Raw genomic sequence first — 115,249 nt, forward strand, 5'->3', positions numbered from 1 at the left:
ATAATTTTAACAATGTTTAGGTGTACAGTTCAGTCGAACTAAGCACATTTACATTGTTTTGCAACCATCACCACCATTCATCTCCAGAACTTTGTCATCTTCCTGAGCAGAACTCTGTCTCTGTTAAACAATTCCCATCTCCCTCTTTCCCCAACCCTGGGCAACCATCATTCTACTTTCTGTCTCCATTAATTTTACTACTCTAGGTAACTCCTATAAATTGACTCATATAATATTTGTCCTTTTTTGGCTGGCTTATTTCACTTAGCATAATGTCCTCAAGGTCATCCACGTCGTAGCATGAGTCAGAATTCCCTTCCTTTTTATGGCTGAACAATATTCCACTGTATGCAAACCACATGCTGTTTATCTATTCATCCATTGATGAACACGTGGGTGGCTCTACTTTTTGTCTATTATGTCTGATGAGTTTTTTAAGTTATGGTTTTGTAGCTTATCTGGACTATTCTTCTTTTTAAGGTGGAAACAGTGGTATTTTGCAACCTTCTATTCCCTGACAAGAATTAGAAGTCCTCTATATATTGAGTCATAATCTCATTTTTTAATCTGGCACAAAATCCTAGAATTGAAAAGATATCCATGGCCTATCAAATAAAGAACAATAACAAATCATAAAAAAAGCCGTAAGTAATAAAGCCTCCAATTTCTAAAAGAGTTTATGTTTTTCAGTGTCTGTGATGAGATACCTGCAGCACAAATAGGTATGCGGTCACAGCTGGGTAGAAGCTAGAATTTACATGCTTCAATTCTTAAGTCTAGTTGCTCTCCTGCAACATTGTGTTGTCTCCATAGCATTAGTGGGAGATGTAACATCAAATTGAGACATGATTTCACCAATTAGTCCATTTTTAAATAAACTAATACGTAAATTTAACAAAATTCCAATAGAAATTTCAACCAGATAATGGTAATAGAAGGCAGAGATCAAGGCAAAGGCCAACTTAACTTGACAAAGTGACTATTAAGCTCAGCCCGAAGAATAACCATGAAAAAAAAATCCAAAAATTATTGAAAAACAATTAGTAATGAATGACTAGCCTTGGCAGATATTAAAACATATTAAAAAGTTACTATAATTAAAAGTGTATTGTTAGTGAAGGAGTAGACAGAAAAATCAATATGTTCTGTTCTTGAACAGAAATTATGAAAGCAGATCCAAGAATTCAGTACCTGATTATAATGACATTTTAAATCAGTGATTAAACAAACGGTATTGAGAAAAATTGGCTAAGCACCTGGGAATGAATAATAAGAATGTTATGGTCATTCAGGTTTCCATATCTAAAGAGAGGTTGTTGTTGCCATTCTCATTGTACTGTTGCTTTTAACACAATCTCTCATGTTTCCATTAATATAATCTGTCCCATTGTATTTTGTTTGTTTGTTTGTTTCATTCACCAGGAAATTTTTACCAGATCACTCAAACATTTAGATAACGAATCACCTTGTAAATAGTCACCCAAAGAAAGCAACGTTTTTTACTGGCAAATTTTTACAAATTGGGATTTCTTTCATAGTACAAGCTGCAATGGGAAGGCGAGGGAATATTCTTTAGATATTTTCAAGACTGACATATTATTTACAAATATTCAACAAACACAAATTAAACTCATTCTATGGGTCCATCAGTGTGCTAAGTCCTGAGGATACAAAAATGATAAGGCTCAGTCCTCCCTTCAAATTGCTGTTTAACCCATCAATTATGTCAATAGACTGTCTGCGATATCATCACCAATTTGCTCATTGTTAGATCACATTGGTTATAATAATAAGAGCTCATTGGGTAAAAATATGAAATACTAGGCAAAAATCTAAAATTCCAGAAAAAGTATTCAATATAGCTTTTGCTTATTAGATCTGTGCAGAGATTAAGCAAGATTGTTAGCATCTGATACCTGTGTCTGAGGATGTTCACTCTAGCAGATCTGCTGAACAAGATGGATCCTCCAGTCTTTCCCCCCTCACCCCACAAAGCAGACACAGCTGGATGCTTTATCATTGCTCTACCCTCTCCCTGAACAAATCTGACAAGCTGATCACATTAGGCCATGACATACAAAATATGGCATAATTGTAGACTGTAATCATCATGATGATAGCTGACTTGATAAGAGAGGTCAAATCCCATTTTTATATCCTGAATTTCTAAAATATTGTTTCGTCAAAAAAATCAATTTCTCATTTTTCTAGCGTTAACTTGAAAAGGGTATAATTGATCAAGCCTAAATCCCTTATATCACCCAGGACTGTGTGAAAGGCTCAGACCCAGCAAGCCACTTGAGTTAGGGCCCAGTGAACAGCAGTTGTCTCCAGCATCTAACACCCATGGGCCTGAATGGCTTCAAAGCAAGAACACGTTTTACATCCTTTGGTTAAGACTGTGGGGAAAACACAGGCTCATGGAATATAGATGCTCAGCTGGCTCATTTGGGTTTTGTGGTCCAATTTGTGGATGAGATATTTATAAAATCCGGTGATTACAATGCCATCTCATTAACATTCGTTAAATGAAAACCACAAAGTGCAGGATGAGAACTCCAGTCTGAGTGTGAGGGGAGAGGGAGGAAGAAGATGCATAGGGAGACTAGTTTTGCTACCTCAGCACACGCTTAAAGAGAGACCTGAGACAGAGGACCTCTCCCACTTCCTTTAAGTTAGACACTCCCATGACTGAATGACAAAGGGAGGGAAGAGGTAGGAGGGTCGCTTTTCCAAGTCAGTTTTGTTCCATCTCTGTGCAAACCAAATCTAAGTCAAGGCCAACTTGATTTTCCTATGAATTCAAATTATCCTTTCCTTGTAACATTTAGCCAAGGAGACATCTCCTCCAGGATGTCTGCCTAGATTACATTTACCCCCATGAGATCTTTGCATGCTCAATGAGGCTGTGTGGACTGGACTCCACTCACAGTATTTCAGCACACAGCTGCTGTTCCTGCCTTGTGACTAATTTCTGCCCCTGTCCCTGTGGGGAGGAGTGTGGCTTCACAGAGAGAACCAAAACTATGCTGTCAGAAAAGCCTGGATTCCAGTCTCAGCTCTGGCACAAATAGTCCCAGAACTTCTGATAGTAGCCACTTTGCAAGAATGACACAGGGGCAAGGATTGGTGGAGGAGAGATTATGCAAATTCTACAATATCTATCCAGCAAGTGGGCACTCAAAGGTAGTTATAATTATTATTATTTTATTAATATTGCTGACTTTTCTCTTTTAGTCAATCTCAAAGTCACAGGCGGTTTAGATAATGCATTCTATGTAGACTCAGCAATAGGATAATTCATTCAGTGGACAGTCAGTAAACACTAAATAAATGTATGAATGATGCTACATCCACCAGGAGAACATTTAAAAGTTGGGCTCCATCTTCAGTGATTTATCAAATTTAGTGATTACGGCTACGCTGTGTGCAAAGGCTTTACTCAAGGACTCTGCAAAATTTTCAGACAGGTCTGTCTTCCTTCTTTGCCAATTATATAAAAGTCTAGATCTCCAGTTTTCTTCTCTCCTAACAACCTACTGCACCTAGTCCCCATGACAGGTACAAATGCACATGCACACACACACATGCACACATACATAGAGCCAAGATTGAGTCAATGGTGCTGACTCACTAAATGGGGAGCCAGAAACTTCAAAGGAATATGCAGGGGCAGAGACTACCGGACTTTTGCCACACAGTCAACCAAAAATCCCGACCCATGTCTGTATCTTTTGTGTATTTGGGAATGACAGGCAGAGGGCCATCAGCTAGAAAGAACTGTTTCTGTGACTTTAATTCCATGGGGCCTTTTGTGCTTTTCTTCTGCAGACCAGTGCTGCATATATAATTAACCCTCTGCAGGCTGAGTAACTGAAGCTGTCAGTAGAAGTGGAAGACTGAGGCTGTTCTCCTGAGGGCCAAATAGAGACCAAGAGGAGGAAGTTACCAGTGCTAAGACGATTTTCTAACCCTACTAGCCTGAAAGCAATAGAATAGGCTGCCTTGGGAGATAACAAAATTTTCAAGATGATAATGACAGGAACTGTTTGAGAGACTCTTGCATTGGGAGAAAACAGAAGTGGCCAGCCTTTAGGGTTCCTCAACCTTCTCAGATTCAGTAAGCAGGCACCACTGAAAGGCCAGGAGGCAGAGATAAAGTGAGCACCTTTGAAGCAGTAGTTTTGGAGCCATTAAGAAGCTACTGCGCTTCCCTGTTAATTATGTCTAGGTTCATATGAGAGACTAGATTGTTATACACAGAGTCACATCATTCTATTCATTAAATCCTTTCACCAAGGGAGGAAGAGGTTTGGAGAAAATATTTTGTTTTATTTTTCAGCACAAGAATCTTAAAAGCCTTGACTTGTCACCTAATGGTTCCTTCCTTACAGCTGGAATATCCTTAAACTCCCTGTTCGATCTTCCAAACACACACTCCCTTTGTCCCTAGGTTTCCCTCTCAATTCCACCCTATGAAGCATAAGTAGAATAAGCAGTATGATTTTAAAGGAATGCAAATTCCCTTGCATCCAAAGTCTAGCTCTGAAAAGACTGGTAGCAAGACCAGAAGATCTAAATGAGGGCAGGGTTGGGGAGGAAGCCAGTATGCAAGGTGAAAAATGGATCATAGAGTTAAGAGAATGGCAAAGCCATGAGAAGCATCAAAGTAAGGGAGGGGAGCTGAGTAGCCAACAGTTCTGGAGTAGAGTGAAAACACTTCCTGAGTGGCTACTTTGTTCTGAGTACTGCACAGTGTACTGAAAAAGGTCATGGCCTTTGATGTCAGCCAGGTCTGTGCTCGGTCACTAACTCAGCTTACTCAGGGTCAGGTATTTAAGTCCATCGGCTCTGGTTTTCTCCTTTGTTTTGCCAGGGGACTAAATGAGATAATTGTGCACAACATAGTCCTTGGCACATACATGTCATTTTTCTCACCCTTCCTTTACCCTAGTTCTACAATTTGACAAAATTGACTCTTGTATTTTTGCTACAGGTTCCAGCTGTTCCAGACAACCACCCTCCCCAAAGTACACTCAATTTCAGGAAGGTGCAAAATTCCACTAGCCCTGGGCCTCAAGCAAGCATCCATCTCCAAAATCTCAGCAGAGCGGTCCTGGAGCCATGCTCAATGGTGAATACTATTTTTCTTTGAAAATAACGACAAGGGGCTGAGCAAGATAGCAGAATAGAAGGTTCCACCTATTGTCCCCCCTGCAAGGACAACATTTAACAACTTAACATTTAACAATTTAACAACTATCTACACCCACAAAAAAGCACCTTCATAAGAATAAAAAACCAGATGAGCAGGCACTGTACCTGGTTTAACTTCACGTTGATGAAAGAGGCATGAAAAGGTGGGAAAAACCATCTTAAATAGTCGCTTGCCACCCCCACCCTTCTCCATGCAGCAGTGGTGTTGTGTGGAGAGTAGTTTTGCTTGCTGAGGAGAGGGAGAGTACAGCAATTGTGAAGCATTGAAATCACTGGTGCAGAAAGAGAAATCAGACCAAACTCAGTTGATACCCACACACAGACAGGGCATTTAAACCAGCCCTAGCCAGAGGAGAATCACCGATCCCAGTAGTCAGAACTTGAGCTCCTACTAGCCTCACCGCCACAGGCTAAAGTGCTATGGGTACCTAAATAAACTTGAAAGGCAGTCTAGGCCACAAGGACTGCAACTCCTGGGAAAGTGCTAGTGCTGAACTGGGCCCAGAGCCAGTGGACTGACAGGGAACATGACTTACTGTGAGATATTAGCTGGGACAGTTAAGGAAGTGCTGGAATCACCCCTCCTCTAACCCCCAAACTGCACAGATCACAGCTCCAAAGAAGACCCTTCTTTTCTTCCATTTGTAAAGAGGAGAGTGGAGGGTGAGAAGGACCTTGTCTTGCATCTTGGATACCAGCTCAGGAACAGCAGGATAGGGCACCAGTCAGAGTCTTGAGGCTCCCTTTCCAAGTCCTAGTTCCCAGATGATATTGCTAGACACACCCTGGGCCAGAAGGAAATCTGCTGCCTTGAAGGGAAAAAAAAAAAAACCAGTCCTGGCAGGATTAATCACCAGCTAACTGAAGAGTCCTTGGGCTCTGAATAACCAGCAGCAATACCCAGGCACTACATAGAAGGCCTTGGGTAAGACTCTGAGACTCACTGGCTTCAGGTGACAGTCAGCACATTCCCAGCTGTGATGGCTACAGGGTGAGACTCTTTCTGCTTGAGAAAAGCAGAAGGAAAAGGAAAAGGAACTTTGTTTTTCACCTATGTACCAGGTTGGCCACAGGAGGGTAGAGCACCAAGTAGGCTCTTATGATCCCCAATTCCAGAACTTGGCTCTTGGATGGCATTTCTGGACCTGCCCTGGGCCAGAGGGGAGCCCACTGCCCTAAAGGGTGAGAGGGTGAGATCCAGGACAGGCAGCATTTACAAGCTGACTGAAGAGCCCTTGGGCCTTAAGGGAACATCCGCAGTAGTCTGGCAGTACTCCCCATGGGCCTGCGGTGGTGATGGCCATGGGGTGGGGCTCCTCTGCCTTTGGAAAAAGGAGAGAAGAGTGGGAAAGACTGCATCTTGTGGTTTGAGTGCCAGCTTAGTCATAGTACAATAGAACACCAGGTAGACTTCTAAGGTTTTTGACTGTAGTCCCTGGCTCTAGGATGGCACCACTGGACCTACCTTGGGCCTGTGAGAACATGCTGCCCTAGCTGGCTTGACCATCTGCTGATTGTAGAGTCCCGGGACCTTGAGCAAACACAGGCAGTAGCCAAGGAGTGATTACTGCAGGCCTTGGATGAGATCCAGTGCTAGGCTGGCTTCAGGTCTGACCCAGTATAGTCCTAGGGGTGATAGACACAGGGGTGCTTATGTCACTCCATCCCCAGTTCCAGATGACTTAGAACAGAAAAACAGACTTCATTTGTTTGGGAGAAGGTAAGGGAACAGAACAAGAGTCTCTGCCTGGTAATCCAGGGAATTCTTCTGGATCTTGTCCAAGACCATCGAGGCAGTACCTCTGTGAGCCTGCAAAAACCACAGCCTTACTGGGCTTGGGGTATCCCAGCTTAGATCACAATACCCAAGTTCTTTCAAATATCTGGAAAGCCTTCCCAAGAAGGATGGGTACAAACTAGCCCAGACTGCAAAGACTACAATAAATACCTAGCCCTTCAATGCCCAGATACAGGCAGACAACTACAAATGTCAAGACCATTTAGGAAAAAAGAAAGCACCAGGGACCAATCCTGGAGAAACAGAAATATATGACCTTTCAGAAAGATAATTCAAAATAGCTGTTTTGCAGAAACTCAAAGAAATTCAAGGTAACACAGAGAAGGAATTCAGAATTCTACCAGATCGGTTTAACAAAGAGATTGAAATAATTTTTAAAAAATCAATCAGAAATTCTAGAGCTGAAAAATGTAATTGGATTACGAAATAATACATCAGAGTCTTTTAATAGCAGAAATGATCAAGTAGAAGAATTAGTGAGCTTGAAGACAAGCTATTTTAAAATACACAGAGGAAACAAAAGAATGAAAAACAGTGAGGCACACCTTAATGAAGGGGTAGAAAAAGAGATGGGGGCCGGGCGCGGTGGCTCAAGCCTGTAATCCCAGCACTTTGGGAGGCCGAGACGGGCGAATCACAAGGTCAGGAGATCGAGACCATCCTGGCTAACCCGGTGAAACCCCGTCTCTACTAAAAAGTACAAAAAACCAGCCGGGCGAGGTGGCGGGCGCCTGTAGTTCCAGCTACTCGGGAGGCTGAGGCAGGAGAATGGCGTGAACCCGGGAGGCGGAGCCTGTAGTGAGCTGAGATCCGGCCACTGCACTCCAGCCTGGGCGACAGAGCGAGACTCCGTCTCAAAAAAAAAAAAAAAAAAAAAAAGAGATGGGGTAGAAAGTTTATTAAAAGTAATAATAACAGAGAACTTCCCAAACCTAGAGAAAGGTATCAGTACCTAAGTACAAGAAGGTTGTAGAACACCAAAGAAGGCTACCTCAGGCATTTAATAATCAAACTCCCAAAGGTCAACAGAGAGAAAGGATCCAAAAAGCACAAGAGAAAAGAAACAAATAACATACAATGGAGCTTCAATATGTCTGGCAGCACACTTTTCAGTGGAAATCTTACCAGCTAGGAGAGAGTGGCATGATGTAGTTCAAGTGATGAAGGGAAAAAACCTTTTACCCTAGGCTAGTATATCCAGTGAAAATATCCTTCAAACATAAAGGTTTTCCCAGACAGATGAAAGCTAAAGGATTTCATCAACACCAGACTTGTCCTACAAGAAATACTGAAGGCAGTACTTTAATTAGAAAGAAAAGGATGTTAATGGGCAATAAGAATAATCTGAAAGTACAAAGCTCACTGATAATAGTAAGTACACAGAAGAATACAAAATGTTATAACACTTTAACTGTGGTGTGTAAACCACTCTTCTCTTAAATAGACAATGAATCAATCAAAAAAATAACTGTGACATCTTTTCAAGAAAAAGACAGTCAATAAGACATAAATCGAAACAAAATGTTAAAAAGCAGGGGGACAAAGTTAAGGTGTAGTGTCTTTATTAGTTTTCTTTCTGCTTCTTTGTTTATGCAAACAGTGTTAAGTTGTTATCAATTTAAAATAATGGGTTGTAAGATAGTATTTGGAAGCCTCACGATAACCTCAAACTAAAAAATATGTGATGGACACACAAAAAGTAAAAAGCAGGAAACCTAAATCATATTGGCCAGATGCCTGTTATCCTAGCATTTTGGGAGGCCAAGGCAGGCAGACTGCCTGAGCTCAGGAGTTCAAGACCAGCCTGGGCAATACAACAAAACCCCATATCTGCTAAAAAATAAAAAATTATCCAGGCATGGTGGCATGTGCCTGTCATCCCAGCTACTTGGGAGGCTGAGGCACAAGAATTGCTTGAACCTGTGAGGCAGAGGTTGCAGTGAGCCGAGATCAAGCCATTGCACTCCAGCCTGGGTAACCGAGTGAGACTCTGTCTAGAAAAAAAAAAAAAAAAAATCATATCACCAGAGAAAATCACCTTCAAATCACCTTCACTAAAAGGAAGATAGGAAGGAAACAAAGGAAGAGAAGGGCCACAAAACAACCAGAAAACAAATAACAAAATGGTAGGAGTAAGTCTTCGCTTATTAATAATGACATTGAATGTAATGGACTAAATTCTCTAATCAAAAGACATAGAGTGGCTGAATGAATAATTTTTTTAAAAGGCCCATTGATCTGCTACCTGGAAGAAATACACTTTAACTATAAAGACACACATAGACTGAAAATAAAGGGATGGAAAAAGATACTCCATGCCAATGGAAACAAAAAAAAAAGAGCTATACTTATATCAGACTAAATGTATTTCAAGACAAAAACTATTAGAAGAGACAAAGAAAGTCACAATATAATTCAGCAAGAGGATATAACAATTATAAATATGTATAAACCCAACATTGGAGCACCCAGATATATGAAACAAATATTATTAGAGTTAAAGAGAGAGACCCCAATACAATAATATCTGGAGACATCAATACTCCACTTTCAGCACTGGACAGATCTTCCAGACAGAAAATCAACAAAGAAACACTGAACTTAATCTGTACTGTAGACCAAGTGGATATTTACAGAATATTTTATCCAACAACTGCAGGATACACATTCTTTTCCTCGGCACATGGATCATTCTAAAAGATAGAACATATGTCAAGTCACAAAACAAGGCTTAAAACTTCAAAAACTGAATTAATAGCTTTATAGCTATAAAAGTGTTTACATCAAAAAAGAAGAAAAACATTAAACAAACAACCTAACAATGCATCTTAAAGAAGTAGAAAAGCAGGAGCAAACCAAACCAAAAATTAGTAGATGAAGAGAGATAATACAGATCAGAGGAGGAATTAATGAAATTGAAATGAAGAAAACAACACAAAAGATCAACAAAATGCAAAGTTGTTTTTTTGAAAAGCTAAAATTGAGAAACCTTTATCCAGGCCTAAAAATAGAGAGAGAGAAGATCCAAATAAATAAAATCAGAGACGAAAAAGGAGACATTACAACTGATACTGCAGAAATTTAAAGGATCATTAGTGGCTACTATGAGCAACTCTATGGCAATGGATAAATTCCTAGACACATGCAACCTACCAAGATTGAAGAAAAAATGGATAAATTCCTAGACACATGCAACTTACCAAGATTGAACCATAAACATATCCAAAACCTGAACAAACAAATAACAAGTAACGAGATTAAAGCCATAATAAAATGTCTCCCAGTAAGAAAAGCCTGGGACCCAATGGCTTTACTGTTGAATTCTACCAAACATTTAAAGAAGAATTTATACCAATCTTACTCAAACTATTCTGAAAAATTGAGGAAGAGGGAATAGTTCCAAATTTATTCTGCAAAGCCAGTATTACTCTGATACTCAAACTATTCTGAAAAATATAGGAAGAGGGAATACTTCCAAATGTATTCTACAAAGCCAGTATTACTGTGATACCAAATCAGACAAAGACACAAAGGAAGAAGGAAGGAAGGAAGGAAGAAAGGAAGGAAGGAAGGAAGGAAGGAAGGAAGGAAGGAAGGAAGGAAGGAAGGAAGGAAGGAAGGAAGGAAGGAAGGAAGGAGAAGGGGAAGGGGAAAGGGAAGGGAAGGGAAAGGGGAAGGGAAGGGAAGAAAGAAGGAAAGGAAGAAAGGAAGGAGAAATGAAAAAGAAAGAAAGAAAGAAAGAGAGAAAGAAAGAAAGAAAGAAAGAAGAAAGAAAGAGAAAGAAAGAAAGAAAGAGGAAGGAAGGAGGGAGGGAGGGAAGGAGAAAAGAAAGAAGGAAAGAGAAAAGAGAGAGAGAAAGGAAAGGAAAGAAAAAAGAGAAAAAAGAAAAAGAAAGGAAGGAAGGAGAAAAGAAAGAAAGGAAAGAAAGAAAGAAAAGAAGAAAGAGAAAAGAAAGAAAGGAAAGAAAAAAGAAAAGAAAAGAAAGAAAGAAAGAATTACAGGCCAATATCTCTGATGAATATTGATGCAAAAATCCTCAACCAAATAAAAGCAAATCAAATTCAACAATATATTTAAAAGGATCATCCATCATAACTACCAGTGGGATTTATCCCTGAGATACAAGGATGGTTCAACATATGCAAATCAGTTAGTGTGATACATTATATCAACAGAATGAAGAACAAAAACCACATGATCATTTTAACTGATGCTAAAAAAGCATTTGATAAAATTCAACATCCTTTCATAATAAAAATCCTCAAAACTGAGTATGGAAGGAAGATACCTCAACATAATAAGAGCCATATACAACAGACCCACAGCTAGTATCATACTGAATGGGAAAAACTGTAAACCTTTTCTCTAAGATCTGGAACATGACAAAGATGTCCACTTTCACCACTGTTATCCAACATAGTACTGGAATTCCTTGCTAGAGCAATCAGACAAGAGAAAGAAATAAAAGGCACCCAAACTGGAAAGGAAGAAGCAAAATTATCCTTGATTGAAGATGATATGATCTTCTATTTGGAAAAACCTGAAGACTCCACCAAAAAACTAAGAGAATTGATAAACAAATTCAATAAAGTTGCAGAATACAAAATCAATACACAAATATCAGCAGCATTTCTATATGCCAACAGTGAACAATCTGAAAAAAAAATTTAAGTAATCCCATTTACAACAGCCACAAATAAAATTAAATACCTACGAATTAACCAAAGAAATGAAAGATATTTATAATGAAAACTATAAAACATTGATGAAATAAACTGAAAAATGCCAAAAAATGGAAAGACATTCCATGTTCATGGATTGGATCAATATTGTTAAAATGTCCATACTACCCAAAGTAATCTACAGATTCAATGTAATCCCTATCAAAATACCAATGACATTATTCACAGACATTGAAAAAACAATCCTAAAATTTATATGGAACCACAAAAAAACAGGATAGCCCAAACTCTCCTGAACAAAAAGAACAAGACTGGAGGAATCACATTACCCAGCTTCAATTTATGCTTCAGAATGACAGTAACAAAATAGCATGGTACTGGCATAAAAATAGACACATAAACCAACAGAACAAAACAGAACCCAGAAACAAATCCACACACCTACAATGAACTAATTTATGGCAAAGATGCCAAGAACATACTCTGGGGCTGAGAAAACTAGATATCCATATGCAGTAGAATAAAACTAGACTCTTATCTCTTGCCATACACAAAAATCAAATCAAAATGGATTAAAGACTTAAATCTATGACCTCAAACTATGAAACTACTACAAGAAAACATGGAAGAAACTCTCCAGGACATTGCTCTGGGCAAAAATTTCTTGAGTAATACCCCCACAAACACAGGCAACCAAAGTAAAAATGGACAAGTGGGATCACATCAAGTTAAAAAGCTTCTGCACAGCAAAGGAAACCGTCAACAAAGTAAAGGGACAGCCCACAGAGTGGGAGAAAGTATTTGCAAACTACTCACCTGACAAGAGATTAATAACAAGAATATATAAGGATGTCAATCACTCTATAGGAACAAAATCTAATAATCCAATTTAAACATAGGCAAAAGACTTGAATAGACACTTCTCAAAAGAAGACATACACATGACAAACAGGCATTTGAAAAGGCACTCAATGTCATTGACCATCAGAGAAAAGTAAATCGGAACGACAACTTATGTCCAGTTCTAGATGAAAATGGGATGAACTAGAATAACTTCCCCAGTGGTAAGGAGTCTGGACTACTAACAGTTCAAGTATAATCGTCTTTATCCAGTTCAATGGACCTCATTCATTCCATGAACAAATATTTATAGAGCACCTACTATGTGCCAGGCACTGGTGTAGGTGCTGGGGATACAACTGTGAATCAAACATAAGCTCTGATCTCTTGGAGTTCATATCTTAGCAAGGAGACAGACGATTAAAAAAGACAAAAAGAAAGAACAAAGGGAGGGAGGCAAAATGCATCACTACCTAAAATTAAAAGCTGGGGTCATATGTTAGAGTGACTAGATGACCTGAATGACAAGAAGCCAGCCATGCAAACATCTGGGTGACAGCTATGAGTTCTTGCCTCAGGTTTCATAGAATCATGTACTTTTCTTACTGAAAGGGACCTCAGTGATCAACCTCAATACTCCATTTTTTTTATATAATGAAATTGAGACTCAGGCAAGTAGCATGATGTCTCCAAAGTCACTCTGAAAATTACACAGGGACTTCTCTGTTTATTTGAGAGAAGGCTTAAACAGACAAAATGATAATTATTCAACAAACATGTATTGAGCCCGTACTTTTTTTTTTTTTTTTTTTTTTTTTGAGCACTGTGATACCCACTCTAACTTCTTCAGAGGAAAAGGAGAAATACACAAGTGAAGTAAGCAGAGACGCCTTCTGTACTAACTGCAGGCCTGACCACTTGATACAAAGTAGCAAAGACAAAGATTTACATGGGCTGATTTACCCCAGAAGGCTGAATAGAGGAGGTCGGATGAGTAGGATTTTGATAAGCAGAAAAGGCGGGAGGGCGAGCCCATCAGGAGAAACAAACCAAATCAGTGCAGAAAAGAGGAAGAATGGGGCGGGGAGGACTGAGGGAAACTAGGGAGTAGTTGAGGAGGGGTGGGGCATCAAGACTGGGGATGGTGACACCTCAAACACAGAGAGAGAGTTGGGTTAAGAGGAGTTATAAGACACATAAATATCACCAGGCTCACCCTTTGCCCATCACTCAGTACCTATCACCTTCCAGCTTGCGGAGGTGCTAACATTTGAGGTACTTAAACTCATCTTGATCCTTTTTTCTCATCCCCTTCACTTTTTCTTCATAACAGATGCTGCACTGGGTACCCTACACATATCAGCTCAAAATAATACCAGTTATCCACTCATTCATTCAGCACTTCATGCCTCCTGTGTGTCAGGCACGAAGCTAAGCACTTTATAAAGAATATGTCTTGTAGGCCTCACAGTAACCATATGAGATTGTCATTACAATCTTAGCTAGCAAACTGAATCTCAGGCAGGTTCAATAAGTTGCCTGGGGTCACACAGCTGGAAGACAGTGGAGCTAGGATTTTAATCTCTGTCTTTTGAACACCAAAGCCCAAGCACTCTCTAATTGTTACTATGAAAATATTCAAATACAAAATTATATAGAAAGCAAAATCAAACTTTGCCTCCTTCATCATCTAGCCATCAGCCAGTCCTACCTGCTTGAAGACTAGAGGTATTTTGGCTACTTCTGAAATTCTCTTTTTTCCTCTTGTCAAATTTCCCAGATGTAGCTCAACTTGTACCAACATTTGTTTCACAAGCTATTACTAAGTCCTCCACACAGGAAATATGGAATGTATTTCTGCAGGTCCTTGAGCCTTTGCAGGTGGCATAGTACTATCAGTATCATATCTTTCTGAAACATACAAAAAATAATTGGTTAAAAGATGGAAGTGGAACAACAGGGATGAGGCATGAACAAGTTCAGAGGACACATGTAAGCTTCATGAACAGGTGGTCCAGGCCCACATGTCCTCCACCCCTGCTGCCCCAGCATCATTCATTCACTGTGAGGGAGTCCTTCAGGACCAGCTGATGTAGGAGAAAAAAGGCTGAGTTACTGCTGCACTTCAACACACTCTTGGGTGACCCAGAAGCCTGCAACGAAGGCAAATCTTCCCAGCAGTCAGAGCTTCAGGTGTTGCCCCATCACCCACCTTACATGGGAAAATAAGTGATCCAAGGCTAGGCTATACAATAACTTATGGACAATAGCCTAGCTGGTTATTCAGAGGTTTGGCAGATCATTTGGAAGACTGAGGACAAGAAGGTCTAGGAAGAGGCATGTGAATAACCTATAGGAAAAGAATATGAATGCTGAAAATCTTTATATTATTTGTTGATTCTCATTACATAGCATCTCTGGTGGAAGACACCAAACAACCAAGTTGACAGAATGAATTGGCCAACTGACTTCAGCCTATTTTTTTTCATCAGCCACCCCAGTGCTGGGACGGTGCTTGATCACACTTAGTAGCAGTAATTGCACGAATGAAGCCTATGCATGGCCCCAGCTTACCAAAGCTACTTGCAGTTGCTACTTGCCACTGTCATCACCAAATGTCCAGCCTGCCAGCAACAGAGACCAGTGCTGAGCCCCCAGTGGTGGTACCATCCCTCAAAGAGATCAACCAGGCATTTCGTGTCAAGTCAACTACATTGGACCTCTTCTACCCTGAAAAGGGCAGCAATTTATCTTGGCTGAGATAGACACCTATTGCAGCTATGTGTTTTCCTTTCCTGCCATTAGGCCTGGACAGTACTGCTATCCAATGATGTGCGAGGTGTTTAATGCACCAAGATGGGATTTCACAAAACACTACCTCAAGACCCAGTGACCCATTTTACAGCAGAGGTGGTATTACAAAGGGATACATGACCATGGAATCCACTGGTTCTATCACATACTGCACTACTGAGAAGACACTGGCCTGAAAGACCAGTGGCATGCCCTCTTAATGATACAGCAAAGGGGCCATTTTGGATATTATACCGTGGAAGGATGGTGCACTATCATCTAGGACTCATCATATACCTTAAATGACCTATATGATTCTGTGTCCCCAGCAGGTAGAATAAATAGGTCCAGGAACCAAGAAATGGAATGATTTACCAACAGTACATCCAGTAACCCTCCTGGGATATTTGTTTTCTATCCACTCAGGGTTAACCTCTGTCAATCTAAATATTCTAACTCCCTAAAGAGGAACACTTGTACCTAGGGACATAGTAAAGAGTCCCTTTGAACTTTAAGCTACAGCTGCCACTCAGTTACTTTGGGATCCTCATACCAAGAAACTAGCAATAAAGTAAAGAAATCAACCAACCACCTAGCAAGGGTAATCGACCCTGCCCAGCAGGAGGGGCTTTGCTTCTGCCACACAATAGAAGTAGGGAAGAATATGCTTGGCAGTCAGGTGGTCCACTAAGAGGTGTCTTGATGTTTCCATGCTCACCATGTAATGGTAATGCATAAGAATAGCAACCATAGACTGAGAAGCACACAGTAACTTGAGGCTCAGGGCCCTCTGGGATGATAGTTTCATTACTTCCAGCAGGTAAGTTACCTAGACCAGCACAGGGAGTAGCCAGAGTTGAGGGGAATGAGTGTGTTTTTAAAAAAAGGAGGAGGGCAGTAATAAACCTTGAGACCAAACTGCAGCAGCAAACGCTGTAGTATTTCTCACTAAATTTTCACTTGTAAGCTCCCGGGAAACCAGACCAATCAAAATCTAATAGAAGAGGTTCCCAAACATAGCGCAGTTATTATAAGAAGTAAGTGGGTTTCAGCGACATGAGGGCTGGATTGGGTGCACACTAAGGAGATCTCCACCCAGATCCCCTCTTCAGTACAGACACACTCAACCCTTTGCTGCTAAGAATAGTGAGTGCTGGGGACTCACAACTGAGTTACCCACCAGCAATTACCTCTGCTGCAGGGAACTGCCTCATCCAGGATGACGGCCCCTCCTAGGGAACAGCCTATGGCCAATGACTGGCTTATGAAGGGATACGGAGGTCTGGCCCCATGCTTCAAATAGGATTAGCTCTAAGAGGCTGTCCCAGCTCCAAACCTCTGTGTAGAGACACCCGAGACCTTTTTTGCCACAAGAATACAGGTCAGTTGCTTCATCACCTTACAGATGTATATCCTGAAAACACTTGCAATAACTTCCTGTGTCAAGTCTATTTCAACTCTGTTTCCAAGTCTGTTTCCCAGTACCCAGTCTCAGGCAGCCTCACTCACACCCATTACCACATGGCGCAAGCAGAACAGCACTGGAACAGAGAGCAGGAGAGTTTATTATCTTGGCCCCGTCTCCTTTAAGTTCTCCGTTATTCAAACCTACCTACCCTCTCAAAACCTAGGTGGGTAATCCTCCCTCCATGCCTCATTTTGAATCTATGAGGGTACAGAGATTATTAAATAAACACTTTGCAAAACACTCTGCTCCTTCTAACAAAATGGGCCAGTAAGACAGTAAGGTAAGGACAAATGTCAGAAAGTTCACATGCTGGTGTCATCACAGACTGGTTCATGAGAAAAGGATAAGAAGACTAGTTCATTAAAGTCAAATGACGCTGTGAAGGTCATTTAACCTCCATGACCCTGTTTTCTAATCTATTTTAGAGGCTTGTTCTGACTACCCTCAAAATTTTCATGAGACTCTTCTTGGTAAATATAACAATACCTACCTCATGGGCTTCTTAGAAAGACTAGTTAAAATCATATGTTACAATATGTGGCACATGGTAAACACACCACATATGGCTAAAATCCAATGATAAAATGCCTGCAAATGACTTTGAAAACTCAAACATGCTACAAAAATGACAGTAATTATTATAACAATGCAACATATTTAATATGTAATGTTTTACCTTTTTTCAGAGGGTTGGCATTGTGTCTCTAATATGAATATGGTTCTTTTTTCCCGTTTCTTTTAACTACAAAGCAACTAGTGCAGTGTATGCCACTTGGTAAATGCTTAAAACCTTTTGCCTGACTTGCAAGGCAGGAATCAGTGAGTAATACCATGCCTTGGTAACCTGTCACTGCTAGGAAGTGCTTCTGTAATGTTCTGTGGAAGACAGATTTTTTATTTTTTGCATTAGACTTGAAAAGGGGAGAAGAGCTACATTTCCCCAAACCACCTGAGACATCACACAATGATTTCAAATGTACTTCTATTTGTCTGAAAGTATTCTATTCAAGAGTTACTTCTAACCACCTGATATTTCAGGGTGCTGGTATATGTGCACCCATTTTCCTTTGCATTTTATTAAATGAGAAATCAAGGATTGTAGCTATCCTATGCTCAAACTTTTTAATGGAATCACAATCCTCTAAGATTATCTTAAATCCGGGTAATATTTTTAAGTGGGACCTGAATTTAGCCAAATAGCTGGGTGGTTTAGAAACATGTCTATCTGTCTCCTTAAAGTGATTCCATGAATTTGGATCTCTGTGTCACTGATTCACTTCAATGTTGGCATATATATTATGAGGAAACACGTTGATAGAAATTCAAGAAACCCTCAAATAAATGCCAATATGTCTCTAGAAAAGGATGATTTAGACAGCCCTAAGCTAAGTATTCCCTTCTCATGAGTGAGGCTAACTTTTTCCCTTATCCTTCATCTCTCTCTCTTTATCTATTATTAGTGTCCCAGTCTCTGCATCAACCAAACAGCTTTCTTTTCCAGAGTTATCTCAAATCTTACTTTCTACTGCCTTTCTAATACACATTAATTTCCAGAACTCATCTCACTTGCAAAACTTGGAATGTCCCCCATATAAATAATCACTGCAAATGCCAGGAGCTTTGTTCAGCTTGATTTCTACCCCACAGGACTGAGACCAAAGCATGAGCTGCCACCTGTTATCATGGAAAAAGTTGTAATCATTATAGAATAACTACCTAAGATACTCTGTAGCATTTGGTGTTTGAATGACAGGTCTCTATTTCACAGAAGAAACATACTACAGAATTTTTTTCACTCATTCCTATTATAAAATGTTGTTTCTTCACATTAATGATCTACATCGATATTACCCTGGAAGACCTATAAAATTCACTCATACTTGATTAATTTGAGGCACTGATACCCATGAATCACAGCAGCCATATCTCAAGCTGAGTTTTGCATAGCACCTGAAAACATATCCTTGAAGAGTTCCATTCTCTGAGTTACTGCTGTATGCCAGAACAACATGATAGAAGCATTAGTGCTGAAGTCTTGATGGTTGAGTCTATGTTCCTTTCCAGGATAGTGCCTGTTTTTTCACAAGATCTTCACAGTATGGGTTGAATCACTGCATTGTTATAGCCAACATTTGGCCACTCAGAAATCTAGCCACCACCAAAATATGTCAGTTGCAAAATTATCATCAGTCTCGTCTTGTCTGACTTTAGTCTTCGAGATGGCTGAGGGTGTGAGGCAGGGGGATCCCTGAGCCAAGACCAAGAACTGGAATAGAATACGTAATAGTAGTCCTTGCTTTGCCACTTACTAGCTGTGAGTTTCATTAGCCCATTGACCTTTCCTGGCTTCAGTTTCTTCACAGATAAACCATGAATAATAATGTTTGCTCTGTATTCTACCACAGTGGATTGTAGTGATACATAAATGAGATAAAGTATGCCATAATACTTTGAAACTGTAAAGTGATATAAAACATTATTATTATCAAATCTCCAGCAATAGGTTCTTATCACAGTCATAGCTGGCAGGACGCTATTCAAACCTAGAGATCCATTTCTTCTCTCTCTCTCTATCTATTTCTCTACATACTAACTACTTATCTATCTATCTATCTCTGTCTCACCAGATAAGGGAAAAGTTTCCTCAATTAGAGGGTATTTGCTTCAGAATTAATGTTATATGACTTGTAAATTACATTCAATAACAATAGTTCACATTTGTAGAGTCTCCTTCCTATTGCAAAGCACTTTAAAACTGTCACCACCTGGAATTTTCACAGTAAAATCTGTCTTGTTTCATTCAGTTTTGTATTCCAATGATCAGCAGAGTAATTTAAAAATGTTTACATCTTGATCAAATGAATAAATAAATTCAAAAGAGAGAGAGAATTGACTAGGAAGCAGGAGAACTATTTCTAGTCCTGTCGCAGACAAGTGACTTATCCTCTCTGGATGTTATATACCTCATTAGTGAAATGGGGATAAGTACAGCTTGCCTCCTAATGCAGAAAGCTAGAAGGGAGAATAATCCTCTTATTCTATAGATGAAGTGAGGATAAGTGACTTTATGCCCTGGAGTTGGTAAATACTTAACGTAAATATATGTTACACCTCACAACACATTATTGTTTTGTGTAATCAATGTTCACTTACTTACCCACATATTTGTTATTTCCAATGCTCTTCACTCCTTCCTGCATTTGTTTCCAGATGTCATCATTTTCCTTCTGCCTGAAGAGCTTCAGAGGTCTGAGGGCAACAAAATCTCTAGAATTGTATTTCTTTTGCCTTCACATTTGAAGGATATTTTTTCACTGGGTATAAAATTATAGATCAGCTGCTTCCCCCAGCACCTTAAAGATGCCATTCCATTGCCTCTAGCATTCATATTATTATTCTGCCAATTATATTTTTGAATTATTTTTATGCATTGTCTTTTTTCATGGACTTTCCAAAAAATTTGTTAGATGAGAGTTTTCTCTGTATTTATGCTTTTCAAAGATCATAGAGCTTTTAAAACTGTTACTTGATGCATTTCATCTGTTTTGGAGGATTTGGGGAATTATGTCTTCAAATATTGCTTCTATCCCAATTTTTCCCTCATTATATTCTGGAAATCCAATAATACATGTATTAGGCGTTTTCATTGAGTTGAGTAAATTTTGTATACATGTTTTTCTATATTTACATCCTTTTTCCCTTTCATGCTTTAGCCTAAATGTTTTCTACTAACCAGTCTTTCGGCTCCCCAAGAGAGTGACTTGGATGTCTACCACCACCTGCCAATAATGAGGCAGTCTTCCTACTCTTCCCTGGGAAATGTCAGAACAAACTAGCTAAAACAAATGTTTAAATAAGATCCAAAGTCTCATAGCACAATACTCAAAACATCCATGTTTCAGTGAAAACTCACACAAATAACAAAGAAAACATCAACATTAATTTTAAAATAAGAGCAATAGTCACCAACACTAAGATGACAGAGATGTTAAAACTGTATAACAAAGATTTTAAAGAATCCATTGTAACTATTCTTCACTGAGCAATTATAAACATGCTTGAAACAAAAGAACAAATCACCTCAAGAAAGAAACACAAGACAATCAAATGGATTTTTTTAAACTCAGTGGATGAGTTAGACAACAAAGTAGAGTGGGTACAGGAAAGAACCAGTAGAACAGAAGATAAAACAATAGAAATTATCCAATCTGAACAACAGGAAAAAATAGACTGGAAAAAAATAAATAGAGCCCTAGGGACACATGGGACTAAAACAAAAGAGCTAAAATTCATACAATTAGAGTCCCAGGAGATAAAAGGGCAGTGTTGAAAAAGTACTTGAAGAAATACAGCAAAAACTTCCAAATTTCACAAAAGACATGCACCAAAGATTCAAGAAACATAGTAAACCCCAACAATATAAACCCAAAGAAATCCACACTAAGACAAATCATAGTCAAACTTCTGTAAACTAAAAATAAAGAAAAAAATCTTGAAAGCACAGAGAGAGAAATGATATCTTGCCTATAGAGAAAATATCATTCAACTGGCAGTGAATTTCTCATCAAAAATGATGGGAACCAGAAAAAAACATGGCACAATATTTTTCAAGTGCTGAAAGAAAAGAACTGTCAACCCAGAATTCCATATCTGCATAAAATATCCTTTAGAAATGAAAGATAAATCAAGGCAATCTCAGATGAACATAAACTAATTTTTTTGCCAGCAGGAATGGCTTTTTAAAATCCTCTAAGTAGCCGGGCGCGGTGGCTCAAGCCTGTAATCCCAGCACTTTGGGAGGCCGAGACGGGCGGATCACGAGGTCAGGAGATCGAGACCATCCTGGCTAACATGGTGAAACCCCGTCTCTATTAAGAAATACAAAAAACTAGCCGGGCGAGGTGGCGGGCGTCTGTAGTCCCAGCTACTCAGGAGGCTGAGGCCGGAGAATGGCGTGAACCCGGGAGGCGGAGCTTGCAGTGAGCTGAGATCCGGCCACTGCACTCCAGCCTGGGTGACAGAGCGAGACTCCGTCTCAAAAAAAAAAAAAAAATAAAATCCTCTAAGTAGAAATACTATTAGAAAAGAAAAAATATTGGATTACCAGAAAGAAATATACAAAAAAGCAAAAATATGAATAAATATACTAAATTTTTCTTCTACTCTTCTCAAAATTATGGTTGACAGTTGAAGCAAAAATTATAACACATTCTGAAGTAGTATTAAGTAAATGTAAATGAAATATTCAAAACAAATATAAATGGGGGAAGGTAAGGTATGTAAAAGAAAGTGAACTTTCTACACTTCACTTGAACTGGTAAAATGTCAACAATAGCAGGCTGTGATAAGTTATATATATGTAATATAATACCTAGGGCAACTGCCAAAACTATGTAAAGATACAAATTTTAAAATGTAGTAGATAAATCAAAATAGAATTTTAATAAATTTTCAAGTAACACACAAGATATCAGGAACAAATAGAAAAACAGACAACAAAAAGCAAAAAATTAAGCACAATATCAATAGTTACATTAAGTGTAAATAATCTAAATATATCAATTAAAAGACAAAGATTGGATGAGTGGCTTAAAAACCATGACTACAGGAATTCGAGACCAGCCTGACCAACATGGTGAAACCCCGTCTCTACTAAAAATGCAAAAATTAGCTGGGCATGGTGGTGTGTGCCTGTAATACCAGCTACTCAGGAGGCTGAGGCAGGAGAATTGCTTGAACCCAGGAGGCCGAAGTTGCAGTGAGCCAAGATTGTGCCACTGCACTCCAGCCTGGGCAACACAGCGAGACTCTGTCAAAAAACAAAAAAAAAACCATGACCTAACTGTATGCTGCTATCTACAAGAAACGCAATTCAAATAGTAATATAATGAAATACATTGCAAGTAAAATGATAGAAAAGGATATATCGTGTACATATTAATCAAAGAAAGCAGACATGGCTATATTAATATCAGATATAGTAAATTTCAAAGCAAAGAAAATTACCAACAGGAGGAACATTACATCATGATAAGGTCAATTTAACAGGAAGACATAGCAATCCTAAAAAGTTTTCACCAGACTCAGAGCTGCAAAATATGTTAAGCAAAAACTGATAGGACCGAAAGACAAATAGGTAAGTCCACAATTGTATTTGGAAATGTCAACACCTCTCTCTCTCTCAATAACTGATAGAACATCTTTTTAAAATCAGCTAGGATACAAAACTCAGTAATATCATCCACCATTAGGAACTAATCAGCACTTATAGAACACACCACTCAAAAACAGAAGTATACACATTATTTTCAAGCATTTATGGAACATAAGCCAACATACAATATATCATGAGCCATAAAGCAAACCTCAAAAAATTTAAAACAATTGGCCAGGTGATGTGGCTCACGCCTGTAATCCCAGCAGTTTGGGAGGCTGAGGCGGGCGGATCACCAGAGGTCAGGAGTTCGAGACCAGCCTGGCCAACATGGTGAAACCCCATCTCTACTAAAAATACAAAAATTAGCCAGCGTTGTGGTGGGCGCCTGTAATCCCAGCTACTCAGGAGGCTGAGGCAGGAGAATCGCTTGAACCCGGGAGGTGGAGGTAATCACGCCGAAATCACGCCATTGCACTCCAGCTGGGCAGCAAGAGCAAAAATCCATCTCAAAAAAAAAAAATTTAAAAAAAATTGCAATGATAGAGTGTGTTCTTTGTTCACAAAGGAAGTAAACTAGAAATCAATAACAAAAGTAACAGGAAATCTTCAAACACTTGGAAACTAAATGATACACAATTCATTAAGGAGTCCAAAGAAAACGTAAAGATACACAGAACTAAATGAAAATGAAAATTCAATATATCAAAAGATGTACGATGCAGATAAAGCAGTGCTTACAGGGAAATTTATAGCACTAAATGCTTACATTAGAAAAGAGGAGAAGTTTCAAATCAATAATCTAAACTCCCATCCCAAGAAGTTGGGAAAAGAAGAGCAAAATAAACCCAAAGCAAGCAGAAGGGAGGAAATAAAGAGCAGAAGTCAATGAAATTGAAAACAGAAAAGCAACAGAGAAAATCAATAAAACAAACAGCTAGTTCTTTGAAAACAGATCAATAAAACTGACAAACCTTTAACTAACAAAGAAAAAGAGACAGAAGGCACAAATTACCAATATTAGGAATGAAATAGTGGATATCCCTTCAGACCCTGCAGAAATCAATAGTAAGAAAATCATACGAATAATTCTACGCACATAAATTTTAAACTTAGATGAAATTTACCAATGCCTCAAAAAGCGCAAATTAGCATCCAGTATGAAATAGATTGAATAGTGCTTTAACTATTAAGAAGATTGAAATTGCAAGTTTAAAATTCTCAAAAAAGAAATCTGCACGTCTAGGTGATTTCATCAGAGAATTCTACTAAATGTTCAAAGAATTAACATCAATTCCTTTTTTAAGTTTTTTTTTTATTTTTTAATTGACAAAATTGCATATATTTATGGGGCACAACATAGTGTTTTGTTGTTGTTGCTGCTGTTGTTGTTGAGATGGAGTCTCGCTCTGTCACTCAGGCTGGAGTGCAGTGGGGCAGTCTCGGCTCACTGCAAGCTCCGCCTCCCGGGTGCCCGACATTCTCCTGCCTCAGCCTCCTGAGTAGCTGGGACTACAGGTGGCCGCCACCACGCCCGGCTAATTTTTTGTGTTTTTAGTAGAGACGGGGTTTCAACATGTTAGCCAGAATGGTCTCAGTCTCCTGACCTCGTGATCCGCCCGTGATAAGATAATTTTTGTGAGTCACCGCACCCGGCCAAAATGTTTTGATATATGTATACATTACAGACTGCGTAAACCAAGCTAATTAACATATCTATTACCTCACATACTTATCTTTTTTTGTGGTGAGAATATTTTAAAATCTACTCATTTAGTAATTCTCAAGTATACAATGCACTGTTATTAAGTACAGTCACCATGTTGTGCAATAGGTCTCCAGAACTTATTCTTCCTAACTGAAATTTTATATCCTTTGACCAACACGTCTCCAGCCCACCTTCCACAAGCCCTTGATAAACACCATTCTGTTTTCTACTTCTATAAGATAATTTGTGTAGATTCCATATTTAAGTGAAATCATGCAGTTTTTATCTTTCTATGTCTAGTTTATTTCACTTAGCATGTCTTCCAGATTATGCAGTATTTATATTTCTATGTCTGGTTTATTACCTTAGCATAATGTCTTCCAGATTTATCTATGTCACAAATGACAGGATTTCTCTCTTTTTTAAGGCTGAAGAGCATTCCATTATATATATTTATCCCCTTTTTTAGGATGAATATATATATGTATATATATTCACACACACACATATATATATGGTGTGTATAAGTGTGTGGGGGTGTGTATATATACACACACGTATACACACATGTATATGTCTGCTCGTTATCCACAACTTTGCTTTCTGTGGTTTCAGTTACCCACAGTTAACCACAGTCCAAAAATATTATATACAATAAGATATTTAGAGAGAAGTAGAGAAAGATCACATTTACATAACATTTATTTAAGTATACTGTTGTAATTGCTCTATTTTATTATTAGTTATTGTTGTTAATCTGTTGCTGTGCCAAATTTATAAACACTATCATAGATATGTATATATAGGAAAAACATAGTATTTATAGGGTTTGATAGTATCAAAAGTTTCAGGCATCCATCCACTGGAGGTCTTAGAATGTATGCCCTACAGATAAGGGGGGACTACTGTGCCACATTTTCTTTATCCATTCATCAGTCAATGGATCCTTAGGTAGATTCTGTATCTTGGCTACTGTGAATAATGCTACAATAAACATGAGATTGCAGATATCCCGACATATTAACTTCATTTCCTTTGAATATATATTCAGAAATGCAATTGCTAGACTATATAGTCATTCTGTTTTTAATTTTGGAAGGAATAGCCATTTTTTAAATAATGGCTGCACTAATTTACCTTTCCACCAACAGTGTAAAAGTATTCCCGTTTCTTCACATCCTTGTCAAATTTTATCCTTGTCTTTTTGATAATAGCCATCCTAATAAGTGTGAGGTGGTGAATTAAACACCAATTCTGTGAAGTCTCTTCAAGAATGAAAGAACAACTCTCAATTCATTGTATGAAGCTAGTATTATTCTGATATCAAATACAAAGACAATATAAAAAAGGAAAACTACAGACCAATATCCTCATGAATTTAGATGCAAAAGTCCTAGCATCAAAATATCAGCAAATGGAATTCAGCAGTATATAAAAATAATTAGACACCATGACCAAGTGGGGTTTATTCCAGGGATACAAGGCCAGTCCAATACTAGAAAAACAAAATAAATCAATGTGACCAACCATATTAACAGGCTAAAGAAGAAAGATTACATTATTATATCAATCAATGTATAAAAAGTATTTGACAAAATTCAACCTCCATTCATGGTAAAGCTCTTACAAAAATAGGAATATAAGAGAACTTCCTCAACTTGATAAAGAGAATCTGCAAAACCCAACAGCTAACATTATACTAAATGGTGAAAGACAATGTGTTTAACCCTAATATTGGGAACAAGGGAAGGATAGCCACTCTCACCACTCGTATTCAATACAGTACTAGAAGTACTAGCCAGTACGACAAGGCAAAAAAAAAAAAAAAAAAAAAAAAAAAACAGTTATACAGATCAGAAAGCTTCGAAGAAATACTTTGATCCTTATTTGCATGTGTCTAAATGTTTGTATAGAAAATCACAATGAATCTATTTTTTTAAATTAGAACAAGTGAGTTCAGCAAAGTTGCAGGAGACAAGGTAAACACAAAAATCCATTGTATTTCTATAAATAGCAATGAATATATGAGTATCAAAATTTTAAATATAATACTATTTATAATTTTTGTCACCCAAAACAAATAAAATTATTAGAGAAAATGTAACAAAATATATATAGGACTTGTATGCTGAAAACTATGCAACACTGATGGAAGAAGATATAAATAAATGAAGAGATATGTGTACACAGATTGGAAAACTCAACATACTAAAAGATACCAATTCTTCCAAAACTGATGTATAGGTTTAGCATAATTCCAACCAAAATCCCAGCAAGATTTTTGTAGATACAGACATGATTATCCTAAAATTTATATGGAAAGGTAAAAGAATAAAACAGATAAAATCATTTTTTAAGGAAAGAATAAAGCGGGAGGAATTATTCTGCCTGATTTCAAGATACTGTCTAGCTACAGTAATCAAGACAGTGTGACACTGGTGAAAAGATAGACACATAGATCAATGGAACAAAATATGGAACTCAGAAACATACCCACATATTTACACCCAATTGATTTTTCACAAAGGTGCAGACACATTTCAATGGAGGGTAAGATAGCCTTTTCAATGAATGGAGCTGAAACAATTGGTCATCCATAGGCAAAAAATAAAATTAAGAAAAGACCTAAACTTCACACCTTATACAAAATCAACTCAAAATGGATCACAGACTTAAATGTAATATGTAAAACTAAAAAACTATAAAACTAAAGAAAAAAATGTGAGAACATCAGGCTCTAGGACCAGGCAAAGTACTCTTAGCCTTGAAACAGAAAGTATGGTCCATAGAGAAAAAATTAATAAATTGGACTTTATCAAAATTAACAATGTTTGCTCTGTGAAAGGTCCTGTTAACAGGGTGAGTAAACAAGCTGCACACTAGGAGGAAATATTTGCAAATCACACATCTGACAAAGGACTACTATCTAGAACATAAAAAGAATTCTCAAAATCAACAGTAAAAAACAAAAACAGGTAAAAAAAATCCAGTTAGAAAATGAGCAAAGGTATGAACATTTACTGAAACACATACACAGATGACAAAAAAGCACACGAAAAGCTGTCCAACATCATTAGTCACTAGAGAAATGTAAATTAAAACTAAAATAAGACATTATATACTTACCAGAATGACTAAAATGAAAATATCAATACCTAAGCTGGCAAAGATATAGAGAAATTGAATCACATATTGCTGGTGGGAAAGTAAAATGGTACAGTCACTCTGGAAAAAAGTGTGTAATTTCTTTAAAACGTGAAATATGCAACTACCAAATGACCTAGCAACTGCAATACTGGGCATTTATCCTAGAGAAATGAAGATTTATGTTCACACAAAAACCTGTACATAAATGTTCATAGCAGCTTTATTCATAAGAGCCAAAAACTGGAAACAATATTCAAATGCTGAATAGTTAAACAAACTGTGGTACATTTGTGCCATGGAATATTAGCCATAAAAAGGAACATGTTACTCATATACACAACAAACTAGATGGCTCTCCAGAGAATTAAGCTGAATAAAAAGCCAGTCTCAAGGGGCTACATGCTATATGGTTGCACTTGTGTAATATTCTTGAGACAACAAATTATAGAAATGGAAAATAGATTAGTTACTGGTTTCCTATGGATAATGAGGGAATGGATATGTGAGGGAAGTGAGCATGGCTATAAAAAGCCAATGCGGGGGATCCTTGTGATGATGGACATTTTCTGTATCCTGATTGTATTGATGTTAATATTCTGATTGTGATATTGTACTTAGTTGTGCGAGATGTTTTCATTAAGGAAAACTGGATAAAGTGTAAAAGGGATCTCTGCATTATCTCTTACAACTACATGTGAATCTACAGTAACCTCAAAATTAAAAGTTTAGTTTAAAAAATTGGGAAGTATAGAGTTACCAATCACTTTGATGGGAAGACTGTGAGAGCAACTTTGGGAAGTAGAAATCCAGAGTGCTTAGACAAGTTGAGTTTTAGGTCATTATTAGAGACCCAAATATCAAGTGAGCAGTTGGATATATTTGACTGGAGTTCAGAAAATAGTTCTGGACTCTATATGTAAACATGAATATCATTGGCAAATCAATGTTACTTAATGCTATGGAAGATCTCCTTACATAAGGAGGAAAAGAATATAGAATCAAAACAAGAGAGAATCTAAGATCAAGCCTTAAAAAATTCCATCATTTAGAAGTCAAATAAAGGAGATAGAACTAGCAAGTCTGGAAAGACCGACCAGAGATACAAGCAGAAAAGCATGTTGTCACAAAATAACAGTCGAAGGGTGTTTTGGGCCAGGCGCAATGGTTCACACCTGTAATCCCAGCACTTTGGGGGACAGAGGCGGGCGGAATGCTTGAGCCCAGGAGTTTAAGACCAGCCTAGGCAACATAGCAAGACCTCATCTCTACAAATAATAAAAGTAATAATAATAAAATAGCCAGGCATGGTGGCACACCTGTAGTCCCAAATACTCTAGAAGCTGAGGTGGAAGGATTGCTTGAACCCAGGAGGTCGAGGCTGCAGTGAGCTATGATCATGCCACTGAACTCCAGCAAGACCTTGTCCAAAAAAAAAAGTGTTTCAAGAATGCAAAGGTGTCATACACAAACTGTAGGTGAGAAAATACAAGATAATGGGACCAGACTTGTAACAATGAAATTGCCTAGTCTCTGATTTGCATGATCTAATGCAAAACCTTCTGTGCAATATTTAGTCTTTTTGTTTTTCTCATTTTTTTTTTCCGGACATAGGAGACAGAGGAAAATCATAGGCTCTCTTTTTGGCCCCAGTTTCATCACCTCAACTGACACTACTTCCTAACAAAAACATTCCATTTTTTTTAAGGCGGGGCTTACACTTACTCTCCTTCATGTTCATCTTTTGGAGTCAACCTCTGCTGTCCTCTGCTATTCTTCTACACTCATTATCTCCTACCATTCTGTCCCTGCTCACACTGTGTGCAAACATAGTAAGTACATGCCTCACTGGTTTGTTCTTCTCAGCCTCTTTTGGTATTCTCCTTACATTTCCAAAGAGTTCCAGATCCTTACATTTTCCCTATTTAGATCCACTCTCTAGATTATCTCAACCAGTCCTATGGCTTTCACATGTCACCTATACACAGACAACTCTTAAAATTTCTGTCTCTAGCCCTAACTTCTCACCTTGATTCCTGACTTATATCCAATTGCCTGCCCAATATCTCCTCTTGAATGAATATTAGACACTTATAGTTAACATGTACAAACACTTGATTTTTCCCCATTCCCAACTTGTTCCTCTCCGTCTTCCCCAGCTTTCATGGAGCTCCCTAATAAATGATGTGATAGTTTTAAAACATGGTCCCAAATTCTTTGATGTTCCAATGTCCCCTCCTCCTTAAATATGGAATGGGCCTGTGATAAATGCTAAACATAGAATATGGTGGAAGTGGCATTATGTGACTTCTGAGGCTAGGTCATAAAAAACCATACAGCTTTTTCCCGGTTGTCTTAGAATGCTAATTCTATGGACACTTCCTAATGGAATACTCCTTCTTAAAGCCCAGTCATCATGCTGTGAGAAGCCCAAGCAAATGGAGATAGCAAAAATGATTGTTGTTTAAGTTCACTACTTTGGGGCATTTTGTAGTGATAGAGAACTGGAACCGATGGAACTGATGGTAGCTTTATTGTTTCAATTTTTCAGACCAAAACTCTAAAGTCATCCTTGACACCTTTCTTTTTCTCACACTCCATATCCAAACCATTAGTAAATCCTGTCAGCTCTCTCTTCAAATGTGCCCTAAGTCTGACCAATTATCACCAATCTGACCAATTCTGACCAATATCTCATCTACAAAGTGAATTTCTCCTAGGCAGAGATTCTTGGTGGGAAACAACAGAAACTGACTCAAGCTAATTTTCACAGAAAAATATTAGATAAAAGGAACCCAGATTACTCACAGAATAGGCTGAAAGGGATAAGAACCAAGTTCAGAAAATGATCTGAAATGAGTGGGGGACAGGTGTAAGAAGCACAGCCAGAGAACCAGCTGGGTTGATGAGTTGCCTCTGTTGGACACAGAACGCACCACCACACTAGTGCAAGTTGTAGGCTGTCTCCACACCATGGAGATCTGACATCCAAGGAGGTATCTTTTTGGTTGGTTCTAAATGACATTTCCGAGTCACAGCTACCAGGGGATGGGGGAAAAGAGAGTTTGGGCTTTTTGGATTTCATAGTAAGAAACAGGATCCTATCTTCCATAAAAACTCATTTTACATTTCACAGTGCATTCTCTAAACAAAATAAGTGGGTACAAATTCTGAGCAGCCAAGTAAAAGTGAACGTCTAAGGGTTGGGTGAGGAGAAAATGAAACATTTTCTATCACAAACAGGCTCCCAATGTATGTTAATGTGTTGGAAATATAACTATATCGTGAATTAAAGCCTTGGATTCAAGTCCTGTTCTACCACTTACTAAATGTGTGACCCTTAACCAATTCCTTGAGTTCCCAGAGATTAAGTTTTTTCATCTTCAAAATGGGAACAATAATATCACTCCCACTTATCTTACGTGCTGTTTTGAGGATCAAATGAGTGTGTGAATACTTTGAGGCACTCTTAGTTCTCATTCATCTTTGTAACATGGTTGCCGAGCTTAAGGCCAGCCTGGAGTAGGTGTTCCATAAATGTTCCCTCAAGGTCCCGAATTAGCAATAACTACAGAAAGGATTTGTAAAATGAAAGCCATTAATTAATTTATGCAAATAAATCATCTATATAGGCCAGAAAATATGATCTTGTCATCCAGGGCCAGTCATTTTGTTTGTTTGTTTGTTTATGACAGAGTCTTGCTCTGTCACCCAAGCCAGAGGGCAGTGGCGCGATCTTGGCTCACTGCAACCTCCACCTCCCAGGTTCAAGCAATTCACCTGCCTCAGCCTCCCAAGTAGCTGGGATTACAGGTGTGTGCCACCATACCCAGCTAGTTTTTATATTTTTTAGTAGAGACGGGGTTTCACCTTGTTGGCCAGGCTGGTCTTGAACTCCTGACCTAAGGTGATCTGCCCGCCTCAGCCTCCCAAAGTGCTAGAATTACAGGCATGAGCCATCGTACCTGGCCCAGGACCAGTTTTAAGTAATATCAAGTATGCTTTGGGAGGAGGCCCTGATACTGATCATTTTTGCCACTGGCCTCTTTATAAAATAAGTATAGAAATAGCAAAGCAACTTATTGCTTCGTTACATAGTACAAATTTGGCTCAAAGAGCAAATTCCTTCTGTGACAAATTTTAGGGACTCATTAATAGTTCTTGGGAATTATTGTATCATGGGGAAGTTATACAGCTTATTGTCTAGATCTCTGGCCAATGGATTCAAGTTATCCTGAGAAAACAAGAACTATCAAACTATAGGATAACTAAGAATACAAGTGCACAATCTCTTAACCAAATCCTTTAGAGATAGATGCTTTAGAATTGAGAATTTTTCAGATATTTGAAAGAATTTAGTGGTAAAAATTATACATTACATAACCCCCAGCAAAGTCTGGGGCAGCACTTTCTCATCAAATACAACAATATTTCTGCACAGGTATGTGTGAATACTAATTCTAAGTGGAATAAAGACTATAAAAGGCTGAGTGCAATGGCTTATGCCTGTATTCCCAGCACTTTGGGAGGACAAGGTGGGCGGATCACTTGAGGTCAGGAGTTCAAGACCAGCCTGGCCAACATGGTGAAACCCTGTCTCTACTAAAAGCACACACATACACACACACACAAAATAGCTGGGCATGGTGGCATGCACCTGTAATCAGGGCCACTCCAGTGGCTGAGACATGCAAATGGTTCAGGAGGGAGGCAGAGATTGCAGTGAGTGAAAGGGCGACTGAGGAGGCTCTATTTAAAAAAAAAAAAAAAAAAAAAAAAGACTATAAATAGCTTCATATCAGTTCAGTTATGGTTACTTCAACATATGGAAATTCAAAAAAACTTTTTGGTTTTTAGAGCTTTTTGGAATTTTAGAAATGCAGACAAGAAATAATTATTTTACTTTTCATAAAGATAGTTTTATAGCGTTTTGAGATAGAAAATGCTCCACTATGTACTTTTAAAGTCTTTATAAGCTTGAATATTAATATTACTCTAACCCTTAAAATTATCTACATAAAATTACTTTCATAATATCATTTTAAGTTTTATTTTTAATTGAAAAATAACTGTACATATTTAGGGAGTATAACATGATGTTTCGATACATGTTTACATTTTGTAATGATCAAATTAGAGTAGCATATTTGGCAACTCAAATATTTATCATTTCTTTGTGATGAAAATACACAAAAACCTCTTTTCTATTTCAAAATCTATAATACATTGTTATTAGCTATAGTCGCTCTACTATGCAATAGAACACCAGATTTTATTCCTCGTATCTAACTGTAATTTTGGGTTTATTGACCAATGTCTCCCCTTTCCTCTTCCACTCCTCTCCCCCAGCCTCTGGTCACAATAAGGTCTTATATGACAGACCCACAACTAGTATTACACTGAATGGAGAAAAGCTGAAAGATTTTCCTCTAAAATCAGGAACAAGACAAGGATACTCACTTTCTCCTCTTCTATTCCACATAGCACTGGAAGCCTGGAAGTCTTAGCCAGAGTAGTTAGGCAAAAGAAAGAAATTAAAAGTATCCAAGTTGGAAAGGAAGAAGTTAAATTGTTCCTGTTTGCAGAAAACATGATCTTATATATATATATAAAAAAAACCCCTAAAGACTCCACTAAAAAACTATTAGAACTAATAAGCAAATTCACTAAAGTTTCAGAATACAAAGTCAACATACAAAGTTCAGTAGCATTTTCATACACTAACAGCAAAAGATCTGAAAAAGAAATTTAAAAATCCTATTTATAACAGCTACAAAAAATAAAATACTTAGAAATAAATGTAATCAAGGAGGTAAAAGATCTTTACACTGAAAACTATAAAACATTGATGAAAGAAATTGAAGAAGACATAAATGGAAAGATATTCTGTGCTTATGGATTGGAAGAACTAATATCGTTAAAATGGCCATGCTGAAAACCAAACACTGCATGTTCTCACTCATAAGTGGGAGTTGAACAATGAGAACACATGGACACATGGAGAAGAATATCACACACTAGGCCCTGTCAGCGGGGTGGGAGGCTAGGGGAGGGATAGCATTAGGGGAAATACTAATGTAGATGACAGGTTGATGGGTGTAGCAAACCACCATGGTACATGTATACCTATGTAACAAACATGCACATTCTGCACATGTACCCCAGAACTTAAAGTATCGTAATAATAAATTAAAAAATAAAAAATAAAATTTTATTATAAGTTTGAATAAGGCAATAAACCAATTAAATCATCTTTAAGATATAATTTTTTTAAAAATGGCCTTGCTACCTGATATGGTTTGGATTTGTGTCCCGGCTCAAATCTCATGTCAAATTGGAGGAGGGGCCTGGTGGGAGGTGACTGGATCATGGGGGTGGATTTCCCCCTTGCTGTTCTCGTGATAGTGAGTTACCATGAGATCTGATGGTTTAAATGTGTGTGGCACTCCTCCCTTCTCTCTCTTCTTACTCCACCATGGTAAGATATGCTTGTCTCCCCTTCACCTTCTGCGTTGATTGTAAGTTGCCTAGACCTCCCAGCCACGCTTCCTGTATAGCCTGTGGAACTGTGAGTCAATTAAACCTCTTTTCTTAAAAAATTATACAGTCTGAGGTAGTTTTGTTTGTTTGTTTTGTTTTGTTTTTTTCTGAGACAAAGTCTCACTCTGTTGCCCAGGCTGGAGTGCAGTGGCACAATCTCAGCTCACTGCAACCTCTGCCTTCCAGGTTCAAGCGATTCTCCTGCCTCAGCCTCCTGAGGAGCTGGGATTACAGGCATGCACCACTACGCCCAGCTAATTTTTGTATTTTCAGTAGAGACAGGGTTTCTCCATGTCAGTCAGGCTGGTCTTGAACTCCCGATCTTAGGTGATCCACCCACCTCGACCTCCCAAAGTGCTGGGATTACAGGCATGAGCCACCACACCCAGCCCAGGTAGTTCTTTATAGAAGTATGAAAACGGACTAATAACTAATATACTATCCAAAATGATCTACACATTGGTTGCAATCCCTAGAAAAATACCAATGACATTCTTCACAGAAGTGGAAAAAACAATCCTAAAATTTGTACAGAACCACAAAAGACCCCAGATAGGCAAATCCATCTTAAGCAAAAAGAAGAAACTGGAAGGTATCCTACTAACTGACTTTAAAATATACAGCAAAGCTATAGTAACCAAAACAGTATAGTACTAACATAAAAACAGACACACAGACCAGTGGAATATAATTGAGAGCCTAGAAATAAATCCATGTATCTACAGCCAACTGATTTTCAACAAAGGCACCAAGAGCACATAAAACTGATATTCACATGCAGATTAATGAAATTAGACTCTATTCTTGTACCACATACAAAAATCAACTCAGAGTGAATTAAAGACTTAAATTTCAGACCTGAACTTATGAAGCTTCTGGAAGAGAACACAGGGGAAAATCTCCATGACACAGGTCTGGGCAAGGGCTTTTTGGATAAGACCTCAAAGCACAATCAACAAAAGTAAAAACAGACAAGTGGGATTACATCATACTAAAAAGGTTCTGCACAGCAAAGGAAACAATCAATAGAGTGAAGAGACAACTAACAGAACGGAAGAAAGTATTTGCAAATCAGATATCTGATAAAGAGCTAATATCCAAAATATATAAGGAACTCAAACTACGCAATAACAAGAAAATAAATAATCCTATTTTAAAATGGGCAAAAAACTTGAATAGACATTTCTCCAAAGAACACATACAAATGGCCAACAGATACATGAAAAAATGTTCAAAGCAAGCCAAAGCTCTCTAAACATCAGAAAAATGCAAATTAAAACCACAATGATACATCACTTCATGCCTGTTAGGTCGGCTATCAGCAAAAACATGGAAGAGAACAAGTGTTGCTAAGGATGTGGGGGAAAGGGAACCCTTATACACTGTTGGTAGTATTGTAAAGTTGTAAAGTAGTAAAGTAGTATAACCATTTTGAAACAACAGTATGGAGATTCCTCAAAAAACTAAATATAGAATTACCATGTGGTCCAGCAATCTCACTACTGGGTATACACCCAAAGGAATTGAAATCAGTATGCTATAGAGATGTCTGCACTCCCATGCTCACTGCAGCACTATTCACAGATAGCTAAGATATGTAAACAACATAAGTGTTCATCAATGGATGAATGGATTTTAAAATGCAGTATACATATGAAATGCAATACTATTCCCCTATTTCAAAAAAATAGGAAATCCTGTCACTTGAGACAACATTGGTGAACCTAGAGGATAATATATTAAATGAAATAAGCCAGGCACAGAGGGACAAATACTATATAATCTCATTCATCTGTGGAAACTAAAAAAGTTGAACTCATAAGTATTATTCTTTTTAATGTTTTAATTATTCTTTTTAATGTTCAATTCAGCAAATCCTGGGATTCAACCAAAGAGATCATCTATTTCAACCTGCCGCCTAATTCAGCTGATTCCTACTAATAGCATCCTAGCCAGGTAGTCAGTTAGGCTTCGCTAAACAGTCATATGAGTGAAGAATTCACTCCTTCATGGGGCAAGCTGCTGTCCTCTAAAACAACTTTAATCATTGGAATCAAAATCAGCCCCTCTGTCACTTTTACCCTTTGGTCCTAACTCTCACTTAGAACAGGAAAAACTACCCCTTCTGCCACGTGACAGCTATGCAAATATTTGAAGTGGCAGCCATGCACCACATTATTGGCCTCTTCTCTAGGCTAAACATTTGCTCTAACTCTTCCACGTAAAGCATGGTTTCCTCTTCCCTCACATCCTAACGACCCATGTAAGCGTTAGTTTATTGATATCTATATTCAAATTAGGTACCTAGAGTTAGATTCATCTCCAGCCCAGAAGACAGGGAATTTGCTACCTTTCTTGCAAGTTGTATACCATATTTCTAGTAATGCAGCCTAAAAATGCATTATCTTTTTTTTCATGTTGCATAATACTGTTGAGTCATTTGCATTTATAGTAAATAAATGCTTCCATCTTTCTCACATGCATTCTTGTCACAATCCAGGAACCTCCCTTGATTTATATTTTTCAGCTTAAATAAAGGGCTTTATATTGGTCCTTGTTAAATTACATGATGTTGGTTGTAATTCTAACATGCATATTCCATTTTGAATCTTGATTTTGTCTTTCAATATGTTAGCTATGGTTAAAATATTCTCTCTGTCATCTAAAAATCTGATGAGCATCTGTCTAACCTTCAGTAAAGACTTTGCTAAAAATATTGGACAAGATAGGGATCAAGAGCGTCACAGCATTCGACTAGAGACTTCCCCCCAGGATGGTATCCTCAAGTGCTTACTACCTAAAGAGCCAATAATCCACATAGATCAATAGCAGTACCAAGCTTTAGATAACATGTACCAAATGAGGAAGCAAAAACAAACCATAGACATAAAAAAAAAAAAAAAGAAAAAAAAATCCCACCACCATCAGAAAAGCTTCCATACTTTAGTAATTAATTTCAAACACAACTCTGGCTACAATAGGATATTTAAAAAGATGTCTTCCCTTTCTCAAAGAATTAAAAACAAAACTGCCATATGATACAGCAATCCCACTACTGGGTATATATCCAAAAGAAATGAAATCAGTATGTTGAAGAGATATCTGTATTCCCATGTTCATTGCAGGATTATTCACAATAGCTACACATGAAATCAACCTAAGTGTCCATCAACAGATAAATGGATAAAGAAAATGTGTTGTGTGTGTATATATATATACACACAGTGGAATACTATTCAGCCTTTAAAAAAGAGGAAATCCTTTCATTTGCAACAACATGGATGAACCTTCAGAATATTATATTAAGTGAAATAAGCATAGAAAGACAAATGCCGCCTGATCTCACTTACATGTGAAATCTAAAAAAGTCAAACTCATAGAAGCAGAGAGTAGAATGATGGTTACCAGGGGCTGGGAAGTGGGAGTGGGGGAAGGGAGACATTGGTCAAAGGATACAAAATTTTAGTTAGACAGGAGAAACAAGTTATAGTGATCTACTATACAACATGGTAACTCCACTTAATAACAATGTACATATTGTATACTTGAAAATCACTAAGAGAGATTTTTTTAACATTCTTGACATAAAAAAAAATAAATATGTAAGGTGGTACAAATGATAATTAGCTCAATTTAGCCATTCCACAATATAGACAAATTTCAAAACATCATGTTGTAAACCACAAACGTATAAAATTTTTGTCAGTTAAAAATATGAGAAAAAATTCTTTCCTTCCTGAAATGTGTGTATATACACACATACATATACTGTGTATATATATATATATTACATGTATAACATGTATATACAAGATATATAACATAACATCTATATACACACACATACACTAGGATCACAACACAAAATGAATTTCCTACTATGGGTCTCACCCAGAAAGTTTACAAACACAGTATTAAAGTATGAGTGGGATTTGAAGTAGCACAGAGGAGAGGAGAAGCCAAGGAAAAATCTTACCCCATTAAGGATGAATAAATTCCTATAAAATGTAACTCCTTCACTGACCACTGTACTCACCCCACCCCAACTACCCACCACTGTAAGCCACCCCAATATGCAGAAATCAATATTTTAAGTATATATATTTTTAAATGATTGGTATTCCAAGGTATTTCTCACTTTTAAAATTGGTCATATGAGGGCTCAGTTACAAAGCAAGTAACTATGGTTTAATATGCGTTCATTTGATGGACACCCAGTTTTTAAAAAAAACCACCAAGAATACAAATGTAAAATATCCAGGGTTTCTGCTGTTTGCTTATATTGTGTAACAAAACTAATGTTAAACATGACCCTCGAAACTATCCTGGCATCCTTCAGTCAGATACTATGATAAGTAATATGAGCCCATAGTAAATTTCACTATAGTTCCACTTGGAAGAAACAAGGTCTAAACAAGGATTTTACCCCATCAAATACTTTTTCCTAACTTCTTGGATGTGAATAAGTTAAAATCTCTTCAGAAGAAATACCCACTCAAAAATCTATAGTAAATTTTAAAAAGTCACATAACTCTGAAGCAATTCTGGCTCAGTGATCACTTCAAATTATGACTGTTTCTGTTCCTCTCTCTGTCCTCAGTTTCTTTTGCCTTTCTTGGTCCAAAAATACAGAGAGGAACCAAAAATTCAGTATATAATTTGAAACTAAAAGCAACAAACCCACTCATTGAAGTATAATAGGTCATTTGGAAATAAAATTCATTTTTTAAAAAGAGAATCCTTGTTTGGAATCCATTTTTGGAATATGAAGTCAATCATTATACCTTTATCCCATCAGAAATAGCTTTTTAAGGCCATAACCCCCAAAACTATCTGGATTAAGAATTAAAATATCTAAAGAGCCCATAGGAAATTAACCCAATCATCATAAAAATCCCATTTTAATAAAAGGGGAACCATATCAAATCAGACTTTACATGTGGAAGGGACCTTGAAGAGCATCTACAGAAGCAAATGCAGGCTCTCGGTCACACAGCTAGACAATAATAAGATTGGGACCAGAATGCAGGCCCCGCCTCTTGATCCAGGACTTGTTTCCACTGCATCCTTGACCTTCAGAGGGTGATGGAATAGACCTAATTCCTCCTAAACCGTCATTTATAACTTCCTCTGACCAACATCCAACCATGTCAAAGAGAACAAGAAAAAACAAAAAAACAAAACAAAACAAAAAACAGGTGGAAACTTAGTCCATTACTTTGAGATGGGATCTGAATATGTTTTCTCTTTATACAGAAAATGGAGTTATCATCACCACCTCACTAAAATGTAAGGTTCATGAGAACAGGGACCATATCTAACTTACTCATGGTTCTCTTGTGAGCACTTATGTGGTGACATATTTTTGGGTGCTTTTTATTTATTTGTTTTTGTTTTTACTGCCCACTATTCAAACACTCTATTTTGAGGTGACTCCCTAAAGTGTGCAATACAGGTGAAATGCAGTGCCCCCTTCTCAGTCCCTGGTGGCTAGGACTCTTGTATATGCTCTAGGAGAGGTCACACCCTAATTGGCTCTTATAGAAGTGACACAAAAACATAGGACAGTGTGGAAGTTACTCTTAGCTGCGGCAGCAGCAGCAGAGACAAGTGGGTCAGCAGAGGCTCCCTAACCAGTCTCCTGCAGGGCATGATCTTTGCTTTGTTCCTATTCCTAGTCTCCCTTGGAACTAGGAATTGGTTCCTGCTTGACTCTCCTGCCTTCCTATCACTTCTGTGAATTATTTGGTTTCTTTCTCAGACGTTCTTTCCTACTTGTTTGTCTAAGGCAGCTTCTGTTGCTTGCAACCAAAAATTCGAATAGGCACATAGTAAGCACTCAAATAAGTCTTAAATGAACATAAAATTAATGAATCATTATCATAATTTTTGTAGAACACTTCACAATTTCCAAGCACTCTCTCATATCCTAATTACTGCACCTGGTTACTGTCTCATTTGTCTTCCAGTTAAGTTATTAATATTTAACAAGGGCAAATCCTTCTTGATGCAAGAGTCAAGTTAAAGGAAATTTTAAAAATCTAAACCAGGCTTAGACATGATTTTTCCAAAGTATGCTATGCAATCTCATGGTATTAGGTACCACTATGAATGGTATCATTTAAGTAAAAAGGAAGCCTAAAAAATGAAATTTAGAATACAAGCTGGGGAGTAAGAACTGGAAAGTATAGGGCATGAAATAAAATTTAAAACTTTTTGAAGGAGGCTGGGTGGGGTAGCTCATGCCTGTAATTCCAGCACTTTGGGAGGCCAAGGTGGGTGGATCACCTGAGGTCAGGAGTTCGAGACCAGCCTGGCCAAGATGCTGAAACTCCCATCTCTACTAAAAATACAAAAAATTAGCCAGGCATGGTGGTGCGTGCCTGTAATCTCAGCTACTCAGGAGGCTAAGGTACGGGAGGCAGAAGTTGCAGTGAGCCAAGATTGCACCACTGCACTCCAGCCTGGGCAACAGAGTGAGACTCTGTCTCAAAAAAAAAAAAAAAAAAAAAAAAAAGCTTTTTGAAGGAAATTTGATATGCAAATAGTTGCACAGAAGAGATTTAGAAATGGTAACTGAAACTTCAAATATGAGCTGGCATTCACCAGATGCAATAGCGTCAAAGAGCTCTAGAAAAGAACACTGAAACTTCAGATAGGAGGTTCACCCACCACTCATCAGGTGCAGTGGGTGTAGAAATGGTAAGGTGTGGAGGTCTAGAAATGAGCACTGAAACTTTAGATAGCAGCTGGCATTCACCAGGTACAGTGGAGGCAGAAGCGGTTCAGACACTGAAGGAGCAACAACATCTACAAAGGCAAAAACTATGTCCTTTCAAAACACAAAGAATTTTTGCTTTAATCATATAGCTCTAACCAAGGTGGGGAGGGTTGTGAATTCTTAAAAATGTCTCCACTCACCCCACCTCACTTCACTAGAAATTGAAGTCAACCATAACCCACACCCTTCTCCAAGAATTAAATGGGAAATTTTATAATTACAAATGGTATTTCAAAACTTGATGTTTCAGAATTCCATTAATAATTCCACTACCTTGTTATCAAATTATGTTGATAAAGTAAAGAATTTGACACAGTGCATCCTATTTGGTCTCTGTCAACACGAAGTCCCCACACCAGGTTTCCCCAGTCTGATAGTTGGAAAACCGTTACAAAATCCATTAGTCCATCTCAGTAAGGAAGACAGAAAAGGCCATTTTGCGTGCAGTGACCTATCCTAAGCCCCATGGATTATGAAGCAGGAGATGTAGTGGCGAGGCTCCCTTTTTACTCTTTGTATCTGATCTCCAAGGAGTCAGTGCTCAACTCTTTCCAGGATAAAGTCTGAAGAACACATTTCACCAACAAAAAAGATAGTAAATACTTGACTCGTTTCAGAGAGAGAAAAATATGAAACACTGAGGATGAAGCGTTTAAATCTTTCATGTTTTTGGACAACACAGTCTATATGTTTCCTGCATAATTTATGATTTCTTTAAACTATAGTATTAAAAATAATTTCAAATTGTAATGAAAAGTCATTTGGCTTTAAAACCACCCAGGAAGAGGATATCAAATGCATATACTAAAAGACTACGATGCGGCTTCCAGTGCTTTTCTGATATAGATCATAATAATTTAAAAAGGCTTTTGTCAGGCTGTCTGAATACATCAAATACTTCCTCATTTCTGTGTCTACTGTGAGACTCTAACTATAGTGGCTTCTCTAGCAGGTATTCTCCGCGCAACTGTGCCAAATCGCTCTGAGGACACCCAGATTCTCTTTCTCAAAACAGACATTCCGGACTGGGTCCTAGAACAGGGAGAGGGGCGTTGACCCCCCACTGCCCTCTGGTTCTCCGCGCACCAGGACTTGTTGCTCCGGCGGGAACTCGCGCGGATCCACCGGCTCGGCACATCCTGCCTACAAGGAGGGCGGTGTGTGCTGGGAGCTGGGCCCCGGGCCGAGTAGTCCGTGCCGCAGCGGAGAGCTCCGGCCAGCGCGGCCTCACCAGTAGCTGACCTTCGCCCGGCCCGGCCCGGCCTGGAGCCCGGCCGCGGCCTCCCTAGGCCTCTCTAGACCGGGCGCCGCTTCAGCGAGGACCGGAAGCGCCTGCCGCCCTCCCTTCCGCCTCCAGGCCGCGGGCGCCAGGCCGGGAGCGGGCTGTGGATGCCCTGGGAGTGCGCTGGGGGCCGCCCTCTTCCCCGCAAGCCCGGAGGGGGCGTCCCTCCCGCCCCCACCTCGTCTTCAGTTCCCCAAGTGCTTCCGCCGCCGCGTGGGTAGGAGAACAGACCCGAGCCGGGAGCCAGGCCTGAGGCCCCTCGAGCACCAGCCACGTCTGGCCCGCCGGGCCTAGCGCGGAGAGAGGCCCTGGGGCTTGGCGGCCGGGGCCGGGAGAGGTCGCACGGCCGAGGACACCCGAGGGCCCGGGCTGCCTCCCCGCCCTTTCCCGCCCCTCCCCTCGGCCCTGGAATCAATAGTGGCCGCTGACTTTTCACGACAATTGCAGCTGTCTAATTCATCAGCGAATAATTAAATCAGAGGCCGCCGGGCCTGCCTGGAGTTGGAGACGAGGGGTCGCTCCTCTCAGATCTTCTCAAATTGGGGAGCCAGTGGGCAGCGCGGAGGGCGGACAGGCCTCGCCCTGCGCGGAGGCTGCGAGAGTCGCCTGGGCCTGGCACCATTCCGAGTGTGGGGGGAAGTAAGCCCCCAAGTGTGGGGAGCAAAAGGGAGTACGAGGGCACAGGCGGGGGCCCCGCCGAGGCTGGACTCCCTGGTCAGCCGGGCTCTCCTGATCGGTGCGTGGTCCGGGTGCCCGGCGTGGAGCTGCGGCCGTGGGGCCCGCAGACACCCTCCTCGCGCAGACTTCGCGAAGGGCGCGGAACTCCACCCTCGCGAGGCGCTTTGCCTTTGAGGAAGATGGAGACAGTCGGGAGAAGCGCCTAGAAACCGCATTGATTTAGACATCAATCCTGGCCGGCTCCCTCCGCCTCCTGAGCTGCGGGGCCGCGCCGCCCGGTCCCCGAGAAGCGGGCCTAGGGGCCGCCGGGCTCCGCCGAGCCGGCGAAGGTAGCGGCCTGCGCCGCCACCCCGCGCCCGCAGCCTCGACGCCGCCGCCGCCACGCCAACAACGATTCCTCGAGGCCAACAGGTTACTCACAGTCCTCCGAGTCTGCAGCGCCGTCCGCGTCGCTCTCCCAACCCGGTCGGCGGGACGCCCTCTGAGCTCGTGATCTCTCGAGGCCACCGAGCCCACTGAGCCCGGCCGGGGCGCTGGTTCGCGTGGACCGCGGGGAGCGGGTCCCGCTTCTCCAATGACCACGGCCCCGGCGGCTGCGAAACGGCCATCTCCGACCCTTGAGTCCGCCAGAGTCGCTTTCCGTTCCACGTTTGCAAGCAAAACCTTCGTAATAATGACATCGAGGCACTTTTCCAAACTAAAATGATCCTAAAATAATCTGAATGTACTCTGTTACTTTTGATCGTGTTACCCCAAAAGGTCAGCTCAGATTCACTTGGTTCTTTAATTTTTTTGGGAGATGATACTCGAGGAATCTGAAAAAATATACGATTTTTAAAAACGATCTGATTCGCATACCTATTTCAACCTCTCGGTTGGCTTTGTTAGTTTCCAAATAGAAATATCCCCTTTTTGAAATCGGAGATATTTCTCAGGTTTAAAATCTAGTCAAGTCTTTTTTTTTTTTTAATACTCCGTATGAAATTTTTTCCATGGTAGCTAGACAATTGAAATTATACACAGATTTTTTAACTCTTGGATTTTCATTGGAAGGGGAAGTAATAGTTTTTGTACTAATGCCTAAACAATACTGAATCTTCAATCAAAAATTATTCCCAGAGCAAATAAATGATAGTTTTAAGAGGGCAATAAATAAAAGCAACACCCGTGCTTTTTGTCTCAGGGCAACTTGAAAACAGCTCCACTTTCAGGGAGTTAAATTTGTCCTTTTTACAATCAACTGCAACTTTTGCCTTCCTTTGGAAAGGACAACAAAAAGATTTCACGCACAACTTGACCGGAACAAAGGGACATCATGCCAGTTTTTCTTTTGTGGGGTGACAACTGGAGGAAAGGAAAAGTTTATTTTAACCATACTTGAGTCATACTTTTGGAACGCTCCTTTAAAAAGAAAATGTGACGGCAGATCTCACAACTTAAAAATCGAAGCTATGGGGCTTTGGGGCAGAAGGCACAAATAGCGGGAACAAAACTGAAAGTCGGTGAGGAGAAATTTTGTCTTCGTTCTCAAACTATGTTGCCTATTTAAAATGCAACTTTCTTCTAGAGCAAAATCCCCGTTCCCCTAAGAGCTGTGCAAAAAGAAGCCCTTGGGTATTTGCAGGTTCGAATCCTCAACCTTCCCTCCTTTGAATTTCATCTTCCCAAAAGAGTAGAATTATTTCTCCCACCAGCTTCTGCAGCGTTAGCAGCCGAAAAATCGGGTGGGTGGGGCGTTGCAGAAAGGGTCTGCAGTTGGCCCCGAATTCGGAGGAAGGAAAGTCCCTGGAAGGGACCGCAGTTCCAGCCCCCGGTCCTGGGGACCGGTCCAGATCAGAGGCCCTGCCACCCACTTCCACCCAAACTGCTCACGGGAGGGGGCTGTGGAAACCCAGAAAGGGCAGGGAGCCGAAAAAGCAAAGAAATGTATGTGTGTGTGTGCGCGCGCGCGCGCGTGTGTATGTGTGTGTGTGTGTGTCGGGGAAGTAAGCGGTTCCCGAAGACACAAAACTTCAACAGTCCCCTATCTATATGGGTAGAGGAGGGCGATCAAGGTCGGCCGCGCTGGTGTTCTTTAAAACTAGACAGGTGGACGCGCTAGCAGCTTAGCTAGGCAGAGCTGGGATTCCAGTTTCCCCTGCAGACTGACACTCCCTGGAGCAGGTGCCAAAGCTCTTTGGGGTGGGGTCTCCTCCCCTTTCCCCCCCCTCAAGCCTGCCCACTCCCGGTGTCTGGACTACGGAGGAAATTGTGGTTTGCTTCCCGCGGCCCTACTCTCCACCTTCTAATCCAGGTGCTGGGCTTGGGGCTCCGAGAGAACCTTCCCACAGCAGGCAGGGCTCCTGTAGCTTCTTTTTCCTTTCCCTAAGAGGCCGGATGAGGGTGAGAACAAGACTGACAACCCCACATCTGTCCCTGCCCCCACGCAAAGTATCTTTTGTCAACCAAAAAGTTAAGGGCAGTCCCCTGCCAGCTCTGCTAACCTGGCGTTTTGAATTTTAACACGATTAACGGAGAAGCAGGAGACAAAAAAGGACGCGTTTGGCCTCACCACCCAGAAAAACAAACAAAAAACTTCCCAAGATCCAACTGCAAATTTGAAAAGTGACGGTGAATTTCTGAGCTGAGAGGCCAAAGAGAGTTAGTGGGGCCGGGCTTCGCTTAGTTTTATTCTCCCTAGGCTCAACCAGCCCGAGCTTTCAGACAGAAGAAAACTGAAGCTAATGAAGATCTCAAACAGCCACAATTCCGAGGCCCCCTTTTCCGCCACAAGCACCCACTGTCCCATCTGCACGTGTAATCACAGACACTTGCCGTGTCTTCATCACCAGGGGATCCCAGGAAAGGGGAGAAAATTCTCTGTCGTGAAAAGGAACCTTGAGTTATCACTACTATTATTTGTGTATAGCGACCTAAGAGTTTCCTTGTCCTCTTCAAATTCCCCTACAATATTGAAACAGCATTTGTTGTCCCATTCTTACAAATGCTTGAGGCCTTTCTGGAAAACCATTACCATTCAATGGCTAGAAAATTGCTCTCCTTCCTTTAAAAAAAAAAAAAAAAAAAAAAAAGGCAGGCGCAGAAGCAGCTACAACAGACAACAAAAACTTTCTCCTGCATAATCCTCGCCCTCAGAATGACAAAGAAATGATATTGACTTACCCCCGAACGGATGATGTGTTTGATAAGGGGGGGGACCTTTTTTTTTTTTTTTTGAAGATTTCTGTTGAGGAGCTGCACAGACAGCTGCAATTCATGGGCGACGCTGATTGCCAGAAACGCTATGGATTGGCATGGGGTCTGCAGCTCACAGATCCCTGATCAATACCCCTACACTCACACGCCAGATGGTTTGGGGAGGGGCAAAAATAAAATAGTCCAAATCAACCCACCATTATGTTTTTGTGTGTGTGTATTGCTCTGATAAACCTAGTTGTAGCATAAATGTGTTCTACCCTGACACAAAACCTGACAAGATTTCAAGCATTGGGGTAGAAATTAGCAGCCCTCCTCTACCCTAGATTTGGGTCGTGGTTACTGTTTTATACTAAAAACAAAGCTATTGGGCCCCTTATGCAGATTGGGTTTACTTGTAGTCTGTTTATCTTTTCCCGTGAATAATTTATAAAGTCTTTTAATTGAATGTTCACCTCTCTGTGTGTGTCTCTCTGTACCTAAAAACAATTTTAATGTGGAAAACACATATGAAAAACTCCGATAGTAAATATTTTTATTTTCCTGCAATTGCTAACTCAAATTCAGAATTTTTTTTTTCTTTTACAGTGCAATAGCCTACAATAGCCTTGTTGTCGAAGCTGCATTTTATTTTCATGCTTCTTTTGACCCATTTAAGTTTCTGATCTTCAAGAAAATTGGACCTGTGAATGTGGCATGCTAAGTAAAATCCAGGTCCTGATATAATGCTTGGTATAACTGTTTGTCCAGATTCTAATAGCCATGAACTAGCACTTATCATACCACATTTCTATACAGTGTGTTTGGAAATCAAATGCTGGTGAGGAGGGGGGAGAAGAGGAGTGTGACTTCAAATTAAAAAACAAAATTCCAAGTTGCAGAACTTCTGAAGGTTAAAGTATGGATGCTAAACAAGGGGCAGTTAGAAAGCAACTTTCCCTTATATTTTCTTAAAGAACTATAGAGAAAGAAACATCAAAAATATTTCAAAAAATACTTAAAATTGTATTAGTATTGATACTCCAAAAATTGTCTTGAAGTAGAAAATAAATATTGTTCTTTTTTAGAAAGAAAGAGAAAAGGGCATCCAAACCTAATTCAGTAAAAATTAGGGTGCTCACTAAACAAGCACATCCATTTTCCTTTTAAATGGATTTTGGGTTGAAACATAAAACCTCAAACCACCATTAGAAAAACAACGTGAAAAATCTGCCTTAATTCTAGCCCAATGAAATTATACACAAAGAAGCCAATACGATTTCATGATTTCCCTGAGATCGCCAATATTGATCGAGGGAAGGCGGAGGGATGGTGGGAGTGAGGGAGGAGGGAGGGAGGAAGGAAGGAAGCGAGGCAGAGAGAAAATGCAACTCACCTTTCTGCTCCCAGGCACACCGAAATATAATTCCCAAGAGCAGGTTTATCTTGGTGTCCTGGCAAATAAGTTTAACATTTTGAAAATTTATTTAAATGGCAATTTATATACGTAGGTTTCTGTATGGAGGAAGCATCAGCTTAGGGTAACTGGCCACTCCTTGAGCCTGAAGCCAGCGTAACAGCAAAGGCTACCTTAGCACTGGGGCATATCAGACCCACTACTTCCCAGTTCTGCTTCTCTCCTGCTTCTCTCCCTGTGCACTCGTGGACCAAGAGCAGGTTGCACTCTCGTGAACTTTTGTTCGACTCAGTATTATATTTCAAACATTAACTAATTCAAATCATCCCAAGTGTCCAGCTGCCATATATAATAAGGTAGGGAGTGCGAAGAGAGACAGTAGGAGGGGTTGAGGAGGAGAGGAAAAACAGACAAACCAAAACCTGAGTTATTTTACCTGTCTCCTGTTGTGACACTAGAGATGTGAGCAACCAGAAAAGTATGTCTGGCAAACCAGGGGATCTGCCGCTTTCTTACTCAGGCTTTGATAACACAGAGAAGACGCTATTTGAAAGAATAATTGGCAGCGTATTGGCCAGAGCTCAATAAAGTTGATCTATGAATAACGTCACTGTAAATTCATGTGACAGGGTGGGGGTGGGGGTGTTGCTCTGAAGCTGGAAGAAAGAGGAGGGCGGCAGAAAAGGTCACTGAGACTAAGAACTGTTTTCCAAATGAATTAAATCTTTCTCTAGCACCAAGAAGGGACATACAGTATTCCGAGCTGTGCCCTTGTTTTCTTATCAAGTTTTCTCTAACAGCTGGAAGTGGTTGAAGGGGGCTGTCTTAAGGAGACCCCCTGCTCTTCTTTTGACAGCTGATCAAAAGAAAATAGGTCACGCTTCTCAAACTTATGTCCACCCTGTCCTTAATTACTGTCTCTTTAAACAAAGGCAACATCTGCGCAACCTCAGCTAGCTTGAATCTTCGGAGGCAAACAGAGCGCAACCTGCTTTGGAAGAATCTGTTACTTTTAAGGCTTTATGCCGGGGGGTTGGCCTCTCTGTCTTCAACCACCCCTCCACCCCCACTCGGGCGGCAGAAATCTCCAACTCCTCTGTCCCCCAGTTCCACTCCCACCTCCAGACCTGGGGTAGCTAAACAACGGAAATTCTAGGAAGACGTTGGTGCACTTTTTAAAGCCTTGGCTCGCGAGCGTGCTCGGGCTGGCCGGTTGCTGGCCTTTCCAGAAACAAGGTTTGAATATGCAGATGTCAGCCAGGACTCCTTTTCGTCTGCCCACCGCCGTTCCTCTCTCGGGATTCGAGAGAAGCGGGTGTGTGTGTGTATGTGTGTGCGTGTAGTGTGTATTAGGAGAAAGGTCCGCGGGTGCCGTCCCAGCTGGTTTGCTTACTCTCTGCCCCCGGGAGAAGTTTGCTCACTACGGACACCAGCGACCCTTCTCACCTCCACCCCCCTAGTTCTACACTCTCCCCACTTCTTTCCAAGTCGCTGATGCAGAAAGCACTTGGTCACCTTGAAACGGCAGCTCCCGGAATTCTAGTTTTGTTTTGCAATCTAGCAGGGCTCTTCGGAAGCCTCATAACTGAGATTTATGGGCTCACCGGGTAATTAAATGATGTTATTGTGTTACCTTTGCATGCGTTACGGCTGCCCGCGCCGCCCGTGGGCCGCCGGCCGGTCGCAGCTCGCTGGCGGCGAGGGCGCTACAGTTCCTCTGGCCGCATAGATTATGCACGCGCCGGCCTCGGGAATTTACCGTGCATTAGAATACATTAGCGCCTGCATTTTAAAAGGCTAAACTAGTGGCTCCCAGCTAGGGACTCTCGGGAAGTGGCTTGTTAGCGACGAGTGTTCGTCTACACTGGCACATAGCGGAGTCTTTTGCTCCCGGCTTACTCGCCTCCAGGGAAGCTTTGGGGTGAGGTGAAGGCGACTGAAGCAATGCCCCTTCACCCAGATCGCAGCTGCCCAGGGGGGACACAGCGCGGCATCTTTCACCGAATCTCTCTCTCTTGCACTCCAGCCTCCCCTCTCTCCAGCGACCCCCCCTTCCCCTCCCTCCCTCTCCTTGACGTTTGATTCCAGTAGCAAAGGAGGAAAAAAGGCACCGAGCCGTCAGCCAAACCTGAAAAGCGCCGCCCCGCCCCCTTCACAGCCATTGGTAGCTTCCCGTAGAAGGCCCGCCTCCGGGGGTAGATGCGGCCTTGGAGTGGCTGCGCGTGGCGCCCGTCGGGCGTGGCCCCGCCCCAGGTCCGGGAGGGTAGGTTGGCTGCCCCGGCGAGCGGCAGAGCCCTTCTGGACAGCTCCCGCTCACCCAAACAGAAGACGTCGGCGCCGGAGCGGGCTCGGACATGGCGAGGCTGCGCGCCGCCCCAAGCAGCGGGGCCCGGTGATCCCTCCCTCCCTCCCCGTCCCCTCCCCTCTCCCGCACACACGCCCCGTCCGCCCCCACCCCGCCCCCACCCCGGGCGAGCCCGCCCGCAGCCCCGGGGCGCACACCCGCACGCGCGCTCCACTCCACTCACTCCCGCACTCCCGCGCCCCCCCCCGACTCCCGCGGCCGAGCCCCGCCACGCGCGCCTTGCCCGCCCGCCGGCCGCCCCCGCCGCCCCTGCAGCCCCAGGGCCCCGATGGACTGAATGAAGGCTGCCTACACCGCTTATCGATGCCTCACCAAAGACCTAGAAGGCTGCGCCATGAACCCGGAGCTGACAATGGAAAGTCTGGGCACTTTGCACGGGCCGGCCGGCGGCGGCAGTGGCGGGGGCGGCGGCGGGGGCGGCGGGGGCGGCGGCGGGGGCCCGGGCCATGAGCAGGAGCTGCTGGCCAGCCCCAGCCCCCACCACGCGGGCCGCGGCGCCGCTGGCTCGCTGCGGGGCCCTCCGCCGCCTCCGACCGCGCACCAGGAGCTGGGCACGGCGGCAGCGGCGGCAGCGGCGGCGTCGCGCTCGGCCATGGTCACCAGCATGGCCTCGATCCTGGACGGCGGCGACTACCGGCCCGAGCTCTCCATTCCGCTGCACCACGCCATGAGCATGTCCTGCGACTCGTCTCCGCCTGGCATGGGCATGAGCAACACCTACACCACGCTGACGCCGCTTCAGCCGCTGCCACCCATCTCCACCGTGTCTGACAAGTTCCACCACCCGCACCCGCACCACCATCCGCACCACCACCACCACCACCACCACCAGCGCCTGTCCGGCAACGTCAGCGGCAGCTTCACCCTCATGCGCGACGAGCGTGGGCTCCCGGCCATGAACAACCTCTACAGCCCCTACAAGGAGATGCCCGGCATGAGCCAGAGCCTGTCCCCGCTGGCCGCCACGCCGCTGGGCAACGGGCTAGGCGGCCTCCACAATGCGCAGCAGAGTCTGCCCAACTACGGTCCGCCGGGCCACGACAAAATGCTCAGCCCCAACTTCGACGCGCACCACACTGCCATGCTGACCCGCGGTGAGCAACACCTGTCCCGCGGCCTGGGCACCCCGCCTGCGGCCATGATGTCGCACCTCAACGGCCTGCACCACCCGGGCCACACTCAGTCTCACGGGCCGGTGCTGGCCCCCAGTCGCGAGCGGCCACCCTCATCCTCATCGGGCTCGCAGGTGGCCACGTCGGGCCAGCTGGAGGAGATCAACACCAAAGAGGTGGCCCAGCGCATCACCGCGGAGCTGAAGCGCTACAGTATCCCCCAGGCGATCTTCGCGCAGAGGGTGCTGTGCCGGTCTCAGGGGACTCTCTCCGACCTGCTCCGGAATCCAAAACCGTGGAGTAAACTCAAATCTGGCAGGGAGACCTTCCGCAGGATGTGGAAGTGGCTTCAGGAACCCGAGTTCCAGCGCATGTCCGCCTTACGCCTGGCAGGTAAGGCCGGGGCTCACCAGGGGCCAGGCTGCTAGGAAGAGGGCTCCTGGTCCGGTGCTTGTGGCCCAGGTCTGCGCCCCGAATCACTTATCTTGATTCTTTCCTTCTCTTTCCTATACACTTCCTCTTTCTTCTCGTTTTTAATTTCTTCTTCCATTTTCTCTTTCTCTTCTGCTCTTCCCCTACTTTCTCTTCTCCCTTTTCTTTTTCTTTCTTACTCTCTCCTTGTCCCTGAGCTTTCATTGACCGAGCCCGCCCCCGTTATATTCGCCCTCCTCTCAATGTGCCAACCTTTGCCCTCTGTCCGATCTTCCCAGGTACTGGAAGGCGGAATGGGCGTGTGCGTTTTCCTCTAGGAGGCCTGTCTTTCCAAGACTCACAAAAACCGGAACCTGCCCTTATTCAAAACCCTGTGCATTTCAAGTCTTTTTCAGACAACACATTTCAATTTTCCGGGCTGGCTAGTCTCCCTGTGCAGAGGCAGTTGAGAGGCTTTGCTCTGCAGAGGGAAGAGAGCTCTCTACTCTCCCACCCACCATATAGGCAAACTTATTTGGTCATTGGCCAAAGGCACAGCCTTGCCCGCGCGGGGAACCGGCGGCCAGGATACAACAGCGCTCCTGGAGACCATCTCTGGCCTTGGCGTTGGGGCAGGGACACTCTGACCGGGCTTGAGGGGCTCGGGCCAGCTCCAATGTCACTACCTACAGCGAGGGCAGGGTGTAAGGTTGAGACGGTCACATTCACCGCTTTGGGAGGACATGGGAGAAGAGACTGAGGTGGAAAGCGCTTTGCCTTGCTCACCGGCCGCCCTTGCCCCGGTCCCAGCGTTTGCTGGGATTTGCCGGGGCTACGAGAGACACTGGGCGCTCGCCGGAAGAGGTGCCGAGAAATTAAAAATTCAGATTAGTTAATGCAGCCCGACCACGGGCTCCAGGCTCCGCCTTTGCATTAAGCGGGTGCTGATTGTGCGAGCCAGGCGACCGCGGGGAGGGCTGGCGGCCCGCGGGAGAGGACGGGTAGAGGCGCGGGTTACATTGTTCTGGAGCCGGCTGGGTTCTTTGTGCCTCCTCTAGCGGCCAAGCTGCGAGGTACAGCCCTCTATTGTTCTAGGAGCACAGAAACCTCCTGTGTGGGCGGCGGGTGCGCGAGCTGGAGGGAAAGATGCGGTAGTTACTGCGACTGGCACGCAGTTGCGCGCTTTTGTGCGCACGGACCCCGCGCGGTGTGCGTGGCGACTGCGCTACCTCTAGGAGCCAGCCACTGGCCCAGAGGGGCAAAATGTCCAGACGCCCCTCACTGGGGAGGACACACTATACCCTATTACAGGCCAGGGTGGGGGGCTTCTCATGGACCGGGTGGAGGGGAGTATCTTTTAGGATTGGCGGGCAGTCTAGGGGAACAATTCGTGGTGGCGATGATTTGCATAGCACCGATCATGGGATGCGCGCGGTTTCGAGCCGACCTCGCACAGCTCGCTTCCGGAGCTGCGAGCTCAGGTTTCTACCCCGGATCCCCAGGGCTTTCCTCGCACCACTGAGCCCAGCTTGTGGGGTGCACTCGACCGATGCCCGACAGGGCTGGGGAATGTGACAGGCAGCAGGTTCACCCCGGCTTGGGGAAGAGGCGTTTCCGCTTTGACAGCATTTTCCTTTGCCGGCTGCTGGTGGATTCCGATTCCCAGTCGGTAATCGCCCCGCAGTGTAGATCTAAGAAGGTAAAGAAAACCTGGTTTCCCTGCAAAGAGCCTCCCCCAAATTGGCGGACTCCGGATACTTTGAGTGGATTTAGAAATGTACGTAATCTTTCTCCTTTAGTTTATTTTTCATTCTCTCCTATAGTTTTCTTTGATTTGCTGTTGATTCGGGGCAAGATAAAGCAGCCAGTAGAGAGTAATAATAATAGCGGCGGGAAATAAACTGGAGGCTTACTGTTAGTTCTTAACATTGTAGTACCCCTTTGTCATAGATCCCCCCAAATGTCCCAGGCCCTTTCCAGTGGGTTTTAGCACCCGCCGGCTTCTTGGCACTGCGAACCAGAAGGATGGTCTTAGACGGGTACAGTTAAAGGCAGGATGACAGCTATTCTACTCCTGCTCATCTCAGAGCGCTGCCGCCCCCTCATGCCTGTCGCGCAAAGAACACAGCTTTTAAAAAACACGTGCCTTCTGCCCATATAGGTCTGAAAGTGATGTGGAAAGTAATGCTTCGCCTATTAGCGAGTTTCAGCTTTTAAAATGACCCCAAGCATTGCCGAGATGAGAAAGCGTGGCATCCCGGGGGTCTTCAGCCCCACCCGCGCCCGTGGTGCAAGTCTCCAGGGGCAGGCCCGGGAGAGCACTGCCCACTCCGCTAGATTTTCCGCAGAGAAGCGCTGAAACCGCCTTCGTGGGAGACAGAATGCCTCCTCCAGCGAGTGAAAAAGGCCTGCTGAGGACCCCGCTTTGCTCGAGCATTCAAATGTGTGTCTGTTTTATTACCCTGGGTTGAAAAGGGACAAGAGCTTTAGCCTTTTTATCTGGCCATTTTATCAGCAACTACAAGTGTGTTGAGTGGTTATTATTACATAGGAGGCTTTTCAGTTTGGGGTCAGTAGATCAGTCTCTTCAGACACTGAGGCAGAAGCTGGGACTGGTAAGTAGGTATTATGTGCTCGGAGTGCTAGGGGACAGGAGCAAATGGAGAAGAAAAGCGGAGCCTTTATCCGCCGGGAATATCGATCGGAATCCCGCCCGGACGCCGCAGAGGGCCCTCGCCGTTGGGCCTCGGGGGTTTAACAAGCCCAGCGGCTCCGCAGGCGGCTCGGCCGGACTCCCGTGCCTGGAAGACACAGTCCTTGCCCCGCTACCGCCAAACCTGCCTCGTCTGTTTCTCTCTCATAGGTTATAGGTTCCCTTTCTCTCTCATTTTGGCCCCGTCCCCGGGTCCTGCCAAACGGCCAAGCAGGCTGGGGTTTAGGGGGCTCAGAATGAAGAGGTCTGATTTGACCAGCGCACCCTTAGGCGAGGTACTGCCGGTCACTACAGAGGGAGGTCCTTCCTCCCCAACCTGCCGGTGTAGTCACAGCCAAGGGTAGCACTTGAAAGGGGAGAAAACTTCGAAGAAACTCAGATTGCCCCAACATTAGATTTCAGAGAAATTGACTCCAAATGCCCGGATTCGTTCGGAAAGGGCGGCTAGGTGGCAAGTGGTTGCAACCCCGCCAGGTCGGGCCTTCGCAGAGGTTCCCCAAGACTAGCCCTTGCAGGGCGGTTTTCAGCAACCTGACAAGAGGCGGCCAGGACAAATTTCCGCGGGTTCGAGCACACACTGTCAGGCATTGGGCCCCAGAGACCTCTAAACCAAGCACAAACAAGAAGGGAGTGAGAGAACCCAGGCGAGAACTTGAACGGGCGTCCCACTGAGGAAAAGCGAGGCCTCTGTGGCAGGCATGGTTTCTTCTGACGTCCGAAAATCGAGGGGAGCGCCCGACTACATTTCCTGCAGAGGTTTCCGCCTCCAGTGAGCCCGGATCCCCCAGCGGCCTGCTGGAGGCTGGTCTCCAGTCCCCGCCATAGTCCGACGCACGGCCTTCTCCTGGCAGCAAGCTCCCAGCGGCCAGTCTGAAGCCAATTGTGTTCAGGCGGCCGAGGGCCCTTAGCCAACCCACCATGATGTCGCCTGGGCCACCTGACGCCCGCAGCGGTGGGACACGGCCCGGGCAGTGCTCAGTGGCTCCTGCTAGGGGCACCGCGTGCGTGCTTGTCTTCCGCTGCGCCGGGGACGTCCTTGGGTGACACGGGCCGCTGGGCACCTCCCAAGCCGAGGAAAGCGGACCCCCTTCGCAGACTTTCGCGCCCACCCCCTAACCTCCCACCTGGTCTGTGGCTGCTCGGGCTCCCGACTCAGCCCACCTCTCCTGGCGGTTTAGTTAGGGATCCGAGCTGGAGAGGCTGAACTCAACCCTCGCCAGTACGGAACAGACGATGTGTTTGCCTGCTAGCTGCTTGGATGAATAATTGAAAAGTTCGCTGCAGTCTCTGCTTCGTCAAGTCCCGGGTGCCGGGAGAACACCTTCCCAACACGCATCAGGGTGGGCGGGAGCGGGCAGAGGAGGCGGGACCCGAGGGAGGAGAGTGAACCCGAGCAGGAGAAGCAGCTGAGGCAACCAGGCGCCCTCGACGCGAGAGGCTGGGCATTTATTTTTATTCTAGGCTTTCCACTGTGTGGTTATGTCACTTTCTCAAACAAATGTGTATATGGAGGGAGATCGATGCTGATAATGTTTAGATGATTAAAAGAGCATTAATGCTGGCAACAATAACGTAAACGTGTGGACCCAGATTTCATTGATCTGGAACTTGATCCGGCGCGTTTCCAGTAAGCCCGACGGCGCGCTCTTCCCAGCAGAGCGCTCGCCAGCGCCACGGCCCCGCGGCTTTCCAGCGGAGCCACTTCGCCAGTTCTGCGCGGGTTCTCCCGTGTGACCGCAGCTCCTCCCACGCGAGGCCCCAGCCGGTCTCTACTTCCCCGAGGTTTTCTCCTCCTCTCGCGGGGCTCCAGTCCCTCTCCACGCCCGCCCCCCACCCCGCCCCTGTGCGCACTCGGCGCTACTAGCGCTTCCGGCGGTCCCCCTGGGCGGCTGGGTCCGCGAAGCCAATGCGTGGAACGGTGCCCGAGGCTTCCTAACTATCCTGTGCTTGGCCGTTGCCACTGGGCCCTTGTGACCAAGCCCAGGTTTGAAAATGACGTGGCTAAAGCTGCCTGCTAACGGCAGACCTTAGTCAGCCGCAGATCCCCTCCCATCCTCATCGGTTCTCGTACTAAAAAAGGCTCACGCGCAGACTTTTTACGCAGGTGCATTCGTTGGACAATTAAACGTGGCCCTAGTAACAAAAGCCTGAACTTCATCCCCCCGAATAGCAGGCTGTGCGCTGGGCTGGTCGGGTCTAACTGGCAGAATCTTGTGTCCTACCTTGGCTGGTACAGGAAGTAAGAGAAGCAAACTGGGGAACCCTTGCCCCACCCCTTCCCAACCCCTGGACCTCCTGGGCCGAGGCCTGGGTCACTGGCCCATCGCGGGTGAGGAGGTGTCCTGTGGGACACCTGCATTGACTGGAAAAGAAACAACTTTAAAGCTCTTCCTTCCTGCTTGTGAGGGACACCACCACACCCTGCCAACCACTCCCCTGGCCAAAAGGTGGCTTGTTTTTCCAGAAGGAGCACTAAGGTGAATTTTATGGAAAAAAAATTAAAAGAGCAGGGACCAAAGTAGGGATAGAATGAGAACTAATCGTTCTGGTTTTTTTGAAATTATGAATCCCTCCTGTTGGAGAAGGCTGAGCTTTTCCAAGAGCTGATCTCAATCAGGAGGGAAAGCAGTGTTTTCCAGCCTTCTCCAAGAACAGTAATTAATAAGAGGAAGGAAAGGAAAGATGGGAAAGCAAATCGTGCATTGTTCTGCTTTGAGTTGAGGCAGAGGGTAGGCTGGTGTTTCTTCCTCATCTTCCCACCAGTGTTCTTCCTTAAAGAAGGGAGCTTTGGTACACCACCTTGGTTCCTAGTCAGAATGTGCCCTACCTGACCGTTTTAAACTACAGATTTGTAGTTAAAGATAGCTGGGTAATCAGATATGTAACTAAGGAGGAGGGTAGGTGATTTCCCTTTGGTCTGGCAGACAACTGGCTCCCTCCCCACAGCCCCCACTTGAAAGACTCCTAGGCTCTGGGAGGAGCAAGTGGACCTTTAGAGGATAGAATCATAGACTCTCTTCCATTCCCATCTTAGAATTTCAAGATTAGGCAGGATTCCTGTTGAATGGTGAGGGCCAGGCAAAGAATAAACTGATTACCCCAGATTCTGTGTCCCTACAAGGCACCAGCAACTGCTTCACTCTCCTCTAGAGCCAGGTCTGCCCTGAGCAATATCACCCTAGGCCAGTTTTACCATCCCAAGCGCCAGACTTCAGCCCTGAGGGAAGGAGAGCCAGCCTCTCCTGCTGTCTTCAAACTGAGGCTTCATAGCCTCCCCACCAGGTTTTCTGACCTTTAGACGCTGCTTCTCTTCAAAGAAGAGACCAGAGGAACAGGACTGAAGAACTCTCAGGAAGAAAGTCCTGGGCTTCATACTCTATGGCTACTGGCTGAATTTGGCAGAAAGTGTCTTCATGAAAAGTGGTATCATGAAGGGGGATCCCTGGAGCAAGGAAGACCTCAAGGGAGAAGCAGAGAGATTTCATTTCTGGGTTCTTGCCAAATGAAGGGAAATTAGGAGGGAATAAATAGAAATAATTGCCTGGATAAAGGGCCCTGGGGAGGAGGGTGAAGATGGAGGCACCCTATGCCTTAAACTTCATCTAGACTCCCTGGGCTATGCTGACTTCCGACCCTTTTAGGGACCTTTGTTTTTCCTGACTTGGGAAAAGTTCCTTCTTCCGGGGAGACAACTTTTTACTTAGAGGGGAGAGTCCATGATGAGGAAGCCCTCTGGGGTGATTTATGCTGTCAGGTACAGAGCTTCATCAGGTTAACTCACCCTGTGGGGCCCTGTCATCCCCTCTTATCACCCAGGCTTTTTCCCTAACCGACCTCAGTGCCTTCGGGGGAAAGGCTTTTTGATTTCCCAGTCTCATTCAAGGCAATGGCTGAAAAATGTACATAGGTTTTTCTATGGGCAGGTGGGGAAGAGGTAGGGAAGTAGATTGGGTGACCCAGCCCATCTAATGCCTGACATGGTGCAGATGGGCAAGACTTGGAGTCTGGCTGTGAGCTGTGCAGATAGAGATGGCCTCACATTGGGAGCAGGATTCCTAGAAGCTGTGGATGTTTATTATGAAAAACTGTCCCACACAAATTGTCCCAGAGGGCAGGGAGGCTCTGCATTCCACCTCGGCGCCTCTTTCACCATTTGAGGATCCCTTACGCTTCTGTAGAAAGCAGACTTTGTTTGGGTTGGAAGCACACCTCCAGTGTAATTTAATCAGCATTGGACTTTGGCTCTTGTAATCAAATATACATATACTTTCTCCTGCAGGAAGAAAAATAATTTCTCTGTAACTGGTATTGACTTGAAGTCATGTAATCTCTGGAAAGCATCACATTTTTAAAGGGAAAGGTAAAATTAAGGAGAAAAGAACCCACAGTGTTAGTGGTTTGCTTTGTCATTACTAAGAAGAGCCAGTTATCTCTTAAGAAAGGGCAGAAGAAGCATTCCTAGAGCACATTCCTAGTGCTGCTCCAATTGTAGATATTTCATTTACAGTTTTCTCTGTGCAGTCAGCCTCAGAGATGGTTAAGGATAGGAAACTAGGTTGACTGGCTCACCAAATTCTAGAATGTGGGCTTTATTACTTATGTTGCATTGACATCCTTGAAGGAACCTGTTTGACAGCTCATTTTTCTGCCCTATTTGGAGAGGCCACAGGCAGCAGCAGCTCCTTGAGTTCCAGCAGGATCTGGATGGGTAGCAAGCCTTTTCTTTAAAGGGTGATTGGCAGCCATTGTCAGCTTGCTTCCCACTCCACCCCAGTGCCCTTGAGCATGAAGCTCTGTGCTAGTGTGTCCCCCTGGAGCAAGCTTGGAGTGCCCACCCCCCAGGGTGAGGTTCTGGGCTTTGCCCAAGTTGAGTCTGTTAGGGAATCTGTTGTAAACACAGACCCATTGATTTGCATTTGTCAGAGAGTAAAGTTAAACCAGTGAAAAGAGAAGCCCTTACCCTTTTATGCAGGGCCAGGGAAACCTTTCATATTGATCCTATTGATCCAACCTTTCCCTTTAAGGAAACCACATAGTTAAAGACCCTCGTTCAATAGATTTACCCTTCGTGCTTGTGATATTCCTTTAAGTGTTCTCATCTAGGATAGCTGGGCATTAAGCCCACACTCCAAACCAAACAAAAATGAAAAGGGGGTGGAAAGAGAGGGGGTCAGGAGGCAGAATTGTGGGGAGTGAAATTAAATCAAACTGAAATGTGTAATGACCCAGTTGGGGATGTTTTCCTCATTCTTCTAAAATGACATGCAGGGATAAAGACAAAATAGGTGCATTTTGGCATCTTTTTTTTTTTTGAGAAAAGGAAATCTGTTTATATGACTAGAGTAAAAATGTCTCAGGAACATCATTTTCTACTGTAAAATTATTTCAACTAAACCACCAGTTTGCTTTATTTAAGCTGGTTCACTTAAAAGCAGTGATGTTGCCACAATTATTTTGGCTCCTTTGTAGCAAATCAGAAAAAGGATTGTCCCCAGAAATGCAATATTTTGGACTCTGTATATGAGCATAAGCACCGAAGTCACTTGAAAAGAGAGGATTTGGAGTTTTTATGTTCTGCTGAAAGTGGGAAGCAGGGTGTAGAACTTCTGTTGTAGAGCAGAGTAGATGGAATAGGAATTGCCAGATATTGCTCAGTATCCCTCTTGCTTGCAGATATAAAAATGAAAGTCTCATTTGCCTCCAGAACCACCGGCACAATCCATTTCATTTCTTCCCTGACTTTTTTTTCCTCTCTAAATAACATGCATTTGTGATTTTTTTCAACACAGTACATGAGCTATTCCTAATTGGCTATCTCTTGGGTTGTTTTTGTACATTCATGTTTGTTTTATGTGATTGGAAAATATTAATGATTTTGTAGGTGAGCTAATGTATTTATCTGCTGAGTGAGTTCAAAGGGCAGAGTTCAGCTATGGTTCAGGTTAATTGAACAGGAAGCAGTGAGCTCTCCAGGCTGTGTTGAACAAGGGATCAGTCCCTTAAAATATCACACTCAGCAAACACAATTTCACTGTCTTCATCCTAAAGTCTGATGTAAGAGGCTCAGATCAACTTGGATCACTTGTTTAAAAAACCAAAGCAAAGCACAGTAACTGCAGCAAAACCCTGGAGTCCCCCTCGGGGAAGAAGAGTTTTCTCATTGGCTAATTGCTTTATTGGTAGCACTGACCTGCAGAGCAGCTGCAGGAGCCTGGAAGAAGGCTTAGGCCTCAGAATAATGTGCTCCATTAGAACAGGGCAAGGCATTTTTTGTTTACTCAACTGGAGCTCCCTGCAAAGTGCCATTAACCCTGGCCCAACTGCTTGTGTGCTGCAAAAGCCAAAGGTCACCCCAGTCAGTCTGTAGGCTCAACAGCTCTGCCCTGGTAGGAAGGTTGGGGGCGCATCCTGCTGGCACTGCCCTCCCAGGGGCTTGGGCCAGCCCTCTGGGCCCTTTCCAGAGTTTTGACTAAAGCAAGCAGTTGCACAACTAGTTTACATTTCCCAACTGCTGAATCACGTTTTGATGATTAAATAGTTTTGATCTCAGCACCATCAATCACACACATACACAAAATCCCCCCCACTGCCACTCTATTTTCTATTTATGCTCCCTTCATTACTGTGCATTACAATAAACAGAATTGTGCAAACGGTGCTTTTAGCAGGAATACAGTTCGGATAAGTGCTTGAATCAAGGGAAAGACAGACCTCCAAACATGGCTGGGGGGCTGTTTGATGGAAGAAAGGTTTCAAGTGGAGCCGGGGAGCACGGTCAGGGCTTCCACCGCCGGCAGGTGAACTAGAGTGCCACCTGCCGGGAGTCTTCTAACTGCACTAAGCCCTGTACCTTCCACAAGGTCCAATCCCCTTCCTTCACTTTGTTCCTAATATCCTTGTCCCCATTCCCCACCCTCCAGATCACTACCCATGCAAACATTATCTTCCCAGAAGTAGCTTAAAGGGCTTTTTCCTGGTCCTTTGAAACTCTAAGCTCTGCCTCTTCTAATTCATTGCCAAGGAGAAATCAACAGTTCTGCTGTCTTAGATGAGGTGATTTGCCCATCCTGCACATTGAGGTAATAGTCTTCTGCTCAGTTGGACTGTGCTTGGGGGAGGAGAAGCAAAGAAAGCAAAGAATAGCCGTGGGAGGGAAAATGAATGATTATGTGTGGAAGAAAAATGGCTCCGTTGATTGTGCCAGTGAGGGCTGTGCCAACTGTAAGGTGTTCTGCAAAGATAAAATATTGTACAAAGGAGAGAGGATGGGAGAGAATTAGCGTCTACAGGGAGGACATCGAGAAAGAGATATGCCAAATCAGCAAACTAGAGTTGGGCTTTGTGAAATCCCCTGGAAAGAGAAAAAGTGAACCAGCCGTTTTGCAATTGCAAAGAAGTGAGCCAGTGAACTAGACTTCGAGCCAGAATGTGGAGCTGGCTGTAGCTCTGTGGGTGGCAGCTATTTCCACACTTGCTTCACATAGACCCCTGCCTGGAGCCCCTGGTAGCAGAGCGCCTGTGGCTGGGTTGCTGCCTCCACACCCCGGCGCAGGCTTCAGGACCACGAACAGCGCCATGGAGGACTGCTGTCTGAGCGAGTTTCCACCTCAGCCTACACAAGGGAGATGAACCTGCTACTGGGGTTAAATCCAGGCAAGAGCTTGACCAGTAACTCCAGCTCTGTAGGTCTCAGCGCCCCAGTGCAGGGACTCATATTTTCCTCTGGAGCCCTGTGGCTTTTCGGTTCTCTGTGTGAGATCAGCAATAATAAGGGGAAGAGGAGGCGGCGTCTGGGTGAGAAGACAAAAGATGCTGAACGACTCTTTCCTTCTGAAGAGGAAGAGCATTTCCACCGCTGGGGGGCGGGGGATTGAACTGTTTTTCTCCATGTTGCTGCCTTCTGCAGGCATGATTGCCACCCTCTACGGGATATTTTAGATTTAGGCTTTCCCTTCGAGTGTTCCCTGTCTGCCTGTCCCCATGCCCCACCCCCCAGGTATACACAAAGGGATGTTTTTGTTTCCCCAGTTGCATGCACTTGATTTTTGAAAGCATGACTTTCATTACATTTAACAATATTCTCACATTATAGCGGCAGTAATGTCACAGGGAGAGCCACTGTGGAGCATCACCACCTTCGATTAGAAACTGGATTTGATTTCTTGAGAGCCTAGTGATAAGGGTCTTTTTAAGAAAAGCCTTGACGCTGCTTCTGCCCCTGACCCCCTCCAAAGGGCCAGAGATGTTGAGTGACCTCCTCCAGGCCACACATTGGAGTCATATGGCACTGGCCAGGGTGAGAGCTGACAGTAGGCACTGACCCCTGATTCTGGCCTTTTTCAATCAGTTGCTCTGCTTTATTTCTGTTTTTATTCCAGAGAAAAGAGATAGGAGGGTCCTTTTGGTCTATGAGCATAACTCACATCTCTTTGGGTTTTGAGTAAAATGGCCCTTGACTTCCTAAAGCTAATTAAAATGTAAAACTTTTGCCTTATTTCAAGTAACTTTAGTTCAGACCTAATTTATTGCTAAGGTGGTTCTCAGGGAGGTGGAGCATTGGAACAGAAAAGTGTGTCTCATTTAAAAGTCAAAGGTGTGATAAATGAGAATTTTTTTTTCCCTGTGACAATTTATCTTCAAGTTCCAGGTGGCTCTTGTGTAAAAGGAGGGAAAGTCCAGCCCAAAACAAAACAAACCTGGTAGAGCATTCAAATTTGATGTTGAAAAAAAATTGTTTCTATGTGTCTAAATGCCCAAAATTTCGTTCTAAAAATGAGCAGGAACATATCTGAATCAGATATAAAAATGGGTGTTATATATATTTTGTAAGCTTTGACTAAAGAAGTTTCTTCCAGCTGTGTGATCTTTGAATCTGTGGATGTGCCTGTCTCAGGAGTTGTTGGGTTCCACTGTCAAAACCTTTTCCAGTAAAACATGGATTTGGCAACAATAAGTGTAGCCTTTTTGGCCCACTTTATATGCATCACTGCATCTTACTAAAATGAGGCACTACGCTCTGCAAGGACTTGTACTGAATGCATTTCCTTTGTAATGAACTCAATATGCTTTTGAAAAGATATTTTGACAGAACTGCCGCATAAACAAGACCTTTTATATTATCTGTTTTGACTCCAAATACTGAAAAATATGTGGGGTATGATAATTTTATGCTTTTCTGAATTAGTGCCATAGATCCCCAAACCTAAAAGATGTAGGGGAAAAATTCTTCTTGGATGCAATTGCCTCCTAAGTTCATTTAAGTATACCAGAGTTCATTTCAGTTCATATTCAAGGGACAAGAGTGAATTCTGTATTCACTTTCAATGACTAACCCTTCTCATCCTTTCTTTCATTCTTCTGAAGAGGAAGAGGTGCACTTCCTGTTGAAGACCAAATCCTCTCCTGCCTTCTCAGTACTCCATGCTTCCTGTATGTAGATGTCCCTGCCTTTGTGAAGTTTTCTCTGTCCTCCTAAATTGGGATCTCCTTGGACCATCCCTCCCTTTGCATTTATAACATAGATAGGTATCGCCTGCTGTCTTGTCAGGGTTGCCCATTAGATTAAGATCCAGAAGAGGAGGTTAGATACAGCATACAGGAGGCAGCCAATAAATATCTGTTAATAAGTTAATAAATAATTTTCTTTTATATGACACTGTTTCTACCCATTGTATTTCCCCCGTATTATTGTAGATGGCATCTGAAAAGGAATCATCAGCCCCAGCACATCATTTAGGAGAAGCATTTCACAATGGCAAGTTCTCATCGATGTGACTTTCCTCCCAAATTACGATATTATAACCATGTATTAATTCTAAGGGGAATCTCAAAGTAGGGTTGAGTCTTACCCAAATCTTCAGATTATTGCCAATGGAGCAAGATATGTGAAATGATCATCACTAGACACTAGACTAGGGACCCATTTTGCCAGTTGGCTCTAGTTCCCCCAAAGTAACCCTCCCCAGTCAGTCAGTTCTCCTCGTTTTCCTGCTCAGACGTTGTCCTCACTGTCCCGTCCATGTCTTTGCACATTCTGTTCCTTCTGCCTGGAATTCCTTATCTCATCAATCCCTCTCCAGGTCTTATCATTCCTAGCCACCTCCAATCCTCCTTCTCTGAAATCTTCCCAGCTAACTTTGGCCCATTCCTTTCTCTTTATTTCTGAACTCGACTTGCAATCATTGCAAATGACAGAACAGCCTTGTTGACTCTGGTCTTACACTGCTCTCTAGGTCTTTTCTTTGTCTCCCTTTCTTCCCCATGGCTCTGGAGGGGAGATAGCATATCTTTGAGTTCCCCATAGCTGCTGGTCCGTGGTTGAACCCACACCAGGCATTCTTTTTTGAGTAAGTCATTTGATGGCCTCCTATCTATCTTTACGGAAGCCCCTAATTTCAGTCACTCAATGGGAGAATAGGTTGGGTGTGTTTACTTACATCTATCATTCTTTTCTAGCTTCTTCTCTTGAAAGGGGGTATTCTTCTCTTATTTTGCTTTTTGAGCCGGAACCTCACTTTGTCACCCAGGCTGGAGTGCAGTGGGCGCAATCTCGGCTCACTGCAATGTCCATCTCCAGGGTTCAATTGATTATCCTGCCTCAGCCTCCTGAGTAGCTGGGATTACAGGCACCTGTCACTACGCCTGGCTAATTTTTGTATTTTTAGTAGAGACAGGGTTTCACCATGCTGGCTAGGCTGGTCTCAAACTCCTGACCTCAAGTGATCCTCCTGCCTTGGCCTCCTAAAGTGTTGGGATTACAGGCGTGAGCCACTGCGCCCAACCTAAAAAAGGGGTATTCTTTTCTGTAAATGTTTTGGTCATTGATGGAAATGTTGGCTTACATAATTTAAAATGGATTTCTGTGTTAATCTGAAATGAGACATAAGCTTAATATAGAGAATACAGGGCTCGTGATGTCTTGGTTAATAGCAAAGGTTGTTCTGCTTCATACAAAGTGCAAAATTTTACCCACCTCAGGTGCCAGCAATCATATCAGCAAATCAGAGAGACTACCTTCCTATTTTAAGTCATTTTAATTATCAGTAAACTAAACTTGCATTTAAACAACCGTTACTTGAGACACTACAAGTGCTTAGGTTATTAATAACTTAAAGTTACCTGTGAAGGAAAAAGCCAGAGGTTAATATTTTTATGTTTTTATTTTTATTTTATATTTTATTCTTTTCCTTTGATGAATCCATTGCTGCCTACACTGTACTGAACTAAGTAGTTAGGAGTGAAAATATATGAACTAGCCCTTGTGCCTCTTTGATTTTACTGTACATTTAAGATTTGAGTGGATATATCCTCACTTACTTTTACAAAATCCATATGGAATTGAGTGAGAACAGAGTTTATTATTATCTCAACTTTAGTTAGAAACTGAAACTAAGATCATTTATTTGCTATACATCTCATGCAGAAATTATATATTTCCTTGTGATATTTCATCTTTTTTTACACTTATGTTTTGACATTCATATTACATGAGTAACAAATTATGAAGACTAAGCATTTATGGACAGAATTTAGTGTTAAATGAAAGCATTCCAGATTTTTATTTTCTGTTGCCTTGAATTGAATGCATTGCTGTGCTGCATGATAACTGGGTAAACAATTGACCTGTGTGACTGTCATTTTTGTGCCTTGCATAACCAAACCAAGTTTCCTTTGACACTAAGGCAGAGACAGGCAGGGTTGAGCTGGGCAGGAAGCAGCTCTGAGGCCTCCCTGAAGGGCCTTAGACTCCCAGTGTGGGAGTCAGAGGCCACCCTGTTCTCTGGCTACGGCACCATAGCCTAGACATGGCTGGCACCAAAGGCTATACACTTCCTTCTTTAGCCTCCTTTTCTGCCCTCTTCCTAAAGGAAGCAACTGGGACCAGAAAGAGTCCATATTGCTAGCACTGCTCCTCCCTAACCAGTTCTCCATCCAGAGCCTTAGATTCAGGTTTGCACAGGCAGATTCTGGAAAGTCCATTGAAAGAGCAGGGTGCAGAGTAAATAGGTAATGAATTGGAGGGGAAAGGGAGGAAAATTCACAGCAGAGACAGGTGGGCTTTTCTAAGTGGATAAGCTACACCAACTCAAGAATCCAAGTATTCCACCCCTGGAAAGCAAGAGGTGAAAGCAAGTTGGTTCCCTTGCTGAAAGCAAGTCACCTGCCTGAGTCCAGAGACAGGGTGGAAAGGCTCTACAAAGTTACATGGCAGGAAGCATGGGCACAGAAAAGGCAAGCATGAGGAATTGGAGGGGGTTTTTGGGTTTGTTTGTTTGTTTGTTTCATTTTGTTTTGTTTGCATTCTACCTCATGCTACGTATTTTAGCTCATTTATTATTGGAAGATGCCCCTGCTATAGTGATACATGAACATCAAGGATGTCCAATAGTATAGGGCTAATTTTGGCAACAGACAGAAGATAAGCGTAGGGGTATTTCACATTCATAAGTAACAAACCTATGCCCACTTTGACAGGAACCATGCCTCTTTGTACTGTGACTGTTTGTGACATGCTTGATCTTCTCGACTAGATCATAGCAAGCAGGGACCCTGAGCTTTGTTCTCTTGCATCTTCCCTTTAGCCCCACCACAATGCCTAACATATAGTTTGCACTTAGTAAATATGCAAAGCTAAATGATCCCCAGCATCTCACTGCTCTAGTGTCCCAATGGGAGATCCCCTCAAGCCCCACCAGGTGATTGCTTGTAGCTCAACCTGTATTTTATTTTATTTTATTTTATTTTATTTTATTTTATTTTATAGACAGAGTCTTGCTCTGTCACCCAGGCTGGAGTGCAGTAGTGCAATCTCGGCTCACTGCAACCACCGCCTACTGGGTTCAAGCTATTCTCCTACCTCAGCCTCCCAAGTAGCTGGGATTACAGGTACCCACCATTATGCCCAGATAATTTTCATATTCGTAGTAGAGATGGGGTTTTGCCATGTTGGTCAGGCTGATCTTGAACTCCTGACCTCAGGTGATCCACTCACTTTGGCTTCCCAAAGTGCTGGGATTACAGGTGTATGCCACCATGCCTGGCCTCAACCTGTATTGTAAAATAGGGTTTCAGTTTAAACTTTTAAATTTTGTTCTACTACAATAATTACCAAATTCCAGGGGAGCAAGGTCCAAGCCTGTTGCCTACAGAAGTTAAGGCATCCAATTCAGATCTCAATTATTCTGTGTCAAGAAAATCTAAACAAGGCGAACACTTCTTAGGGTTTACCAATGAATATAGAAACAAGTTGGAAGTGATATCAAAAAGATCAAAAGGTTCACTCATTTATGACTTGAACAATGTCTCAGTTTTTTTAACCTTAGGTTCTACATCTGGAGCATACTTTTTTAAAAATCATAAGCAGTGTTAAAAAATACTTGGCAGTTTTGTCTTGATTCTTAATGTGAGTGTTAAGGGATGCCGTCCATTAGTGAGTACATGCCAGATCATGTGTTTATTGCATCCTCCTTCTTCCCTGCCTGCCCCTAATGATCTGGTGCACAGAGGGTTACTTGAGCTGACTTATATGGATCTCAGTTGCTGTCATTTGTGCATACTTAATTCAGAGAGGTGATCACATTGATTTCCAAGCCCCAGTTTTTAAGACACTGTACTCACGTAGATATCTTAGCTGCTCTATGTTGTCTGAAAAGGAAAACATTTTAAGCCTTTGGAAGCAATTTTGATGGACATTTCATTGTGTTCTATATTACTCACATAATTAAATTTCCTTCACATCAAAGTCTGTTTAAAATTAAATTGAGAAATATTTTTGAGTTCCATCGGGCAGATAACTTTGTTTAGCTAGATTCATTCTGCATACTTATGAAATGACATCCTATGAATCAATACCCAGTGCTCACAGTTCCCCTGAATGTGAAGAACTGGCACCCTTAGTAGGCAGTTGTAGTCTCCTGTAATTCATAACAAGCTGTCCCTAGTTATTGAATGTGTTTACCCTGTAATTCCAGAAAGTCCTTGTGTTTTTATGCCTGTGGTTTGGCAGACTGATTTATTCAGATGCTGAGCATTGTGAACTAAATTCATAACTTCTTTCATGCATTAGCTGGAGTCATAGGACTCTTATTTTACAGACTCACAGTCCAGCTCATAGTGGCTAGCTTTCTTTGGGTCATACCAGAGTCTTATTTGCATGGCCAAAGGGGTAGAATTCCAACTTGGGTTTGAAAGCAAATAGGGTAAATTGTCAGAAGATGTATTCCTGTATGCATCTTTGGAAACAAGACATAGGAACGAACCCTTATTTTTCAACTCTACCCACCCTGCTGAGGACAGAAGAACAAGCCCTCCTCATCTTTTAACCTGCCTCTCCTTGAGACAGCCATTCCATTAAATTCTATGGCAAGGGAATCTATGGTGTTCAAGCTGTAATTGAAGAATTGGTATTCCATAAATGCTGCTTTAATTTAAAAAAAAAAATGTTCCAAAGAACTGCTTTTTGTTGCATTTTTAATTAGCCTTTGAACATTTTTGAATTCATTATAACCTTCAAGGTCTGCCAAGGTCTTTATGGTTTCTTGTTTATGGTTTTGCCTCTAAATAACTGTAGGTACATTGTAACGCTATTGTGAGCCTTAAGTAAGTTAATGCATATAGATGCTTAGAACAACTGGTAAATAGTAAATACTTGCTAAAATAGCTGCCATTATTATTGATTGATTAATTTTCTGTAACTTCTCCATATATCAGCAGGAAATTTGGCCTGAGTCACCAACGTTCCCATAGTTTTTATACATTAAGAATATTGCCTGGCATTGTCAATGACAGCATGAGCCAAACAGATCCAGTTCGTATCTGAGCCATCATTTACTAGCTCTGTGATGTCAGGCAGGGGACTACTCTTGAAGAGCCTCAGTCCCCTCCTCTGTAGGAGGAGGACAAGGTAGGTCTTGACATTATCTAGTTGGTGTACAGATTAAATGAGATGCCATAGGGTGTATGGCACCTGGTACATTGCCTCCTACCTCCTCAGTTCTGCAGTTAACATCCTATCACACATGGGCACATCTACACTTCAACATATTTCTTTGTCATTTTCTCAGGTGAGATTTAGGATGAGTGAGATTGCCAGACTCTACACTCATCACTGGGCATTCTCTTTGCAAACTGGCCAACTATGCAGCCGGACTATTTACTCCCCACCCACAGTGTCCTTTTAAGACTCCCTTAACAATTATGGGCATTTTGCTAAGCTCGTGCTTAGAACCCAGAAGTTGACTGTGCACACAGTAGATTCTGACTGAATCCCTACAGGCTTAGATTGGAATACAGTGCACTTTGCAAGTGTGGTATGTATTGAGCAGACATTCTATATTTGATGGAAGTTCTCATATAAAAATGGCAACTAAGCCAACAAAGCTCAAATCATCTGTCTCTATAATGATCACAGGTTTGAGAGGTCTTATCAGAAAGTTATTTTTATAGATGCCCAGGTGGTCATGAGATTAAAAATGCTAAGGAGAATGGCTTCCTCTTTAACCTCTTTTCTGTTTTTGATATGTCTGGGCCCTGCATTTTTATCTTGTTCCCCAAATCCATTCACTTAGGTTCTGACTTGGCTCCCCGGAGAGCTCCAGTTTTGGTTTATACCATCATCTTTATTCCCAAATTAGGATCCTTAACAAGGAAAGAGAAAAGAAAGAAAACCTATAGACATCCAGATGTTGCTTTTTCTGAAGTAGTAACTTTATTTGATAATATTTTGAAGCCGTGGGCCGCTGAATTCTCAGCATGCAAGTTTATTTAAACAGTCTCTAGTATCCCTTCCTGACCCCAAATTACTTTCAAGCATTAATTGTCCTAGTGGTTTCATGGCCACAGTATTTCATATTCATTAGTGTTTTCATGAAAAATTATAACACTAATTAGAGTGGCTTCCAGTTAATTCACTTGGTGATTCATTACTCTCTCCTTCTTGGTGATCTGCATGTGGTCATCCTGGAGAAAGCATCCAAGGGTAATTGCAGCTCTATTCCCTGAGTGATTGCCTAATGCCATTAGTTCTGATCCACAGGAGCATCTCGGGCAGCTCTGATGGGGTCTGATTATAGCTGCACCCTCGTCCAGCCCTTTGGATTCAGGGAGAAAGGGAAGCCTGCAGTGAGGACTGGTCCTCCGGAGGGGTCTAGGGAAGCAGAGGGGAGGGACATCTTAGAGAAAAGGAAGTAGGAGCAGGGGAGGGAGTTCAGGGATTTGAACATCACTTTAACATCATCTAGAACCTGGGGTAAGGACAGGATAGAGTAAAATCTGCCCTGATAATTTGCACATAGAGTAAGGAAGGTGGTTTCTCTTCAGTTTCAGCAGACATGTGGCCAGGCACTGAGCTGGAGTTTGGAAACCTGGTTCCCTCTCAGAGCTCTGACATCCAGTTCTTCCAATTGAAAGTTTATTTGACCTCATTCCCATTAGGATGGCTGCTGTAAAACAAAAGGAAAACAAAAAATAACTAATGTTGGCAAGGATGTGGAGAAATTGGAACCTCGTGTGCTGTTGGTAGGACTGTAAGATGGTGTAGCCACTACGGAAATAGTATGGCAGTTCCTTGGAAATTTAAAGTGTGAATTATCACATGACCCAGAAATACCACTTCTGAGTATATACTCCAAAAGAACCGAAAGCAGGGTCTCAAAGAGATATTTGTATACCCATGTTCACTGCAGTGTTATTCACAACAGCCAAAAGGTGGTGGAAGCAATTCAACAGTTCATAACAGGTGAATGGATAAACAAAATATGGAGTTTTCACACAGTGGAATATTATTTAGCCTTAAAAAGGAAGGAAAATCTGACATATACTACAATATGAATGAGTCTTGAGGATACTAAGATAAGTGAAATAAGCCAACCACCAAAAGACAAATACTGTATGATTTCACTTACATGAAGTATCTGGAATAGTCAAACTCACAGAAATGGAAAGTACAATGGTGCTTGCCAGGTGCCTGAGAGAGGGAAATGGAAAGTTGTTTAATGGGTGTAGAGTTTTAGTTCTGCAAGATATAAAAGTTCTGGAAATTGTACAAGAATGTGAATATACTTAACACTATAGAGCTATAACCTTAAAAGTAGTTAAAATGGTAAATTTTATTATGTATATTTTACCACAATTTCAAAGAAAGATTGTTATTTATATTATATTGCTTGCTCAATTTTTTAAAAAATTAAAAATAAAAACAAAATAGAAAAACAAAAAGCCAGGTGCAGTGGCATGTACCTGCAGTCCCAGCTACTGGGGAAGCTGAGGTGGTAGGATTGCTTGAGCCTGAGTTCTGCACTGTAGTGCATCAAGCCCATCAATTTCCACACTGAGTTCAGCATCAATATGGTGACTTCCTGGGAGTGGGGTATCACCAGGTTGCTGAGGGAAAAAACAACTACTGCCATGTTGCTTTCACTTCTTTTGGAGTATATACTCAGAAGTGGTATTTCTGGGTCATGTGGTAATTCACACTTTAAATTTCCGAGGAACTGCCATACCATTTCTGTAGTGGCTACACCATCTTACAGTCCCACCAATAACACACAAGGTTCCAATTTTTCCACATCCTCACCAACATTAGTTATTTTTTGTTTTCATTTTGTTTTGACAGCAGCCATCCTAATGGGGATGAGGTCAAATAAACTTTCAATTGGAAGAACTGGATGTCAGAGCTCTGAGAGGGAACCAGGTTTCCAAACTCCAGCTCAGTGCCTGGCCACATGTCTGCTGAAACTGAAGAGAAACCACCTTCCTTACTCTATGTGCAAATTATCAGGGCAGATTTTACTCTATCCTGTCCTTACCCCAGGTTCTGGAAGATGTTAAAGTGATGTTCAAATCCCTGAACTCCCTCCCCTGCTCCTACTTCCTTTTCTCTAAGACGTCCCTCCCTTCTGCTTCCCTAGACCCCTCCGGAGGACCAGTCCTCACTGCAGGCTTCCCTTTCTCTCTGCATCCAAAGGGCAGTTGTGTTTGCTCAGTAGTGGGATACTGCCTGTGAATAGCCACTGTACTCCAGCAGCTTAAAACTGCATTTCTTAAAAACATTTTTTATCAAAAGTTCTGCCACTCCACTATTCACAATAGCAAAGACTTGGAACCAACCCAAATGTCCATCAATGATAGACTGGATTAAGAAAATGTGGCACATATACACCATGGAATACTATGCAGCCATAAAAAAGGATGAGTTCATGTCCTTTGCAGTGACATGGAGGAAGCTGAAAACCATCATTCTCAGCAAACTATTGCAAGAACAGAAAATCAAACACTGCATGTTCTCACTCATGGGTGGGAGTTGAACAATGAGAACACATGGACACAGGGTGGGGAACATCATACACTGGGGCCTGTTGTGGGGTAGGGGGCTGGGGGAGGGATAGCATTAGGAGAAATACCCAATGTAAATGACGAGTTGAAGGGTGCAGCAAACCAACATGGCACATGTATACCTATGCAACAAACCTGCACATTATGCACATGTACCCTAGAACTTAAAGAACTTAAAGTATAATAATAAAAAAAAGTTCTGCCACTCAAAGAGAACAACATTAATATTTTGCTTTTATTAAAATTATTTTTAATTATTTAAGCAATGCATTAAACCACTCTACTTATAAAAATCAAAACATTAACGATCAGAATAAAGTTCTCTTTGCCCGTCTCCTTTAATACCAATCTTCTTCATTACTTCCCAGCAGCAATCACTCTTCTGGCTACAAAGAGCAGGTCTGCCAATCCAGGCACATCCAGTGCATTTATTTACCTACATATGCACTCATATAAATTGTATAACTAGGTAGGTAGAAAGACAGATAGGTAGACACCATAGATTAGCGCATTGTTTTCACATAAGTGGCATCACACTGCATGCATCATTCCAAAGCTCCCTTCTTTCCTTCGATAGTTTGCCTACCTAGCTTGTACATATACTTGAGGTTCTCCCAACCCACATTTATTGCATAGTGTCCCATGGCATGGCTATTTTCATTTATTTAGCCATTTCTGTATTGATGGGCAATTAGGCTGTTTACCATTTTTGGTTGTTTGCATTATTTGCTAAGCAGTGATGAGTGAACATCCTTGTACATACCTCCCTGTGTACCCATGGGAATGTTTCTGAGGGTGGACACTGAGAAGCAAAGTGAGAGGTCATGGAGATGCACATACTGTAATTTTGATAGACACTACCACACTGTCTTCGAAATTGGCTCCCCCTCAGCAATGGAGGAAAGAGCTCCTATTTCCCCCACACTTGCCAAAAGTTAATATATTAGCCAGTTTACTTTTTTTCACATATTGCCGGATTTAAAAATAACATTTTGTGGTTGCTTAATTTTGTTATATTTTTATGATTTCTAGTGAGTCTTGATGTAGTCATATACTTGCTGGTCATATATATTTCCTTTTCTAAGCATGTCCTGTTCATATCCTTGTTTGGGCATTGCTTTTTATATATTCTGGATGCAAATTTTTGCTTTACACATTACAAATATGGTCTCAGTTCTCCAGTTAAAAGGCATAAAGTGATTGAATGGATAAAGAAACAAGACCCATCTATATGTTGTCTTCAAGAAACCCACTTCACCCATAAAGGCACACATCTACTGAAAGTGAAGGAGTAGAAAAAATATTTCATGCAATTGGAAACCAAAGAAGAGTGGGAGTAACTACACTTATATCAGATAAAATAGACTACAAATCAAAGACTGTGAACAAAGACAAGGAGGGTTACTATATAATGAGAAAAGGGTCAATACAGCAAGGGGATATAACAATTATAAATATCTATGCACCCAACACTAGAGCTCCCAGGTATATAAAGCAAACATTAATAGATCTAAAGAGGGGATAGACTATAATATATTGAAAACATTTTATTCCATGGTATTATTTTGAAACTTAATAAGGATTCTTTTAACTTTGATGTGTCAAATTAATCTTTTTTTATTATTTATTTTTTATGAGACAGAGTTTCACTCTTGTTGCCCAGGCTGGAGTGCAATGGTGGCACAATCTCGATTCACTGCCACCTCTGCCTCCAGGGTTCAAGCAATTCTCCTGCCTCAACCTCCTGAGTAGCTGGGATTACAGGTGCTCGCCACCATGCCTGGCTAAGTTTTGTATTTTTAGTAGAGATGGGGTTTCTCCACGTTGGTCAGGCTGGCCTCGAACTCCTGACCTCAGGTCATCCACCCGCGTCAGCCTCCCAAAATGCTGGGATTACAGGCGTGAGCCACTACACCCGGCCAAAATTAATATTTTTGTTGCTGTTGTTTTACTTTATGTGTTTAGCTTCTTGGGTCATTTTTATTTATTTTATTTATTTATTTTTTTAGAGGCAGGATCTCACTGTGTTGCCTAGGCTGAGATGCAGAGGCCCAGTCATAGCTCACTGCAACCTCGAACTCTTGGGCTCAAGCGATCCTCCTACGAAAGCTTCCCAAGCAGCGAGGACTATAGGTGCCTGCCACCACATCTAACTAATTTTATTATTTTTTTTATATAGACGGAGTCTCGCTGTGTTACCCAGGCTAGTCTCAAACTCCTGAGCTCAAGCAATCGCCCCGCCTCAGCCTGTGTGCTGGGATTATAGGCATGAGCCACCATGCCTGGCCTTGGGTCATTTTTAAACATTTGAATCTTTATTCTTTAATTTGTCTGAAGTTACTTTTTGTAAATTATAGGAAATTGGAATCTATTTCTTTTAAATCTCAAATGGATAGCTAACCAATCCAACAGTTTCTGAACAATTCATCTCTTCTCCCTATTTGAAATGTACTACTATCAGTTTCTGCACTCCATTCTGTTTTATGGATCTACTAATTTCTGTGTCAACATCATACTATTTAAATTATTTTTGCTTTATAATATATCTTGAACTCTGATAGAATACATTTTCTCTCCTCATCTTCTGTTTCTACATCTTCTTAGCCTTCCTTGTATTTTCACTTTTCCATAGGAGTTATAGAATCAGCTTGAGTTTGTATATTATTTTGATCTTCTCAATTATACAGAGGGCACAGAGTTCTATTTATTCAAATCCTTTTTTTTTTTTTTTTTTTTTTTTTTTTTTTTTTTTTTTTTGAGATGGGATCTTACTCTGTTGCTTAGGCCTGAGTACAGTGGCACAATCACAGCTCACTGCAGCCTTGACCTCCCTAACTCAGGTGATCCTCCTGCTTCAGCCTCCTGAATAACTGGGACTACAGGCACACCCACCACACCTGGCTAATTTTTTGTATTTTTTGTAGAGACAGGGTCTCACATTCTTGCCCAGTCTGGTCTCAAATGCCTGAGTTCAAGTGAGCCTCCCACCTCAGCTTCCCTGGTATTACGGCGTGAGCCACCATACCTGGATCCCAAATCTTTATTTATGTCCTCAGTAAGTAAAAGTAAGTTTTAGTTTTGGCCTTTTTATTTTTTGGTTAGAGTTATTTCTAGTTATTTGTTACTGTTGTGAAGGTTTTTTTCTGTTGTGCTTTGGTTTCATAGTTCTTTCTACTCGAGTATCCTAACCACTATAGTTTAGCATTGCTGGTTTTTTTTTTTTAACTTCATATAAACAGACTCACTATATGTGTATTTCTTTGTATCTGATTTCTTTTTTCCAACATTGTCTTCATGCTGTTATGTGTTGCTGCATGTAGTAGCGGTCATTCCTTCTTTTTCATAACTCTATAATATTCCACTAAACTCATATGCCACAATTAATTCTCCTGTCAATGGGCATTTGGATTGTTTCCAGTTTTATTACAGAGCTGCTCTGAACATTCTTATACATGTACATGCATCCTAATGTACTTAACCATACATTTCTTTGGAGTTTTCTTAATTTGAGTTTCTTCAGAAGCAGATCCTGAAACAAGAATTCAAGTAAGGGTAGTGTATTTGAAAGGTGATTCCAGAAAACACTAGTAAAAGATTGGAGAAGCAAGACAGAGAAGGGAAGAAGCCCAATAAGAGTCACTTGCATGAAGCACATTACTAGAGTGGGCAACTGGAGCTTAATCCTGCTGAGTAACTCTGTGAAACTCCATAGAAAACATGCCTTAGAGTTGTTCCAGCTGAAGAACAAGGGTGCTGGGGTATTTAACTGGCAGCTCCAATCATTCACTAATTGAGGGAATCTCCTGGACCCTTCCCCAGCCCTTCTGGCCTGCACTGCATGTGGGCAGGGCAGGCTCTGGCAGCCAGAGAAAGCCCTCAGGTGAAGAGCTGAAGGTACTGGCAGTTAGAAGTTGGGCTGGCATGCCCCACAGTGGTGAAGGCCAAGAGAGTGTGGCAGTACATGACAGAGTTTGCTATAAGAGAGTCTTTCCATGCACAGAATTTCTGGATCATAGGGCACATATATATTCAACCATTGTGGATACTGCCAAACAGTCTTCCAATCTGTTGTCCCATTTTGCGCTCCCACCAGCAACCTAGGAGAACTCCCACAGGGTTGTGTCCTTGCTGGCTCTTGGTATTGACTTTTACATTTAAGCCATTTTGGTAGGTGTGTAATGTTGTCTAATTTGCAGTTCCTGGATTACTGATAATTTTGAGCATCTTTTCATGTAATTTTTGAAAATTTGGATTTCTTCTGTGAAGTGCCTATTCAAGTCTCTGGCCTGTTTTTCTATTGGAATGTTTGGCATTTCCTTATTGATTTCCAGAAGATTTTATATATTCTGGATTCAGGCCCTGTGGCAGTCATATGTGTTGAAAATATCTGTGGCTCTCCTTTTTACTATCATTCATGTCTTTTGAAAAACAGAAGTTCTTAAATTTTTTTAAGAGACAGGGTCTCACTCTGTCACCTAGGCTGGAGTATAGTGGCATGATCATAGCTCGCTGCAGCTTTCACCTTCTGGGCTCAAGCAGTCCTTCTGCCTCAACCTTCCAAGTAGCTGGGACTACTATAGGTATACACCACCACTGCCGGCTAACTTCTTAAAATTAGTTTTTGTGGAGACAGGGTCTCACTATGTTGCCCAGGAGAAGTTCTTAATTTTCATGAATATATAAATATTTTTCCTTTAGGGTAGTACTTTTTGAGTACTAAGAAACCTTTCCTGTGATTATGAAGAATTACCCTATGTTATTTTCTTTTTCTTTTTTTTTTTTTTTTTTTTTGAGACAGAGTTTTGCTCTTGTTGCCCAGGCTAGAGAGCAATGGTTCAATCTTGGCTCACTGGAACCTCTGCCTCCTGGGTTCAAGGGATTGTCCTGCCTCAGCCTCCCGAGTAACTGGGACTACAGGCATCTGCCACTGCACCTGGCTAATTTTTGTATTTTTAGTTGACATGGAGTTTCACTGTGTTGGCCAGGCTGATCTTGAACTCCTGACCTCAAGTGATCTGCCCGCCTCAGCCTCCCGAAGTACTGGGATTACAGGCATGAGCCACTGTGCTCGGCCTACCCTATGTTATTTTCTAAAAACTTTATTGTTTTGCCATCCATACTAAGATCTGTAATCCATGTAGAGCTTATTTTTTGTGTATGACATGAGGTAGGGATCAAGAATTACATCGTGCCACGATGCCTGTCCAGTTATTCCAGCTCCGTTACAGGAGAGAACACATGTTCCTCATGTTCTGCATATCCAATCTTGTCATTGAATCCAGTGTCCATATGTGTATGGAGCTGTTTCTGGGTTTCTGCTCTTTTCCACTGGTCTGGCGTTGTATGTCCTTGTTGCAGTATTATACCATCCATTGTAGCCTCATTAAAGATCTTGGTAGTTGAAACAGAAAGTTGTCCTACATTGTTCTTTTTCATCTAGAATAGCTTAACTATTCTTTGATTTTTCTGCATTCCCAGTTAAATTTCAGAGTCAGCTTGTCAAACTCAAGCTTTCTTTCCTTTCCTCTTGAAAGGAAAGAAAGAAGGAAGGAAGAGAGGGAGAGAAATCTGCTGGGATTCTGATTAGAGATTTTATTGTACCTGTAGATCAATATGGAAAGAATTAAAACTCTTTACAATATTGAGTTTTCCAGCCAATTTACTTAGGTGTTCTTTAATTTCTCTAACAAAGTTTTGTAGTTTTTCCTGTCAAAGTCTTATATACCTATTGCTAGATGTATTCTATGTACATTCTTGATGTTTTGATCCTATTGTAAATGATATCATTTTCATTTACTGTTTGATGTGTTATAGAGAAATACAATCAATTTTGTCTACTGACTTGAGTCTTAGAATCTTACTATATAGAGAAATACAGTCAATTTTGTCTACTGACTTGAGTCTTAGAATCTTATTAAATTCTCATACTAATTCTAACAGTTCATCTTGTATTCTCTTGGATTTTTAAGTACACACAATCAATATTGATTTTCTATATTCATCTTGAAACTGGCCACCTTACTGAACTTTCTTATTAGTTCTAGTAATTTGCCTTTCAAAATCTTGAGTTTTCTAGGTTACAAAACCAAAAAAAAAAAAAAAAAAAAAAAAGCCCTCATATTAACTTATAATTACGAGGATTCTGTTTCTGGCTGAAGACACTGTTAAGTAAAAGAAGTATGGAGTCACACTACCTGAATTTGAATCCCAGCCCATTATTTACTATGTAATTTTAAGTAATTTTCTTAATCCTCTGTATGTTGGTATCATTAATTATAAGCTGCCTCGTAGGGTGGTTGTAAAAATTAAATGAGTTTATACACTTAGAATTGTGCCTGTCAAATAGTAAGCACTCAACTTACATAAGCTTTTGCCATTTCATCAGTTTCCTAAATTCCTTTATACATTTTCTTTCTAAATTTTCACTTCTTATTTATTTTTTCTTATTTTATTGTATTGGCTCCTTTTCCGATATAACACTGAATCATAGTGGTGCTTATACACCTCATCTGAAATTTTAACACTTTGAAACATTTCTTTCTAGTTTTTGTTGTTGTTGTTATTTTTTGGGTTTTGGTTTTTTTAATAGGCATGTTGTTTTGTTTTGCTTTTCATGTTTGATGTATCTGAAATTGTCTTTGACTGGACTTCCGAATCTGGTGGTAAACTATGCAAGACAGAGATACTTTTCCAAAGGAATGTCTTTTGTTCAAACTGTATTATTCACATAAAGATGGAAAGTAATGATGAAACAATTTGTTTTTAAACATCGCGATTTGGTTGTGAATGGAGACACCGATCCTTTCTCCTTCCTGCAGATTCATTAGTGTAGTCTTAACGAAGAGGTGCTCTTCATTCATGTAATAAAACGTTTTAGGATGTTTGGAATGAGCTCAGGGATATTTGTAGCCACATAGGGCTGTTGGCCAATTCTTTTTTAAGACAATATCACATTCTTGAGCTTTTAAGTTTGATTAAATTCTTAGTAAGCTAGAGTATGTCTTCAAGTTAGTTTTCTTTTCATAGAAAGCCTATAGCTAGAATTTTTGAGTCATTAAATAACTAAGAAAGCCTTTCTACAGGAAAGACCACCTGAACTGCATAAAATTCTAGCATTACCTCCACAGTGTCAGTTTTGCTCTTAATTTCCTCCAGTGCCACTACTGTATTTCTCATTTTCTTGCAAAGTTTAAAAATCTTACTCCTCTTTTTTTGGGGGGGAGTAGGGAGAGGGTTGTTTGTTTGTTTTGAGACAGGGTCCCGTTCTGTCACCCAGGCTGGAGTGCAGTGGCATGATTGCGGCTCACCACAGCCTCAACCCCCTGGGCTCAATCCTTCTCCCTGCTTCAGTCTCCTGAGTAGCTGGGACCACAGGTGCACACTACCCACGCCTGGCTAATTTTTGTACTTTCTGTAGATACAGGGTTTCACCATGTTGCCCAGGCTGGTCACAAATTCCTGAGCTCAAGCAATCCACCTGCCTTGGCCTCCCAAAGTGCTGGGATTACAGGCATGAGCCACATCCTCTAGCCCATCTTTTATCTTACTACTTTTTCATGACATATGGTTACTTACAAATGGCTGTCTGTTTTCTTCTTAATAATTTTCTGTTTCTGTTTCATAAAAGCCACCTCTTTTGCATCATATCGTTATATCAAATGATTCTCTAAAATGTTCTTTAAGTTTCTAGAAGATATTATCGGTTAAATTTTCTCTGGTTTTCGGATGAGGATCCCTTTTTGTCTTCTACTAGTTTTTCAATTGTCTCTTTCATCCTGTTTATTCATTCTCAAATGAGAAGAGACTCATTCTGGCTTGCCATGGTCAATAGAAAGGGTGTATGTTTTGCTCATGACCTCCTTTCTGGACGTTAGTGCACTCATTCTCTAAGCCCTATACTAAATCTTAGCCAGTTGATACACCTAACCAAGCCTCCATCTAACCAGCTTCCTTGTTGTGTGGCCCTGCTGAACTGATGTGCACTTATCTTCTGCATCCGATCCTGGGATACTGAGAAGCTGATCAAATGGAATACACATGACAACCCCCAGTATACTGCATGTCGAGGGTTCCTCTTGTCCCTGTGCTCACACTGAGTGCTCTGGAAACTACTTCTCTGAGGAAGTGATGTACCAGCCTTGGTGTCCCTCCTCTACCCTGCAATTTTTCTTTTCCTAGTTGTTTTCTGAGAGTTGCAGTTCTTAACTGGCAGGTGGAAGGGAGTGGGGAGCACTCTGGCTCTTTCAAAAGGCAGCACCTACCAAGTAGATGGATGGCTGCTGAATTTAAATTTCTTAACAGTTAGAGGACACAGGTGTTATTTTTTCAATCCTGATGTCCCTTTTCAACCGATTTCCATTGGCCTTGTGTTTAGGTAGAAATTCTCCAGACCTCCCAAAACAGACTGACTGCAGTCCTAGATTTTGGTGTGCTAAGTTTTATGTTTCGTTATAGGACTTCGAGACGATTTTAGTAGGAAGTTGAAGAAGCTGCCCCATGCTCTCCTAGCCATTTTAAGCAAGATGCAATATCTGGAATTAAATATTTGTTTTTAGCAATTCACCACTTCCTGGATGGCTTGCAGGAATGCAGCTTGGCAGCAGAGCTAAAGATCCCTCTTTGCCAGGCTTCTGCATAGGCAGAAGAGATGACCAGGAACTGTGATTTCAAAGGCTGAGTGCCCCAAATGATTTATTCTGATAGGAAGGTGGGAAATTAAAAACCCCACTGGACTAGACAGGAGGGAATATGGGTTCTCAGGGCTGTGTCACTGCATAGGTGACCTAGCTGGGGTTCTGATCTCTTATTTCTAAAAACAAAGTTAGACCAAGTGCTCTTTAAAATCCTGCCTTTCTAGAAGTCTGTGGTTTTACCAGCTGGCCTGGACCATCTGCTATTAGAAGCCTGTTCTTTGAGGCTTCTCATGTTTGTTAGCGCCTCTGCTGGAGGGAAGCAGAGGTAAGAGGTTCATCTCCACTTGGTGTGCAGGCTCCAGTGTGCTTCCTACAGGCAGCACCTGTGGGCAGCTACGGGGACCTGAACCTTCCCCTGGGAGATTTGCCCGCCGGGGGCACTCTGGGCCTTTGTCAGGCCCCGCCTCCATATAACAAAGTTGTGAGACATCCAAGAGCCCTCATTTCCTGAGTCCCCTTCAGTGACTTTATATTGAAAGTAAAAATAGAGACAGGAAATAAAACTTGTTTTTTTCAGAGAATGTCTTTGAAGTTTGGGAACGCAGAATGGTCACTGTGCAGTCTGCCTCCATCCGACAGTAAGTGGACACTGGGGAGTTGCTCTAACGCTTGTCAAGACCAGCTTGCTCAACACCCAAGTGAAAGCAGAGGCAGCGGTGTGGAGAAAGAGCAGAGATTTGCCGTTTATCATCCACGTTTCCTTTTTCCCAGACAGAGTCTCTCTCTGTGGCCCCGGACTGGAGTGCAGTGGGCAATCTTGGCTCACTGCAAGCTCAGTCTCCTGGGTTCATGCCATTCTCCTGCCTCAGCCTCCTGTGTAGCTGGGACTATAGGCGCCTGCCACCACGCCCAGCTAATTTTTGTATTTTTAGTAGAGACGGGGTTTCACCGTGTTAGCCAGGATGGTCTCGATCTCCTGACCTCGTGATCCACCCACCTCAGTCTCCTAAAGTGCTGGGATTACAGGCCTCATAAGCTACCATACCCAGCCCTTTTTTTTTTTTTTTTTAAAGACAGAGTCTTGCTCTGCCACCCAGGTGGGAGTGCAGAGTGGCGTGATCTTGGCTCATTGCAATCTCCGCCTCCCGGGTTCAAGTGATTCTCCTGCCTCGGCCTCTCGAGTATCTGGGATTACAGGCACATGCTACCACACGCGGCTAATTTTTTTGATTTTTAGTAGAGATGGGGTTTCACCATGTTGGTCATGATGGTCTCGATCGCCTGACCTCATGATCTGCCCACCTCAGCCTCCCAAAGTGGTGGGGTTACAAGCATGAGCCACCTCGCCTGGCCTATCATCCACATTTTCTAGACGAGTGTAAGAGTGTACTACAGGAAATCCCCCCAGGGTCAGAGATTTGTCCTGTGTCAGAGGTGAAGCCCAAGACACAGCTCACACCAACATTCCAGGGCAGTGCCAAGCCTCCCAGGCTCCAGGCAGCTCAGAACTTGGGGACTTTACCCTCACCCTCCAGCATCTCCAGAATGATGGGAGTGTATATGTGGGCATCGCGCATGGCCCCTTTTGCCTTCTTGTTCCTTCTCTCTCCTCTCTCCTTTTTCGTCTTGCTCCGCCATTCTCCCGCCCACAGTATCTGCTCTAATAAGCCAAGCAGCAGTGCTCCAACTAGCCCATAGGTGGTTCACACTGGAGTACCTTGTGCAGGATAATTTGCCAAATGGGTTAGAGGTCTGTCTTGCCAGGGCTGTGCATACACCCACAATTAGAAGGGAGTGAAAGGAGGAGGGGAGCCTAACAACCAAGAATGGCTCCACATCCATTTGCACAGCATCCACCCCGTCTCTGCCCTTGGCCTCCCAAATGGATGTTGGTCTGGGCGTCGCTGGCTCCACTGCCTGTGTGTATTGGCATCTGGTACATGAAGACCAAGTTTCTGAGGAAAGCCAGCTCTCAACCTTGAAACAAAGGCATTAGGTTTCTCGTCTCACTCAGGTCAGGCACATTTGGAGAAATGAGGGCCAAGTTAGAGTTTAGTTCTAGGGGTGGTTGGAGGCAGAGGGCAGGTTCATGGTACTGGCTCCATGGTCATCTGAACCTAAGTGACCTTTGGTGATGCATCAGAAATCACAATGAAGCAAGGAAACCTGCAAGGCATCTAACTGGGAACTATGTATAGTTTCCAAAATTTAGGGAGCACAAAATAATCCAATAAAGATTTTAAGACAGCCCCTCCCCCCGCATCAAGGCCTGGCTCCTCCCAAGTGGGTGATCAGTGCTTCTGGCACCAGCTGGCCCTGAGTGGTCAGTGGAGCTGCTTAGAACCTAAGCCCCAAGTTTTGTGTGTTAGGCCCCCGCTCCCAAGGTCCCTGTGGCAATGTGCTGGCACCTAATTATTTGCAGACCCTGAGAAGCATGCATTGCTGAGATTTACCAGCATTTATGACTTACTGAACATCAAATATTTATTAGCAGAGGGTACAGTTCTTCTATTTTCTTTCTTCCTTGTTTGAATTCAAGGAATCTTACGGTTTTTATTTTAAAGGCTCTTGATCATGCAGATTCATTCCAAAGGAAGGGTGCTCTCCTGGACACCATCACCTCTCCATAGTCTTGTCATTCTATCAGTACTGAAGGGCCACCAGTTCACAGCAGGGAAGTAAAGGGGGGTTATTTCCATTCGTCTTACCTCAAACACCTATAGGTTTCTTAAGGAACAAGCCCAGAGGTACAAATGTGAACCTACTTTTGTAATTGATTTTTCCAACATAACCCCAATTGACTGCCTTAGTTAATCTTTCCAACAGAACTGCAGCCCCTATGTCCTCCCGGGAGAGTGCCCTCCTTAGTGGAAAGGGTCATGCTCTCCACTTTTCACAAGCCTTCCTAGGAGGGGAGCTGCGAGCTCTTCAGCTGAAAGGTGAAAAGGCCTCTTCTGCAGGCATACTTTTCAAACCTGTATCCTTGGAGGCTGAGTGTTTGCTGACAAATGCACACCCTAGATGGTCTCTCTCCCTGCCCCCACCCTTGCCCTGGCAAGATCACATTGAACTATTGAGGGAAAGTATTTACTGAATGCAGGGAGAATAGAGCACTTCTGCATTATTTATGAGGGGCTAACAATGCCCATCATATGTAGAATGTATTTGGACATAAATTAGTGATGTGAGGAAACTCCAGTGGCCCAAAACCTATTAGCATCTCTGACACATATGTAAAAACACGTCGTAGTCTAACCTCTTATATGAGGCTGGGAACTGGCTATGAGACAGCCTCACAAAGAAAACAAACATCTTTAACCTTTTGTTTGCCATTAGCCCTCTGGGCAGTTTGTCTACTATTAAGTAAGACTTGGAATCATGAATTCTTAACCTCTCCTTACACACCTTCTTTCTGCTTTCTCTAAGGAAGGAAGGAAGAATGTGCACATTTCCTGAGTGTCTATCGTGTGCGAAGTGTTACAGCAAACCTCTTGATGTCCTGGAGTGCTGGGCACCCCCACTCTATAGGATCAGGAAACTAAGGCTCACAGTCCTGCAGCTGATAAGTGGCTGACAGGGAGTAGGAAACAGGGTCTTGGCTTCCATCTGGGCTTCTTACAGTCCATTTGACTCACCCCTGGGCAGGAAGGCAAAGGTCGTTCTTGGCTTCTGTATCAGTTATCTGTCACCACAATAATGCTGCAAAACATAGAACCACAACATGGGTGGTATAAAACAATAAAAATCTATTTTTGCCCAGAAGCCTGTTTGTTGGCTGGGTGTGTCTGCTGATACAGGCTGTGCTTGGCTAATCTCAGCTGGACTCAAGTGTGCATCTTTGTTCAACTGCTGGGTCAGCTGGGGCTGGCCCGTCAAGGATGGCCCGGGCCAGGACAGCCCATCCAAGTTGAGTGGGGAGTTTCAGTTCCAGGGCAGCGAGGACTGGAGGATTCTGACCCATTGTTGAGTTGCTCTTACTTCACAGGCTTCCCAGAAACTGTGGAGGCTGGGAAGGGGTTTTCCAAGATCAAATCCAGGATCCAGTGCTAATTGGGTCACCCTAAAGAAACCCGTTTCCTTCACCAAGAATAAAATGGGAATCCATACCTCTGCCCCACCTTCCTGTCAAAGATGTTGTGGAAAGAAATTCCCAGTGGGGGATCCAGACTTTGGCTTCAGCTGGGACTCACCTCACTGTGCCTTCAGTTCGCTGTGTGAAACTGACAACCCTGGACTGGACAAAACACTGAGGTTCTATGGCTCTGTGAGGAGGACCAAGCTAAGAGAGACAAAAGATGTTCAGGTGCCTTGAAGAGCTAGCACCACTGTACCTGTGGAACCAGGTGTCAAGGTGACATATGATTCCAGGGTAATTCCCCAACCTGTATCTGCCTCCCTGAACCAACCAGATACTGTCCCCCTTACCTTACCCTCCACACCACACACACGCAACCGAAGTCACTCTACCCTGCCTCCAGGAATGGGCCCTCCCTCATCTCTCTCCTTGCTTCCCCTCCCCACGAGCACAGAGGCCCTGGCTTCCAACACCCCATTATTGCTCAGCATCCAAATATCCAAAGACCTTTGTTACTAGAAGGAAAATGCATGATGGGTGAAAAGCAGCCTTTCTGGCCAGAGAATCTACTCGGTTACTGACCACGCAGTTGGCGGCAAGGCCCCTCCCCAAGCTGAGAGAGAAGGGAGAGCACAGGACCCCACAGGGCCTTTCCTGTCCTCTGTGATGTTCTGTGGTCTCACACAATCCCTCACCCTGTCCTGCCTCCCTTTGCATCCTCTCTGGAGGGGAATCATCCCTGGCTTGATGAGCATTGCTGCACTCCTCTGACCACACACCTTTGTGCTGCCCGTGGGTAGGCGATGGACAGGGCCAGGGCCGGTTAGTCCGGGTGTCAGAGGGCAGCTGAGCTCCTAGAACACCCAGGAGCAGCCACTCTGGAGGCAAAGTAGACCTGGCCGCAGGATTGGTTTGGGATGGGGAAGGCACGGAGAAAGGGTCAGTTGTGAAGAGACATTGTCTCTCTCCAGGTTAGAGCTGGGGAAGATCAGCTATGGGGAGCAGCACATTCTTAGAAGTGCACTTTCTTTGTCCTGTTTCTGACCTCCTGAGGGACAAAAGTCCAGTGGCCGCCAGGGAGAAAGCAAGTTGGTGTCTCAAGATCTCAGAGAGGGTTTGTGCCCGAGGCCAGGGCTTCCCTTATCTTACCCTGGGAACCCAGTGGTTTGAAAAATTTATCTACCAAGGAACCTATATTTTTAGGCAGTAGCTGTCTGCCATCCTTGTTAATCACAGATTATACACAGATGTGTACATGCCTGCCAGTACGAGGTCCTGGGCCACAGGACAAAACCAGCATGACCAATCTGAGTCAATATTATTTATTTCAAAAAATGGGGAAAGGCACTATAACCTGCATAGGTAGCCTTATTGTAAGTAAACAAATGACTCCTCTTCGTCTTTGAAATGGAAGCGAGTGCTTGGCGTTCCACGTGGTCCTACATAGGACCTGCTTCCCTGTGAGAGGGAGGGAGGTCAAGAATGGCTGAGGGCTTTTGGGGTCTACACCCACCTCCCCATCAGGCAGTGGCACATCAGCTCCTGACATGCCCTCCCTGCTTTCCTCCTAAAAGAGAGAGGAGAAGAAACAGATCCAAATGGTCTAGACAGGGCTGGGCTAACCTCGCACCTTCCATGGCAGAACTGGCTTTCAGCAGCTGGAGTCCAGGAGACCCTGACCAGCCTGTGACTGTGTCAAGACTGAATCCATCAGTGCCACTGGAACACCTGCTGTTTCGTTGGGTTTCTGTTGCATCCTTGGGTTGGAGGGAGCTATTGACACTTTCCTAGCTGTTCAAAAATGGGCACATGTCAACTATAGAGTGTAGTAACTGAACAGCACCAAAGTCATTTGTGCTCTGCTTGTGCCTGCAAGCACACCTGGCTCCACAGCCCGGGTCTGAGGATGCTGAGGTCAAAGCCTCACGCCAGCTCCCAGATGTCATCAGATCTGTCTAGTTTTTCTTAGACTTTCAAGGCAGGTGTTCTCCCTCCTGTTCTTATTTTCCTTTAGCTCCTGACCAACTGCTTTTGTCAAAATCAATGGCTGGCAATTGCTAGCTATAAAACCCTGGGCAACATATGGACATACTGCCTCATTATTTGGAGTATTTGGACTTGCCATACACTTCTAGACTGCAAGCTACAGCTTTGCATTTGCTGCTGTGGCATCTGGTGGCTTCCGAAGGCTGTTGGGAAGGCATAGGCAGGATGTATTGATCTGCGCTCTCTGTGCAGTTTGCTTCACGTTAAGTCTTTAAAATTTTTTCTTACATTAAATATGTGTGTATACATATATATTTAATTTTAAATATATATATCTCACACAAAATAGAATCTGACAAGCCAATGTAAACCTGTACCCACACTGTCTAATCACCCTATTAAAAGCACAAATACAGCATTATCTGAAGAATAATCAATATTGGTATGAAAATTGAGAGCTATGTGGTTAATCCAAAGGAGCGTGAATTGACAGAGGATCTCAGCCAATGTTTGCAGAAGATATTTGCCTGGATTTTGTTATCAGGAGATTATCATGCTTCACTATTTATTCAGAATCCTCCAGATGAAGGCTTGGCACCAGTTGTCCCCGGGGTAGGGTCAGGGACGGTTGTCCAGGGACCTGAAGTGGCAGTAGGGGCAAGCATAGTGACTTCTACATCTTAAAAGGGGCTGCAGAGGTTTATAGAAGCATAGATTCCAGAACCTCACCCCACATGGTGAAAATCAGAATTTCTGGGGATGGAGACCCAGAGGCTGCCCTGCAAAGAGGTCCCCTCTGATGTGCAGTCGGGTGTGGGTGCCGTTCCCTCCAAGAGAAATGTTTGTTCTTTCTTTCCCCGGGTCTGCAGCAAACCTGGGATGTGGTGTCAGTGCCTTCACTTATACTCCAAGGTCTCCATGTATTTCCTTTTTCAATGAAAATCATTTTGCCTGATTTGCCTAGCTCAGAGTTACTGGGGTAATACAATGGGAAGGAAAGTGTGAAGTGAAGATGTACCTGTTATCTCACTTAAGCCTCTCTAGAGTTGAGCACTTATTTCCTTATTCAGATGAGGAACACAGGCACCAAGAGGCTAAGTAATTTGCAAGGCCCCAGGTCTTAGAGGTGGGGAAGCCCAGGTTTGAATCCAGAGCTTTCCGTTGCATAACATGCTCCTCTGAGACTAGAAATCAGGCAGACCCTTGCAGCTCAAACCGGGGCATGTGGAGCAGCAGCAGCAGCATCACCTGGATACTAATGAGAAATGCAGAATCCCAGGCCCTGTCCATGCTGACTACATGAGAATCTGCATTTTGATGAGCCCTCCAGATGATTCCTATGCATCTTAAAGTCTAGCAGCACTGCTGTAGAGGACTTCAGATTGAGCAACAGAGAGTAGACCTCAAAATAAGGTTCCCCTGCAAAGGCTATTTTTGTTTGTTACCACCACACAGGAATCATCAGAATCCAACAAAAATATGCAGTCCTCACAGGAATGAGCAAAGAAGGAATCATTACCAGTAAGCTGTTGGAAGAAGGATGGCAGTGAGCAGTCTTAGCCCTTTCTGTCTGAGCTCCCATTGCAGGGGAAGTGCTCCTCATTCAAGAAAGTCAAAATGCCCCAAGAGAATGAGTTTTAAGATGAAAACAAATTGTTTTTATGTGGATGTGTTGTGTGTGTTTAATTTTTGAAGACAGTATGAATACTTTTAGAAATGAGAGGAGGAAAATCAGGAAGAAAGAGTTTAGCCAAGCGGATACAGCCTAGCAGCTTTACCATTCAGGAGCTCTCCTCTTCCTGCCTTTTGAGAGTATCAGTGCATTTTGATTATTTCAGGAGTGACTCCTTTATATTACTTTATAGCACACGGTATCCAGCAGGGAGGGCGGCCAGTTAGGTAGAAGGAAATTCAGCTTCCAAGTATCTCTCCCATAAGTGTTTGTCCTCAGGTTAAATCCTGTCTTAGTCTGTTAAGGCTCCAGTAACAATCACAACAATAAAATACCATGACTTACTGCTTATAAACAACAGAAGTTTGTTTCTCACAGTTCTGAAGGCTAGGACGTCCAAGATTAAGGTGCCAGCGGATTCAGTGTCGGGCAATAGTCTGGGTCCTGGTTCATAGAGAAGTCTTTCTCACTGTGTCCTCCCATGGTGGAAGGGGCAAGAGGTCTCTCTCAGGCTTATTTTATAAGGGCACTAACCCTATTCATGAGGGCTCCAACTTCAGGCCCAGTCACCTCCCAAAGGCCCCACCTCTTAATACCATGACCTTGGATATTAGGATTGCAACATATGAATTTTTGGGGGGGACGTAAACATTCAGACACCGTAGCAGACCCTCCACATAAGATGCTGCCTGCAGAACACAATTAGGAAATGCTGTGCCCAAAAGCCAGGAAACAAAATATACAAGCCAGGGCTTTGAGAAGCATAGGAAAGCATCTGAGTAGCACCCTGGGTGCCAGGCTTGGGGGAATGTCAGTCCAGTGCAAAGGGATTCTCAACCTCTGGCCAGAATATCCAGTGGGATGGATTCTGAGGGTGACTGCCCTGTCTGGGCCTCTGCTCCTTCCTGGCCTTTCCCCAGTTCTTTCTGTTGAGGCCACATTCTCACCACACCCCTAGGAGAGCTGGGACTTATTTCAAGTGATTTTTTTTTTTTTTTTTTTTTTTTTTTTTGAGATGGAGTCTCGCCCTGTCACCCAGGCTGGAATGCAATAGCGTGATCTTGGCTCACTGCAACCTCCACCTCCTGGGTTCAAGCGATTCTCCTGCCTCAGCATCCCAAGTAGCTGGTATTACAGGTGTGTGCCACCACGCCCAGCTAATTTTTTGTATCTTTAGTAGAGATGAGGTTTCACTATGTTGGCCAGGCTGGTCGCAAACTCCTGACCTCATGATCTGCCTGCCTTGGCCTCCCAAAGTGCTGGGATTACAGGTGTGAGCCACCGCACCTGGCTATTTCAGGTGATTGTAACACATGTTCTCATGTTTTAACATTGTGATTTATAATACTGTATTTAATCTTTATGGGTCACTTTTCTGAGCCACCGAACCCATCTGTGAAGTGTACAGATTCCCTGAAAGAGTCAAGAAGTCATTTGTCCTCATTTTCCCAAACATTCATTGTATCCATGGCTCCAAAAAGAATCAGTCAGGAATACTACAGAGGCCCGGTTGCTGCCTTCTAGGAACTTGTAGGCTAAGGGAGAGGTTGTGACACATAATGTCCTTGACTGCATATGTCAACCCAGGCATGGATACTCATTTCTGCTAAATCAAAGAGACTCCACATATACTAACATATCTACAAGCCTGAAGTCCTATTGTAGTGTTGGGCTTCTTCCCCTACCCTCTTCCCCTGTCTTCTTGTACTGGCTTCCAATTTCAAACTAGCCAAATGAAAACTGGCTAAACCAATTTTTCTAGTCTTTCTCTCCCTTGGTCTTCTGTTTTGTTTTGTTCTAATTTTTCAAAAGTCTGGACAAAAGGAATTTGGGTTGGGATAATACCATCATTCTGTCACTTCTAATTTCATTCTGTTAACAATTTTTAGAGTCACCTGGGTAGAAGCTTTGATTTTGAAAAACTACGCACTTTTAAGTTTTGACTCCAGAAGGTAATTTCAACTCAGCTGTAAACAATTCGAGAGGGTGAATATGAAAGAGGAACTGCCTCATCAGGCTTCCCCATCCCGGGGTCTGGAGTCCTCCCTGCCTTCGTGGCACCTGATTTCGGAGATAAATAATTTCATTTATCTCTGGATAAATGGTATGCTGGAGGAGAGGGGAGGTAAAAGGGAAAGACAACTGCAGTTAGTTCAAAGCCAGACTGTGAAACAGCCCTGCTGCTTTCTCCTTTCTCCCATCCCCCACTCACTCACTGATGCCTTCCATCACCCGGAGATTACGGGAAAGGCTGGCTATTGACAGCTGGGCAATTTGCACAATAAAGTTTAACGGTTTACATCTCTCTGTACAACTTTGTCAATGTTTTCCATGGATCACGTTCTCGGTTGAGCCCACTGACTCCTCTCCTTCTTCTCTTTCCCTTCAAGCGTGCAAACGCAAAGAGCAAGAACCAAACAAAGACAGGAACAATTCCCAGAAGAAATCCCGCCTGGTGTTCACTGACCTCCAACGCCGAACACTCTTCGCCATCTTCAAGGAGAACAAACGCCCGTCGAAGGAGATGCAGATCACCATTTCCCAGCAGCTGGGCCTGGAGCTCACAACCGTCAGCAACTTCTTCATGAACGCCCGGCGCCGCAGCCTGGAGAAGTGGCAAGATGATCTGAGCACAGGGGGCTCCTCGTCCACCTCCAGCACGTGTACCAAAGCATGATGGAAAGACTCTCACTTGGGCACAAGTCACCTCCAAATGAGGACAACAGATACCAAAAGAAAACAAAGGAAAAAGACACCGGATTCCTAGCTGGGGCCCTTCACTGGTGATTTGAAAGCACAATTATCTTGCAAAGAAACTTCTATTCTAGCTGTAATCATAGGCCAGGTGTTCTTTTTTTTGTTTTTAATAGCTATGGAGTCCAAGTGCAAGCTGAAAAATTAATCTCTTAGAACCAGACACTGTTCTCAGCATGCTAAGCATCCCAGAAACCCAAATGGGGCCTTCCTGGAGCAAGTTAATTCCAGTATGGTGTCAGCCAAGCTCAGGATTGCTTAGAATGTCATCCGTCCCACTTCAGGTCCTGTCAGCTTCTTGCAGAGTTCCTATGACTAACAATAGGAATTTGGCCTATGTAAGGACTCTGAGTTTAGGCTTCCAAGATACAACAATAAGAGAAGAATCTAGCAACAAGAATGACCTCATTTGTTTTCCACATGCTTAGCCTCATTATACCACGGTATGTCCAAGTTCACAGCCATAACATAAAAAACATCAGAATGGTAATTACTGAGCACAAGTTTTAAATATGGACGTTAAAAAAAATCCAAGGACCTGTTTTTCCAACCCAGGCATCTTTTCATTGAATGATTTAGAAAGCTTTAAGTTGATCCAGCTTACAATTTTTTTTTTTCTTTACCTCCTGGAAATCTTATGTGGTCTTGGATCCGTCAAAACACCAGTCAGTTCACTTGAGCTCAAAGTATCAAGCACAACAAAGATAAACAGAAGTAAGGAAGGTTCTGGGTTCACCACATCTGCATTTTTACCACATCTGGATTGTGAAGTCATTAGGGAATTGATGAGAATATGGCTTCAAGCACATTTTGCAGTTTGCGACAAATTCTGTTGTACATAATGCAGACGCACACTCAGGAGGCCAATTTAACTGTTAACAGTACATGGAGCAAATGCAGCATTTTAAAAGATCTAGGTTTTTTTAAGATCATTAATGTGTCCTTCTTGGTTGATCAGTCATCTGGTCCCTCCTACTGTGCGTTATGACCACCACGTAATCCATTCCCACTCTTTCTGATTTGGGGTTTTTCCTCATCCATCCCGTTTAGTAGGGATGTTTTCCATGTTTTCTAGCAAGAAAAAGAAATCAATCAATCAAACCTGCATACATGTTACTCATGACTGTCATCTAATCCTAAATCTCTTCTGTTGTTGAATCATCCTTGCAAAACAGCTGAATAAATCTGGAGAAAACACAGCACACCAAAGAAGCAGAATACTGCAAACCAAAGACATTTATGACTTGTCATTTTCTAGCCTAAAAATACTGTGATTACTTTTAGAAATCAGAAAACCTCTGCAACTCTGAATGGCATTTGGCGCATCATCGGGCTGAATGGACCAGCTACGCCAGGGACGTTAGCCAAGCCACCCAGGGGAGTGGCTTTGCCACACCAGTTGTCACCTTCCCATAGCAAGTGGAAGAGTGCCCACAGAACTCTGAGAGATTGCGGAGGTCACAATGTGCATATTTACCAGTGAATGGCCCTGGGTGGGGCCACATGGGGGTGTTCAAAGCAAGCCAAACGCTGCAATGATTCTTTACAGACACTTGAGACTGACTTTTTTATGAATTACTTAATCGAAACCAAAGAAACTTTTTCTGCACCTACTTCTGCAACAAACAAAACTGTCCCATTAAAATGAATAAATAAATCTGTAAATCATTGGAAATCACCACCAATAAGAAGGAAGCACGCCAGAAAATAAACGAAAACCAAAAAAAAAAAAAAAAACAGCGAGACACACTGTGTTCAAACAGACCTCTTGGGACATTTTCTGGAAGCAGATTTTAAAGAAAGGGTTGAGACAAAGATAGAAATAAGGAAGAGCCTCAGTGGCTGCTGCTTCATTTGACAACTCACGCGGTAATCTTAAAGTTGAAGATTGTCTTTAATTTGTGCCTATGCAGTTTTTCAAAAGAACACGGAACAGAGCAACAGAAACCTCAACAGCTACAATACCAAAGATGAGGATTTCTCACACCTTTTGTTTCAGTTCATTATCTCCTCTTGCCTGGCTAAAATACTAATAGCGCCATTGATCTGTATAAAGGTAATCAATTATGTTTCTCTGAGCAACAAAAGGAAAGGGCCATTTATTTGATTTTATTGTTTCCCTTTAATTTTGTTTTATGGTTTTTTACCCCAACATGGAATCTCTCAAAAGTTTCCATGGACTCCAAGTTTCAGATGTTGGAATATTGAACAGTTCTCTGCTCAGCAGAGAGTAGGGAATAACATTATCACTTGAATGTTCTTTGCTTGACCCTTAGACTTGGTTCCTTCTATGTTCAGAGTCTCATCATCAGGGGAGGGAAAGGGAGTGAGGGTCAGGGATAGGGTTCTTGGTGATGCATCCTCTCCCGAGCCACAGAACCAAAGAGTTTATAGAGGAATTTACAGCCTCGTTTTCACGTGATTGCTACATCCTAACAGGGCTTCATTTGGGGGTGGGGGGAAACATGTAAAAATGATTGCCAGTTTCTACTTTTCTATTAGCTTTTTAAAAATCAGCTGTAAAGTTGCATTTCTAAAGAAAGATATATATAATATATAAAATACATATATAGATCAACTTGACATTGGTGATAACCAAAATTATTGCTGTCCAAATTCATGTCTTGTTTTCGTCCAGTGCTTCATTTGTTAAGTATTCGGTTCAGAATTTTTCTCATTTCTCATGCCATTCCAGAGTTAATTTGCCACTGTGGATGATTTGAATTATTCAGATCTCTATGGAAGTTTCTGGGAAAGGTATAAAGTCAAGATCAAGCTTTTTAGCACTTAACCTGTTGATAAATGGATCCATGGTATAAATGAGTTTTATTTGTATTCGGAGTCATCTCTATTCTATCCCTCAGCCTCAATTAAGGTGGTGAGTGAAGTACATCCAACAGGCTCGGCCCAGCACTGGGCCCTGACAGTGGGGTGCTCATCTTCTGTAACTGTTGGGAAGGCTCAGTGGTCCATTTTCACCAGTTAAAGAATATGAGGCCAGCTCAGAAATCTGTTCTCCAGGAGCTGCCCTGTCCCATCTGGGTGTGCCAGACCCCCTCAGTGAGCAGATACACCAAAGGGACTTCTCGTAGGGGAAGTCCAACTCCTGTTGCAATGGGTTGATAGATTTCCTCAGGGTGGTAATTACCAATTTGTATTTTGACAAGCCTATGTGCAACCACAGCTGGCACTGGGGTGGGCAGTGCTGTTGGGTGGGGTGGGGGAGAGTGTCTCAATCCTGGAGAGAAAATATAAAGCAGGTTTTGGGGAGACTCCTGGAGTCCTGCCCCTGGAGAACCCCATTGTTGTTCTTTGTGCTACCACCTCATTCCCGCTGTGTGGGTCTCCCTATGCAGGAGCTGTGAGAGAATGTGACCTCCACAATTTTTATAATTCATCCTGCCTAGGAGATTGTTCCTTGGCTTTTCCCTTGTGTCCCTTTGTCCTTTGCTCATACTCCATGTTTCCTTTGTCAAAGGACTAAGAAAAGAGCATATTTCAGCAGAGGAATGTTCCCATGTGGGTTGATTTCAACTAGACTATTTCTAAATGAGTCCTTGTGACATGTGTCCAATGGAAATGATTGCCCTTTTCCAGACTGGATTGAGGAATGGAGCCTGCTTGATTTGGTTAGTGATTCTTTGACATAGTAATCTCAGCATTTGGGTCTCCAGCATCCTCTGAAGATGTCTAGACCAGTAGAGGCTGCCTTTGTGACCTGACATTTCAACATTGGTCAAACCAGTCCTCTGATGATCAGAAGAACATGTCATAATTGTTACAAAAAAAAAAAAAAGAAGAAGAAGAAAGGCAAGAATTTCCCCCCAAGGAGCTTTGATAAATGTCTCATACCAGATAATGTCATACCAGAGAGAAGTGCTTGCTTTTAGAAAATTATTTACACACATGTATATGTGTATCTATATAGTTATGTGTCAAAATTTTAAGCCCTGTAGAATTTCAATTTGATAGAAATCTAACAGAAAAAAAATTCTATATTGGGTAATACAATTTAACCCAGTGAGTTTACTCAAAGATTTTTAAATTTAAGTTAATAATTTCAGAGAAAATAACCATTTGGATTTGGTTATAGTTTATGATCTGTTACCTCAATCCAAGGAAAATTTCAGGCATTCCTTAGCCATCAGCAAAAGGGACAGTGTGAAGGAACAGTTCTCAGCCAAATTTCACATTCTTGAGGCAGCAGAAATCAAAATACTCACAGCCATTGAGTGGAAAAACAATTTCCTTTATTCCTTTACACAGATAGGCTTGCATTGTTTTTGTTTTAATGTGATTTTGGTACTAGGGATGTAATTATTTAATTCCAGGAAATAATACAAAAACAAAACAGAGCCAATGCATTTCTTTTTCTAAAGGAAACAGCAACAACAAGAAAAACTCAACACCAATATTTAAAAGCTTTTCCAAAATGTAAAAGAAGTGTTTAGCTTGCACCATGCATAAAGGTGCAGGCTAGTTGAGCCAGGAAGCATGGCAGTTCCTCTGGAGAAATCCAGAAAGAGTAGCTTCTAAGCTCCCTTTTCCCCCTGCAGGCTCTCGGCAATTGTAGGCTTTAGGAAATCCAAAATAATTTTCAATTCAAGCTAAAATAAAATCAACATTTGGAATGTAAATCTGATACACACACACACACACACACACACTTTTCTAAGTCAAACAACCTATTTCAAAACCAAAAATAAATACCTTTTGGATAATCAGTTATTTTCTTTGTCTATACTGGGCACCCACCTACTAGTGCCAGTAAATTCAAGTTGAACAGATTTTTTAAATCATTGTTATCTGGGTATAGAGGGAAACTTCCCCACTTTTGAAAATGTTTGTAGAATTATAGGAATGTCTGTTTGATTATCATTACCAAAGTGTGATGACAGTATGCCTTTGTAGTGAACTCGGATTTTCAGGAGTTTGAATAGTTGGATATTTTAAAATCTAAGAAGAAAAGGCCTGTTTCCAATGTTGAAGAATAATGGACTCTATTATAAAGTGGAGAAAAAGATGATACATGTGGTCAAGGTTGACCACAAGGCCCAGACACAACTACCTTGGCGATAACCTTCTAGATTTGTAACAGGTTAGAGGTGACTTTTTGTTTTTGTTGATGCTGTGTGATTCAGACTTCTTAGCCTAACCAGGAAGAGTAAGTGGAAATGTTAGATGAAGAAGGAATAGAGCTGGTGTATCTATAACTTTCTGATATTTGTCTGCCAAACTTGATAGATTAGTAATTTTGTATCTTTAGCTAAGACTAAGTCACCCCTGAAACAACAGGAGATTCTAGTTTTAAAATAAGGCCACAAAAATCCTTACTGAATGAAGAATGGCACCCCAGTTGGTTGTATAAGTCTCATAAGATAATGAAGTTGGCTTTAAATATGGATGTCTCGATGCCTATTTTCTATCAATGATTTCTTTGTTTCCAAGGTCAGGGAGGGACAGAGGGGAGGGTTTATCTGTTTTAGAAAGTCTCAGAATACTTATAAAATACAAAAGTAGTTATTAAAATATATAGGACCTCACATAGGTAGACACATAACTTACCATTGAGGCTGATGGGCTGTTATGTGAATCACACAGGACCTTAAATGAGGCTCATTATTCTCAGACACCAAAATGATTCTGACAGCCTGAAACAGGTATTGCTAGAGCCCAAGCTTTCCTTAGAAGTTTTGGAGTTACGTTGATTGGAAGTAACCAGCTAATACCTTTTCTAGTGGAGAAAAACACATTGCTACCAGCTTGTTCATCGCATAGAAGTCTTCCACTCTGCTCCATTTTTAGCAGCAGGCATTTCAGGTAGCATAAACCTTGGCAGATAAGTGTGCCTAAAGCTTATACAGTCTGTCCGCTTGGATGTATACAAATTTAGATACATATTTTAACATGTATTCTCATAGATGACTTTACAACAACACACGTTACCTATAGGTGTCTAGACTGTGTACATACAAGTGTGTACAGACATGCTTCATACCTTTATACTGTAATCTGTTACAATAAATAAATTTTAAATCATCATTTAACATGTATGTGGTACTTTTACAGTGTACATTGTTTTTGTTATTTATTGTAACATTGAAAACCAAAATGCAGGGAAAACAAAAGTATCCCAGCATCTTCATCCTGTACACTTGGAATTAATTTCATTTGGGCATATCCAAGATAAACTCAACTTTCAAGAAACCTTCTATATTATTTAATTATCTGTGTTAGGATGACACCTATGCTTGATGACTTCGGTTGAATAGCTTTATTCTGGATCTTTCATAACTAAAGCTAAATCCAAAGACCTGAAAAAGGACAAAAAGAAAAAAAGAAAAAAACAAAGAAAAAGAAGAAAAAATAGTAAGGTTAAGCGCAAACCAATGGGGAGACAGTGGGCTCTGGTTTCCAGGGTTGAGACAATGCTACTGCGGTCTTGGGGAGACTGCGTTAGCTAGTGGGGAGTGGTGATTTTTTTCATGCTTGTCACATCTAAATGGTCTTTAACATGAGAAAGTTTTAGAGGTTATAATTTCCTGCTTTGTTTTTATTTAGACTATCAAAAGAAGTTACACATGTTGTCATTCAAAAAATGAAGACACCCTCTGCCCCGCCCCACAGAATGTTTTTTATCTTGTCTCTTTGGGTTATGACCCTACAAGCTAAGTACCATTAATGTAATTAACTTATTTAAATTAGTTTCTAGTACATAAATGTATAAGATTTGGGTATTTAATCATCCTTCCTTAGTTTGATTTTACTCTTTGTACTTATTTATCAAAACCTAGACCAATGGTGCATCAGAGATGCAAAATTCTACTTGGAATACTCTTGAAGTTTAGTTTGCTTTATAAAGCAGTGAAATTCTGTTACAGACAGGGAAGAAATACAGGTTACAAAAAGAGAATTTGGGATATTCTTCCCTCTTAAATTAACTTTTAAAATAGTCTAAGTAACACTTATTAAATTATTTAACTTAGGTTTGTAGCCCCACCTGGTACCAGGCGAACTCCACCTCTAATTATTGTGGCCCTTGGAGCCTTCATATTGTAACTTATTTATTTAACTTATTCAGCATCTGTGAAAGGTGCACTGTATAGTTTATATTTTTTATTTAAAACGACAGAGAGCACTGCAGTTTGTTTGCTGTCAGAACAACAGAGCAAATTTTGTGGACAAGCAATGACTATTCAGCCTGAACCTGTGCATTCAGAACACATAAGCCGAGACCCTGCTTCACCAGCCTGGATTTCGGGGCTTCTATACAGAAACTGGAAAAATAAATTTTAAAAAAATCATAAACAAAAAGAGAAACCCTTACACTAGCTGCTTCCAAGAATGAACTCTGTGTGTATGTAAAGCAACAAAACAAAAAAGGAGAAAAACAAAAAGCAGAAAAAAGAAAAAAAAAAAAAGGAAAAACTTTCTATTTCTAGTGAGAACCAAAGAAGGCTACCTCACTGACTTTTTCCATTTGTAATTTTAATCGTGTTGATGACACCAAAGATACCAAAGATTTCTTTATCTGTGCGGTCTGCATTTTGCTTGTGCTCTTTTATGATTTGAACGATTTTCTCTGACATATGGTATGTACAGCCACAGCTCAGATACCCCAAAGAAATAATTATCTATGCGACGGCGGCTGCTAATTTGGAAAGGGATGTTTTCTGTGTTTATCTTATTTGTTTGCTGTCCGCTCCACATGTTCAGGATGTGAGTTCGGATGCTGCTGTAATTGGATTCCTTAAATTCTGATTCCAAATTGGGGAAGGAAACTGGTTGGAAATGGCCTTCAGTCCTAGCCATGGCCTCTATCCCTGCTGGGACCTATCACCGTAAAGATTGCCAATTACTGAACCACGGAAGCTCTGACCATTGAGTAGCTGACCTGGAAGAGACCTTAGGAATCATTTAGCCTAAGCCCCGGTGGCCCAGAGGAATGAGATAGTTATCCAAATCAAATAACTCTTGAGAGTGAAAGCCCACACACACCTCCTGGTTCCTGCCCCAGTACTCCACCTATTGTGCAGTGCTACCTCTGCATGAGAGTGGTCCCACATTGACAAATAGGACCGTGGCAATCCTTTAGCAATGACCAGGGACTGGGGTTTCTCTCTTAACATTTTCAGCCGTAAAATTAGTCACAAGCATTTTCAGTGTCCCGTTAGTATCTCAGCATAGTCACATATGATCAGTTGCTTCGTGGAGGTGGTCTGCCTTGAAATACCAGGGCTCATACAGGGGTTTTTGCCCTAGGAAAAACATGTTGATCCCAACAGTGTGATCACTTTTGAACCTCTCCATTACAAAGCGTTGTATAAATAACTTTTTAATTCAGTGGGAGGAGAAAGTTCATTCTTGGCTTGTTGGCTTTCATTATTATGGGTACTTTAAAGTCAATATTTATCAAGAAAGGGAACTTGACCACCATTGGCACTTGTGACATTTTAAGTTCTTCAGCCTTTTCCTTTCTAGTTGTAGGTGTTTACATTTCATTTCTAAGCCAACTCTGTATCTATGAGAGAAGTTTAAGGTTTACATCATTTGATACTAAAGGGTTATTCATGGTAAATGAAAAATGAGCCCAAAATTGCAGAGGAATATGCCAGTTTAAGAAATGGTTAAAGTTGCTTCTCTCTTTCCTTCTTACTCATGAAATTAATTGGTCTTCTTCAAGTTTTTTTAGATTCCATTAAATGGTTAAATCACTATTAAGAGCTGTTTGTCAGCGTCATTTGTGTGTTAGCCAATGAATCTGTCTCAGCTTTTGACCAAATGGGTTTTAGACACATGCAAAGATCTGCCTCTAGTCCATATAGCTCTTTTTGAGTGCTAGTATTTTGCATTTCACATAATGTAATTATCTTTGAGCTTTTAAAGAGACCATTTAGACAAAGAAGCAAAGAGAGGAAGAGACCAATCAACTCATCAGTTCCATGCATCAACAAAGCATAGCTAGTAGAGGAATATAGATGACAGATTGACAAACTGTAGGAAACACTGTTACTCTCTTTCTGAAGTTTTCAAGCGCCATCCTATGTGAAAGTTCCCTCCTGTCCAAACAAGCTCAAAGCCCCATCTTCTCCCTACACAAGGCAGACCCGTAAGGCCTTCCTTCCAAAGAGCACATTGCTTTGGTTTTCTTCCTAAATTCCTATTGGAAGTAGAACTCTCAGAATCCCTGGGAGACAAAGCAAAGATGACTTAATTCATTGAGCAGCAGAGCTCTGTATAAGCGAACATCACCTTCCCCAACTTTCCTACTGCCACACCCATACGAGAGAGGATCTAGAAAGAGCGATGGCAGCCTGAACACAGAAAACATCCCCACTTGGCAGACCCCTCCTCAGCAATCCCCCCCGCCTCATGCTTCACTTGCAAAGTGTGACATAACCACGGGACGAGTGCCTTGCTTGAACCAAAGCAACGATTTAGCCAGTCTGGACCTCTCTGTGCTTTTTTTAATTCTTCCTGTGAATACCTCAGCTTCAACTGGGCCTCCATACAGTCAGTTGGTGGGCTTATTGTACTGTGGTGCTTTGCAATGCAACCCTGCAAAGAACAAGATTTGTACTAATACCAAAGGTTCTTTCTCTATGTCTCCTCCTCTGCCTCCCTTGTTCTTCCCTTTTTTCTAGTTCTTCACGGTTCCAAAGCTTTACTATGAACCCGGGCATGTTGGCAATGCAGACCGCGCAATTCCTTACCGAATTTTCTCAGATATACCTCATAGACAATAGTGTTTAGAGTAATGTTATTATAGCGTATGTAATAAATTATTCACTGTTTCTTTTGGTAACTGTGATTTTAAAAACGAAAAAAAAAAAAAGCTTTATACGTTTTAGGTTGTGCTTTTGTAATAGACGAAAAAGGTGCGCTTAAAAAGAAAATGTATGTTTTCTTTTCCCCTTTGGATTTTATTTATGCTGGATTGGGGAAAGTTGCAGAATGAGCCCAAAGTTTACAGTTTCATATTTTGCTGAAGAAACAATCTGTGTTCATTTGCTCTGTTGAAAAGAATAATTATTTTCTACATTTGTGCTACTTGGTCTGAACAATTAATTGTTCTGTGTTAACAGTGTAGTATTATAATTAGCAACTGCCAATCAGTGCTATAATTTTATGCATGAGGCTAAAAATTTAGCAGTGTGATGCATTGTGGTCTTAATAGCAGCATTTTTCATTTTGAACTAGATCTCCCCCTTTGGTTCAATGGACTTTATTTATGCATGGGCGCCTATTGTTTGTTAGCAGTTGTGGAACAGTTGTGTATACATTAAACTGTGAAAATGTACACAGTTCAGCCTCAGACGGTGGTAATATTGGTTTTATTGGGAGATATCTCACCTCGAAAATACCCTTTACATCTGTTGGGATCTGAAAATGAATCACATTGAATTGGGTTCCAACTTTATAATGAGAAAAGTTATTCCAAATTTTTGAGTTAGCCAATTTGCATTCCACAAATTGGGATCCTCATAACCCAGATATATCACCATATCTGAGAGGGGTTTGAAAGCAAATATTGAAAAACTCACCTTTGCGTATTTAATTTCCGCCAAAAGGAGTTATTTTGGCTTTATGCTCATGAACTTAGACCTAACTGGTCATGTATATGGAGGTGCAAATTCATCCACCTGTGGCCCTCTTTGATCTCTGCTTGGGAATGGCTATTTTTGACTGTGTGTGGTTTCTTCTAGTATTTTGTGATCAGGTCAGCTCACAGTAGAAACTCAAATGGCATCAATATTTCTAATTCTTCTCTGCCCACTTCTCTTTTGTCCACTCTACTGGACATTCCCACCAACTGTTCCAGTGATTTGGGCAAAAATACGCAGCCATTTCCCAAAACTTCACATGTGCAGCTATCATGGCTCTCCCTCCCTAGACTTGGAGGTGACTCTCACTTAATTTTTACCTGCCTGACAATGTTCCATCTACCTTCTAAAAGGGAGTATAAGAAGTTTTCAAACCCACTTTAGAAAAACCATCTTCTTTAAATCCTTCAATTATCTGAGGTCTCTGTATGTCAAAAGTGTTTTTCAGTTGCAGGGGATTGGGCAAACTTGTTCTTTCTTATACTTGGGTTCAAAGACCCATTCTCGAGTTTCATATTTCCCAAACCAACATGCTTGACATAAAGCCAAATCAACTGCCAAGCACACTTTATTTTGCATAGGAGCATGCAGCCTAGGAGACCTTGGTTGAAAAGCAGCAGTCTGCTATGCAAAATATTGGAAATCACTGACAGTATAGCATTCATATTATCTGTGAGAGTGTATTGGGAACATGCTCTCATGAATAATACAAAGAAACACATTTTTATTTGGTCTTATAAAGTAGATTGTGGTAATGTAAACTTTGATATATAGTCTTTTTATTTTTCCCTTATCTGCCAAAGATGGGAACAGATATAAGAATTTTTCAAATTGGCTTTTCTAAGACAGTTGATGATTGTAATAGTGTTTAATCTTACAGAAAGCTTTATATGTTCTTCCACAATAAAATTGATATTTGTTTCAGCAAAGTTTTCCTGACACTCACAAACCCACAAACTGTTCCTCTTAATGCAGATATTGTAGAATCTACAAAGTTCAAATCCATTTTTGATCCAAAGAAAACAGAGGGGTATTTGAGACACGAGTATACCCAGCCCTTTTTTATCACAGGCAATGCATGGGTCTGCTCGTTACACTTTGCCAAGAAGTCTTATGAAACCCAAGGTATATTTTGTTATGCAATTTTATGTCTTTTTTTTTTTTAAACATTGTGGAAAGTGGTATGTTGAATCAAGTGTAAGCTGAGTTTTCCAGACAACTGAAGTAGCTACATCGTGAATGTTATTTTGTTATTAAAGGGTTTTTACTCAATGCTTTGTGCCAATGGATGTCCTTTTCCTTGGAGACACAGAACTACAAAATTACCTCAGCTTGGCCTGATTTTCTCTCCTCCCATCTTGGGGAAACATGGGCCTGGCCTGGGAAAAGGCAGGTCATGGGCTGGAAGGTAGGTTTTGATCCTAGGAAGAGATCTCTATCTGTCAGCTTTAAAGAGAACTGGGCCAAAAATCTCTAACCTCACTCTCTCTGGACTCCAACACTTCCCTGCAATCCCTTGGTCTTGAGCATGTGCCAGCATGAAGGCAGACTCCAATTCATACATGAAAGGCAAGAAAAAGAAAATAGTAACCTTGTATCTTCTGTGGGCCACCAGGCACTCACCTTTCCCCACCTTGCACTCTACCCAGTCAAGGCTGTTGCAGCCCATCTGGTGGTTTACCTGGGACATTACCAAAGGCTTCTTCTTCCATGCTGGGTTTGCAAAGGATCCAGGTCCCCTCTATCCAGTGGGGCTCTTCCACATCAGAAGTCCCCTTCCCACCATCCTCTGCATCCTGTTTAGCTATCCCATCTATACCTTTTGGAGATGATTATTTAGAAAACAAAGAAAGGTATGGAATGGGTTTCCTGTTGTTTTCTAGGTTGTATTTTAGCTATTCTCAATTCTTTGATCTGGAAAAATACAAGAGGGAAAAGGAGACCCCACTGTCTCCCTGTGCTTTGCTCCCATCTCAGGGGCAGGGGCAGTGCACATTGCCTATGCTGTTGATCTGTCTTAGGGGACAGGCTGAATCACAGCTATTGCCCCAGCCAAAAACACGGCCCATCAATGCCTACTTTATCTCTGCTTGAAAGTCCTATTCAAAAAGTTGTAGAGTTTGAGGTTTCCCCACCGCCCCCCCCCATATCCTTTGCTTTGGTCCAATTTGGCCTTTAGCTTAAGAGTCAGCTTTATCTCTAGGAAAGTTTTTTCAGATTATGACAAGGAACCTGCCACCTGGGAAGAAAAGAGTCCAAAGACTATCTAGCAATTGGATAGGTAATCATACCATTAACAGATACTTCCTTGAAGGTAGAATATTATTTCCTTTCTTTACCATTTTGTGTTACACAAGTCCAAGTGGTGCCAGCAAACTTCTTACCATGAAATGTTGTAAAACACCTGGCATACTGAAATTTCTGAAACAAAACCACAAGCTTCACATTGATAACTTAATAAATAACCACTGAAGTTTAGATGCAGGGACTGAGATGATACAGGCAAAATCTTGGTGTTGGTTTCTCTTTTAATTCGTATCTTCAATCACCTAACCTTCCCTCAATCCAAGAGCAGTTCAGTCTTTTCTTCCCAGGTCTGGGATGCCAAAGAACTTCATAGGAAAAGATAATTAAGGATTGACCAGCATTTCAATTACTTTTCTTCTTCTTCCTTTGCATTTCTCAAAAGTGTTCTCCTGGACCAGAGAGAAAGAGCTGGTCCATTATTTTTTTCATTCTTTCTATTCAAATATTTCCACCCAGATAATACTTTATTAACCCAGGTACTGTAGATCCTTCCTTGGTCAGTGAATTATTACAAGAGGATCTATCCTTCCACCAAAGTGAGTGAAAACAAGTTCCAGTATCTTTTCTTCCATCCAGTTTTGTTCTCAGAATCCAAGTCAGTCCTGGCTCTTTTCTCACTTTAGGTCCTGGCCTCAGATGTGTTTATTTTTGCTATTTAAAAATACCTTTAAATTTCACATGCTGGCCTGCAGGACTTGCATCCTTTGTTCTATACTGTCGACTGCTTGACGTTATTGAAAGGTGACTATAATGAGGGAAGAAAGGAGGAGGTGAAGAGAGAAGAATTTGTCCCAGATCTGTTTAAAGTTTTAAAATTTTTAAAAGGGACCCATTAAATTATGGGAAAATGGCTATAGAGTGTGAGCCTCCTTTGACCATATGCTCAAAGACCGTACTCTGCCACCTGCCTTCTAGGTAGCTATTCTAGAAACTCAGCCCTTTAGTAGAAACCTAACTACCTTTTATAGGTCTCTTTCCGGATTCCAAAAGGACAGGAGATCAGAGAGTCACATATACGCCTCTTGTTTTATTTTCTTGCTTTCACAGGTATTATCTCCAAGAAAATCGTAGGGAAAAACTTTAAACTGTTCTTTTCAGTTGATCCCTTTGACATCACCTCTCATGTTTAAAATCAGGAAAACACACCCCTAAAATTTGCACTCTCTTCTGTTTTGAAAACGAAAACCCACACACAAATCCACACTATTATCTTTCACCCTGAGCTATATTTCCAAAGCATATTATAATCCAGATTTTGCCCCATCTCAAACGTGTTGAGTCAGACTGTGCTGAAAGACTTTCGAGGGACGGTCAACAGGGTATATGTTCAGTGGCTGCCCTGAAATCCTGGTGGGGATGAGGATCACACTTCATCATCAAGGGGATGCCAACCCCCTGATAAGCTCCCAGTCCTTTTGGAAGATTTCTTCAAATGTTAATTGCATTTTCAATTTTGCTCATTTCCCACCCCAATGTTTTGTCTGCAACATCGCTTACACTGGATTCTTTCTATTTTTATTCCTATCATTAAATGGTAGTGCTGTAAATTCTGCAATTAATGTTAAATAAACTGCTTTAATTCATTGACCATGGCTCAGATGCCTTCTTTCTCTTTTCATGGAAGGAATTAAGCACTTTCCCCCCTACTGCATCCCATTGTGGTTTCATAAAAAAAAAAAAGTAAAGTTGTTCTTACTGAGACTACAATTTCTATCTCTGATAATATGCAAGACACATCTTATAATCAACAAACCTGTTATCCTTGTTATAAATCACAAAAGATGAGAGATGCGCCATAAAAACCATCTTTTTTCTTAACCTGTTAACACTTTAGAGATAGCCTGTCCTACACTTATCTTTGCACAGATTTTGTATGAGGTCACATATAGTGAGTCAAAAGAAGGATCATGTTATTGTCACCTTATGGAAGAATCAAGAAAAATAGACGGAAAATAAGGCCTCATACAGAATCTAAACCCTACCACAAATTAGTTGTATGGCTTTGAGCAAGTCATTTAGACCCTCTGGGCTTCAGTTTCTCCACCTGTACAAGGTCAAGGTTAAACTTGGTTTTATCAAAAGCCCCTTCCATCTTTGCATTTGCCCCAGATTTTTAAAAATATTAACATTTTTGTACAGATTTTATCTTGGCTTATTATATTCTCTAAGTTAATGAGTTTGTTTTTTTATTTTATTTTATCTTCTGAGATGGAGGCTCGCTCTGTCACCCAGGCTAGAGTGCAGTGGCACAATGGCTCACTACAACCTCTACCTCCTGGGTTCAAGTGATCATCCCACCACCTCAGTCTCCAAGTAACTAGAATTACAGGCGTGAACCCAGCTTAATTTTTTTGTTTGTTTGTTTTGTATTTTAGTACAGACGGAGTTTCACCATGTTGGCCAGGCTGGTCTCGGATTCCTGACCTCAAGTGATCTGTCCACCTCGGCCTCCGAAAGTGCTGGGATTACAGGTGTGAGCCACCTCACCCAGCCCATCTATTCATTTTAAATTTAGATATCTGAGATTGGAGACTATTATTCTAAGTGATGTACCTCAGGAATGGAAAACCAAATATCGTGTGTTCTCACTGATGTGGGAGCTAAGCTATGAGAATGCAAAGGCATGAGAATGATACAATGGACTTTGGGGACTTGGGGGGAAGAGTGGGTGGGGGACAAGGGATAAAAGACTATAAATATGGTGCAGTGTATACTCCCCAGGTGATGAGTGCACCAAAATCTCACAGATCACCACTAAAGAACTTACTCATGTAACCAAATACCACCTGTACCCCAATAACTTATGGGAAAAAAATTTAGATATCCACAAGATTCAAAGGAGTCCCATTGGGTTAACCCTTGGTCTAACTCACCTATAACCCAGCCCGTGAAGCACTGAGTGTCTTAATCCAGACTGGTGGTTTTCAACCCTGGGTGCACATGAGAATCACCCAGAGAGCTTTTACAATATACTCTACCTAAGGTCCATCCCAGATCAATTCATCCAATTCCACAAGGGTGGGCCTCAAACATTGGTGTATCTGTTAGCTTTTGCTAGAGTGAGTTAGTGGGAACAAACCACTCTAAAACATAGTGGCTTAAAAAACAACTGTATTTATAACTCATAATTCTGTTGGTTGTCAATTTGGGTTGGTCTCAACTGGGTAGTTCTTCTGATTGGGCTGGGCTCACTCATGCATCTGTAGTCAGCTCCCCAGTTGGCTGGGGGCTGGCCAGTCTAGGATAGCCTTAGTTTAATCAACTGAGCTCTGCTGTCCTTTATCATCCAGCAGGCTGGCCTGGGTAGGGTTCCAGGAGATCAAGTGAATCACACAAGGCCCCTTAAGACCAAGGCATGGAACAGGTATGATCACTTCTGCTGCATCCTACTGACTGAAGGACACCATAGGTCCAGCCTCACTGGGGTAGGAGTGAAAAGAGATTCCTTTAGTCAAAATGCTTTAAGTTATTGGTAACTGCCCTTGCAAATCCATTCTCTCATTTTTTTCCTTCTCCCTGAACTCTTCCCTCCTTAAGTGATGCTAGGAGGGGGGAAATCATTTGCAAAAAGAAAATTAAAAGGAATAAATCCGTGTGGACCCATGAAGCATGAGGAAGCATTGGTCAGTCCACGATGGTTCACTGAGCACAATTATTTCTAGAATTAATGATGGTGGTTGCCAACCGTAGAGGCAGCCACTATGCTGTCACCTCCAGAATCCTCCTTCTTTGATCTGCACAACAATCATGCGGGGGACATAGGCTAGGGCAGGGTGCAGCAACGTCAGGACCAAGAGGCAGAATTAGCATTCAAACTCAGATGTCAGAGTTGACCCTGTGCAACTGGTCACTCGGTGCTGCACCATGAAGACCTGGAAGTTAGTAAGGCATGCTTCCTCGGGTTGCAGTGATAGAACATATATTACCAAGCCATTCCTGCTATGGAGCCATATCAGCTATATTCCAAATAAGTCACACAAACAACAAAAAAATGCCGAGAGTTCAGAAGAAATGGGGATAATGCTAAACAGGGCTAGTCAAAAAAGGGCTCTCTCATTTCATTAAGATTTCCAAGTACTACAGTTTTATTACTAAATCTGAGCATAACTCAATGCATGGCCAAGTGATCTAGGTTTGTAGGAGTAGATTACATTTCTGCCCCCAGGTAGTTGCTCCCAGGTAACTAACCTAACTACCCCACGTAGTATTTTTCTCAGATTATCAATATGTAAGTGTCTGAATCATGCCTCCAGGAGTACTTCTAGCTCTGATTTGAGAGAGAAACCAGCGGTTTGAGTCAGTCATGTCCTAGGCCTACGTCTTACTGATATGTGGCTCTGGGAAGGTCATTTAAATTCCCATCTATAAATTGGGGATAAGAATATCAACTGCACTACTGTTCTGCCTGGTTCACAAAGTTGTGTGTATATATGAATATATCGCTATTAAAGACAACCAACATTTTATAAAAGAGAAATCTGAGGCTCAGAGAGGTTAGGATAATTGGCCTAGGTAACACAGTAGTGGAGCTAGGATTTGAGCCAGGATCATCAGCTTCAAAGCCCGCCTGAAAGTGTCAACTAAACATGAATTCCCCTAGTGACATGAGAAAGCTGCATCGTGGCACTGTGGCGATGCATGCCACAAGACCTAAGCCATTTCTTAACAATTAGCTTTGACAATGGAAGTGCAACTAGTAGAAGAATTTATAAACTTGCTTGTTTTGCCCTGAATTGATTATTCATAAAAATTGTCATGCACCGACTAAGCCAATTTGGTTATGCACAACATTTAGTTTCTTGTGGTAGCTAATGGTAGCCACCCAAAGGTTTTGAGATGGGCAAGAGTCAACTACTTCCCCACAAACTTCTTGCCAGATTTTAAAGAAAGTGAGTCTGAGACTAAATGTTGCCACATACAGGTATTTACTTAACATGCTTAATTTAGCAAATCAGTCACAGAACCACACATACCACTCACTGTGGGAGTTTTGTGAAGTGTGAGGTCTCTGTATTATCGGGAGTCCTAACCATATTCCAGATAGACCTAGGAACATTTTGGAGGCAGGCTTTCATTAGTCCTTGGGCAGCAGCAGACAACAGGTAATATTCTAGACTGAGGACTGAACACAGGAACTTTTAGGGGTCAAACCTCTCCTGTATCCCCTAAAGCAGGCTAAGGGTTTCACTGAAGTCTTATACTCTGTGCATGCAAGAGAGTAGAGTTAGGGCTTCCCCAACCCACCTATCTCAAATACCTTTAATTTTTCCAGTCACCAGAATCCATTTATAACATTTTCCATGATACAGTGATAGGTGACTGTCGAAGTGGACTGAGATGTGGATGGCTGAAGCACTGTTAGTGACCATCCTGCAGTGAGAACACTCTGAGGTAATGTTCACCAACTCCCTGTTCTTGGTTAGGATGATTTACTGCCCCCAGATTACAGCTTGAACAAACAGACACATGAGTAACACCAAGCGGTCTGCGCCAAAGTTTATTAAAATAAGTCACAGTCATTGCAACAAAGAAAAAACATAGTCCCTGTGTTAGAAAAGATTGAAGACAATATGTTAATTTCAGTATTATGACACTTTATGTGTGCATTTATTCATCTCATTTTTCCTGCAGCCTATAGTGCAGGCATTATTATTATTCCCATTGAATAATTAAATGCTAGAAGTTTAAATCATCTTCCACTGCCTCACCTAATAATGACAGCTTACATGTGTAGATATTTACTATTGCTAATTATTGTGCTGAACTTTTCATGATTTATCTCATCTTGTTCTATCTTGTGAGGCATGTACTGTAATTATCCCCACAATACACATGAAGGAACTGCTCTTTAGAGAAATAAAGTAACTTGCTTCAGGTCACACACTAGACAGGCTGACTCCAAGGCTAAGCTATTATTCGTGTTGAGTTTTCCTTCAGCCAATGGCAGAGCTTATCCTAGTACTCACTGCTTAGGACTCTGACTCATGTGTTCTTTCAACATTCTCATTGCTAAGCAGCTGATGTGGGTAGAAGTGAAGGTAACTAGTGCTAACACCCTTCCAGCATCTCCAGTATAAATGCATTCACAGCTGTGATGCTGTGGTTTATGGCTGCTCAGAACTTGCTCACATTTCCAAGTCTTTATTTCACCATTGGAGAACTCCATTCAGGACATGTGTGTGGAACTCCATGGAGCTTACAACCAATGATTTGGGATGTCCCAAACCACACGGAAGCATACAGAAGTGCAGGTAAGATATCACTGTTGGCTGTGCATATTCACAGGATTGCAAGAGCTGTCACATTGAAACCAGATAGAAAGAGCCTGGTATTGGCATAAACTGTTGGCTACAAATACATCTCCAAACGGGGGCACTTTGGGTAACCTCATTTGAGCTTTAAATGGTCTCAAAAATCATCATTGCCATTGTTGTCATCATCATCTTCACCTTCACCACCCTGGCTGAATTTTTAGGAGACCAGTAAATAACACTCCTGCTTTCTCTTTCTGAGTTTAGATCGAATAGAAATAAGACACAAAAATGAGAGCCTTTTTAAAAATCAGCTTTATTGGTAAAGCTGATTCCCCGCAAGTTGAGCTTCCCCCCAAAATCTGCAGGCCAACTCTTTCTTCACCCATCATGGGGAGGCGGGGAGGAGTTACTCCAAAGAGCACTTCCAGTAAACCTCTACATGTAAATTTTGGCCTCTCAGAGTCTGCTTCCCAGGGAACCTAACCCAAGGCACCCATTTACATGCCTCCCCTTACTCCACCTCTTCCCAGAACTGGCCTATCCTACAACTAGAGACCTTCATTTCCTAAGGAAAAATGTGCAATATAAAATATCAACGTTCTCTAAGATCTGCTGTGAGAAGGTCAAATCAGAACCATGGACAGCCTCCAAAACCATCCTCCTTCCCATGCTTAATGACTGCCCGCTGCTCCTCAGCTGCCTCCCTCTGGCTGGGCCTCTTCTTGCTCAGCTTTCTACAGCAGGTCCAGCAGAGAAGGAACAGCAGTCGAGAGTGGACCGTGTAATGTTTCTACTCAGCAGGGTTAGAGCAGCCCCCCAGTCTCTCCTCTACCCACAGGGAAGAGCAGGACAGGAGACAGGAGGCCCCAGGTCCTTGTCCTTGATGGGCTGAAGAAGGACGTTCATGGTCCACTGTACCAATGAGGCAACTATTATCCCGTCAGAGAAGCAGTTGCATCTTCCAAACCCAATCTGGCCATCTAGCTACTCAGGATCAAGCTATGCTCAGACATTTCTTTCAGGGACAGCTTTCAAAAACCACAAGTCTAAGAACAAAGAATGAGTTTGTATCTCCTGCATGCAAAGTGGAAAACCTTACACACACACAGAATGGACAGTAGCCTTTATGGAATATGACATAAAAGTGATACCTGCTCTAATACTGTGTCTAAAACCCTACCAATCACAGTGTATTGGGGGGAGGGGGCATTAAATATTGTCCTTTTTGGGTATTCACTTTTGTTTATCTTTCTTTTAAAGTACATCTCTTGCATATATATATATGCAAATTCTATATATATGCAAATTCTCTCTCTCTCTCTATATATATATATATATTTCCCTTTTTAGCCTTGTTTTTTACATAGGTAGTTCTCAACCAGGGGTGATTTTCTCCCAGTGGGACATTTGGATTTCTCCCAGAGACAATTTTTGTTGTCACAGCTGAAGAAGTGTTGCTGGCATCTAGAGGGTAGAGGCCAGGGATGCTGCTAAACATCCTATAATGTGCAGGATGACCACGCACTACAAAGATTCTCCAACCCCGAGTGTCAGTAGTCCAAGAATGAAACACTCTGCTCCATACACATTTCCTTCTCTCATAGCAATGTTATCATTTTGTTTGTATGTGTTCACATAGAATCGGCATTGCAGGGTGCATGTATTTTTAATTTATGTGACTAGGATTATATTAGATCATCTCACTCTACCTTATGGTTTCTACTCATCACCCTGTTTTTGAGGTCCATTTATATTACCATGTGCACTGTGATGCATTGCTTCTGGGTTCTACATAGAAATCCACAGAATGCATCGCCACATTGTTCCCATCCATCATCTCCAGAAAGGGATCCCCAGGCTGCCTCCTACTCTCTACCATCATAAACTTTGCTACAGAGAACATCCTTGTGCATGCTTCTATATGGCCCTGCGTGAGAACATCTGTGGGGTAAATACCAGGAGTGGAACTGCTGGATATCAGGTAGGTGTGTTGTAAACTTGACCAGATATTGACAGACAGCTTTCCAGAAAGACTTTCCCAGTCTGCACTCAAACCAGCAGGCCATGATGCTTCCTAGATCCCTCATTTAAAAGGTACTCTTCTTGAAAATGCACATAACCTATGCTAGGATTAGCATATTAAATCACCATTACCTTCCATATGAATCTATCAGACCATCTTCCTCACAGGAAGTAGCTTCGGTGGCCTGGGTGTCTAGGCTAGAAAGGCTTCAAGTAGGGGATGTAAGTAGAAAGAAAAGTGGGAGGACCCAAAGACAGACCCTCTCCTGCCCTCTGGGAGAATTTTCCTCGCTCCTGAATTTGCTGCCATTCATTTTAATGGATTGTTTGATGTCTTCCATTATTAAACTTTTTTTAACTTTTATAACTTCAACTTGAAGGGTGTTTTCTTTTTCCATAAGCAGTCTCAGCCTAAATCAAGGCGAAAAAACCTATAGAAATAGAAGCACGCAGGGTTCAGACTCTTCTGAGAGGCGTACATGTTCATCATGGCACTGCTCCTGCTTCCTCAGTCATTCAGCTCACCCGTGGGACACAAGGATCAATAAAGCGATAGAACCACAAATAACACAGGCCTATCAGCAATATATTAGCAAAGAGTGTTTAAAAGCAACTTCTAAAGAAGATTCAATAGCATTCGATTCCAAAGTTGGCCAACTCCAATGTCCTGAAGCTCAAGTTCATTCCTACCGAGTTAGCAAATGATGGACAATAAGCCTAACTGTCAGACAGATGGGCCTGGACTGCTGGGAAGACCATTTGGGGATGTCAGAGAGGTTGCACTGACAACACGGAGCCCCCGGGTGGGTCTTATGCTCTCGATGGCAGTGCTTTTGAGGGCCAAATGTCCTCAGAGGTGGGTCAGGACAAAATCTACTCTAGAATACATAGCTCCTTCAGGTAACAGAAGGGATTTTGCAAAACCCCATTACGTTCTAATTTTTTTTTTTTTTTTTTTTTTTTTTTTTTTGAGACAGTGTCACTCTGTCGCCCAGGCTGCAGTGCAGTGGCGCGATCTCGGCTCACTGCAACCTCCACCTTCTGGATTCAAGTGATTCCCCTGCCTCAACCTTCCAAGTAACTTGGACTATAGACATGCACCACGACGCTGGCTAATTTTTGTATTTTTAGTAGAGACAGGGTTTCACCATGTTGGCCAAGATGGTCTCAAACTACTGACCTCAAGTGATCCACCTGCTTCAGCCTCCCAAAGTGCTGGGATTACAGGTGTGAGCCATTGCGCCCGGCCTCTAATATGTTTTTCACCTCAGAACAAGGAGTAGCCACTAGGAAATTCCTTTTTGTCCACTCCCATGGGTCATTAGGCAACTGAGCTGAGCCCCAAGGTTCCCAATGAGCTCCAACCCCCTGGGGGTTTAGGACCAGAAGCAGAACGCCTGCTCTCTGCCAGATATTGGACTTGATGTTCAATCAGGCAAAAGGTAATATATATAAACTACTACAACTGGGCCTCACACACGGTGTGAGCTCTCCAAGTGATTGCTATTCTTATTGTTGATCATCATAATTGTCATCATGATTATTCAATCCTAGATTCTGAGGATTCAAATGTCCGTAAGACAAAGTCCTTTCTTTCAGGGAGTTTGTAGATAAGTAGTACAGAGACATATAAGAAACCATTAAAAAAAAAGCATGTAGAATAATAAATGAAAGTTATAAGTGCAGTGGAAGAAACAAAGGCCTAGAAGAGAGAATTCGGATACTGCATGGAATTGTAAATGGGATTAAGCTGCAAAAAAGAGGAAATGCTGATGGGCACAGTGGCTCATGCCTGTAATCCCAGCACTTTAGGAGGCCAAGGCAGGAGGATTGCTTGAACCCAGGACTTCAAGGTTACAGAGTGAGATCTTGTAAGCAAAGCAAAGAAAAGAATAAAGAAAAGAAAAGAAGTAAAGAAAAGGAAATGGGAAAGGAGAGGAGGGGAGGAGAGGGGGAGGGAAGGGGAAAACTGGGTCCCGTGGCTTACACCTGTAATCTCAACACTTTGGGAGGCCAAGGCAAGGAGATCACTTAAGCCCAGGAGCTCCAGACCAGCCTAGGCAGCATAGTAAGACCCCATCTCTATTAATAATACAAAAATTAGCTGGGCATGATGGCACATGCCTGTAGTCCAAGCTACTTGGGAGGGTGAGGTTGGAGGATTGCTTGATTCCAGTAGGTTAAGCCTTCAGTGAGCTGTGATCACACCACTGCACTCCAGCCTGCGTGACAGAGTGAGACCTTGTCTTTTTTTTTTTTTTTTTTTTTTTTTTTTTTTTTTTTTCACACCGGGGGGGGGGCCGGGGGAGGGGGTGCGCTCTCTGCAACCTCCCCC

The 115,249-nt window shown here is 42.2% G+C and overlaps 1 protein-coding gene across 1 annotated transcript; it reads left to right on the forward strand.

Moving 5' to 3' along the window:
• Positions 1 to 50,286: 50,286 nt before the first annotated feature.
• ONECUT2 (one cut homeobox 2) lies at positions 50,287 to 106,225 on the forward strand. Its single transcript, XM_025365364.1, has 2 exons — positions 50,287 to 51,546; positions 91,364 to 106,225. The coding sequence occupies exons 1-2, from the start codon at positions 50,319 to 50,321 to the stop codon at positions 91,648 to 91,650; spliced, it is 1,515 nt and encodes a 504-aa protein (XP_025221149.1). The 5' UTR covers positions 50,287 to 50,318; the 3' UTR covers positions 91,651 to 106,225.
• Positions 106,226 to 115,249: the final 9,024 nt, after the last annotated feature.

This window comes from Theropithecus gelada, chromosome 18 (genome assembly GCF_003255815.1).
Source record: "Theropithecus gelada isolate Dixy chromosome 18, Tgel_1.0, whole genome shotgun sequence".
Classification (NCBI taxonomy): domain Eukaryota; kingdom Metazoa; phylum Chordata; class Mammalia; order Primates; family Cercopithecidae; genus Theropithecus; species Theropithecus gelada.

Bases quoted from the DNA above. Each gene is read 5' to 3' on its own strand.
- ONECUT2 (XM_025365364.1), top strand. From the start codon at position 50,319: ATGAAGGCTGCCTACACCGCTTATCGATGCCTCACCAAAGACCTAGAA. The intron at 51,547-91,363 runs GTAAGGCCGGGG...TTTCCCTTCAAG, and splicing joins GTCCGCCTTACGCCTGGCAG to CGTGCAAACGCAAAGAGCAA.